The 144179-nt window shown below is 49.4% G+C and overlaps 2 protein-coding genes and 2 non-coding genes across 4 annotated transcripts in view; 3 read left to right on the top strand and 1 right to left on the bottom strand.

Annotated features, from left to right (window-relative positions):
- LOC133358568 (golgin subfamily A member 6-like protein 2) overlaps positions 1 to 20310 on the top strand; it is a 74408-nt gene extending 54098 nt beyond the window's left edge. The window contains exon 4 of the mRNA XM_061576938.1: positions 20242 to 20310. Coding sequence (XP_061432922.1) covers positions 20242 to 20310 — 69 coding nt within the window. The remainder of the gene's footprint in view (positions 1 to 20241) is intronic.
- A 29771-nt stretch (positions 20311 to 50081) lies between these two features.
- Positions 50082 to 50154, top strand: TRNAR-CCU (transfer RNA arginine (anticodon CCU)). The gene has a single exon. It is a non-coding gene; the product is annotated as a tRNA-Arg (tRNA).
- Positions 50155 to 50631: 477 nt separating this feature from the next.
- Positions 50632 to 50704, top strand: TRNAR-CCU (transfer RNA arginine (anticodon CCU)). The gene has a single exon. It is a non-coding gene; the product is annotated as a tRNA-Arg (tRNA).
- A 9771-nt stretch (positions 50705 to 60475) lies between these two features.
- COPA (COPI coat complex subunit alpha) lies at positions 60476 to 143732 on the bottom strand. Its single transcript, XM_061576978.1, has 34 exons — positions 143530 to 143732; positions 140053 to 140166; positions 136678 to 136751; positions 136090 to 136170; positions 135311 to 135387; positions 132646 to 132755; positions 131486 to 131598; positions 128790 to 128889; positions 127920 to 128055; positions 125168 to 125250; positions 124225 to 124375; positions 122625 to 122691; positions 112578 to 112653; positions 108092 to 108174; positions 107681 to 107820; positions 105937 to 106022; positions 105437 to 105575; positions 104461 to 104623; positions 103394 to 103540; positions 102224 to 102413; positions 101076 to 101171; positions 96494 to 96582; positions 95411 to 95534; positions 94318 to 94407; positions 93943 to 94052; positions 92643 to 92720; positions 91958 to 92026; positions 90277 to 90413; positions 89664 to 89850; positions 88578 to 88688; positions 72195 to 72356; positions 68392 to 68504; positions 64532 to 64613; positions 60476 to 61256 (listed from the first exon to the last, which is right to left on the bottom strand). The coding sequence occupies exons 1-34, from the start codon at positions 143567 to 143569 to the stop codon at positions 61197 to 61199; spliced, it is 3678 nt and encodes a 1225-aa protein (XP_061432962.1). The 5' UTR covers positions 143570 to 143732; the 3' UTR covers positions 60476 to 61196.
- Positions 143733 to 144179: the final 447 nt, after the last annotated feature.

The raw sequence follows: 144179 nt of genomic DNA, 5'->3' as shown, positions 1-144179 counted from the left end.
CCACATTCTGATGAGCCCCCCCCTCTCCTCCCCCTCAACTTGCCTTTTTAAGGGATTACATCTTGAATCATTGCCTCACTTGATGCAGCTAATCCGGCTGTGACGGTCCCACCTGATGACGGAGACTTGTGTTGCCTCCGAAACGTCGTGATTTTTTATTTTTATTTTATTTTTATTTTGATGTTTTACTTACGTGACTTAACCGAAAAAACCTAAGAATATGAATCTTTGCAGTCACGAAAGCTTCAAATCTAGAATTATGAGCAGAGGGTTTGTGACTAAAGCAGAGATATAGGTCTGTTTGGAATTCCCTACACCTCTGCTGCAGCAGACAGACAGATAATATAGCATCCGGGCATGACTGCCCTGGTCTGAAACTACATTTGGGCTCCCCAAGCCTCTTCTCAGCGTGGATGGCAAGGCGATGTTGAATAATTTTTGCCAGCACCTTTCCCGGCAAACTGAGGAGAGATATGCCCCTGTAGTTGCTACAAGCTGTGCTCCTGTAGTTGTTACAATATGTCACTGGTGCTTCCCCCTCTTTAAGAGGAGGGACCACCAGGGGATCCTTCCAATCCTGCGGAACCTGTACTGTGGTTCAGACAGGAGTGATGATGTCATGTAGGGCAGTCTATACACAGACGCTACCCTCCCTCAGCAATGTTTGAGGCACTGCATCCCAAGCATGGTTGTCCTCACTTTATCCCATGATGCCTGGGCTGAAGGAATTCCCGTCCCTAAGACCTAATACAAATGCTCTGCAAACTTGCAGACCAGTTCCTAGACATCAGAGATCGAATCACCATTCTTTTATTGAAGGATGGTGATAGGTCAGGTGCTGCAAGTAACTTTTTGGATGGAATTAAAGAGTGATTTGTGATTGCGGGCTATTGAGGCAGATTCCATACTCTGTATGTATGTATGTTAAACTTATGTTGCACCGTACATAGCCAACCGCCCACCACTCATCCTTGCAGTGTCGCACAGCTCTCTGTACCTCAGAGCGAAGGCTGCGGTAAGCCTCCTTATTTTCCAATGTTGGATGTTTTACACAACGGGCGTGGGCCTGTCGTTTTTTCTCAACAAGCTAGAATACTTCCTCCTTCATTCAGGGTCTCTGTGGAGGTCTGGACTGCATATCCAATGCAGCCATTGCAGCTGCATGAGCCACACTCCTGAACCTCACCCATCCCCCCTCAGCACCAGGAGTGGGGGCGATGCCAACCCCAGCTGCAAGTAATGTTGACATTCCTGCTTGAAACTTATCTTAGCTAGCTGAGACTAGGCTACTACCGGAGTGGTGGGTGTCCATGGCAGGCGCATTTCAGGTGTAATGCGAGCAAGGACAGGGTGGGCGCTGCCTCCGCACCACTCACACGGGCCGGAGTATAGGGGAGGCGGAGCCTGGTCGTCTGGGTGAGTGAGGGCGGAGTCAGGGTCATGTGAGAGGGAGGAGTCAGGGTCACGTGGGAGAGAGGTTATAGGAAGGAGCCCGGAAGAGATTACGGCAGTCGATGGGAGTGAAGAGGCGAGACCACGTTGGGTGGCCGCCGTGCCATCAGCCATGTGGCTGATAGGGCTGGCACACCGCCAGCTAGCGGTGTGCGGAGAGAGAGCGGAGTGTGCGGTGCACACAGGGCGTGCGAGGTTGCACGGGGCTAGCAGAGTGGCTAGCGGGACCGTGCGGGTTGCACGGGGCTAGCAGAGTGGCTAGCGGAGCGTGCGAGGTTGCATGGGGCTAGCGGAGGGCTTGCGGAGGGTGCGAGGTTGCACGGGGCTAGCGGAGGGCTAGCGGAGTGTGCGAGGTTGCACGGGGCTAGCGGAGGGCTAGCGGAGTGTGCGAGGTTGCACGGGGCTAGCAGAGTGGCTAGCGGAGCGTGCGAGATTGCACGGGGCTAGCGGAGGGCTAGCGGAGGGTGCGAGGTTGCACGGGGCTAGCGGAGGGCTAGCGGAGGGTGCGAGGTTGCACGGGGCTAGCGGGGGGCTAGCGGAGCGTGCGAGGTTGCACGGGGCTAGCAGAGTGGCTAGCGGAGCGTGCGAGGTTGCACGGGGCTAGCAGAGTGGCTAGCGGAGCATGCGAGGTTGCACGGGGCTAGCGGAGGGCTAGCGGAGCGTGCGAGGTTGCACGGGGCTAGCGGAGGGCTAGCGGAGCGTGCGAGGTTGCACGGGGCTAGCGGAGGGCTAGCGGAGGGTGCGAGGTTGCACGGAGCTAGCGGAGGGCTAGCGGAGGGTGCGAGGTTGCACGGGGCTAGCGGAGGGCTAGCGGAGCGTGCGAGGTTGCACGGGGCTAGCGGAGGGCTAGCGGAGCGTGCGAGGTTGCACGGGGCTAGCGGAGGGCTAGCGGAGCGTGCGAGGTTGCACGGGGCTAGCGGAGCGTGCGGAGTGCACGGGCAGCAGAGTGGCTGCAGAGTGCACGGGGCGCGAGGAGAGACGACGCTGGTCCGAGGAGGAGGCCAGCGGGGTGCGGGGGAGAAGAACATAAATAAAGGACAGACGGAGACCAACATCGCCTAAGAGTCTTTTATTACATTGGGGTCAGAAGTGGACTTTTTCAAGGCTAAAAAACATCGAGGAAGAGGGCCAAGAAATTGAAAAAGCGTAACCCACTTGTTATGTCTTCCGACGACGAAGAAACGGCCGCCGGCGCACGTCCTCCAGCGACCACGTGGCGGTCCAACTTGAATCGCTGTGGGCCGTTCTGCTGGATTTTGTCACCCTGGTGGTGCTGGCAACGAGGCCGGATTGGCCACGCGGCGGGCCTGAAAGCGGTGAGCCTTCGAGTGGGGCTGAGCCGTCCGCCATTGGGGCCTGGCCCACGCTTCCCGCCCTCTCCGACACGCGGCAGGACGCCGCCATCTTGGGTGTGGTCGGGGACGAACGGCGGGAAGCCGCCATCTTGTCGCCGCCACGGCGGGAAGCCGTCGCCATCTTCAACATCGCGGCGGAGAGGCGGCCGTGCGCTGCCATCTGGAGGCGCCGTGTGGTGTGCAGCCTGCTGCTGAGCTGCTGTTTTGCGGGGAGGAGCCGCAAGGAGAGGACGCCGACGCTGCTGCTGCTGGGGCAGGAGCAGTCCTGTCCTGGCTCGTGTGCAAGACACCGGAGCAGGCACGGGAGGACGCCGCGCTCACCGTCCGAGTTCTGCGAGGCGTCTCAAGTCACCACCCTGCCGTCCTCTGCTCGCTGCAGCCCCGGGCGAGTCGTTACGATATGTGTAGTGGTGATATGCGCTGGCAGTAGGGATCGTGTGGCAGCACGTGGTGATTGGCTGTGTGTCGGTGATGCGCGCTGACGGTGAGGGATCATAGGGCAGCGCGGGGTCATGGGTTATGTGGTGGTGATTGGCTGTGTGTTGGTGACGCGCGCTGACAGGGAGTGATCGTGTGGCAGCGCGAGGTGATTGGTTGTGTGGTGGTAACACGCGCTGGGAAAACGGATCGTATGGCAGCGCGTCGTGATTGGTCGACTAGGGTGGGTGCTCACATCGCGGTCCGCATAGGCTCCGTCTCCTCGGGAGCGGAGGGCTATATAAGGCGGTGCGCGCGGGCGCTCGAGGAGTTGGTGACCAGTGAAGACGGAAGACGGAGGAGGAAGAGGTAGGGCCCTGAGACCCCTAGTCCCGCTGTCCTTGTAAGGGCCGGGACCCTGTGTGGCTCAGAGGCGGGACCTTGGGACCCAGGGCCGGACGTCCATGTGAGGGCCGGGCCACGGGACCCAGTGGTCGTGACCCATACCCAAGCTGGGGTGGGTCTGTAGGTTCCCCTGGAAGCTACGGGGCTGGAGAGCCCGTGTGTGTGTAGCCGGGTGGAACGTGTAGCGTGAGCTGTAGTGTCCACACGTGTTATTGTGGCTAAGGAAGAGCTGTAGTGTCCACACGTGTTATTGTGGCTAAGGAAGAGCTGTAGTGTCCACACGTGTCATTGTGCCCAAGGAAAGAGTTAATAAAGTGTGCTACCCGTCAAGTGGTCTCCCGCCGTAATTTACAATACTACATATGCACCCGGCCTTAACACACACCTCACCCATCTAGCGTGTGCCGGGGGGGGGCGATTGTTGTCATGTCTCGAGCATGCGGAGCGTGGTTCGGGCTGTGTGGGTGTGTGTGTGTGTTGTGAATGGACGCGCTATCTGCTTGTTTGCTCGGTGTCAATTAGTGTGTGTGTTGCGGCATGGAGATGTTATCTTGATGGCGAAGTTAATTATTAATTCGGTTGCGTCGTGTTTTTTTTTTGCTGCATGGTACGACTGAGTTAATGGTGTGTCTGCCTGTAGCTCTGCTTGCTATTGTGCATAAATTTACGCCTGTGATCGCGATATGCTGACTGCATGTACTGTGTAATAAACCTTCTTGAGACGGCTTCCGGTATCAGTCCTTTTTATTTTCAACTTCCACAGTTACACTTTACACACACACTCTCCGTTGCTGGCAGACAGCGGAGAGAGGGCAGACTTCCCGCCAAGTCCCCACCGCGCACGTGGCACCCAGAGCCCCCGTACGCGCGTGACTCCCGCTCTTCTCGTTCCCAAGTCTGCTCACGACTGCTCTCTCTCTCTCTTAATCCCTTCGTCACGTGGTACCCCCCAGCCAATCCTCCATAGACAGCGTTGACCGTTCCCGATGGTTCCCTGTCAATCCCGGGACCACGCCTCTGATCCGGCTCCCCATTAGCTGAGGCCCCGATTGGCCAGGCCAATCACCCCTGCTAACATGCCGCGATCACGCCGAGGCCATGCTCCCTGGCTCATCCCTAATTGGCTACAAAGCAGGACTGGCAAGCCAATCCCCACGTGAACCCTCTATGGCTGTTATTACACCTGTATTAACTGTTTTCTGTACGGATACAGAGTGTGGTGCATTGGTTGACCATTGGGTTCGGGATTGTTATTAATTGTGCGTACCTGTTCGGAAATTGGTAAAAATTCGGGAGGGACCCAAAAATGTTGGTCGTATGGGTGTTCATGCACACGAGATTGCGTGTGTGTCAAAGCAAATTGCGAGTGTTGAGAGATGGGGCTGTAAATTGCATGCGGCCAGGGGTTGCATTGCGAGTTGGTGTGTGTGAGCAATGTCTTGGTCAACTATGGGTAAAAATTCCCCCGATACGACTGCTGTGCGCAGCGAGCTGCGGTTGTGCGTCCTGTTGTTGGGGGTTGTTAAAACGTCACGGGGGATGTGTATTGTGACCCCCAGCAAAGGGCAGCTGGGGTGCACGCACGGGGAAAACTGGCGACGTGGTCGCACGTTGGGCCGCCATTTTTTGCGCGCTCGGGAAATCGCGGGGATGCGCGTGGCGTATGGGGCCGCCATTTTGAGCGCGCGTGGGAAATCGCGGGAATGCGCGTGGCGCAAGGGGGCCGCCATTTTGAGCGCGCAGGAAAAACCTCGGTGGGGCGCTTCGCGCGGGCCGCCACCATTTGGAGTATACACGTCGAGCAGCGGTGATGTGGTTATGGATATCATCCCTCAACTCTCGTGTTGCGCTCTAACTTGTGTGCGTGCATTGCGTGTTGTGCGCAATGCTGGCGTGTTGGTGCCCATCGGGGTAACAGGAGCATAGTGGCACGTGGCTGACTAAAGAGGGGTGTGTCATTGCACCAGCATTTTTGGACAGAGATGCTGGCTGGGTTCTATTCTGGGGCAAATATTTCACCAGTATACGCCTGCCATTGTTGGGTGGGTGATGCTCGAGTTGTGGTCACACCGGCCTATGGCCGATAACTGACCTGACAGCCCGGAGGCGAGACACTCCGTGGTTTTTCTCAAACTAATGGGCCGTGTGCTCATATGGCTCGGAGAGTCGTGGTTCAGTTGTGCGGTGGCAGACTGAACCTGGTGTTCCGGGGGCTCACGGGATTCAGGAGTAGAGGTTCCGTTACGTGGCAGCGAACGGGGTGACTTGGCTAGCATGGGGCGGGGATTCCCCTTGCGGGTCCTCCAGCGGGAAGGGCCGCGGACTTGTTCCGCTCTGGGTTAGGGCGTTATTGAATGTATAAGGGAACATTGCCCCGTGGGGGGGGGTCGATAGGGTCTGGCCTTGCCAAGGGATGAACCCTTGTCTGTAAAGCGTCAGACTATAAGATACTGGGGTGTGTGTTGTATATGTTGGGTTAAGAAAATTTGTTATGTTGTATGCGTGCGTGGGTGAAATTATTATGTTGTACCTGTGTGTTATGAATATTCAGTGAAAATAATAATTATTAAATGAAATCTGGCCAAATGTGTAATTATCCGGAAATATGTTAATTTATGTAATTACGCACATTTTAATTATGCCAATTCGAGAGGTAATCGGATTAATTATGCGAGTGGGTGTAATTATGATAATACAAGTCGTTATGATAACCAGACCCCGCCTCGGTGACGAGGGTGGGTTATCGATCGGAAGAAGGCAATTAATCGTATGCAGTTATGCAGGTGTGGTGTAAGTATGCAAGATTAACTTAGATTAACTCGGCATCGTTGTCTAGGTTCGTCTCATTCTCGCTTTAACATTCCCAGAGTTTTATTCGTGGTTATATTTTTAGGTCCCCGGTTCACCCCGTTATCGCTTTAACATTTACTGAGTATGTATTAGTGTGTTTATTAAGGTCACCAAGTTCAAATCTCAACGCAGAAGCAGATCTTATGCATAGATTTCAGGAAAGAATCACACAACCACTTCTGTATTGATCAATTTATTACTAATTCAACCTTAACTATGATATAATATGCGAACTCTCAATCCCGGAACGTCAACACGGCATCAATACAGTATCATCAACGATTGTCTGATTTCACTTTGACAACTGCACATGGATCCCGCATAACGCGATGGTTGTTAGTGAGAGAGAGAGTCGTTAAAACACGCAAATACTATGCTAAGAAAACCTTAATGTTAATGAATGATTATACTCAATATTGTTCATAACGCGATGGTTGTTAGTGAGGGAGAGAGTCGTTGAAATATGCAAATACTATGCTAAGAAAACCTTAACGCTAATGAATGATTATACTCAATATTGTTCATGCAGTACCACACTCCTTATTGACCATACGCAACCCTTATCACGTTGTTAACACCTTGGGTCACGGGACAGTTGAATATTCTGTAGAGGATGCGAGTACGTGCGGCGATTATGACTGAAAGATACTTGAAAGATTATACGGCGATAAAAACACAATCAAAAACAGTTATTATTCTTAAAGGCACCAATCTCAACAGATACATCGGCAGGTTATCTGACAACAGAACGGCCCGGAGTAAGGGCCTGCGACGGTGCTCCTTTTCCGAAGCTCGTTATCTTATACCAAGTTTACTAATTGGGGACCAGATCACCTGATAAGGATCCGGTGGGCCACCACTCCCCACGTGAGCGTGGCTCGGCGGAAGGAGGTGCCAAGAATCAGTTCGTATTGATGGATCTGTTGGGAATTTATGCGATTAAGAGTACAGCCCACTAAATATTAAAGATAAAAATTAAGAATACTCTTATAAACGACGGAGGGCCATCACTCGGTCTCGTTGCGATGCTTTCCAGCCACGGATGGCTTATGGGTTCGAGTGTTTTTGAGTGGTAAGAGTTGTCTTGAATAGTCAGTGTTCGGAGTCGATTCTTTAGGTCAAACAGACGCCTGGTGGTCGTGTGGTGAGGGGGCGGTGCGCGTCATACGTATCAGTTGATCCCCTGTCACCGTGGCGAACTGGTTCGGATGCCCGTTGATACGCTGTCGCAGTTCGGAACCCGGTCGGTAGGTGGCGCCCACAACTCGCTCGTAGCGTGCAGCTCTGGGTTGTCGCCGATCCGCGATGCTCACCACTCCGGTGGCAGCAGAGACCCCCGATTCGGCAGAGGTTGACGAGCTGAAGATGAGTCGAGCCGACCCGCTGGTCGCAGCTCGCTCCTGAGTCGACCCTCCCGGTCGAGCTCGCTCCTGGGTCGACCCGCTGGTCGCCCTCGCTCCTGAGTCGACCCTCTGGTCGCACTCCTGAGTGGACCCGCTGGTCGCACTCCTGAGTGGACCCACTCTGGTCGCACTCGTTCCTGAGTCGACCCTCCCGTCGCACTGATTTCCAATGCTCAGGATCCTTTACTTTATGCCGAAAATTCCCCCTGGATCCCGCCCACAAGGCGGGACTTCTTTCGATTTTTGCTGTGTCAGGATCTGTCCGTAGGCAGGTGTGTCCACGTGTGTGTCCGTACGTCCGTATGTCCTTGTGTGCATCACTCACGGTATTCCGTTGTCCCACTCCCTCCATAAAACCCACGAGCAAACAATCAGATGTTACAAATTGCCTCGAGGTCGTCTCTCTGTCTGGGCGCAACATTATCTCCTGTCTGGCCTTCCCCATGAACCCAAAACACAGACGTCACAAATGTCTCATAGGCGTCTTTGTTCGCACCACCTGGAGGGAGGGGCAACGCTCTCTCCGACCCGGCGCACAAAGAAATGGCCAAAAGTTTTAAGTTAACATTTGTCCCTTACTATTTCACAGCCATGATTCCGCATGTAACCCAAGGTCTGTCGTTTCCCATCGTGGTGCCCGACCCAAGTGGAGGCGTCTCCCCGAGCGTACACACACTCCCATCCCGCGCTGCGGGGATACAAAGACGGCCGGGATCTCCCTTTCTCTCCGACCCTGGGTTTAACATCGTTTTTTATTATGTATTTATATTCGACCTGGTGGTGATTCATCCCGTTATCCTGGCTTTTCATAAGTTTTACTTTTGTCTTTTCATGCATATGCTTCGGGTCGAGTTGTATAGAAAGCATTAAAGTATGGAAATAACATTTCATATTGACTTAATGATGGTGATGGTTCAGTAGGCGTACTTGTGACCTGGTTTAATTGGAGTGGGTGTGAATATCAAACTTTAGCCTACCCTGTTGTTAAATTCCGACTTTAACGTTACTTTAATAGCAATACAGAATAATTGAGCTTTTTGTCTTAACTAGGCGAACGCGAACTTCTGGTGACCCCCGCACTGTCTCTGCCTCCCCCCCTGTGCACACAGCCTTGAGCTGACCCACTTAATTTAATTCTTGGCCTTCTTGGGTTTATCTATGTTTCCTCAGCTGCAGGAGAACAAGGCGTGCTTCTACCTCCCTTTCTGTGTGCACGTGTTCTAATTAGCTCGGAATCCCTAACACACAATCAGTGATGATTCCTGGCTTTCTGTGGTTATGACTTAGACAAAGGCGCCTCTGCTTCCTTTCACTGCCTTTGCCTTGAAGCAAGGTTGCAATTCTGTCATCCTAGCCCTCCTCTCGTTCATTACTTAACAACACCTGGTGTTTTGCAGTTTGGTGCGCTTTGGTGTGTTTCACTCATTAAAAAAAACAAGTAAAAAGATAATATATAAAAATCATCAAATATTATTAATCTCAATTATGGAAGAAGGGTTAGGATACAACATTCCGCCCTTTTAAAAATGACCAGTGGTCAAATGGCCACGGGTTATTTTTAAAAAAAATGTATACCCTTCTTCCATCATGAACCATCGATTGTCCTCAAGTTTTGCTGCTATTCCTTACAACGCGCGCGTACGTGTCACAACTTAACAGGTTATATGTGACAAGAGAGAGGAAAAAAAAAATTCTAAAGGAAGGTAAGACGATAAGGGAGGGAAAAATTATTCTATTGACTACGTGTTATAGGAGATATCGTTAAAAGATAGTTTCTACGGTTACTCTTGGGTGGCATCATCAGGCCTTGGCTCTATCCCTGTTCCTGGGCTCGAATGGTAGGTGGCTTGTGCCTGCGATTAGTCTTTTAAGTTCGGCATTCATTTTGGCCACACGGTATGTTAAGGTTAGAATAGCCAGGACTAGTATGATCATCCCTGTTGCCCCGGTGATTCCCATCCCCATCTGTTGATTTCGCTGATATCCAGCCTCTTCGGTCGCCCAAGTAAGATCTGTTATGTTAATCTCTGATTCGCTGAGGGATAATTTCACCATATGGAACTCTTTACTGTTCGACAAGTTGGACAGAGTGCTGCTTATCTCAAACTTGTGGCCTCGGAATGTGTCTACTATTTCTACCTCCGCTTGGTGTAGGCTTTTGTCTAGGTTATATAATACCTTGTCCCCTATGCGTACGAATGTTCCTCTTGGTATTGTGACCAGTGCGGCGTGGCTTGGAATCGGAACTTCCATGGTTATGGAGTGTTGATCGGTGGAAACAATTGCCGTGTCTAGAGGGGTGCTAATCAACCACTGGGCATTAGCTATCATGGCCACTGTTCCGGTTCTTTCTTTGGGTTTACTTAGCTTAAACTTGCAAGTTTCCTTGGAGCTTAGGTTTGACGGACCACACATTATTTCTGCTGGATCTTGGATATGATCGGCGAGTGTCTTTAGTGTTTCGTCCTCTTGTTGCATTCTGATCAGGTCTTCGGATGGCTGGGCACTGTTCAATTGGGCTCTGGTTCCAGCTTCTGCCGGGTTCTTCCCACTTCTTGTGACCAGTCTTATCACGGCGATGTCTTGGTTCGTCGACTCTTGTTGTCCGTCTCTGTCGGTTTGGTCTTCTAGCTTCCACGGGGTGCCTTCCAGGCTTCCCACTTTTGCTATGGCATCTGCTTGGTCGTTCCCAGTTTTCTCTTGACCAGGTATCTTGGAGTGCCCTTTGACTTTCTTCCAAAATCTCTTCATATCCTTGTTCTGAACCATCTTATCTATGGCCTCGAATAGTTCTCGATGGCGAATTGGTTTATTCCTATGGTTCTTCATCTCGTTTTTTTTCCATATGGGTAGGTGGTGCAGGAAGCTGTGCTGTACGTAGTTGGAATCAGTGCACACCACCATGGTCCGTATTTGGTTATCGGATGCCATCTGGACAGCGATGTGTACCCCGACCAACTCTGCATACTGGTTTGACTTTGGTCCCAGCTGAAATCCCTCTTGAATCCCTGTGAGTGGGCCAGTTTCCCAAATGACTCCTGACCCAGCGTGAAGCTTGTTCTCCTTCATCTTGGAGCATCCATCGATGTATACCACTGGTAGGTCGGCGCATGTCTCCTTCCTGAAGGGCAGGTACCTGTTGTCCTCCGGAGGTATCTTTTCGTCCTCTGCTTCTATGCTGTCAAAGGTACAATCATGTAAATCGGCAAGACCTTGGGCCATTGGACTTTTCTTGTTTTTTGCGTATTTCACTGTGATTGGTAGGCCTTGGAGTGTCAGTGCCCAGCTGGCTATTCGGCTGCTGGTTACGCGGCCCTCTCGAATCTTCTTACTGTTGAGGTATGCCAAGGATTCATGATTCGTTTCCAGGATGATCCTCTCTCCGTTCAACAAGTTCCGAAAATGTTGTATGGCCCAGATGTTTCCAAATATCGCCTTCTCACACTCGGAGAACTTCATCTCCACTCCCCGGAGGGCTTTGCTGGCATAGGCAATAACTCGTTTCTCTGCTTCCTGTCTCTGGTACAGTACCGAGCTGATACTATAATCTGAGTATGCGGTCTCCAGGTAGTATTCTTTCCCTTTCTCTAAGTATGCTAGGCAGGATGCCTCTGTGATCTGTCGTTTTAATTCTTTTTCTGCGGCTTCCTGTTCCTGTCCCCACTCCCATGGTTCGTCTTTTTGCAGTAGTTTAACTAAGGGTCGAACGATTCCTGCGTAGTCGTCCACGAACTGTCGAAGGTAGTTGCAAATCCCTAAGAAGCTCCGAAGGGTCGTGACTGTGGTGGGCGATTTGAGTGCGAGGAGGGCTTCAAGTCTTTTGGTTTGGGGTAACATTCCCTCAGTGCCGACCTGGAGCCCGAGGTAGTCCACCCTTTTGCGTGCCCACTGTCCTTTTTGTATTGAAATCTTTGCGCCTGCTTCCTTTAACTGCTCGAGGGTGTGCTGGAGGCTCTCGAGGTGTTCTTCCCATGAGGAGTCCTTGACTAGTATGTCGTCGACGTAGACGATGGTGCCTCGCTCTTTTGCGTCGCCCATCGCCTTGTGGAGGAATATGTTGAAGTCTGCAGGTGAGTTCGAGTATCCGAACGGGCAGCGATTCCAGGTATACTGTATTCCGTCGAAGGTGAAGGCCAACTTGTATTGATCGGTTTCTTTTACTGGCATGGTCCAGAAGCCATTTGCTAGGTCCATTGTGGTGAGTACCTTTGCGCCTTTTATTTGGTTGAGACCGTGGTCGATTTCTGCCATTGGCCATCGAGATAGGGGAACTGTTTTATTGAGTTGTCGGTAGTCGATCGTGAGTCTCCATTTTCCCGTGGGTTTTAGTACTGGCCAAATGGGTGAGTTGTAGGTCGAGTTGCATTCCCGGATTATGTTCTTTTTGAGTAGGTTCTCTAGGGTTTCTTGGATCGATTCATAGGCGGCCAGTGGAATCTTGTATTGCTTCACGTATACCGCTGGTGCTCCCTCCAGTGTGGGAATGGATACCACATGTAGGTCGGTTTTGCCACAATCATAGGAGTCTTTGGAGAACAGGGAGTTGTATTTTTGGAGCAGTTGTCGTAGCTCGTCTCGTTGAGTGTCGCTCTCTAGGGCGTCTGCTGCTTCAATTTGTTGTTCTATTTGTTCTTCTATTGTAAGGACTCTTTTCTCTTGGTTTGGATCTAGGGCCTTCGTGGTTTCGGGCGGCTCAATTGAAAGTTCCTTTTGCGTTACTATCGGTTGAGTTGCCTTGGCTTCATCCGAGGGTAATACGCTCTTGCCCTTGTGTTCTCCTTCATCAGTTTGCAGTTCGTCGGTTTGGCCTCCAGGGGGCAGTATATACTCCATGAGGGGACGGTCATTTGGTGATACTGACTCTAAGTCGGCTTCCTTTCGGTCTTCTCTCAGTCTGTTAGTCATTAGCTGAGTGATTCGAATTCCTGCGGGGAGCTCGTCTTCGTTCCTGATTGTCGTTGATAGGTCGTCGAGCTCCTGTGTTATCACTTGGATTCCCGTGGAGTCTCTCATAACGTCTTCATCTTCTGAGTCCCTTTGTTGCTCCGGCATTGACTGTGCCCAAATTTGTCGGGATTCAAGGTTCATAATGGGTTTCAGGCGATTCAGTAGTTCGATCCCAATAATCAGTTCTTTTCCTGGGTATTGTACGACATATAGGGGATGGTTCATGTTGATTTTGTTGAACGTCAACTTCGTCATAACTTTGCCCAATGGTCGCATGTGGGTCCCTTCACATCCTGAGTAGGTAAGTTTACTTGGCATCATTTGTAGTGTTTCATTCTTCCTCTGGAGGGCAGTCTGGAGTTCGTCAAATAATTTTCTGGATATCATGGATATTTCTGCTCCAGTATCACAAAGGCCCTGGCTGGTCAGGGTGTCTTGCAGTATTACTTCCACGTGGACTCGTCCGACTGGTCCTACGGGACTTCAATTCCCCCAGATGGTACCCTTTTCCCTCTGGTACCACTTCGGTGATTGCTTCGAGGCTTCTTGTCTTCTCTACGTTCACTTGGGCTACCTTTGCTCTGGGTGTGTCCTCCTCCTGTGTGGGTATAGTTGGTATTCTTCCCTTTGCTACTTGCATGGAAGTCTTCATACTCCCTAGGAGCTCTTTTTCCATCCTAATGTGGTGAGCATATCGATTCCTGTTAGCTAACGGTGGTCTATGCTCTATTGTTAGTGGAGGCGGCAGTGGGGGACGATATGGTAACTGGTTTGGTGGGCGTCGGCCTCCGCGGGGTAGGTATGGCCCGTCACTCGCTCTTCCTCCTCCATAATTCCAGCCTCCGCCCTCTTCTGCATTCCATGGTGGTGGCGGTTGTGGGTACCAGGTTCCTCTGGCCTCGTTCCTCCCCCCACGTGGAACGTTATTCAGCGTGTTGTGGACGGGTGTTGATTCTATTGGGTTAGGCGCCCTCTCCTGGGGGAATTCATGTCCACCCCGTGTGGCGCTAATATTATTCCTTGGAGATTCGCTTCCCTCCAGATCGAGGCATTCTTTATCTCTGGTGACGATGTGGGTTTTGGCTATGCCAGTGGTTTTCCGTCCGTTCACCCAGGCCGTGTGGGCCTTGCTTTCAATCTGGCGTAGGGAGGCAGTCTCGGGGTCCAACATCATTCCTACTATTCTCACTATTTCAGGTCTCAATGATTGGAAGAACATCACTTTTAAGACTGTCTTATCTCCCTGGGCATTGTCCACGTCCCCTGCGTAATATGCTTTCTTAAGGCGTAGGAGATAATCTCGTGGGTCTTCGTCTACACACTGGGTCATCACCTTTGCCGCGTTCAATCCTTCGGATAGTGTGGAGTATTCCCCAAATCTCTTAACTACTGCTCGGCTCAATTGTTTAAAGTCACTCTTCACCCTATTTGGCAGGGAGGCTACCCATGGTCTGGCGGGTTCCTGTAGGCTCCTTGATAATAAACATGCCTTTTCTGCTGATTTACCCAGACCCCGGATCTTAGCCTCCTGTTCCACTGTAGCTATGTGAGTGTGGATATCCCTGTTCTTGTTATGTGGATCGAAATAGGGAATTCTCACGAGTGCTTTGTCCATTAGTTTTAGTGTCTTACTGTTAAAAGTGTGTTGTTCGTCATCAGTGGTGTCGGTTCCTGAGGAGTGCTCCCTTGAGCTACCCTTGTCTCCACTATCACTGTTGTCATGTGTCCCGTGTCTGTGTCGTGATCTCCCTCTGTCCGAGGATTCGTATCTGTCCCGTTGCTTGTGTCTCTTGTTTTCCTTATGTGGGTCTTGTGATTCGTGCTTGTGGGTTGGTGTGCGTGATCTCCTTGAGCGGTGTCTATGTGGTGAGTGTCTTTGTCCTCGACCTTCATGCTGCCTACTACGTGAGTGGTGCCTGCTAGGTGAGGTGTTGAATTTATGTTTGTCTCGTGCTTCATGGTTATCGGGATTCCTGTCTCTGTGATTTTTGGTGCGGGTGGTTTTGCGTGGGTGATTTTTACATGTCATGCGTCCCTCTGGTGAGCTCTCTCTGGTACCCATGTCGTGTTGGTCATTGTCAGAGGAGTCAGTGTCAGATGAGCCGTCACCATCACGGTGGCTCTGCTTAACATAACTTTTGTAGTGCCTTTTGCACCTGTTACGTGGGTCAACTTGGCTCGGTGATTCCTGCTTATCCCATGGCTCATGCTTGTGTGATGTGCGTCTCTCTGGTGAGCTCCTGTTATCCGTGTCGGGTTGGTCATTGTCAGAGGAGTCAGTGTCAGATGAGCCGTCACCATCACGATGGCTCTGCTTAACATCACTTTTGTAGTGCCTTTTGCACCTGTTACGTGGGTCAATTTGGCTCGGTGATTTCTGCTTATCCCATGGCTCATGCTTGTGTGATGTGCGTCTCTCTGGTGAGCTCTTGTTACGTGTGTCGTGTTGGTCGTGTTTGTGCGAGGTGCGTTTCTCTGGTGAGCTGTCTCTGTCATCTGCATCATGTCGGTCATACTTGCGTAGCGTGCGTCTGCCTGGTGTTCTGTTTATGTCATGTTTCCCGTCTTGCACCAGCTCCGCCCTTTCCCGCTCTATCATTACAGTGTATCCTGATGACTTAGGGTTAATTATTTGTCTCTCTCTAACGTTGGGGTGGTCGGCCTCATGTTTCCCCGTTTGTATTATTATTTCCTCTTCTCTCTCCTCGATTTGCGAGGGTGTTACTTTATCAAAATTGCTTTGCATAGTAGCCATACTCATTGTGGGATCTGGCCCTGGGCTACGTCCCCGTGGCTCGGAGTGTGGTAAATTGTTACTCCCGTATGTGTTCTGTGTATCAACGTCTGGGTGTTTCACTGGTGCATTTAGTGCGGATTCTTTCTCTCTCACGAGGGCGTGCAGACGCTCTACCTGCACCATTAAGGACAGTTTCTCTTGTCTCTCCCTTTCAAATTTTTCCTCATTCCATAATCTTTCTCTGTCTGTCTGTGCGAGGAGATACGAGTCTACCCTCGCTATTTCTGCAATTTTTACGTCACGTTTGGCTTTGCCACATTTCATCACGTCCTTAAGTAGTTTCCTTCTATGGGCCTTAACATCTTCTGTATGGCTCCCCTCCCATATATCTCTCTGCTCCGTCTGCTGGCTAGCAGTCCGTCCAGTACGTTTTAACACAAATTCCCGATATTGTTTTTCCATAGATTCCATCTCCTCCTCAGAGGTCCACTCTGTATCAGTGTTATGCGTTGGCGTGTCAAACTCAGAATGTTGTGGATCCTGTGCCATCTCTATTATGTAGTGTGGTTAATAGACTTAAGAGTGTATCTTAATTCTAACATCTCATGTGCGTCGTGAGTTACTCTAGAATTCCCCTTCAGAGCACATATAAACAATTGTATCACAGGATGCGTCAGTTCAACTCGAGCAAATAATCTCAGCCCAGCTGTCTTTGTTATACTCTGCTACTCTGGTATTTCCCTTCAGAGCGCGTTTTGTTTGTATACCCCCGTTTACAATCACAAGGCAGCGTTAGTTCACAACACTTTGATTAACACATCAGTGATTCGTTCCTGAATTCATGCATAACTGTCTGCGAGAGATCCCGGAAGACGAGCCCCCATTATGTTGTATATGTTGGGTTAAGAAAATTTGTTATGTTGTATGCGTGCGTGGGTGAAATTATTATGTTGTACCTGTGTGTTATGAATATTCAGTGAAAATAATAATTATTAAATGAAATCTGGCCAAATGTGTAATTATCCGGAAATATGTTAATTTATGTAATTACGCACATTTTAATTATGCCAATTCGAGAGGTAATCGGATTAATTATGCGAGTGGGTGTAATTATGATAATACAAGTCGTTATGATAACCAGACCCCGCCTCGGTGACGAGGGTGGGTTATCGATCGGAAGAAGGCAATTAATCGTATGCAGTTATGCAGGTGTGGTGTAAGTATGCAAGATTAACTTAGATTAACTCGGCATCGTTGTCTAGGTTCGTCTCATTCTCGCTTTAACATTCCCAGAGTTTTATTCGTGGTTATATTTTTAGGTCCCCGGTTCACCCCGTTATCGCTTTAACATTTACTGAGTATGTATTAGTGTGTTTATTAAGGTCACCAAGTTCAAATCTCAACGCAGAAGCAGATCTTATGCATAGATTTCAGGAAAGAATCACACAACCACTTCTGTATTGATCAATGTATTACTAATTCAACCTTAACTATGATATAATATGCGAACTCTCAATCCCGGAACGTCAACACGGCATCAATACAGTATCATCAACGATTGTCTGATTTCACTTTGACAACTGCACATGGATCCCGCATAACGCGATGGTTGTTAGTGAGAGAGAGAGTCGTTAAAACACGCAAATACTATGCTAAGAAAACCTTAATGTTAATGAATGATTATACTCAATATTGTTCATAACGCGATGGTTGTTAGTGAGGGAGAGAGTCGTTGAAATATGCAAATACTATGCTAAGAAAACCTTAACGCTAATGAATGATTATACTCAATATTGTTCATGCAGTACCACACTCCTTATTGACCATACGCAACCCTTATCACGTTGTTAACACCTTGGGTCACGGGACAGTTGAATATTCTGTAGAGGATGCGAGTACGTGCGGCGATTATGACTGAAAGATACTTGAAAGATTATACGGCGATAAAAACACAATCAAAAACAGTTATTATTCTTAAAGGCACCAATCTCAACAGATACATCGGCAGGTTATCTGACAACAGAACGGCCCGGAGTAAGGGCCTGCGACGGTGCTCCTTTTCCGAAGCTCGTTATCTTATACCAAGTTTACTAATTGGGGACCAGATCACCTGATAAGGATCCGGTGGGCCACCACTCCCCACGTGAGCGTGGCTCGGCGGAAGGAGGTGCCAAGAATCAGTTCGTATTGATGGATCTGTTGGGAATTTATGCGATTAAGAGTACAGCCCACTAAATATTAAAGATAAAAATTAAGAATACTCTTATAAACGACGGAGGGCCATCACTCGGTCTCGTTGCGATGCTTTCCAGCCACGGATGGCTTATGGGTTCGAGTGTTTTTGAGTGGTAAGAGTTGTCTTGAATAGTCAGTGTTCGGAGTCGATTCTTTAGGTCAAACAGACGCCTGGTGGTCGTGTGGTGAGGGGGCGGTGCGCGTCATACGTATCAGTTGATCCCCTGTCACCGTGGCGAACTGGTTCGGATGCCCGTTGATACGCTGTCGCAGTTCGGAACCCGGTCGGTAGGTGGCGCCCACAACTCGCTCGTAGCGTGCAGCTCTGGGTTGTCGCCGATCCGCGATGCTCACCACTCCGGTGGCAGCAGAGACCCCCGATTCGGCAGAGGTTGACGAGCTGAAGATGAGTCGAGCCGACCCGCTGGTCGCAGCTCGCTCCTGAGTCGACCCTCCCGGTCGAGCTCGCTCCTGGGTCGACCCGCTGGTCGCCCTCGCTCCTGAGTCGACCCTCTGGTCGCACTCCTGAGTGGACCCGCTGGTCGCACTCCTGAGTGGACCCACTCTGGTCGCACTCGTTCCTGAGTCGACCCTCCCGTCGCACTGATTTCCAATGCTCAGGATCCTTTACTTTATGCCGAAAATTCCCCCTGGATCCCGCCCACAAGGCGGGACTTCTTTCGATTTTTGCTGTGTCAGGATCTGTCCGTAGGCAGGTGTGCCCACGTGTGTGTCCGTACGTCCGTATGTCCTTGTGTGCATCACTCACGGTATTCCGTTGTCCCACTCCCTCCATAAAACCCACGAGCAAACAATCAGATGTTACAAATTGCCTCGAGGTCGTCTCTCTGTCTGGGCGCAACATTATCTCCTGTCTGGCCTTCCCCATGAACCCAAAACACAGACGTCACAAATGTCTCATAGGCGTCTTTGTTCGCACCACCTGGAGGGAGGGGCAACGCTCTCTCCGACCCGGCGCACAAAGAAATGGCCAAAAGTTTTAAGTTAACATTTGTCCCTTACTATTTCACAGCCATGATTCCGCATGTAACCCAAGGTCTGTCGTTTCCCATCGTGGTGCCCGACCCAAGTGGAGGCGTCTCCCCGAGCGTACACACACTCCCATCCCGCGCTGCGGGGATACAAAGACGGCCGGGATCTCCCTTTCTCTCCGACCCTGGGTTTAACATCGTTTTTTATTATGTATTTATATTCGACCTGGTGGTGATTCATCCCGTTATCCTGGCTTTTCATAAGTTTTACTTTTGTCTTTTCATGCATATGCTTCGGGTCGAGTTGTATAGAAAGCATTAAAGTATGAAAATAACATTTCATATTGACTTAATGATGGTGATGGTTCAGTAGGCGTACTTGTGACCTGGTTTAATTGGAGTGGGTGTGAATATCAAACTTTAGCCTACCCTGTTGTTAAATTCCGACTTTAACGTTACTTTAATAGCAATACAGAATAATTGAGCTTTTTGTCTTAACTAGGCGAACGCGAACTTCTGGTGACCCCCGCACTGTCTCTGCCTCCCCCCCTGTGCACACAGCCTTGAGCTGACCCACTTAATTTAATTCTTGGCCTTCTTGGGTTTATCTATGTTTCCTCAGCTGCAGGAGAACAAGGCGTGCTTCTACCTCCCTTTCTGTGTGCACGTGTTCTAATTAGCTCGGAATCCCTAACACACAATCAGTGATGATTCCTGGCTTTCTGTGGTTATGACTTAGACAAAGGCGCCTCTGCTTCCTTTCACTGCCTTTGCCTTGAAGCAAGGTTGCAATTCTGTCATCCTAGCCCTCCTCTCGTTCATTACTTAACAACACCTGGTGTTTTGCAGTTTGGTGCGCTTTGGTGTGTTTCACTCATTAAAAAAAACAAGTAAAAAGATAATATATAAAAATCATCAAATATTATTAATCTCAATTATGGAAGAAGGGTTAGGATACAACATGTGTCCATTGGTGATGGGATAGTACGGGATGGAGCGTGGCTGAGTTGTTGCGATGTGCCATTGTCTCGTCCCCAAAATTGCACTGGCCGAGTGTATGGCCAGTGGACGTTGCTGTGGTTGGACGACCACGGTGAGGGCGAGTTAAATGTTACCGCTGGGGAGCGTGGCTCTCTCCACGCGAGGGTGTGCGGCTGGGGGCTTTGTTGAGAGTGACAGTGGGTACATGCTGTGTACGTAAGATGTCTGTGCTGGTCCTCAAGGGAGGACTGCTGGTGGGCAAGAGCAGGAAAAAAAAATTTGTTTGTTGTCACGTGTAAATAATATTGTTGTTAAAATGTAAATACTGGGGCATCCATCGCGTCTATTTTGGGTATTTATTGGGGTTTTCTTTACGCGGGCCGGATTTCGATCATCTCCACTACCCTGGGGCCGGGTGGCTGTCGTGTACGACACGCGGATGTGCGTTTTGTTGTGTTGTACCTCAGGGGGTTGGCTTCTCCTTCTCGTCACAGATCTTCAGCGCCTGCCACACTGGGTGTTGCCAGTTGTGCTAACCGAATGTGGACTTGAAGGGGGAGTGGAGCGTCTGTTCGTCACTCCTGCTCTACCAGTTGCTCTCTGAAGTTGGACTTGAGCCAGGCGGATGGACCAGCAACACGGACACGCTCTGAGACACCGCATTCCTGGTTTATGCGCGTCGGCCGTTCTGGCGTGTCGGTTGCCGTTGTTGTGCATTGTTCCATTCTTAATTCTTGTTGCTTGTTGCGCGGAGGATGGGTCGGTGTTCTGTACCGGATCGTCCCTTTGATGCGGTGAAGTTGTCCTGTCCCCTTAGCAGAAAAACACCCCCAAAGCATAATGTTTCCACCTCCATGTTTGACGGTGGGGATGGTGTTCTTGGGGTCATAGGCAGCATTCCTCCTCCTCCAAACACTGCGAGTTGAGTTGATGCCAAAGAGCTCCATTTTGGTCTCATCTGACCACAACACTTTCACCCAGTTGTCTTCTGAATCATTCAGATGTTCATTGGCAAACTTCAGACGGGCATGTATATGTGCTTTCTTGAGCAGGGGGACCTTGCGGGTGCTGCAGGATTTCAGTCCTTCACGGCGTAGTGTGTTACCAACTGTTTTCTTGGTGACCATGGTCCCAGCTGCCTTGAGATTATTGACAAGATCCTCCCGTGTAGTTCTGGGCTGATTTCTCACCGTTCGCATGATCATTGCAACTCCACAAGGTGAGATTTTGCATGGAGCCCCAGGCTGAGGGAGATTGACAGTTATTTTGTGTTTTTTCCATTTGTGAATAATCGCACCAACTGTTGTCACCTTCTCACCAAGCTGCTTGCCGATTGTCTTGTAGCCAATTCCAGCCTTGTGTAGGTCTACAATCTTGTCCCTGACATCCTTGGAGAGCTCTTTGGTCTTGGCCATAGTGGAGAGTTTGGATTCTGATTGATTGATTGATTGCTTCTGTGAACAGGTGTCTTTTATACAGGTAACAAGCTGAGATTATGAGCACTCCCTTTAAGAGTGTGCTCCTAATCTCAGCTCGTTACCTGTATAAAAGACACCTGGGAGCCATAAATCTTTCTGATTGAGAGGGGGTCAAATACTTATTTCTCTCATTAAAATGCAAATCAATTTATAAAATTTTTGACATGCGTTTTTCTGGATATTTTTGTTGTTATTCTGTCTCTCACTGTTCAAATAAACCTACCATTAAAATTATAGACTGATCATTTCTTTGTCAGTGGGCAAACGTACAAAATCAGCAGGGAATCAAATACGTTTTCCCCTCACTGTATCATGTGTGGATGTGCCAATGCTAGAAGAGTATGTTGGTAATTACAAGCTCATGGGCTTCATGCAAGTGTAGTGACATTTGACGTCACTACCGTGTCGGGTCAGTACACACATGACGTCACTGCTATGTTGGGGCAGTACACACACAACGTCACTGCTGTTGGGTCTCTCCACACATGACGTCACTGCTATGTTGGGTCTCTATGCGTGACGTCACTGCCTGTTCGGTATGGAGGCTGTTGACGAGTGCCACGGGGGTTGTGTCAGGCCGTGACCCCGGCGGGACACGTGATCGGATCCAGGTGGGGGTCAGGGGCCCTGGGGGGCCCTGGGGGACCCTGGGGGTCACGTCGTCGGGGAGTGGAGCCTTGTCGTGGGTTCGAGCAGGAGGGCGTGGCCAGTGTTGTATCAATAGGCCTTTTTCCAAAAAATAATATTAAGAATAATTCTGCTGATATTTTTTTCAATAATCAATCACGGGGTCGCTTGGAGCAACAGGGGGTGAGACACCCTCCCCCCCCCACGAGCAGCCACACTCGGGACCAGAGAGCCAGAGGTGAGCCCTAAAAACTAATTTAAAAAACCATGCGTCGACAATTTCCCGGGCAGCGAAAACCAAACAGGCATGTTTTTAGGTTATTATATTTAACGGAAAAGTCCAAAAACTTAGCGACAAGAATAAGTGACCATCATAGACCCAAACACTCACTCCGATTAAAGACCAGGCTACAACCTACATTAGTGGGGTATTATTTCTCATTTACTATTTGAATACTAATGTTATTCACCTTTTTCTTATTCTTCTGCCTACGTGACCTTTCCAAAAACCAAGGAATATGAATTCCTAAAATCACGAAAACTTAAGTCCAAACTTAGTTACATCTAACCTCAGGATATCAAAATATAACTCGAGTGAAACAGCGCAATCCCTGGATACAGACGGGGGAACGAAGGTTAATGAAACCCTATGAATATACGTGGTAATAACAATGCTAAATCACAAATCTTGAATAAACAAACCAAATAATAATTATGAAGTATTAGACCAAGGGTCATCCAGGAGGGATAAGGCGAAATAGGTCAACCACGCGCAACCAAGATAAAATGTATTCCATAGATAAATCCTCCCAGCCGCCTTTGTCTTCCAGCAGCATGTGGTAGCAATAACACCACAAAGGGAGAGACAATGTAACACCCCCTTTGTGAGAAGCAAAGAATGTAACACCCCCGCGAGGGAAGGGGGGGAAGCAGGTTAATTATTGCAGAGGGTGGGGGGGCTGAAAGGACGCACGTTGGGGCAATCTGGAGCAGCTCCTTCCTTTTGATGGTGGGATGGCTCAAGGAATGCGAAAGAAACCAGGCTCTGATGAAACGCATTACCTCAATAAAATCGGAACATATTCTTAGGTTTTTTTTCGGTAAAGTCACGTAGGTAAAAAGTTAAAATTAATAAAAGTAAAATAAAATAATAAAAAATCACGACGTTTCGGAGGCAACACAAGCTTCCGTCTTCAGGTGGGACCGTCAAAGCACGATAGCTGTATCAAGTGAAAGAAATTCCAAGAAACAGTATTTGTATATATATATTGGTTGAGGGTGGGAGGAGCCAAGGTAGGCCATGAATATTATTTTTGTGAGGTTCGGTGCGGCTGAAGCACGATGTTAGGAATGAGCCTTTGTTGTGTAAACTAGGAGCAGATGATGTAAAGGTGCGTGTGAAAGGGACTGAACCTTTTTGTTATGTAGAGATGATGCGGCTGAAATCGCTGCCAGGAAATTAGTCTTTGTTGTGTAGAATGGTTGACTGAGCCTTTTATTATGTAGAGGTGGTGCGGCTTAAATCGCTGCCAGGAAATTAGTCTTTGTTGTGTAGAATGGTTGACAGAGCCTATTGTTATGTAGAGGTGGTGCGGCTGAAATCGCTGCCAGGAATGCTCCAAATATGTGTAGTTAAATCTTTTTTGCATGGTTAATAACATCTTTCCAATGATTACTAAGTTTGTACCCATCATCACGGTTGAAATTATATCTGTGTTTGTATATTTGGATGGCCTCGTGTACAAACCTTTGATGGTAGCCAGGAGGCTTGCAGAGCACCTTAGTCTTGGAAAAGACAATTTCTTGAGAGCCCACAGCATTGTAGCAATGATCGGCAACGGCGGAAGAATCAGTTTTGCCGTGTTTCAGATCTGACTTGTGCTCGCGGACACGATCAGAGATATGACGTTTCGTTTCTCCAATGTAGCAATCACCACAACTGCAACTCAGTTTGTAGACTCCAGGGTATTGTAAGTCAGGAATGACATCTTTCACAGATGGAATTAGATCACGGATTTTATGTACTTTACTGAATCGGACTTGAATCTTATGTTTGTTTAGAATTTTGGAGATCTTTTTGGTCACGCCTGCTATGTATGGTAACGTGATAGTTTTGATCGGAGTTTCATGTGGCTGTTTCTGTATGGTGGGAGAAACAGCTTGGCGGATGGTGCGGTCAGAGTATCCGTTTATCCTGAGGGCCCGATGTACATGTCTTAATTCACTGGCCCGGTGGTGTTGGTCAGAAATGCCATGAGCTCTGTGGTATAGCGTTTTGATGAGAGAATTATCTTGAGATGGGTGGTGGTGGGAATCGGGTTTCAAGTAGGAATCTGTGTGGGTGGCTTTCCTGTAGACAGAATGTCCCAAGGATCCGTCAGGTTTCCTCTCAAACAGAATATCTAAGAATGGTAGTTTACCATCTTTCTCCACTTCCATGGTGAATCTGATGGATGGGTGTCTGGAATTGATGTGGTCCAAGAAGTGGTTCAATGCTGGGAGGCCATGTGGCCAAATGACGAAAGTGTCATCCACATACCTCTTCCACAGGGAAGGACGCAGGGTGGATGTCTGGATGGCGTCTGATTCAAACTTTTCCATGAACATGTTGGCTATCACTGGTGACAAGGGGGAGCCCATAGGGGTACCCTCATTCTGTTTGTAGAAGGTGCCATTCCAGGTAAAATAAGTGTTGGTGAGGCAATGCCTAACCAGCGCAGGTACATCCGAATTCAATCCATGTTGGACCAAGTCCTCAATTATTGTTAGGGTGTCGGAAAGACAGCGTCTGAATGAACACCACCAAGCAGACAGACCTGTTCTTCACCTGAAGACGGCTGTTTGCGTTGTGGCTGAAACGTCGTGAGAATTGTATTTTATTATGTTTTATTTATATTATTTTATTACTTCCCTTCTACGTGACTTTACCGAAAGAACCAAGAAGATATACAAATGTAATAAAGGACTCTGCAGGCGATGTAGGTCTCCGTTTGTCCTTTATTGGGTTTTTGTCTCGCACCCCGCGGCGTCCACTGTCGGACCCGCGCCTCTACTGCCGTGCACCCCGCGCACGCTCCGTGTGCTCCGCACACCCCGCAGCCACAACGCTGCTCCGTGTGCCCCCGCATACTCCGCAGCCACACCGCTGCTCCGTGTGCCCCGCACACCCCACTAACTCCTCACAGCCCGCTAGCTCCTCACACTCCACTAGCTCCTTACACTTCGCTAGCTACCCCACGTACACCGCTGGCCGACGGTGCCGTGGACCCCGACCACATGGCAAATGGCGCCACTCCTCCGCCACCGCCCAACGTGGCTTTCCCCTATTTCCACTCTCTTCCAACTCCTAAATCTCTTCCGGCTCTCTCCCTATCCTCCCTATCACGTGACCCTGACCCCTCCGTCCTGTACTGCCCTCGTCTCTGCCCCCGCTCACCCCGACTCCCATTGGAGCCCAGGTGAGCAGTGGCTCCTCCCGCACGCTCCGTCAACCAGGCTCCGCCCCCCAATACTCTGGCCCGCGTGAGTGGCGCGGAGGCCAGCACCCACCCTGTTTTTGCTCGCATTACACAAATACTGTGTTCTTGGAATTTCTCTCACTTGATACAGTTATCGTGCTGTGACAGTTCCACCTGAAGACGGAAGCTTGTGTTGCCTCCGAAACGTCGTGATTTTTATTTTTATTTTACTTTTATTAATTTTAAATTTTACCTACGTGAATTTACCGAAAAAACCTACGAATATGAATCCTTGCAGTCACGAAAGCTTCAAATCTAGAATAAATGATAAACATCTGCTCAAGCAGACACACTGTCGCACACCATTGGTCCAAGACGATTCGTTAATTACATAATCTTACCGATTAATTCATTGACGCATACCTTGCCTTCGGGATATGTTTCTTTATTGTCATTCGTATGAATATCGTTGTACGCATGTTTAAGGAAATTTTCCTATCGCCATATATGCTCGCGTTACTCCGAGGAATTAATCAATTGTTTTGATTACCCAGTTTGACAACGTAATCACAAGCATACGAGTTCGCATATTAGAGTGCATGTTTTTTTGTTTGTTAGAATTAAAGTTGCTTATCACAGAAGAGTAGTGGTGCCTCCCTGAGTTCATGCATAATAATCTTAATTATAAGAACTGTATCCTGTGGTGAGATTTGAATTTGGAGACCTGACATAAACACACTAAGACATAATCAGTAAATGTTAAAGCGAGAATAATTGTATTATCCCGATTGATAATACAACCCTGAACAACGAGGTAAGCATAATTATCATAACAGCACACATTAGCATAAGCACATACATATACAATACGATCACCTCCCTAATTAGCATAATTTACATAAATTAGCATAAATTCATGTGATTGTGTATTTTCCCACTCTTTATTAAAATTAAAAAAAAAAAAAAATTTCAAGACCCGACATATACAACACCAGGATGTGGCCGGCCACGCCAGGGGGGCTTATAAGCCGGCTCAGCACAGAGAGCTGGGCTGTTCGTGCCTGGGATGAAGTCGTCTCATGAATAAAATGAAGAAAGAAGCCTCCAGTCATCATGGCCAAGCAGAAGCCCCCCTGGCTTGGCCATGCCAAGTAGTACCTGAGTGTTAGCGAGAGTGTAGGGTGTCTTGCAGTTGTGTTAAATAAATAAGTGTTGCCTCCACACGAGTGTGTGCGTCTCTGTCGAGCCATTACATTTGGTGACAGAAGTGGCAAATTTTATCTAGAGCGAGGCAAGATACTCACACGTTGTAGATAACCTACCAGAAACTCCTTGGGTGACGAAGACGACGGAGACATCATCCTACCAACAGCCCGGGGGATGGCAAGCCCGGAGGGTTCTGCTGAGGCTTCACCGCCAGTGGAACAGCGCTGTGTGGTTCAGGCGGCAGACTCATCACCGTTGCTGGGCGCCACGGCCGAGTTGGCCGCCAAACTCAACACCGGAAAGCTGTCGACGGAGAAAATCGCCCCGGAGCCACATGGCGTCGACATCGTCACTGCCGCCGTCCGAGCACGCGACTTTCTCGCCACGCCGCCTGATCGAGCGGCAACCATTTTGGTGGGAGCACGCGGCAGAGAGGTCGCCATTTCCTCCCATCCGCCGGCTGCGCCGCAGGACGCCCCTGCGCTGCATCGCCGACCCCTATTTGTTCGTGAATTCACAGCAGCTGGCAGGGATTGGGAGGTGTTCAAACGCTGCTTCACCGGAAGCTGTATGTTGGCAGGGTGGACGGAGGAAGAAGCATTGAAAGCGCTCTCCACCTCTCTTGACGATGATGCCTTGGCGGCATTTTACGCCATCCTGCCGGCGCAGTGGTCCACGCTATCACAAACGTTCAAGGCAATGGCCGCAGTTTATGACCCGCCGTCCAGTGTATGCAACAGATTTTCTGAACAACGGCGAAGGGAAGCCGAGACGCCCCTCGCCTTCCGAAGCACTCTGCTGTCCCTGGCGCAGGCGGCATTTCCGAAGATGGAGGCGGCGGGCATTGACTCTTTAGTCTTATAAAGACTGTTGGGGCTGGCGAAGGAGTTGAACGTTGCCTTACCTGCCTTGGAGGATGATCCGTCATCCCTCGTGATCGCCCGTTGTATACAGACTCACCTGGGGTTGAAGAGACAAACGGGGCTGGTGGCATGCTACCTAACCTGCGGGCTTGCGCGAGGAGTCGGAAGAGGACGAGCATGCTCCAGTTTGTGCTGCTGTCGACGGCGGAGGTCGGAGACGCGATATGGAGTGGCAAGGATGACGTGACCGTCCTCAAGGAACCTTCCCTTAAATTTTGATTTAAAGCTTTCGTGACTGCAGGGATTCATCTTCTTGGTTCTTTCGGTAAAGTCACGTAAAAGGGAAGTAATAAAATAATAAAAATAAAACATAATAAAATTATTCTCACGACGTTTCGGCCACAACGCAAGCAGCCGTCCTCAGGTGAAAACCTGATCTGATCTAACCCAAAACCTGGTTTTCACCTGAGGACGGCTGCTTGCGTTGTGGCCGAAACGTCGTGAGAATAATTTTATTATGTTTTATTTTTATTATTTTCTTACTTCCCTTCTACGTGACTTTACCGAAAGAACCAAGAAGATGAACCTTCTCTTGTCCGGGCTCCAGCCACGCCGTCTGCTATAACTGCGGGCTGCTGGAACACATCGCCTCGGGGTGTCGCGCTGCACGTCGAGGAAGCTTCGGGTCGCCATCGTTGTCATCCCGGCCGCCATCGACTTTAAGGGGCCCCCAGGCGAGTTGCGGTGCACCTCACCCATCTCATGTTCGTCTAGTTTCATCAGGTGACAGCAAGATTTGTGGCTGTTGCCTGATGAAGCTAGTTGTAATTACTGGCGAAACGTAGTACTCAGATTGTGAATGTTGTGGCTTGGCTGTCCAACACACCAGTGTGCTGTATTAGTGACACATTGACATGTTCTGTTTACGTGACAACCCTTAATAGTTGGCTGTGTCGGGTGGTGGTGGTGGGTTTTAACGATACATTTATATTTACGCAATCTAACCCAAAAAATGCCCCCCTCTATTATTTATCATTTTTTATTTATTTTTATTTATTTCTTTCTTATATATAAAAGTCTCCGCGCGCTCGCGCTTGCGGGGGATTTGGCTCTCGGACGGTGGGCTTCACGTAGAATTTTTTTTGACAGGCAGCACGCCCTAAGCCCCGCGGTGGGAATAGGCTATTCCGTTTTCCCATCCGTAAACTTTAAAGTAGTTTAATTAACACATTTGTGCCGTTTCTATTATTCATTATTTACTTCTTGTGCGACATCGACCGTACCAACTCACGACAATTGCGTGGGGGGTCGGACCCTGCCAAGTCATGCGCGTTCGCTCCAGCCCACGGCAGACATTTTATTTTACGCGTTTAACATGGAATAAATATCCACATCACGCTGCCGATTTCTCTTCACAGTGTGATGTCGTCTTCCCCCCCCCCACCACAATGCGTACAGTTACTGCTATAAAGCCCTTACATATTAATTTAATATTATGACAACGCTTACATGGTATTATTCTGCCTCGGGCGGGGGGATGGTGGGGGGGGGGTAGCGGCCCAGCTCGCAGCCTGGCAACGTCTCACCTCCTCCGGCTTGCCAATCTAAGCGAGGCCGCAGGCTCTGCACGGGACGACGCGTCACCACGCCAATGTAAAGTACAATTTTCTTGCATCTTTCGCTAAGAACTGAGGTTTATTGTTTACTATTATTAAACAAATAAGTTTACAAATATTACAATGATAATGTTTGTGTGCATAAACTACATGTGTGTCCCTAAAGTCGATGTCTGTGTGTGTGAGTCTATATGTCTTTGTGTGCGTGTAAGTCGATGGGTTTCTATGTGTGTGGGTCCATGTCTGTTTGACTCCATGTGTGTGTCTTTTTCAAACGGACAACGCCCCATGTGTGTGTGTGTACGTACAAGTGTTTGTGTGTGTGTCAGTCCATTTGTGTGCGTATCAGTCGCTGTGTGTGTGTTAGTCCACATGTGTGTGTAAGTCCATACGTGTGTGTTTCACTCGATATGTGTGTGTCTAAGTGAATGCGTGTGTGTGTGAGTCGATGTGTGTGTATGGCTCCATCTGAGTGTGTAAGTCAATGAGCGTTTGTGTGTCTATGTGTGTCAGTCGATGTTTGTGTGTTAATCTACATGTGTGTATCTAAAGTAGATGTCTGTGTGTCACAGTACATATGTCTATGTGTGTGTAGGGCAAGGTGTGTGTCAGTCTATGTATGTGTGTGTAAGTCCATGTGTGTGTGTCTTAGTCGATATATGTGTGTGTAAGTACATGTGTGTTTACGTCAATGTGTGTGTGAGTCCACGTATGTCTGTGTGTGAGTCGATGTGTGTGTGTGTGTAAGTCGTTGTATGTGTGTCAGTCTATGTGAAGTATTTGAATTGACGGCAGGAACTTCTTGACGGGTAACACACTTTTATTAAATCTTGACGTGTCACAATACAACGGGTGGTCTCTATCCTTTGGACTATACACTCCACTTAACTCGTGTAGACTCTATGCTTCTGGCTACACACAATACACTTGACTCGTGTAGACTCTATGCCTCTGGCTACACACAACACACTTGACTCGTGTAGACCCTATGCCTCTGGCTACACACAACACACTTGACTCGTGTAGACCCTATGCCTCTGGCTACACACAATGCATTCGGCTCGTGTAGACTCTATGCCTATGGCTACACACAATACACTCGCCTCTGGGTTACACAGAGTCCCGGTCCCGTTAGGACAGCGGGACTAGGTACCGCAGGGCCCTATGTCTTCATCCCCGTCTTCATTCTTCGCTGGTTACATACTGCCCTTACGCCTGTGTGCATCCCCTTTTATAGCCCCTGCTCACGAGAGACGGAGCTGATGCGGACGTCGACGTGAGCATCGCTCCTTAGTGAACCAATCACGACGCACTCTCTCTACGATCCGTTTTCCCCAGCGCGTGTTAACACTACTCCACCAATCACACCGCGCTGCCACCCGGTCACTCCCTCTCAGCGCGTCACCGGCCCACAGCCAATCAGTACCCCGTAACCCACGACCCCGCGCTGACCCCTGATCCTCCACCGTCAGCGCGTGTCACCACATACACAGCCAATCATTACGCGCTGGCATACGATCCCTAATCCCAGCGCGTATCACCACTACATCACCCCCTCCCACATAGCTTGCAGCCCGCCCGGCTGTTAACCAACAACACAACCTAACGTCAACGCAGTAATAAAGAAACTCCACCCCCCAGTGTGCCCCGTAACGCAACAACAACAACACAACACAACACTTAAATAAGAAGCAATATACAGCCCGACGAACAACACAATAAAAGCGAACACCAGAAAACGAACGCGCCAAGTGTCTCTGTGACTAAACGCAGTGACGAGGCGCTCCGGCTGCCTCGACTCCTCACGTGGTAGGTCATAAAAAGTAGCGCGACCTAGCACGAGTCCGTCTGGCCGGTCCGTCGTATGGGACGGGACGCTGGCGACCGTCCGGTGGCTCCGGCAGCTCTAGACGGCGCGGATCGGGCCTGGAAGGACCGGCCCCGCCGCGAAGATCCGGCCGCCGGTGGTCGGCAGCTGTCAGTTCCGAGACACCTGGGAGCGGATCAGGCGGAGACATGTGAGGATCAGGCAAAGACATTTCCCCCTTAGGGTCGTCGGTCACGTCACATGCTCGGCCCTCACGACACAAGGGGAGGCCATATGGAGGCGAGAACGGTTTCAGTCGGGAGGGGTGGACGTACCAACGGCGTTTTCCCCATTTTATCTGAACGCACTGGGGGCGTGCAACCCGCACGACCTCCACGGGTCCCCGCCATGGCTTCAACAATTTAGGTGACGTAGCCAAAGGTGCCTGAGGGCAATGCAGCCAGGCCCTGTCACCTGGTTCCCAGTTGTGCACGGACACCTTCCGTGCACGCAACCGCTCGTTTGCAATTTGGCGAGCCCGCGAATTAAGCCGTGCGGCCTCCCTTGCCTCTGTCAGCTTATGAATATTAAATTTAATATGCTCTGCCAATTTCGAATTAGTTCGTGGTGCGGGCAGGCCCAGCTGCGTTTCCATGGGCGGGTCGGCTTCCCGACCGTACATCAGATAAAACGGGGAAAATCCCGTAGCTGCATGGGGGGCCATTCTATACGCGACGAGGACCCCAGGGACCTGCAGGTCCCAATCAACATGTGCCTCACACACCTGCTGGCACAGCATAGAAGTCAATGTCCTGTGGAGCCTCTCCACCATCCCGTCCGTCTGCGGGTGGTACGGGGAGGTACGCACCTTCTTAGTACCCAACAGGTCGCACACCTCTTGCAGTAATTTACTCGAAAAAATTTTCCCTTGGTCGGTCAGCAAGCATTCGGGAGTCCCCTTGTCCAGGACGTAGCCCTGGACAAAGGCGTCCGTCACAGCCGCCGCCGACTGGTTGGCGAGTGGCCACGCCATAGGCCACCGGGTAAAATATTCGACCCCCACCAACAGGTACTTATTACCCCTATGCGTGACTGGAAAAGGCCCCAGAATATCGAGTGCAACGAGCTCGTTAGTGCGCGAGACCTGAATAGATTGCAGCGGTGGATTAGCTGCCACGGGCGGTGGTTTCCGTCTGGCGCACTCAACACAACCCTTCAGAATATTCACCACGTCACTCCCCATTCCCGGCCAATAATAGTCACGCTGAAGCAGGGCAAGCGTTTTGTTAACTCCCAAATGCAAGAGGCGTTCGAGTGCGGCCAAGACAACCTTCCCCCTCACAGCAGAAGGCACCACAATCGCGTGCCGCCGGGACAAACTGTCCCATCTCATTAACAGGCCTTGCTTAAGCACGTAGGAGCCAGTTCGTTCATGGTCACCTTCGGAACCCCCCGTCCTGCGGCGCAATGCTAGCAGGGAGCTGTCCGCCATTTGGAGACGGCCCCACTCAATCAGCGACAGTGAGAGCAGCGAGTCCTGACCCCCTGGGGTAGCGGGAACATCCCCAATTGGTGTGCCCGCGGTCGCAACCAACGCCTCCATACCTTCCGTAACTGGCGGTTTACAGCGCGCCGATCCCGATAAGCACGCACATTTGTGACAAGGCAACAACCGCGACAGGGCATCGGCATTTGTGTGTCGCAACCCCTTACGGTATGTAGTCGTGAACTGATAGTCCTGGAGGACTTCCAACCACCGCGACAATTGGCCCGAGGGCTGGGCGACCCGCAATGAATACTGGAGCGCAGCGTGGTCCGTCCGGACCGTAAAGTGACGACCATAGAGATATGGTCTGAATTGTTGTACGAAAAAAACAATGGCAAGCAGCTCGCGACGGGTGACGCAGTAGCGCTGCTCTGCCGGCGACAACACCCTGCTACCATAGGCGACCACCCGTTCGACCCCTCCAACGACTTGGGACAGCACCCCCCCAATGCCCGTGTTGCTAGCATCCGTGTCTAGCAAGAAGGGACTCGCAAAGTCCGGATAGCGCAAGGGTGGGGCCCCTACCAAGGCGTCCCGGAGGGAGCAGAATGCAGCCTCCTCCTCCGGTCCCCATCGGAATTTCACTCCTTTCGCCGTTAGAGCGTGCAAGGGTTTTGCAATGGTGGCGAAGTGCTCAACGAATCGGCGATAATACGAAGCAAAACCGATGAAACTGCGCACGTCCGAAACTGACGTGGGCGTCGGCCACGAACTGACACAGTCCGTCTTCGCAGGATCGGTAGAAATCCCCGAAGAGTCGACAATGTGACCCAAGTATCTAACGGATTTACGAAAAAGGTGGCATTTGGCCGGTTTAAACTTTAATTTAGCCGATCGCATTCGCAAGAACACCCCTCTCAATCGCTGGAGGTGTTCTTCAAACGTTTTACTGAAAACAATGACATCGTCAAGGTAAATCAGGCACGTATCCCATTGCAAGCCCGACAAAACCAACTCCATAAGGCGCTGAAACGTCGCAGGAGAGGAGTGAAGTCCCATGGGTAACCGGTTAAACTGAAACAGGCCCCCTGGAGTCCGAAATGCAGTCTTAGGCTTAGACTCTTCGTCGAGTGGCAACTGCCAGAATCCGGATAATAAATCAAGAGTCGAAAAGTATCGCGCACCAGACAATGCGTCGAGGGACTCGTCCATCCTGGGGAGCGGATACGCGTCGGCCACAGAGATCTTATTCAGGCGACGGAAATCGACGCAAAATCGCAAGGACCCGTCCTGCTTTTTAACGAGCACAATAGGTGCTCCCCAAGGACTGGAAGAAGGCGAAATAATGTCGGCTTCTAGCATATCGTTAACGGCCGACTGAACATGTTCCTTCTCAGCAGGACTCAGTCGGAAGGGATTTAGCCTGACCGGTGCCGCATCGCCCGTTTCAATGTGGTGGCGTAGCAGGTCCGTGCACCCAATGTCATACTTATGTTTACTGAAGACATCCGAAAATTCAATCAGCAACCCGCGCAGCGCACCCAACTGTACCGCTGACAAATCGTCAGAGTCCGCGCACAGCGAATCGACCCATTCGAGGTCCTCCTTCGGTTTTACGTTTTGCGTGGGGCTCGGATCAGCCTGCGCAACCAGCCGCTCTTCCGCAGGGACCCACGCCGCGTGAGCTAGCACGGTGCCCTGCTGAATGACGGCCGGCCGCGACCCAGCGTTTAAAACCATCACAAACGGATCCCTGTCAGCCCCAACCAAAGTGTGAGCCACCGACAAATCGAGACCTCCAACAGCCCTATTAGAAGGACCCAAAAGCATGCCTTGTTCCGAGGCCTCCCTCACCCATGGTTTCCGCAACCGGAGGGGAATTAACATTTGTGAACCCGGGGGCACGTGCACGGTCTGTGTCGCTAACGCTTGTATCGTAGCGCACGCCATCCGAATTTCAGTAGGGCTCGTCAAAAATGAAATACGGCGACCCGATGGTAGTTCAATGCAACGCTGATCAATGAGAATTTTGATGGGCATTTTTGCCAAAAAATCAGTGCCCAATAGACAGGGAACCGCCAGGGAGGACGAAACGAAAACGGGTCCCGACAATTTGATATCTCCAATGCAAATGGACGCCCTAATCTGACCGATAATGCCCAACGATCCCCCGTTAGCGGCGTAAAATGGCACATCCACCGGAAGAAGCGGACGACATTGTACAGGGAGAATGTTATAAATGAGGTCCGATATAATAGTCGCCGATGCCCCCGTGTCCACTAACACCCTGACCTCGACCCCATCAATAGATCCCGTAACGACGGATGAACCCGCTGAGGCAGCCACTATTCTGTGCCCCAACTCCGACCATTTAATGTCTCCCCGGTCCCGGCCGAACCCCCCTCGCCGAACCGAATCCCCGAACCCTACTCGGCTCTCCTCCGCCGCAACGCGACGGCCCATGCGTGTCGAGTATGCGGGCCGAGCATGTGAGGTGCCGCGACTTGCCGGGGTTTGCAGGGATGACTTGGGGCCTTGTTCGTCGTCCAGCCGAGGTCCCATGGCGCGCTGACGTGGGGCGCGGCAACCGGAGGCCACGTGGCCCCGGAGGCCGCAGTTATAACACGTGATGACAGTCGTCGGAGATCTCGGTTGCTCCAGCTTGCGGGCCGATCGCAGAGGCGAACGACCCCCCGACCTCCAGTCCCCCGGTCGTCCCGCGATGAACGCCTCCTCTCGTGGGCTGACGACTTGGGGCACGGTGACTACCGGGCCCGGAGCTGAGGCCACGGCAGCGTTGCAGACGACCCCCTGTTTACGTTGAAGGACCTCGTGCGCTTGTATGCTCGTAGCGACCCGTAAGGAAGAAATATCGGTCTCGTCGGCCGTGTTGATGGGGACCCCCAGGTCCTGCGCCAACTTGAGCAGTTGCTCCAAAACCATCGCATCTTGGCCCTCCTCGTCCATACGAGGGAACGCGGTGTCGGCGAGAGCCAGCAACGCCGTGCGATAGGCGAGCACGGTCTCCGTGTCCGCCTTCCGTCTTGCATAAAAATGATGGCGACACGCCGAGGGAGGACCATAGACCTTGGCCATGAGAGCCAGCGCATCCTTGAGCGTGGAGCGGTCCGACCTGCGTGCGGACGTGAAGGCCGCGAGCGCGTTGTCGTCCAGCATGGCAGGCAGTGCCCGCAGTGCCGTAGCGTCGGACCAGGCAGACATCTCCTGATGCGCCAAAAACCTGCGCTGAAATTGGCCCCAGTCCCCGCCTTCCGCCTTGAAGGCTGACAACGTGGGAAGGCGCTGTTGAAAGATGAAGTCGTCCTCCTCGTGCTTCCTCTCCGCCGCCCCGTTGGTGTGTAAGATGGCGGCCCCAGTGGCGGGTGTTTGATGGCGGTCCGCAGCGCGCATTGGTGACGTAAGCGGGCGCGCTTGGAGAACCGCTGCCACGTGGTGATGGCCGTTCCCGCCAAAAGTCGGCGCAGATGAAATGGCGGGAATCGCCAAGTCATTTTGGCGGGAATCTGCGGGGCGACCCTGTAGAACGTCCGCCGCCGTCCCCGCTCCTCCCGACGAGCTGATCTCCGCCAGGATGGACGCGGCGGCGAGCAGCAGCTCCGCCAGACGGGAGTGCGCCTCGCGGAGCACGGCGTCGGTCCCCCGTCGCTCGTCTGGCGCCGTCGGCGGATCCTGCAGCGTGGGCAATTCCTCGTCCTCACCCCCCGATGCCAGCTGGGCCGAGTCGTCGAGGTTGTCCCCGCGGTCAATCCCGTGGGTCCGACGGGTCTTCCTTGTATCCATGCTTGGAAGACCGTTTCACTTCTGACGCCAGTTGAAGTATTTGAATTGACGGCAGGAACTTCTTGACGGGTAACACACTTTTATTAAATCTTGACGTGTCACAATACAACGGGTGGTCTCTATCCTTTGGACTATACACTCCACTTAACTCGTGTAGACTCTATGCTTCTGGCTACACACAATACACTTGACTCGTGTAGACTCTATGCCTCTGGCTACACACAACACACTTGACTCGTGTAGACCCTATGCCTCTGGCTACACACAACACACTTGACTCGTGTAGACCCTATGCCTCTGGCTACACACAATGCATTCGGCTCGTGTAGACTCTATGCCTATGGCTACACACAATACACTCGCCTCTGGGTTACACAGAGTCCCGGTCCCGTTAGGACAGCGGGACTAGGTACCGCAGGGCCCTATGTCTTCATCCCCGTCTTCATTCTTCGCTGGTTACATACTGCCCTTACGCCTGTGTGCATCCCCTTTTATAGCCCCTGCTCACGAGAGACGGAGCTGATGCGGACGTCGACGTGAGCATCGCTCCTTAGTGAACCAATCACGACGCACTCTCTCTACGATCCGTTTTCCCCAGCGCGTGTTAACACTACTCCACCAATCACACCGCGCTGCCACCCGGTCACTCCCTCTCAGCGCGTCACCGGCCCACAGCCAATCAGTACCCCGTAACCCACGACCCCGCGCTGACCCCTGATCCTCCACCGTCAGCGCGTGTCACCACATACACAGCCAATCATTACGCGCTGGCATACGATCCCTAATCCCAGCGCGTATCACCACTACATATGTATGTGTGTGTAACTCCATGTGTGTGTATCTAAAGTGCATGTCTATGCGTGTGTCAGTCCATATGCGTGTCTGTGTGTGTAAGTCCATGTGTTTGTGTGTGTCAGTCGATATGTCTGTGTGTGTCAGTCCATGGGCGTCTGTGTTAGTCGCTTTGTGTGCATGGCTCCATGTGAATCAGTGTAAGTCCATTTCTTTGCATGTCTGTAGGTCCATATGTGTGTGTGAGTGAATGTATGTGCTTTATTGACCTGCTCAAGGCCTATGATACCATCAGTAGGCCTGGCCTCTGGGTTGTTTTTCATGCTTTCGGAGTCCCTCAAACTTTGCTCACGATCCTTAAGGACCTTCATGATGGTGAGCGTCCCCGCGTCAAACTACGTGGCCGTCAGTCAGAGCCATTCCCTCTACAGTCTACACCTTGGAGTGTGACAGGGATGTCCTCTGGCTCCCACATTATTTAACATATCTTTTGACCACGTAGTTCGTGAAGCCTTCAATGGCTGTACCCGATGAATTACCATATGTGCAGATACAATGGGAGGCTGATCGATGCCCGGGTGCGGTCAACGGATGCCTCCCTATTGCTCAACCATGTTATGAATGCCGATGATCTGCTAATTGCTGCTCACTCGGAGGAGGAGTTTGAGGTGCTGCTGCTGAACCTGGAGCTTGCCACCAAGAGGTGGGGCCTTACCATCAGCCCCACCAAAACTAAGCAGCTGCCTGGGTATTTTCTACCATCGGACACTTCACCCCCACAACTCCCAATTGGTGATGGGGCAGTTGTGGAGACAGTGGAGAGTTTCCCATACATTGCCAGTGTGCTAATGACCGGCTCTGGTTTAACAGCAGAGGTCTCACTCCGAATCAGTCGAGCCACATTATCTTTTTATTGGCTGCGTAACGTTGTGTGGAAGCTACCTGGTCTATTACTCCGCACGAAGCTTCAGGTCTTCTCGGCCACGGTCATTCCCTCCTTTCTCTACGCTTGTGAAACGTGGACCCCCCTAATGAAACATCTTCGCCGGTTAGAAACATTTAGGATGGCCTGCCTACGATCCATCCTGGATTTAACCAGGCTGCATTGTGTGAGGAGCTCACAAATCCTTGAAAGATGTGGACAAAGTCCCATCGGTGACCTCCACCAGGCAAGGCTGCATTGCCTGAGTCATGTAGCCCACATGGCAGACACCGCATGCCTAGACATCTTTTGTTCGGCCGGATCCAGGGAGCTGGAGAAGAGATGCAATTATGTGGTACAGGTGGACTTGAAGCTGAGTCCACTTGCGGATGACTGCTACTAGCCGTGTCTAGATCGGCCTATGTGGAGGAGGCTCCTGAAGGATGCTACTGGGCAGTTGGAGGCAGTCACCCTCCAACAACAACGGAGGGCGGAGGAGCGAGGCTCGCAACAATGAGCGGAGCGCCGCGTGGCTAAAGCACAGAAAGTTTCCACAGTAGGGGCCACAGGTGGTGCTTCAGCCAGTCGTCTCAGTCAGTCGACCTGTAGCATCTGGGTTTGCCCCGTGACCTCCTGCCAGCGGGCGTTCGACACTTCACGTAGCCTCAAGGTGCACATAGCCTGGCACAAGCGTTGTCGTGACGTCACCGCCACTTAGTGGCGAATGGCGGTTGTTGTTGTTCAGTCTATGTATGTATGTGTGAGTCCATTTGTGCGTGTAACTCTATGTGTGTGTGTCAGTCGATTTGCGTGTGTAACTACATGTGTGTCTGCCTTTTTCGCCCGGGCAACGCCGGTACTAACCGCTAGTGGATACATAAATCTTGACATTTTCTGCATCAGTAGAGATGAAAATCAAACCGTCATTACACTGGCCTAACAAAAGGTCTACTGCAATGGTTTACAGGTAGGAACAACAGGTTCCACACTGCCAACCAGAGAGTATTTGTCTGTCGTGCATATAGGGAGGGGAGGGTGGGAGGGGTGGGGCTGTGTGGAGAGGGGAGGGTGGGGAGGGGCTTGGTGGGGAGGGAGGGGGCTGGGTGGGGAAGGTGGGGAGGGGCTGGTTGGGGAGGGTGGGGAGGGGCTGGGTGGGGAGGGTGGGGAGGGGAGGGTGGGGAGGGGCTGGGTGGGGAGGGGCTGGGTGGGGAGGAGCTGGGTGGGGAGGGTGGGGATGGGTGGGGGGTGGGGCTGGGTGGGGAGGGGCTGGTCGTGGTGCCCTTATAAAACTCAACGTTTAACCTACATACTACACTATACACGACACGAAACACTACACTTATACAGGTAGGAACAACAGGTTCCACACTGCCCACCAGGGATTATTTGTCTGTCGTGCACGAATGCGCTGTCCAACCAAGTTCCTACCTGCCCACTCTGAAGGAAAGTGTTATATTGGCACACGTGACCTGTGTCTCAATGGGACCATCACGATACGGGTTGTTTTCCCACCGACTGCCAAGCCAAGTCGAAACACGTTTCTTTCAGTGTTGTTTCCTCAAACGGACTTCCCTTCCCATTGTTTATTTTTTCCGAAGCTCCGATAATTGTCCCACTCATTAAAGTCGTGGGTGAATATGCCATGAGACAAGGGGATTCGAGTTAATGTGCTCCATTGTTTTTCGGGATTGAGATCAAATCCCCGAAGTTGTGGTAATATTGGCGATTGGAGCGGGATATGGACGTATTGGCGGTACACCAATGCACCATAACACATTGGGGTCCACATACAAGGCTATAAACTAAATTTAGATCAGCAAATTTGTTTATTGGTGTTTACTTGACCCTGTGGTCAAGTTTGGCAGATTTGAATGTTTATTCAGTCTACTGAGCCTTGCTAAAAAATGTTAATATTCCATTGGTACCTCATTTGCCAGTAAAAAATATTACAATTGGTTTTTAAATCCTTTATATTAAGTTCGCTTGCTTGCTTGCGTGCTTGCTTGCTTGCGTGCTTGCTTGCTTGCTTACGACCGTGCAAATCTTTCGGTCGTTTTTTAACCCACTTCCCGTGATCCAATCGAGCTGAAATTTTCCACACAGACTCGTTGTGACAGACAATTAATGTAAAAATTTTTCCCAAAATTTTACACTGTTTAGGGAAAACAAATTAAATATTTAATTACCAATTGCTTAATACTGGCAGACAATCATCTGACCCATGGATTGCAGCCATCTCAAGCCAGAGGACGAGAGGACTCTAGCCGCCACGCATATAAAAGATTTAGAGTGAAAAACTTTGTTTTTACGGGTTTACTTGTTTACCCTTTTATCTGGCAACAAAACTGACACCTTTTTTACGAGGAGTCATGTTTGCATAGACCACAATACCTGCAGTCATAATGCAAACAAAAAACATAACTCTGATAATGTATGCACTGTCCTTGAAGTTGATTGGTCCACACCCGAGACAGCTTTCCTTAGAGCCTAGTCTCACATGGGTTGGACCAGATGACGCCAAAAGGCGCACAACTCAAAGACAATGCACCATCAGAGTATGAGAGCTCGGGGTAAGCATTTACATCATTGGTACCTCATTTGCCAGTAAAAAATATGATAATTGTTTTTTTACCCTTTTATCTGGCAACAAAACTGACACCTATTTTACGAGGAGTCATGTTTGCAAAGACCACAATACCTGCAGTCATAATGCAAACAAAAAACATAACTCTGATAATGTATGCACTGTCCTTGAAGTTGATTGGTCCACACCCGATACAGCTTTCCTTAGAGCCTAGTCTCACATGGGTTGGACCAGATGACGCCAAAAGGGGCACAACTCAAAGACAATGCACCATCAGAGTATGAGAGCTCGGGGAAGCATTTACACCATTGGTATCTCATTTGCCAGTAAAAAATATGATAATTGGTTTTTTACCCTTTTATCTGGCAACAAAACTGACACCTTTTTTTACGAGGAGTCATGTTTGCATAGACCACAATACCTGCAGTTATAATGCAAACAAAAAACAACAGGACCCTGCGGGGTGGGCTAGTAGGAACGAATAACCAAAGAATATAAACATAATGTATTATTACACTTGTTAAGCCAGGAAAGCCCCACTGAGTCTGAAGGTTTTTGTAGGGTCCTGCCAAGTGTTTGCAGTAGGGGGCGATGTTGCTACACCGAATTGGACGATACGAAGGGAGAGTGTGAGGCCTAGTTCTAGGCTTTAGGCCTAGCTGTAGGCTTTAGGCTGCCGTGAGTAAATTTTTATGATTTTATTATATATGTAAAAGCTTTAAATTTAAATGTTTCTATTTAAAAGCATCAGGGAATGTAACATTGTTAAACATTAACTCCCTTGCACACACGCGGGGGTACGATACAAAGGGAGAGTTTGAGGCGTAGTTCGAGGCTTTAGGCCTAGCTGTAGGCTTTAGGGCGCTGTGAGTTAAATTTTAATTTAAAAGTTTTAATTAAAAGCTATCTCAGGGAATTATAAGGGAATGTTACACTTGTTTAGCCAGGAAAGCCTCATTAATTTAAATGTTTTAATTAAAAGCTATCTGAGGGAATTATAAGGGAATGTTACACTTGTTTAGCCAGGAAAGCGTCACTGAGTCTAAAGGTTTTTGTAGGGTCATGCCAAGTGTTTGCAGTAGGGGGCGATGTTGCTACACGGACGGACAGACGGACGGACAAATGGACGGACGATATAATCTGTTGTAGGCTGGTCCACTTCGTTCCTACCAGTATAACTCTGATAATGTATGCACTGTCCTTGAAGTTAATTGATCCACACCCGAGACAGCTTTCCTTAGAGCCTAGTCTCACATGGGTTGGACCAGATGACGCCAAAAGGCGCACAACTCAAAGACAATGCACCATCAGAGTAAAAAAACTATTATTATATTTTTTACTGGCAAATGAGGTACCAATGGTGTAAATGCTTACCCCGAGCTCTCATACTCTGATGGTGCATTGTCTTTGAGTTATCCCCGAATAGGATCTGCATGACTAGTTCCCCTATACATTCAATAACGTCATAACCCAGAGCGGAACAAGTCCGCGGCCTTTCCCACAGTAGGACCCGCAAGGGGAATCCCCGCCCCATGCTAGCCAGGTCTCCCCGTTCGCTGCCACGTAACGGAACCTCTACTCCTGAATTCCGTGAGCTCCCGGCCCACCAGGTTCACAGTCTGCCACCGCACGATGGAACCCCGACTCCCTGAGCCATATGAGCACACGGCCCATTAGTTTGAGACAAACCATGGAGTGTCTCGCCTCCGGGCTGTCAGGTCAACCATCGGCCATAGGCAGATGTGACGACAACTCGTGCATCACCCACTCAACAATGGCAGGCGTATACTGGTGAAATATTTTCCCCAGAATAGAACCTAGCCAGCATCTCTGTCCCAAAATGCTGGTGCAATGACACGCCCCCCGTTAGTCAGACACGGGCCACTATGCTCCTGTTACCCCGATGGCGCCACCACGCCATCGGGGCGCAACATGAGAGTCAAGGGATGATATCCATAACCGCATCCCCGTGGCTCGACGTGTATACGTAAAATGGCGGCGGCACGCGCGAAGCGCCCCACCGAGGTTTTTCCCCGTGCGCTCAAAATGGCGGCCCCCTGCGCCAAGCGCATCCCCGCGATTTCCCGCGCGCGCACAAAATGGCGGCCTCACGCGCCAAGCGCATCCCCTCGATTTCCCGCACTAGCCAAAATGGCGGCCCAACGTGCGACCACTTCGGCCGTTTTTCCCGTGCGTGCACCCCAGCTGCCCCTCGCTGGGAGTCACAGCACACATCCCCTGTCACGTTTTAACAACCCCCAACGATATGACGCAGAGCCGCAGCTCGCTGCGCACAGCAGTCGTATCGGGGAAATTTTTAACCCATAGTTGACCAAGACACATTGCTCATACACACCAACTCGCAATGCAACCCCTGGCCGCATGCAATCAACGGAAATAGCGACGCCACTTGGCGGCAATTCACGGCCCCATCCCTCAACACTCGCAATTTCCTATGAACACACATGCAATCTCGTGTGCACGAACACCCATACAACCAAATTTGAGGGTCCCTCACGAATTGACCAATTTCCGAACAGGTACGCACAACTAATAACAATCCTGAACCCAATGGTCAAAACAATGCACCGCACACCGTATCCATAAAAAAAGACGGTCTATGCAGTACGTACAGTCAACATATCGCAATTATAAGCAGCAAAGTTCCACACAGGTCGTACTTTATGCACAATCGCAAGCAGAGCTGCAGGCAGACAACACACCATTAACCCTGTCGCACCGTGCAGCAAAAAGAAATCAAAATAAACACGTTGCACACGGCAGCCCACGGGATGGTAACAGCGCGGGACACTCGACGCAACCTAATTAATAATTAACTTCGCCATCAAGATAACATCTCCATGCCGCAACGCATAAACACTATTTGACACCGAGCAAACAAGCAGATAGCGCGTCCATCCTCAACACACACACACACAGCCCGATCCGCGCTCCGCATGCTCGAGACATAACAAACAATCGCCCCCCGGCACACGCTAGATGGTTGAGGTGTGTGTTAGGGCCGGGTGCATATCATCACGACTCGCCCGGGGCTGCAGCGAGCAGAGGACGGCAGGGTGGTGACTTGAGATGCCTCGCAGAACTCGGACGGTGAGCGCGACGTCCTCCCACGACTGCTCCGGTGTCTCGCAGACGAGCCAGGATGGGGGTGCTCCCGCCCTGGCAGCAGCAGCGTCGGCGTCCTCTCCTTGCGGCTCCTTCCCGCAAAACAGCTGCTCAGCAGCAGGATGCGCACCACGCGGCGCGTCCGAGATGGCAGCGCACGGCCGCCTCTCCGCCGCGATGTTCAAGATGGCGTCTCCATGCGGCGGGGGCAAGATGGCGGCTTCCCGCGGTGGAGGCGACAAGATGGCTGCATCTTGCCGCGTGTCGGAGAGGGCGGGAAGCGTCGCACAGGCCCCAATGGCGGACGGCTCGGCCTCGCTCGAAGGCTCCCCGCTTGGGCGATCCGGCATCGTCGCTGGCGCCACCAGGGTGAGTAATTGCAGCAGAACGGCCCGCAGCGAATCAAGCTGGACTGCCACGCCTTCCATGGTCGGAACTGCTACCGCCGGAGGAAGATCCTCTTCGTCTTCTGAAGATGGTGCCGGTATATTTTTTTTCTTGAGATGTTTAGACATCACGTTCCACTTCTGACACCTCGCCCTGTCCGGTTATGGGGGCAATGTCGAACGAGGACAGCCAGGATGTGCCAGTGGATACTGATGATACCCTGCAGCTGCCGCACTCGGTTTGGCTACGCGAGCAGGAGGCCGATACCTCTCTGGCTCCACTGCGGAAATTGATCGGGAAACCAAGAGCTCATTTGGCGGGATGGAAGTGGCGGATGTTCCGGGGCCAGGCGGGACTATTGATGTGTACCGATGGATTGTCTGACCGACCATGCCTGGTCGTGCCTACATCCCTTTGCCATGACCTGCTTCGCGCTCTGCACACTGACAAATTAATGCACCTCGGCGTGCAGAAAACTTTGGCCGCAATGCAGAAAGATATATTTTGGCCCGGCATGACGGCAGACGTTACCGACTTTGTCCGATCATGCCATAATTGTGCGAAGAGGAAACCGCCTCGGAAACATTATGTGCCGCCATTACGTTCCATTGAGGTATCCCGTATAAACGAATTAGTTGCTCTGGACATCCTCGGCCCGTTCCCTCCATCGGCTAGGGGCAACAAATACCTTCTGGTCGGGGTAGAATATTTTTCTCGATGGCCTATGGCCTGGCCTCTGCCTGACCAAACGGCCGCGTCCATCACCGATGCTTCCTTGAATGGTTATGTCATGGATAAAGGAGCACCCGAGAGGCTGCTCACGGATCACGGACGTAACTTCTCCTCCAAATTGCTCAAGGATGTTTGCGATGCGCTGGGCACAAAGAAAATCCGCACTTCCCCTTACCATCCGCAAACGGATGGCATGGTGGAACGATTTAACCGCACCCTTTCGGCTATGCTTTGTCACACGGTGAGTGAAAAGCAGACCGATTGGGACTTGCACATACCGGGCGTCTTAGCGGCATACCGCATGGTTCCGCACGCGTCCACGGGATATTCGCCATTTTTAAATCCTTTATATTAAGTTCGCTTGCTTGCTTGCGTGCTTGCTTGCTTGCGTGCTTGCTTACGACCGTGCAAATCTTTCGTCGTTTTTTAACCCACTTCCCGTGATCCAATCGAGTTGACATTTTCCACACAGACTCGTTGTGCGAGACAATTAATGTTCGTGAAAAAAAAATTCAAAAATGTTACACTTTTTAGGCAAAAATTTTTATTTTACATTTATTCAAATAGAACTCATTCATGGCTTTGGCTGAACGTCACAGTGTAGGAGCCCAGAGCGTAACCCCTCCACAGGCCGTAGCGGAGTAGCGCAGTTGGTAGCGCCCTCGCTTCCCATGCCAAAGGTCGCGGGATCGATCCCCGCGTCCTTCACAGGCGAATATATTTTTAAATCCTTTATATTAAGTTCGCTTGCTTGCTTAGGACCGTGCAAATCTTTCGCTCGTTTTTTTAACCCACTTTCCGTGATCCAATCGAGCTGACATTTTCCACACAGACTCGTTGGGCGTGACAATTAATGTTCGTGAAATTCTTTTTTCCAAAATTTTACACTGTTTAGGGAAAACAAATTAAATATTTAATTACCAATTGCTTAATACTGGCAGACAATCATCTGACCCATAGGTGGCAGCCATCTCAAGCCAGAGGACGAGAAGACTCTAGCCGCCACGCATATAAAGGATTTATAGTGAAAAACTTTGTATTTACGGGTTTACTTGTTTATTCCTGATGTATGGTCGTGAGAACGTACCCCCCATTAATGTACAACTGGGTACGCCGAGGAAACAACCGTCCCTTTCCTTGCCTGATCACATATGGGACTCGCTTGAATGGGTTACAGAGGCGCGACGGCCTGTACGCAGGCAAGGAACGAGAGATGTGCGCGTCGGTCACGTACCCACATGCCCTGGTCGGTGGGCGATCTGGCATGGCTCCACTGCCCTCAGGTGCCGGTGGGCACATCCCCTAAATTGCACAGGCCTTGGCGGGGACCTGTGACATTGGTGGACATTCGGAACCCACAGAGTATTCGCGTCCAGTACGGAAAACGTCGGTGGTACGTCCATTCGTCGCGACTTAAACCCTACGTTGGTCCGTGTGCCGATCCCTCATCTCCACTTGTTGACCTGCCGGGGTCTGCTGTGCCGAATATGCCGCTTGCTTCACCCGTTGATCCCCAGCGGGGCTGTGTTGTGCCCCCTGCAGATGAACAGTTTTTGAGGGCTGATGAGACCCCCGCCGTCCCTCCTCCAACGGGAGCTACCCTGGACATGACCGAAACCGAACATTCTCCTTCTTCTTCTTCACACCAACCACCTCCTGCTGATCCGGCGGCAAGGCGACCGTGCGCAGGAAGCGTTGAGGGTCCCGCGTCGCGTATGCGGTCGAAATCTCTTCCGTTTCGATAGCATTTGATTGGCTTGCAGTCCCTTCCCTGTTGTTACCGCGCTGCAGGGGCGCCCTAATGTATGTCTGTTTTATTCATGGGTGATTTTTTTTTATTTTCGTTCGGCGCATAGACGCCCATTTCGCCCTTCATGGTTAATGCGTCTTTTGATGCCCTAATAAGCAACTTTATGGAATCGGCTTGCCACCCTTTTCCCAGCCGAGACGGCTGACTTTTTCACCAGGGGGGGGGGGGGGGGGTGATGTAATAAGAGCCTATGTCCGGCTCATGTGGTGATCGGCTCTGCCGGTCCTGCCAATGGGGGGAGAGCCTGGGAGCATGGCCCTGGTGTGATCGAGGGGTGCCAGCAAGGGTGATTGGTTCCGCTGGTCTTGGCCTCAGCCAATGGGAAGACAAATCAGGGGCGTGGTCCCGGGAGTTGATGGGGAAGAGAGAGAGGGGCCACGCACGAGCGGGGCTCCGGGTGCCACGTGGCGGTGCGTCTCTTGTGGGCTGTCTGCCCGCTTCCCGTTGCCTGCCAGCAACGGGGAGTGTTTGTGAACTGAAGAAGTGAAATAAAAGGACCGATTCCGCCAGCCATCTCTAAGAGGTTTATTACACTCGCATTACATTTTGATGCTAGCGTATGCCAAAAACGGATTCTTCAAATTAATCGAGGAACCGTCTGATCAAGTCTAGGGCATGAGTCAAAGCTGCGTATGGAACACATAGCAGCCAATCATCATCATGCTGGGTGCTGCTATACGGCAACAGACTGTGTGAAGCTTCGTGTTGTTGTATATGTCGGATTATGAAATTTTGCTAAAAATAATAAAAATTATAAAAAATTGAAAAATGCCTAAATCGCGGAAATTATGCTAATGTATGCATAAATTATGATACTCATGGAGATAGTCGTATTAATGTATGCGAATGCTTGCAATTATGTTAATGTGGGCAGTTATGATAATTAGGCTTAGCTTCGCTGCCCAGTGTCATATTTATCAATTGGGATAAAACGATTATCTTTGATTAAACATTTATTGATTATCTTAGTGTGTTTATGTTATGTTAGGTCTCCAAATTCATATCTCAACGCAGGATACAGTTCTTATTAATACGTTTTTTGCATGGACTTGGAAAGAAACACTTAACCACTCTTGTGTTAAGCAATTTTAATTCTAAATAAACACATGACACTCTAATATGATATTCATACGAAAGGCAATAAGCAAATATTATATCCCGAGGGCAAAAGTATACGTCAATAGATTCATCGGCAAGATTATGCAATTAACGAAAATGAACGACTAACACACTTCTAACAATCGTATTCATGTAACTCGACGTGCAGCAACTACTTTGCACGATCAGTTGATATTGAACGCACCGCCTTGAAATGGCAACCCTTTTCGAAACACCAAGATAACTTTTTGGAATAGTCTTATTCGATGTGCGTGTTGTGTGTGCGTTGTCCCCTTGGTAAAACATTTTTTTTTAGAGCCGGGAGTTGTGTCGTGAGCTTGCGGGGGGTGGGGAGGTGTATACAACCAGAGGCTTCACACCCTGCTCCCTCTCTCGGGCATGACAGCCGCGAGCCCGTAGCCGGCTTTCTCTCTCCGCAGCTAGATTGAGCGGCGTTGGCACGATGCGGTCCTTGAAGAGGCTCGGTCACTTGGCGCTTGATGGCGCCCGGGTGGTGCTGCTCGTGCACTCTCTCTCTCCACTGCTAGATGAGTGGCGTCGGCACGACGCTCGTCGTCGTGGTGCACGATGATTCCGTCGTCGGATAGCGCGCAGCTCCTCCACTGCTGGATGACGAGTCGGCACGACGCTCGCCGTCGTGGTGCGCGATGATTCCGTCATCGGATAGAGCGCAGCTCCTCCACTGCTGGATGACGAGTCGGTTCTCAGCGGGTGCTGGTCGATGTGTGTATATTAAACACACGGCGCATTCGATGGCGCTCTCCTCTTCCTCACGGGCGGCCGATCAGGCTCTTTCCACTGCTTCGTTCTCTCTGGCGATGCACGATGGCTCTCGTCGCTCATCCGCTGCTGCTGGTCCTCTGATGCTCGCTTGGTCGATGCTTGGCGATTTCTGCCCATTTCTCCAGGTTGATTGCTTGTTGTCGCTCGTCACTCTCTCTCTCATTTTCTCCGTGCTCTCTCCTTGATCGTGCAGCTGCCAGCTTCACACGGACACCCGCCGATACCTCTCCCTCCCTCACTTCAGGCTGCTCTGCTGAGGCTCTTTCACGAGAGTGATAGCTAGAATTTCGCAAGCTTCACTCGCACTTAACCACACCTCGCCACCTCGTTCCATCTCTCCTCGAGGCACGACCCATGGTTTGTGTTGGATGCCTCGGCAAGCCTCTGCCCCAACTCCCTTGCGAGCCTCCCTCGCAACGCTGCGTCGCAAGCCGAGTCACAAGACTGAGCACGACTCGAATCAGACTGAACTGCGTGATGTGCGTTTGTGCTTAAAACCCAAAAACGTGAACCCCTCCCTTCTCTGCGCATCTCTTGCGAGAGAAAAATAAACATAAAAATAAACAGAAAAAAACAGACACCCCAGGAATGCTAGGTCATAAACCCCTCCTCGCGACCGATCTAACCCCCCAAGTATTTATTGCTGGCATGTGTTTGTGCCGAACCGTTGGAAGACAAAGGTGGCCGGGGCTTGGTGCTGACGTTTGCAGTTTTTAATGGCATTCCACGTTTTTTTCAAATGCCTGGTGTGGCCTGTGAGGAGTAGCGGGTTGTTTTCATTATTTAATTAAACAAAAAAATATATATATTGGCCTAATTATTCTTAATATAAATTTTTGGAAAAAGGGTCATGAATACAAGTGTTCAGCTTCTCATAACATTCGTCTTCTGTTTCGACATCACGAAAACTGATATTGACGCATGCCACAAAATTTCCTAACCGGGGTTATAAATCGCAGGAAAAAAATTGCTAAAAATGTGTTTTTTTTCCCGCGCACCAATGTACCACCAATACGTTCAAATATTTAAAACCTTATTTATTCAAGAGATCATGGGACCTCATTTGCCAGTACCAAAATATTATAGCTTTTTCCCCTTTTTTCTGGCAACAAAATAGGTGTCAAGATGTTAAAACACCAAACTGAAACCTTTTACAAGGAATCATGTCTGAATTAAACACAATGCCTTTTGGCGTACTCTGGTCTAACACCATTTGAGATGAGGCTCAAAAGAAAGCTGTCGCTGGTGTGGGCCAATCAGTTTCAAGGACAATGCATATATTACACTGGTCAACAACAACAAAAATCTGGCCTGGACTTTTGCAGCCGTTTTAGGGTGCCAATTCCAAATCTTATCTCAGATTTGCTCTATCACATCTCATTTGTAAATCCTTTATATTAAGTTCGCTTGCTTGCTTGCGTGCTTGCTTGCTTGCGTGCTTGCTTGCTTGCTTACGACCGTGCAAATCTTTTGGTCGTTTTTTAACCCATTTCTCGTGATCCAAACGAGCTGACATTTTGCACACAGACTCGTTGTGCGTGACAATTAATTTTCGTGAAAACATTTTTCCAAAATTTTCCACTTTTTAGGAAAAAAACAATTATCAACATGAATAAAACAGAGGGGACCAAAGGGGAAAAACATATTTTTTTATTGTGAGTTTATTTAAGAAGTCTGTACATAAGCCAGGTTTTCATCATGCTACATGTAGCCCCAGTGGCCTAATGGATAAGGCACTGGCCTCCTAAGCCAGGGATTGTGGGTTCGCATCCCGCCTGGGGTTGCTGAGAAAAAGCTGTTCATTTTGTAAAATCAAAATGTCAAGTTAACGAATCTGATAATGAAAAGCCAAAATGGCGCTGTGCCTATTGAAGAGAGTTTTAAAACAGTGTTAAATTATACTCTTTGGTTCTTTCGGTAAAGTTACGTCGGTATAGTGTCCATCATCAGATGATGATGATGCATGCTTGTGTTGATGATAGACGCTTGTGTTGATGATAGACGCTTGTGTTGAGCCCGAAACGTCGTGATTTATTTCATTTTATACCTACGTGAATTTACCGAAAGAACCAAAGAGTATGGATTCCTGAAGTCACGAAAGCTTCAAATCAAGAGAGTTTTAAACAGTGTACTTTGGTGACAATTATCAACATTGATAAAGCAGAGAATAAAAGGGGAAAATACATATTCATTTCTATTATTATTGCGAGTTTATTAAAGAAGTCTGTATATAAGCCAGGTTTTCATCATGCTATATGTAGTCCCAGTGGCCTAATGGATAAGGCACTGGCCTCCTAAGCCAGGGATTGTGTGTTCGAGTCCCACCTGGGGTAGCTGAGAAAAAGTTGAGCATTTTGTAGACGTCAAGTTTATGAATCTGACGATGCGAAGCGAAGGTGGTACTGTGCCGATCGAAGAGAGTTTGAAATCAGTGTACTTTGGTGACAGGAATCAACATTGATAAAGCAGAGGGGACGAAAGGGGGAAATACATATCCATTTTTTAATCCTTTATATTAAGGTCACTTGCTTGTTTACGACCGTGCAAATCTTTCGGTCGTTTTTAAATCCTTTAAATTAAGTTCACTTGCTTGCGCGCTTACGACCGTGCAAATTTTTCGGTCGTTTTTTAACCCACTTCCCGTGATCCAATCGAGCTGACATTTTGCACACAGACTCGTTGTGCGTGACAATGTTACACTTTTTAGGAAAAAAATAATTATATTTAATTACCAATTGCTTAATGGTGGCAGGCAATCATCTGACCCATAGGTGGCAGCCATCTCAAGCCAGAGGACGAGAAGACTCTAGCCGCCACGCATATAAAGGATTTATAGTGAAAAACTTTGTTTTTACGGGTTAATTTTTTTATGCTATCGGCATACCCCATTTTCATTGATTTTACCCGAAATTAACTCTGTCACTTATGATTGCAAGTTGTTGCGAGTCAGTGACTGCTTTAGTGTTAAAATATGGTGCTGTATTTTTAGGATAGTGTGTTTATAATATAATTTTATGTAGATATGCACATTTATTTAATATTTTTCTTCTGCAGGGCGTGATCTAACAATGGCTACAACATCCGAAAGAACGAAATGCAGTAATGACCCAGATATCTTCTGCTACATCTGTGGCAGCTTCACTTTGCAGGATCAAAGGCGCAACATCAATACCTTTGTCAAGAAGGTTTATCTTGCCTACTTTAAAGTACGACTTGGAGACCAAGACAAAAATTGGGCTCCTCACAAAGTGTTTAAAACATGTGTTGAAACTTTGCGATCATGGTCTAAAGGAAAGAATGCTAAGCTGAAGTTTGGTGTTCCAATGATTTGGAGAGAACCTACAACCCATTTGGATAACTGCAACTTCTGCCTTGTCAATGTAAAAGGTTTCAATAAGAAAAACAAAACACTTACAATACCCAGATATCCCATCTGCCAGACGACCAGTTGAACACTGTGAGGAAATACATGTGCCTGTATTTACTGAGCTACCAGAGATTGATGTTGAATCCCTCAGTTTACCTGCTTCTACAGATGATGATGATGCTCAGATCGAATATACGCCATCTGATGCAGATTGTGATAACATTTCTCTGTTTAGTCAGCCTGAATTGAATATCTTGTTAGAGATTTGTATTTGCCAAAGCAGTCTGCTGAATTGTTGGCTTCCAGGCTGCAAAAGAAGGACTACTCAGACCGGGTACTAGTGTCTCCTTTTATCGTAACAGAAAAGCAGCACTGCGAAAGTACTTTCATTCAGATGGTCAACTTGTTTATTGTAATGATGTTGAAGGGCTTCTTCTCAATATGGGACTGCCCACATATGATTCAAGTGAATGGAGCCTTTTTATTGACAGTAGTAAAAGAAGTTTGAAATGTGTTACTTCACAACAGAAATATATATGGTTCAATCCCAATAAAAATGAATGAAGAGTATGCCAACATCAAGATTGTTCTGGATAGATTGGAATACCATGTTCATGGATGGCTAATTTGTGTTGATTTTAAAATGGTTAATTTTCTGCTAGGTCAGCAAGGAGGTCACACCAAATACCCTTGTTTCCTGTGCTACTTGGACAGTAGGGCTACATTAGAACACTGGGTTAAAAAGAACTGGCCACCAAGAATCAGTTTGACGCCTAGTGACAAGAACATCAAGAAGGAGCCTCTGGTTGATAGGAATAAAATTGTATTTCCCCCACTGCACATAAAACTTGGGTTAATGAAGCAATTCGTCAAAGTTCTTGATCACACTGGAGACTGCTTCAGCTATATATGTTCAACCTTTTCAAGTCTCAGTGCCGAGAAGAAAAAGGCAGGAATATTTGATGGCCCTCAAATAAGAACACTCATCAGGGATCCACACTTTGTTACAACAATGACTGCGGCAGAGGCTATAGCTTGGAATGCATTCTCTGATGTGGTGCGGAATTTCCTTGGGAACAGGAAAGTGGACAACTATCGAGAGATTCATCTTCTTGGTTCTTTCGGTAAAGTCACGTAGAAGGGAAGTAACAAAATAATAAAAATAAAACATAATCAAATCATTCTCACGACGTTTCGGCCACAACACAAGCAGCCGTCCTCAGGTGAAGACCAGGTCTGTCGAGGCGACAGCATCTAGAAGAAAACACCACCACGCTTGGAGCGTCTATTTAAGCTGGTTTGGAAGGGGGGGGGGGGATGCGCATTGACAAAATAATCTGCATATCAAGAGGAATGTAGCATATTTATGGGAAATGCAGGAATGCGATTAGTGCTATTTGTGAAATGCTAATCCTGCATAATTCCCATGCTTAACCAATACATACTTCACCTGGAATGGAACTTTCTACAAGCAAACTGAGGGCACCCCAATGGGCTCCCCCCTATCTCCGGTTGGAGCCAACGTCTTCATGGAGAAATTTGAGACTGACGCCATCCAGACTGCCACTCTACGCCCGACCTTATGGAAGGGGTACGTAGATGACACTTTTGTCATCTGGCCACATGGCCGGCCTGCTCTAGACCAATTTCTCGACCACATCAATTCCATACACCCAGCCATCAGATTCACCATGGAAGTCGAACAAGTAAACCCGTAAAAACAAAGTTTTTCACTCTAAATCCTTTATATGCGTGGCGGCTAGAGTCCTCTCGTCCTCTGGCTTAAGATGGCTGCAATCTATGGGTCAGATGATTGTCTGCCAGTATTAAGCAATTGGTAATTAAATATTTAATTTGTTTTCCCTAAACAGTGTAAAATTTTGGAAAAAAATTTTCACGAAAATTAATTGTCACACAACGAGTCTGTGTGGAAAATGTCAGCTCGATTGGATCACGGGAAGTGGGTTAAAAACGAGCGAAAGATTTGCACGGTCCTAAGCAAGCAAGCGAACTTAATATAAAGGATTTAAAATATATTCGCCTGTGGAGGACGCAGGGATCGATCCCGCGACCTTTGGCATGGGAAGCGAGGGCGCTACCAACTGCGCTACTCCGCCACGGCCTGTGGAGGGGTTACGCTCTGGGCTCCTATACTGTGACGTTCAGCCAAAGCCATGAATGAGTTCTATTTTAATAAATGTAAAATTATTTTTTTTTGCTTAAAAAGTGTAAAATTTTTGAATTTTTTTTTTTCACGATCATTAATTGTTTGTCACAACGAGTCTGTGTGGAAAATTTCAGCTCGATTGGATCACGGGAAGTGGGTTAAAAAACGACCGAAAGATTTGCACGGTCGTAAGCAAGCAAGCAAGCACGCAAGCAAGCACGCAAGCAAGCAAGCGAACTTAATATAAAGGATTTAAAAAGATGGCAAGCTACCCTTTTTGGATGTCCTAATTAAAAGAAGACCTGATGGTTCAATGAGCCACTCTGTCTACAGGAAAGCCACCCATACAGATGCTTACCTAAAACCGGATTCCCACCACCATCCATCCCAGAAGAATTCCCTCATCAAGACTCTATACCATAGAGCCCAATGCATTTCCGACCAGGAACACATTGCCAGTGAACTCAAACACATACGCCAAGCTCTTAAGGCTAATGGTTACTCCGACTACACAATCCGTAAAGCCATCACTCCAACCATCAAGAATGATCCTGTTGAGGAGCCTCTCAAGACCATCACCTTACCCTACATTGCTGGAGTCACAAAAAAGATCTCCAAAATCCTGATTAAACACAAGATCCAGGTCCGATTCAACACAGTACATAAAATCCGTGATCTGGTCCCGTCTGTAAAAGATGTGGTTCCAGACATACAGTACCCTGGCGTCTACAAACTAAGTTGCCTCTGTGGTAGCAGTTACATTGGAGAAACCAAACGACATGTCTCGGACCGCATCCGTGAACATAAAGCAGACTTGAAACACGGTAGGACTAACACCTCAGCCGTGGCAGATCACTATTACAATTCAGTGGGCTCACATGATATTGACTTCTCCAAGACAGAGGTTCTCTGCAAGCCATCTGGCTACCATGAGAGATTCGTTCATGAGGCGATCCACATATACAAACACAGAGACAATTTCAACCGAGAAGATGGATTCCGGCTTAGCAATCATTGGAAGGACGTAATTAACCATTTCGGATCTTAACTGATTGTGTCCACGTTTACGATGACTTTCAGACCGCATTCCACTCACTGACATTGACTATATATCTTGTATTCTCCGCAGGGAATGGATTCTTTGCTCCGTTCACGCGACGGTCAATGGTATAGTGTATAGCATATTGTATAATAATAAATAGTATTAAAGTGTAATGTTTAATACAATGTATAAGGTAATATATAGTATCGAAATTGTTTAGTGAATATACAGCAGTGTGGTATACAGTTGGGTGGGTAGAATAATACATAGTGTAATATTACACTATGTACTATTCTAAGACATAGGGTAGAAATTGTTTAGTGATTATACAGCAGTGTGGTATACAGTTGGGTGGGTAGAATAATACATAGTGTAATATTACACTAAGACATAGAGTAGTGTATAGTAATACAGTATACAATTTAATACTATGTAGTTTATACTTTAGCGTTTTACGTTGTTGTTTAGTTACTGCAGCTACATACTATTAACATTCCTTCCCTTTATTAATGCTACCCCTATCCCGCTCCCTTTGATGCTGCTAATCCTGCATAATGCATGGGCATTATGCAGGATTAGCATTTCACAAATAGCATCAATCGCATTCCTGCATTTCCCATAAATATGCTAAATTCCTCTTGATATGCAGACTTATTTTGTCAATGCGCATTTCCCCCCCCCCCCCTTCCAAACCAGCTTAAATAGACGCTCCAAGCGTGGTGGTGTTTTCTTTTAGATGCTGTCGCCTCGACAGACCTGGTCTTCACCTGAGGACGGCTGCTTGTGTTGTGGCCGAAACGTCGTGAGAATTATTTGATTATGTTTTATTTTTATTATTTTGTTACTTCCCTTCTACGTGACTTTACCGAAAGAACCAAAATGAATCCCTGCAGTCACGAAAGCTTTAAATCGATATCGAGAGATTGTGGAGGAGCTGCTCTTGAGTTTCCAAGCACTTGGATGTAGAATGAGCACCAAGGTTCACTAGTTACATAGTCACTTGGCCCAGTTTCCAGAGAACATGGGTCACGTGAGCGAAGAGCAAGGTGAACGCTTTCATCAATACATTAAAGTTATGGAAGAACGTTACCAAGGCCGATAGGACTCAAACATGATGGCATATTACTGCTGGTCCTTGATGAGAGACATTCCACAAGTTGTACATCGGAGATCGTCAAAGAAGAGGTCGTTTATGCAGATGTAACATCACTATTGTGAATTACCTTTTTGCACATATTTTTCTTATCTTCACAATTCAATTATTACATAGTAATATGCATTCACTCAACATTGATATGCAGTCACTCTCACAACTTTGTGCTACGGCTCATTAAATGTTTGTTTCATTATTGTATATTTTATCTTATCTTATTCTTGTATGGATGTCTGTTTAGCTATTCGTATAGGAGCATAAATTTGCTGTTTTTATTGAAAATGCAATATTTGATATCTCAAAAACCTGATGTGATAGACAAAAACTGATGCCAGATTTGGAATCAGCACCCCAAAATTACATTACAACCGTTGGAATACCTTATGCCAGAAAAAGTGTGTTGACCAGTGTTATCAGAGTATGTTTTGTTTGCATTCTGACCACAAGCATTATGGTTAATGCAGACATGATTTCTTGAAAAAGGTTTCAGTTTGGTGTTTAAACATCTTAACACCTGTTTTGTTGCCAGAAAAAGGGGAAAACCCTATTCAAGACAACTTCAGTGAGTACGTGGGCTGAGGTCCACTCACATAATATATAACATTGGCAAACATGTATTTATTTTTCTCGCATATCTGTGGCTGTAACTGTATGGTTGTCATATGTGTAGTAAGTTCGAGGAGACGAGGTCGGAGTTGAGGCACACTCTGTTTATTAACTCAGTGACAGGCACAATAGTTGAAGGGGTAACGGCCCCTTCACCCGTACTATGGGAAACCCACCCTAGTACTATGCCCTCTGTCCTGTTCCCCAGTCCTCCTCTACTGGGCTACGGGAGGCTGACTGATCTGGCCCTGGCAAGCACAGATCTCGGCACCAGCTAAGCCGGCCTTGCCCTGACAAGGGCAGAGGTCCGGGAGCTCTTGGGCCGCGCCGCTGGCTTACCCAGCTCGGCCCTGACAAGGGCAGCGAGACAGGGGAGTCCCAGGGCCTAATCTCCGAGTCTTCGATCTTCACTGGTCAGCTTCGTGTCGTACTGCCTCGAGCTCTCTGGCTCCCCGCCTTTTATAGGGATCCCCTCAGAGGGCTTGGGGGCGTGGGGGATCACGGATGCAGACGTCGGTGCGACCACCCGTGTGTGTGAGTGCACACACCTCTGTGTTTCTCGTCCGCCGTTTCTCCCGTAATAACCCCTACATATGTAAAAGCATTCGCTAAATTAAAACATCTCCTGGCCGCCTTGAAGACCATCAGGTTTGTCAATATAAAAAAATCCCTCATGCGCTTCAATCAACCCTGACATCTACAGTGCTGAATGAGCCAATGAGGCAAGTAACGCATTTCCTGATTACAGCCTAAAGCTTGAAAAGGATGCCACGGGTCGGAGGACGTAGGCGCGCTTTTGTGCAGCCGCTTTCACCACGGCATCACCGTTTTAAATCCTTTATTAAATCCTTTATATTAAGTTCGCTTGCTTGCTTGCGTGCTTGCTTGCTTGCGTGCTTGCTTGCTTACGACCGTGCAAATCTTTCGGTCGTTTTTTAACCCCCTTCCCGTGATCCAATCGAGCTGACATTTTCCACACAGACTCGTTGTGCGAGACAATTAATGTTCGTGAAAAAAATTCCCAAAATTTTACACTTTTTAGGTAAAAAAAAATATTTTACATATTCAAATAGAACTCATTCATGGCTTTGGCTGAACGTCACAGTGTAAGAGCCCAGAGCGTAAACCCTCCACAGGCTGTGGCGGAGTAGCGCAGTTGATAGCGCCCTCGCTTCCCATGCCGAAGGTCGCAGGATCGATCCCCGCGTCCTCCACAGGCGAATATATTTTTAAATCCTTTATATTAAGTTCGCTTGCTTGCTTAGGACCGTGCAAATCTTTCGCTCGTTTTTTAACCCACTTCCCGTGATCCAATCGAGCTGACATTTTCCACACAGACTCGTTGTGTGTGACAATTAAGTTCGTGAAAAAAATTCCAAAATTTTACACTGTTTAGGGAAAAAAATTAAATATTTAATTACCAATTGCTTAATGGTGGCAGACAATCATCTGACCCATAGGTGGCAGCCATCTCAAGCCAGAGGACGAGAGGACTCTAGCCGCCACGCATATAAAGGATTTATAGTGAAAAACTTTGTTTTTACGGGTTTACTTGTATTAAGTTCGCTTGCTTGCTTGCGTGCTTGCTTGCTTGCGTGCTTGCTTGCTTACGACCGTGCAAATATTTCGGTCGTTTTTTAACCCACTTCCCGTGATCCAATCGAGCTGACATTTTGCACACAGACTCGTTGTGCGTGACAATGTTACACTTTTTAGGAAAAAAATAATTATATTTAATTACCAATTGCTTAATGGTGGCAGGCAATCATCTGACCCATAGGTGGCAGCCATCTCGAGCCAGAGGACGAGAAGACTCTCGCCGCCACGCATATAAAGGATTTATAGTGAAAAACTTTGTTTTTACGGGTTAATTTTTTTTACATTTTGTTATTTGTAAATTCCATTTACTTTTCTTAGTTCAGTTAATTATCTTGTATGTGTAGGTTTTTTATTTATTGAAATTTACCTCCAGCCTCCCTCCTGTATATTTGGTTGCCATCTGTGTCTTAGGTTGAGTTCGCATTAGTGTTAGAGGTTAGGTTAGTGGTCACAACAGTTAGGGCTAGGTTAGGGTTGGACTAAAGGTCAGGGTTAGGATTGGGGATTAGGTTATGGGGTAGGGTTACATTATTGGCTAGAATTAGGGTAGTGGTTAGGTATTGCTTAAAACTACCAAGTCGGGTGCATGCACACGCCTTTCAGTCAATCCACTGCTGGAAGAAGGCTTCCCCATATATGTGCAGGTTGTGGTTTTACCATACTTCCCGACGCTGGTAAGCGTGGGTTGAGTAAAGAAAAAGGAGAGCATGGACGTGGGTGGAATCATAATATGGTATGACAAAAGGATGTTTCTATGCTGCCTTCAGCAGCCTATAGCACCTGTTTAATTCACGGTTTGTTTCCCATACAACTCATCCAAGAGCCACGGACCCAGGCTCCAGCCTGATGAGCTTCAGAGAAAGAAATGTAATTAAATAATAATAGAATACGATGTTTCAATTGCAAGACAAGCAACCATCACCAAGCACAAATGAATGAGAAAACAAACATAGTAACCTTGGAATATAATGTAATACAACACAGAGAGTCGGCCAACACAACAGTCAACACCCCACCTGGTTGATTACGTTCCTCCAAAGATTACTAAATTTGAGAGACAAAACATAGACACGGAGACACACAGACACACAAGCAGAGAGACTCACACAAACACAGAGACACACACAGGCGCACAGAAACACGTCTCTGTGTCGAGGCCTTAAATAGAGAGAGGGGGGTGGGGGGCAGAGGGGGAGTTGTGTAGAATTCCTGCCCATAGGGGGATGGACGAGCTGGACACTGGACTTCTAAACAAACAAGCAACGAGCGTTGTGTGGAATTACTGACCATAGCGGCCAGAGGAGAGAATGGACTTTGAAACAAGCACGGTAGAATGTTTTGTCTCGCTCTCAAATTTTGCAATCTTTGGAAGAACGTAATCAATCAGGTGGGGTGTTGACTGTTTTGTTGGCCGACTCTGCGTTGTATTGCATAATATTTACAAGAGTACCAAAGTGTATTTACTATGTTTTTCTCATTCATTTGTACTTGATGGTTGCTTGTGTTGCAATCGAAACGTCGTATTCTATTATTTAATTTCTTTCTACGTGACTTTACCAAAAGAACCAAAGAGTAATTCCTGCAGTCACGAAGCTTCGAATCTAGTTTGAGCTTCAGAGACCTGACTAGGTTGATCGGGCACAATTGGCCTGCGATCCAGCGCTGTGAAAGCAGCCGAGGGTTGGTCGAACACGCACATTGTAAAACCCCCTTCCCAATCGGCAAGTGTCGGGGGAGGAGCCCGTACCCTGGATCCCAAGAAGGTGGCACAACAAAGTGTGGCTTAATCTCCATCTGTCCCAACTCCCATTCCAATGAGTGTCGATGAGCCGTCTTAGCATGTCGAAAGGCAGCAAAAGTAAGTGTGGGGACTCTACCACCTGTTCCCTATGTATGGGACAACGTTTTGCCACCTCACACACGAGTCATTTTTCTTTGGATACTCCGGTTTCCTCCCACAAGCAGAGATTGGGGTGGGGGGGTAGCAATTGTTGGTAGCACCGGATAATCACCGCGTGGCTGCTACTGCCTTGCCACTCATCTGTGGTTCCTCTCCTCCTGGTGCATCTCAATGAACACTGGGGTGGTGATGCAGCGTTATAAGCTGACATCATTATTTCCAAACACGACATGCACGGCGTGCTAAGAAGGACACTGCACATACTATAGCTAGACTCCAGGTATATACGTTTTATTAGTTGTGCCAAGGACTATAACAAATCACAGAGGTAAAGATGCTGATACAGTCTCCCCACCCCCTAAGAGGAAGAGAGAGAAAGCTTTAACACAAACAGCACTCGAGAGTAATTACCACGGGTTAGAAGATCCCTAATCCTACACTAATGAAAAGCCACCACCACCATCATGAGCATCACCGTCATCATTATTATCAGTTATTCATGGCATTCACAAGGTGAATTATATAATGGTGTGCATTATCGGTCTCGTTTGTATTGTTCTGCGTAAACTCATGTGCATGTGTGCCTGTGTGTATTTGTGGAGAGCGGTGGCATCGTGGTTAGAGCACTGTACTATAAACCCGACGACCCGAGTTCGATTCCCGTTCATGGCCAACACCAATGATAATTATCTTAACTGGTCCTGGGCCTCCCCTAGGTCGACTCAGCCTCAAATAAGTATCTGGTGGTACAGGGTGTAAATATTGTCACTGGGAGACAAAGGCGGCCAGTGTGGTGCTGGGCACCCACCCCCTCATGTGCTATGCAGTGCCAGTCTTCATCGGTCCTCACGAACAGCACTTGCCTCAACAGTTTGTTCAGGATATACGGGGATCTATTGTGTGTGTGCCTGTGTGTGTGTGTGCCTGTGTGTGTGTGCGCCTGTGTGGTGCATGCTTGGATGCATGCATGTGAACCAATGTGCCCGATGTGTTAGCGGAACTGCAGGGGGCTGATCCTCAGCCCAATCACGTCCTTCCCAATCTCTGTCACCTATAAAACACACACACACACAATGATCCCCAATGCAGTCTTTCACAGACTGTTGGAGGCAAGTGCTGTTATGAGCAAGCACCTATGAAGGCCAGCATAGCACGCCAATGAGGGGGGTGGGTGGCCAGCACTGCGCTTGGCCACCTTTGCTCAAATGGAAAGTGACCCAAAGAAAACAAGAGGGACCACAATGCAGTTTTCCAAGAACTGCATAATGCACATGCTTCTTGTCATGTGTCTGTCATGTGAATCTGTGCTTACGCCAATGGCTATTCCATCTGTGATGGTTCCACCTGAAGATGGAAGCTTGTGTTGCCTCCGAAACGTCGTGATTTTTATTTTATTTTACTTTTATTAACTTAATGTTTTACCTACGTGACTTTACCGAAAAAACCTAAGAATATGAATTCTTGCAGTCACGAAAGCTTCAAATCTAGGATAAAGTGGCTCATTCTAGATTTGAAGTTTTCGTGACTGCAAGGATCCATACTCTTCGGTTCTTTCAGTAAAGTCACGTAGGTGAAAAAATAAAATAAAAATAAATCAGGACGTATCGATTGCAACACAAGCAATCATCATCAGGTGTGACAACCACAGCAATACTTTTTTTGGGGCGAGATGCCGGAGTTAAGGGGGTTTATATAAGTCAGAGAGGGTGGTGGGGGGGGGGGGGGAAATGAGGAGAGGGGGAGCGTTAGACAAGATTCTCTTACAATCACACTTAACATTGGGACCGGGTAGATAACATGACCGTCTTCTCTGCTAATTCAATATCAACCAAATGCAAAGCCATCTTGATTGCTAAATTCAACCTCTTTTCAAAAAAGACTCCAGACCCACAGTTGGAAAAGTTAGATGTTAATAAGACTGTCATCAATCAGAGTAGCATCCCAATTTTTGACAACCTAAAATCGGTACTAGCCAAAGGGTTGAATTTTGCTGTCACCCCCAAACATATCCCAGTGGATGATATAATTTCCCAGGTGGATGTAGCCCTAAAAGGCTTGGGACACATCCCTACAGATGTTGCTAGAGCTGAAATTGCTATCATCCTTAAAAATGCTAAGAAACCCGTTAGTAACATCAGCAAAGACGAGCGCTTGGAACTCGCAAAATTGAAAAAGAGGGATGACATAGTCATCCTCTCAGCCAACAAGAGCAATGCCACTGTCATCATGGATAAAGCCACATACAACAACAAAATCCAGGACCTTATTGATGGTAGCTACTCCAAAATCAACGATCCTACTAACAGCCTGACTACAAAAATCAACAATATCATTACTAGTTCGACCTCTCTAATCAAACCAGCTAAACGGCTCTCCCTAGACCACCCCGATTCTATGGTCGTCCTAAGATCCATAAAGAAGGCAGACCACTTTGGACCATTGTTTCCACTATCAACTCACCTACCTACAAGCTGGCCCGTTTTCTGTCTGATACCTTGCTTCCATTCACTGGCAAGACTACCTCAGCAGTACTTAATTCAGCTCACCTCGTCTCTCTAATCAAGGGCATTTCATTGTCCCCAGATGATCTTCTCGTCAGCTTTGATGTGGTTTCTTTGTTCATCAAGGTTCCAGTGCCTGACACCTGAGCAATAATTGAAGATTAAGTCCAACATGGACTGAACCCTGATGTTCCTACTCTGGTTAGGCACTGCCTTACCAACACTTACTTTACCTGGAATGATACTTTCTACAAACACAATGAAGGTACACCCATGGGTTCCCCCTTATCTCAGTGATAGCGAATATTTTCATGGAGAAATTTGAAACAGATGCCATCCAGACATCCACCCTACGTCCTTCCTTGTGGAAGAGATATGTGGATGATACTTTCGTCATTTGGCCACATGGCCTACCAGCATTGAACCAATTCCTCAGCCACATCAATTCCATACACCCATCCATCAAATTCACCATGGAAGTGGAGAATGATGATAAGCTACCATTCCTGGATGGTTTGTTTGAGAAGAGGCCTGATGGCTCTTTGGGACATTCTGTCTACAGGAAAGCCACCCACACAGATTCCTATCTGAAATCTGAATCCCACCACCATCCGGCACAGAAGAATTCCCTCATTAAAAACCCTGCACAATAGGGCACACTGCATTTCTGACCAACAACACCTAACCAGTGAACTGGAACACGTACACCGGGCCCTCAAGATGAATGAATACTCAGACCGTATTATCCGCAAAGCTGTCTCTCCAACCATGGAGAAACAACCCCCTGAGATGCCGATCAAAACCATCACGTTACCATGCATAGCAGGCGTTACCAAAAAGATTGCCAAAATCTTAAACACAAGATCCAGGTCCGATTCAGTACAGTACACAAACTCCGTGATCTAATCCCATCTGTGAAGGATGTCATTCCTGACTTGCAATACCCTGGAGTCTACAAAACTAAGTTGCATCTGTAGTGATTGTTACATTGGGGAAACGAAACGTCATGTCTCTGACCGGATCCGCGAGCACAAGTAAGATCTGAAACACGGCAGAACTAATTCCTCCGCCGTTGCTGATCATTGCTATAACGCTGTGGGCTCTCATGATATTGTTTTCTCCGAGACCAAGGTGCTCTGCAAGCCGTCTGGCTACCATCAGAGATTTGTTCATGAAGCCATCCAGATATATAAACAGACATAACTTCAACCGAGAGGACGGATACAAATTGAGCAATCATTGGAAATATGTTATTAACAAAGTAAAATGTAACGGTTCATAGTTGTTCTATCTTATTTACCGGGTACTAGTCTATTTTACCGAGTTAATTACATCCTCAGCGTTCAACAGTGCGGCTATTTTGTTTTGAGCGTGAGCATCTGTCTTGACGGCAATCATGTAGCTTATTTGCTCTCCTTCTCCCCACTCGCGCACCTGGCATCGCGGCAGGTTACTTACAGCCCCACCCACTTCCCCCCCCCCTGCCCAGTCTCACGTCCCAGTCCCTAGCACACACGCAACGCTCCCCCTCTCATTTCCCCCCCCACCGCCCTCTCTGACTTATATAAACCCCCTTAACTCCGGCATCTCGCCCCAAAAAAATTCTTGCTGTGGTTGTCACACCTGATGATGATGATTGCTTGTGTTGCAATCGAAACGTCGTGATTTATTTCTATTTTTTTTTCACCTACGTGACTTTACCGAAAGAACCAAAGAGTAAGGATAAGTGGATTTGAGGAACCAATGTTCACGCCAATGCCCATTTGTCAGTCGGGCAACGGATAGGAGGACCCTGTGTATTCCTGTGAATAGGAATGGTGCTCACCTTGGTTATGCGGCAGGTTTCACCCTTGAACTCCGGGCTGTAGCAGGCGCCACTCAGGGGACACTTCTCCACTGGCTTCCCTCTGTGGGGGAGGGGGGGTATAGGGAATGAGATGGATGCAAGAAAAGAGACATGGGGGGCAATGAGAGGAGACATGGGAGACACGGGGGGGGGGGGGGTAATTATAAACATTGGGAGTTGCAGAGACGCAGAGATAGGGAGATACATGGGACACAGGGAAGAGGGGGTGAGGAGAAGTCCACAGGGGTCATGGAGGGGGTGGGAGGCACAGGCAGCGGTGGGCACAGGAGACATGTCACACGGTGGCAATCGGCAGTAGGAGAGAATCAAAGACAAAGGTGTAGCCTTTAACAGGCTGTCGGGACAAGTGCTGTTCATGAGTGGCACCTATAAAGCCACACGACGACATGGGTGTGGCCAGCACCACGCCTCGCCACCTTGTCTCTCCATTATCGATGTTTTAAACACACAAACTAAATGCCCAGGCACCAATCTAGATTTGAAGTTCTTGCTGTGGTTTTCCCACCTGATGATGATTGCTTGTGTTGCAATCGAAACGTCGTGATTTAATTTATTTTATTTTATACCTACATGACCTTAACCGAAAGAACCAAAGAGTATGCCCAGGCACCAGTTCAGATATTTACTGACAGTGCTATCGGTCGGGAGCGGGAATCCAACTCGGGTGGTAGCCCATTTCGTAGTGCAGAGGCAGTTCACTATGCTAACCTCTCCTCCACAGGAGAGAGCACACACACCTACAAAGACAAAGATTCCCTGTACAGTCTTAACAGACTGTTGGGGCAAGTGCTGTTGGCAAGCACCTATGAAGGCCGGCATGGTACATAAGGGGGTGGGTGGCCAGCGCCATGCCCAACCACCTTTGTCTCACCAGTGGCGATGATTTACTACACACTGCACTAGGTACTCATTAGAGGCTGAGTCCACCTAGGGGAGGCCCAGGACCGGTTCAGATAATTAATGGTCGCCGGTGTTGGCGATGAGCGGGAATCGAACTCGGGTCGCTGGATTCGGAGCGCAGAGCATTAACCGCTACACTACCGCTCCCCACATCCGCACATACATGCCTACACCCACACAAAAACCTGCACATATGGCAAGTAACATCGAACACTGCCAGCTCATTGACTCAACCTCCTTGCTTCCCTGCGCCCCCGCACCCACTGTCAAAAGCCCCCCCCTCTCCAGCCCTGGCTAACCCTCTCCATTCCAATCGAGCCATCGCTCTCTGCACAGATCAGAGCGGACGTGGAGAGCACATCCCTCCCCCTCTTCCCTCTCCAATAACCTCTCCCTACTTCGGCCATTCCTATCTTCGCTGGAAGTAGCCAAACAGAATTACTTCCACACTCGAATTTCCTCCCTTTCCACTCATCCCCGCCTCCTCTTCTCAACCCTTAATAACCATCTCCACCAACCACCCCAACTATTCCCCACCATTTCCAATGGCCTCTCTAATGACTTTGTCCACTTTTTCACTTACAAAACGAATGCCATTCGCTCCTCTTTCTAAGCTTCCCCGTACCCCACCCTGCCCCTTCCATCTTCAGCCCATCACCAACTTCCTACGCCGCCTGCCCTCACTGACTTCCCCCTGTGACTCTGGAGGAACTCTCCTTTACCATCTCCAAAGTCCATCTCACCACCTCACCCCTTGACCCTATCCTTGCTTTCCTTCTTCCCTCCGTCCTTCCCTCTATCCTTCCCTACTTACTCTCCCTTTTTAATTCTTCTCTATCCTCCAGTGCTTTTTGTGAGAATTACAAATCGGCCATCATCACCCCAACTCATTCAGAAACCCTCCCTTGATGCCAACTGCATCTCCAACTACCGTCCCATTTCCCTGCTTCCCTTCCTCTCCAAAGTTCTGGAGCGTCTAGTCCTCTCCCGCCTCAAAAACTTCACCTGCACCCACTCCACCAGTCTGGTGGCGTGGGTTTTCGCCCGCTCAACTCCACAGAAACTGCCCTCATTACCATTCAGAACCACTTGACCAACTCGGCTTACGCATGTCTCTCCTCAGTCCTCAATCTCTTCGACCTCTCCTCGGCATTTGACAATGTCCATCATCCCACTCTTCTCTGTACTCTCTGTAATATGGGCATTTCCGGCACTGCTTTATCCTAGCTCCAATCATAAATCTCTCTTCACGCTCATCCTCAGTCTCCTTCAATCACTTATGCACCCCTCTTTCACCCGTTACAGCAAGTGTTCCCCTCAAGGCTCTGTCCTGGGACTCCTTCTCTTCTCTCTCCACATCTCCCCTCTCAAAACACTTATCTCCTCCTTTAACTTCTCCCACCACTTCTTCGCCGACGACATCCAAGTATTCTTCTCTTTCTCCACTTTCACTCCGGACCTCCCTTTTCACAATTCAGGCTGCCTAACTGCCTTTCAGTCTTGGATGTCGCTTCACTTCCTTGCCATCAACTCCTCTAAAACCCAGGTTCTTTTTCCCTGCTGCTCTTTCCCCTCCACCCACCCCCACCATCACCTTCCCATCCTTCTCACTCACCCTGTCCCCTCCCCCGCAACCTTGGTGTCCTCTTTGACTCCTTTCTTTTCGTCGCCTCTCACATCTCTGCCATCACCTGCAGCTGTCGTTTCCACTTTGTAAGCATTCGCAAAATACGCCCTCTCATCACCCAGTCGGCCGCCAAACTACTAATACTCTCACTCATCTTCCCTCGATTAGACTACTATAATTCTCTCTGACTCGGTCTCCCAGCCTATGCATTCATTCCACTACAACAGATGCAAAATAAGTCTGCACGTTTCATTTACAACCTACCACACTGCTCCCACACCTCCACCCTTCTTATAGAAATGCACTGGCTCCCCATTTACTACCAGTGTCTGATCAAGCTCCTTACGCTAGCATATAAATCTCGTCATGGCCTTGGCCTACCTACGTCGCTTGTCTCGTTTTATGTCCTCTCCCACCCTCTCCGCTCTCAATCGCTCCTCCTCCTAACTGTCCCCCCCACTCCTAGTGCGCAATCCCATTTCCGCAACTTTTCCCTATTTGCCTCCTTGCACTGAAACAAACTTCCCCTCCACATTAAGCAAGCACCCTCCCCCTGTCTCGTTTCCGCTCCTTCCTCAAGATCCACCTCTTCTCCTTGGCCCATCCTTCCCTACATCCATAAGTTCCCCCATAATTCCCGTACCTACTAACCTCCCTCCCCACACCCCATCCCTATACCTACTATAATCACCCAGGAATGTCTGTTCTTAACGCTCGTGACATCACTCCACATCGACCAGCGACCCTCATTCATATTCATGAGCCGTTGACAGCCTCCAAATGGACACCACCCCTCCTCATTAATAATCATGAGCGGGTGACGTCACTCAATATGGAGTACTCCCCCCCCCTCACTAACAATCATGCGCAAGTGACGTCAGTCCACATCGAACAGCCCCCCTCATTAATAATCTCCTCCCCCCACCTCGGCGTCAACTTACAACCCCCATTACAAAGACAGAACCCTCACGTCACGCGATCTCCGTAACGCGATTGAGACATCAAAGTAAAAAGGACGTCATGATGAACAGGGAATTATAACCTTAAAATGAAGTAAGTCTGTGTCACCACGCCCTTACAAATTCCACACGCATTAATGCAATGAATATCACGTCGCGGTCTGATTTTCGCTTGCAAGTTTAAGATTTACTACAATACACCCGTCCTTGGACGAGCAAAAGGCTAGTTCACTACATCACTTTAAGCATCCCTCATTGTACCGCTCATAACCCTTGTAAAGCACCTTGGATAAAGACTCTATATAAATATAAGATAAGAAGGGGGGGGGTACCTGTAGATGGGCTTGTAGGTGGCAGCGCAGATATCAAAGGGATTGTGCATGTCATAGTTGAGCTGGTGGGAGTCTGTGGGCGTCTTCTCACATGCAGAGAGGATCTTGCGTGTCTGGATGGGGGCAGGATCGATATTCGTCGCCATCGTCATGACCATCATCACTGTCATCGCCATCATCATCATTGTTGCAATGGTCATCACTCCTATTGGTCATCAACACCATCACCACCATGATCATCACCACCGTGACCATCATCATTATAAATATCATTATAATTATCATCAATATCATCATCATCAACGCCGCCAAAACAACAATATAATCATCAATACCATTGTAATAAAAGACTCGGACGCTTCTCTCTGTCCTGTGTCCTTTATTTGGGTTCGATCTCTTTTCCCTCACGGCACTCCCCCTTACTCTTCGCTCTGCAGCCCCAGGCTGCTATCGCTCACGTAGCCCACTTCACAGCACTCCCCTATATACTCTTCGCTCTGCAGCCCCAGGCTGCTGTCGCTCACGTAGCCCACTTCCCTCCTTGCAGACCCACTGCTGTCTCGTCGTGCAGACCCCCGCTGCCCAACTCCACCCTTGCAGACCCGCTGCTCTCTCTGCAGTCTCCTTGCTGCTCCTCCAGCCCCGGGGTCGGTCACCGACGGTGCCGATCCTCGGGGTCTGTGTGTGTGGCGATCTCGCCACTCTCTCTCTTCCCCACTCCGCCCTGCGTGGCCTCACACTTTCCCAGTCTCCGATCACTCCCTACCGCTTCCGGTTTCCCCCCTTATAGACCTGAACCCTCTCCCCCACGTGACATAACTCCTCCCCCCATGACGTCACCTCCGGAAGGTCGTCCACGCCCGCATTACACCACCCTCCCCCGTAGAGAAAATCCAGCCGACCTCGGCTGAACACAACTCCAACAACAATGCGAGCGAACACGACCGAATACGAAAAAGGACACAGAACACACAATATCATATCGAAGAACAAGAACACAACACAATAATTAACGAAATGTGAGGGATTTTGAGCGGGTGCGGGTCGCCGGACCGTCCCGGACGGTCGGCGGCCCTCCCGCCGAACGAGAACGTGGCAGGGTTTTAAGAGCGACAGGTTGAAGTTCGTCTGTCGCTATTGGAAGCCTGGCAACGTCCCGGTCCCCCAATCTTGCCGGCGCAGCATCAGGGGCGTCCCGCAATCGCGTCCGCGGCGGGGTTGGAAGGGCTGCGGGTCTCAAAGGTTCCGCAGCCGTGTTAGGCGCACCCCGAGCTGAGTCGTCTTTCCCCTGCCACGTTACGGCCGGCTCGTCTGTGCTGGCGAATCCTTTCTTGGAGCGGCCGCAGTCGAGGCCTCCTGCTGGGGCGGACCCGGAACGCGGGCCCAGCAGTCCCGAGCGTAATGGCCCTTACGCCTGCAGCGGAAACAGTCGATGTCGTTACGGCGCGCTGCGGACGCCCCGTCCCGACGCGGCCATATCGGCGGCGCAGCCCGTGGCCCCGGCCCCCCTCGGCCCGTCCACGGAGCCGCGGCAGCCGACAGCTCCTGCGGGCCCCTGTCGTCTGGCACATAAACTGCCTTTTTGGGGTCCCAACCCAAGGCTCCCCCTTCGACGATAGGCCCCCCCGTCCACGCCGTAACCTGCTTCCACCGGCGCAGGTTGAACTGGGCATCAAGACATTTGGCCGCAGCCCGGGAGGTGAGCTTCTCATGACCACACACCGGCATAGGAATGCCGAGATCCCGGGACAGCTCCAGCATTTTCCCCAGGATGAGAGGTTCCAGCAGGTCAGACTCCGTCTCCGGGTATGCAGCCATAGCCAGTTCCAGCACCGCGCCCCTATACGCCACCGGAGACTCCTCGGGTGCGCGCTGTCGTTGCACAAACCGGCGATGAGCATCGTCCGGTGGCTCTTAAGCGTCAGCCATTTCGTCGAATACACCTTGCAACGTTTTCTTCTTCGCGGCTTTTATCGAGCGAAAGAATCTAACAGACTCGTCATCGAGAAGAGTCGGAAGAACTTCTAATGCCTCGGCGTCAGTCCACCTCGCCGTGCGTACCGCTGCTAAAAATCTGCAGGCGAACGCACTCCAATCGCCCCCGATGGAGAATTATTTTACAGTCGTTAAGTGACGACTGCGACCTCTTGGCGCGCTCCCTCCAGCCGCTGACTCATCGGGTGGCAGATTCAACATGGCGTCGCAACGTGGTGTCGACAAGATGGCGGCCTTACACCGCGAAGGGGCCAAAATGGCGGCTTCCCGCCTTTCCTCGTGCGCCACGCCCAAGATGGCGTCCTCACGCCGCGTGGCTGATGGCGTCGACAGCGAAGACAACCCGGGCTCCTGCGGACCACCAACATCTCCTCCAGACGCCGTTCTCGGCGTGACGAGCTCACACAACTGTGCAAGTACGTTCTTGAGAGTTTCAAGTTGCTCCGCCATCTGACTCCATCTTAAATCCACGTCCTTTGGTGCAGACGGGTCCGCCGACGCGACGACCTCTTGGACCCCCGGACCAGCACTCGTCCCAGCACGGATCTCCTCCTCTGCCGGAGTCAGGTCCACCGTAGGAGGAAGGTCTTCGTCGTCGGAAGAAGAAGCCGATGCCGGAGACGGAATATTCTTTTTTCTCAGTTGTTTTGCCATGCCGTTACACTTCCAACACCAGTGTAATAAAAGACTCGGACGCTTCTCTCTGTCCTGTGTCCTTTATTTGGGTTCGATCTCTTTTCTCTCACGGCACTCCCCCTTACTCTTCGCTCTGCAGCCCCAGGCTGCTATCGCTCACGTAGCCCACTTCACAGCACTCCCCTATATACTCTTCGCTCTGCAGCCCCAGGCTGCTGTCGCTCACGTAGCCCACTTCCCTCCTTGCAGACCCGCTGCTGTCTCGTCGTGCAGACCCCCGCTGCCCAACTCCACCCTTGCAGACCCGCTGCTCTCTCTGCAGTCTCCTTGCTGCTCCTCCAGCCCCGGGGTCGGTCACCGTTGGCCGACGGTGCCGATCCTCGGGGTCTGTGTGTGTGGCGATCTCGCCACTCTCTCTCTTCCCCACTCCGCCCTGCGTGGCCTCACACTTTCCCAGTCTCCGATCACTCCCTACCGCTTCCGGTTTCCCCCCTTATAGACCTGAACCCTCTCCCCCACGTGACGTAACTCCTCCCCCCATGACGTCACCTCCGGAAGGTCGTCCACGCCCGCATTACACCATCACTCCCACACCCATCGTCATTATAAACATCACCAACGCTCCTCCCATCACCATCAATATCATCAATATCACCATTATCACCATGATCATTACCAACACAAACATCAAAGACCCATTATTATAAACATCACCAACATCACCAACACTCCCATGACCATCAATATCATCAATATCACCAATATCACCATAATCATTACCAATACCACCAACAAAGGCAACCATATAGCCTTAATAGACTGTTGGGGCAAATGCTGTTAGCGGGTACCTATGAAGGCCGTCACGGCACAAGGGGGAGTTGGGTGGCCAGCACCATGCCCAGCCGCCTTTGTCTCTCAAGTGGGAATGTTTACACACCATACCAGGTACTTATTTCAGGCTGAGTCGATGTAGGAGAGGCCCAGGACCGGTTCAGATAACAGTCACTGGTGTTGGCCCTGAGCGGGAATTTAACTCGGGTCGCCGGGTTCGTAAGCAGCGTGCTGACCACTCCACACAAAATAGACTCACACATACACACACACACGAATGCACTTGCGCGTACTCTCTATCAAACGTGCGTACACATTCGCCACACTCCTGGCGCCCGCACCTGCTGGCCCACGTCAGGTTTCGGTCCAAGCTCTATGAGGCGGCGGGCGAAGGTGGCGGCCGTCTTGAAGTTCTTAAGCTTGAAGAAGAGGTTGAGTGCCGTGCGCAGCACCAGCATCATATGCACAGGCTGCAGGCTGCAGTGCGTGAAGTAGGCAGCCATCTGCACACACACACACAGAATGTGTATACACGCTTACATATACATGCATACGTGTACACAACAACAACATCAACACAAGCGCCATTCGCCACTAAGTGTCGGTGACGTCACCACGACACTTGTGCCAGGCTATGTGCACGTTGATGCCACGTGAAGTGTCGAACGCCCGCTGGAAGGTCACGGGGCAGACTCAGGTGCCACGGGTCAACTGACTGAGATGACTGGCTGATGCACCACCTCTGCCCCCTATTGTGCCAACTGGCTGTGCTTTAGCCACCCGGCGCTCCGCTCTTTGTTGTGAGTGTCGCTCCTCCCCCCTCCGTTGTTGTTGGAAGGCGACTGCCTCCAACTGTCCAGTAGCGTCCTTCACGAGCCTCCTCCACAGAGGCCGATCTTGACACCGCTGGTACCAGTAATTGGCAAGTCTACTCCGCTCCACATCCTTCTGTACCATCACTCCATCTCTTCTCTAGCCCGTTTAGCCCCTCGATCCGGCCAAACAAAAGCTGTTTAGGCATGCGGTGGCTGGGCATGCGGGCTACATGACCCAGCCAATGCAGCCTTGCCTGCCGGAGGAGCTCACCGATGGGACTTTGTCCAGATCTTTCAAGGATTTGTGAGCTCCTCACACAATCCAGCCTGGTTAGACCCAGGATGGATCGTAGGCAGGCCAGCCTAAATGTTTCTAACCAGTGAAGATGTTCCATTAGGGGGATCTACGTTTCGCAAGCATAGAGAAGGGAGGGAATGACGGTGGCCGTGTTGTATCTATGCCCTGTTTTCCGTTATTAATATTAAGAATAATTAAGAAAAAAAAAAATTTGTTTTTATTATATCTATATATATATATTTTTTTTATAATGAGGACGGCTCACTTCTCCTCACGGGCACACCGGGAGTCCATGAGACATGGAGGGCGGTTGAAATGATAGGAATTCGGTCACGAAGAGGTCATAGACATCCAGACGGACAAAAAGATGTATGGACTAAACCTCCCAAGACATCTGGAGATGTACAGATAAGGTGCAGAGTAAATAACGGTTGAAACTTCGCGTTTTCTTAACGTTTTCCTCACCAAAAAGTAGAAACTTAACATAGATAATTAACCAACAAACAATAACATTATTATTAGTAATTCCCTTATATTCACCGCATACATATTATTTAGAAGTATATGTTTCCTATCTACACGACCTTCCGAAAAACTAAAGAGTACGAATTCCAGAAAGCTTAAGTGCATGTGCACTTAACCTCAGGACATAAAAAATTAACTCAGAATATAACACCAATCTCTGGAGAACTAAACTTGGCGAAGCCCAAAATAATAATGTGACGAGGAGCATTACGAATATTCATTAAACATAGACGAATGATAACCACGATACTAAGACCGAAGGAACTCATAAAATATAATTCAAGAATAAATGTAACACACAGGACCACATAAATGTATTGCAAACATCTCCTCAGCCACCTTTGTCTTCCAGCGGGGTCTGACAAGCAAGGAGGGAGCAAAAAGGTCACAAAGGGGGGGGGTTTGTGCTGACATTGGTTGTTTTCTCTCGCAAGAGACGCGGAGAGAGGAGTGGGTGCTCGCGTGTTTGAGTTAAGCACGGCCGCCTTTGTCTTCCCGCAGCACAAACAGATGGCTCATGAATACTTGGAGGGTTAGGAAGGTCGCGAGGAGGGGACGCGGTGATGTCTGCTTATTCTCGCTCTGTTTTAGTTTGTTTTTCTCTCGCAAAAGAGAGAGGAGGGTGATCACGTTTTGAGCACAAACAGCAAGATTTGCACACGCAAGCAAATAATATTCCACACCCCTCCTCCCAGAAGGGTTACACAGCTGTGTCTTCACTAATAAACACACGAAACACACGGACGCAGATGTGTTCAACCCACAGAAAGATATATGACAGCCTTCAAACAACTCGGGAAGATTGAGTGGATTTTCTGAATATAAGCCGGGGAAAAATCCATTCAACTCAGATCGCCAGGGGCTCTGAGCCCCACATCGTCCAGGCCACGGGCCCCACCAGAAATCGTCAAGAAGTTTTCGTCATCCAGAATGACGAGGTTTGCAGAGGAAGCTGGCCGCTACAAGCCGAGGTCTGCACCACCTGAGAAGAATCGCTACCCTGAGTCACCGAGTTGCGAGTGAAGCCAACAAAGACGCCAACGTCCACCCTGCCACGAACGAAGCATCGCTACTCGTCAGAGTGACGACCAGCGAACAACCCGCAGTAAAGGTGGAGATCGCCAAGCGTGCGCCACCGTGCGCCACCGTGCGCCACCGTGCGCCACCGGGCGCCACCGGGCGCCACCGGGCGCCACCGTGCGCCACCGTGCGCCACCGTGCGCCACCGGGCGCCACCGTGCGCCACCGAGCGACACCGAGCGACACCGAGCGACCGAGCATCTTCAAGGACAGCATCGTGCCAACTCGTCATCGAGCAGTGGAGAGAGAGAGAGAGAGCAAAAGCCGAGCGACACGCCGAGCGAGGGAGCAGCACGACTAGATGCGGCCACGCCCCACCCAGAGGAAGCTGGCCGCTGTTCGTATCCTCCCACACCACACAAGCTAACGACACAACTCCCGACTCTAAGAATTAATTAATATTACAAGGGGACAACGCACACACAGCACGCACACGAATAAGACTTTAAAAGAAAAACTGTCTTTGCGTTTCAAAAAGGGTTGCCATTTCGAGGTGGTGTGTTCAATATCAACTGATCGTGCAAAGCAGTTGCTGCCGTCGAGTTACATGAATAAGAAATGTTTTAGTCATTCATTTTCGTTAACTGCATAATTTCGCCAATGAAGAAGTATTTTTAGTCATTCAATTTCGTTAATTGCATAAGATTGCCCATGAATTTATTGACGTATACTCGCTTTCGCATACTAGAGTGTCATGTGCTTGTTTAGAATTAAAATTGCTTAACACCAACTGTTCGAGTGCTTCTTTCCAAGTCCATGCAAAACTATCTTATTCTTGATAAATGTATCCTGTGATGAGATCTGAAACTGGTGACCTGAAATATCATAACACACACTAAGATAATCGGTAAACGTTTAATCGATGATAATCGTGTTATCCTGATTGATATAACTCTGGATAAACGAAGCTGAGCCTAATTATCACAACTGCTCACATTAACATAATCGCAAGCATCCGCATAAATTACTACGATTATCTCCGTGATTATCATAATTTATGCATATTAATACACACACTATCATAATTAATGCGATTTGCGCATTTTTCGGAAAATTATTAATTTTTATTATTTTTATCAAAATTTCATAACCCAACACATACAACATAATGGGTGGCTCGTCCGGGATCTCTCACAGACAGTGTTTTGCATGGATGATGGAATGAGTCACTACGTGTTAAACAGAATATCGTGATCAAACATTGCATGGTGATTGTAAACGAGCGTAAAACAAAAAAAAACGCCCTCTAAGGTTAAAATCCAGAATAGCAGGTTGAAAAAAAAAGACAGTGGAATAAAGATAATACCGTATCAAACCGATTGCATCCTGTGATAAATGGTGTTAGAGGTACGCACTCTGAATCGGAAAAGTACAGAATAGCTCGATTCAAACTGACTACCCTCTGTGAGATAATTGTTTTATATGCACTCTAAAAAGGAAATGTCAAAGTAACTCTTGCCATACTTAAGATGCTAGGATTAAGAATAATATTTGAATGGGTTACGGGATACTGGGAACTCGTATTGAAACATACCGACCGATCTGTTACAAAGCAGTACAGTCAGAGAGACATATGGGAAGGGAGCTGTATCGATAACACGAACACACCTCGGGGGAAACTAATTGACTGGATAAAATGTAACGAAGGCGAACACGATGCAAAAACTGCAGAGAAGGCAGGACAGGACTCATACCTTCTCACACAGGCATACAGACAGGGATTGTGGAATGAGGAAAAATTCGGAAAGGAAACAGGAGAGAAATCGTCTCTAATAAACGAGGAGAAATGTCCTCACACCCTCGAGAGGGATGAGAAATCAGTGCTCGCGACACCAGCGAAACTCACAGATGTTGATCCACAGAATAAATATGGAAGTAACATTAAATCACACTCTTGGGTACGTGGACAGAGTCCAGGGACTAATCGCACAAAAATTATGGATATCGAACAAAAAATCCTTGACAAAGGGAAACCCTCACAATTCGAGAGAAGGGATGGAGAGATACATATGCAAACAAAAACATGTGAGACTGACAACTTCACAGATAGAGGGAGGAAAAATGTTAAAGTAAAGTCGACAGGACATGCTCCATTAAGGGCAGAGGCAAAAACTGAAGGGAAATGGCAACACGAGCGACACGGCACTGGGCGCGCACACAGAAAATGCACACCGCTTAATCACGCCCGACACAGTACAGATCAAAGTGACAGATTGCCTGATGATAACTTGTTTGATGATGACGCTGTCGGAAATCAACTTTCGGAATACTTATTCAACAGTAAAACCCTTAAATTGATGGACAAGGCTCTAGTCAGAATTCCCGATTTTGACCCACACAATCAGACTATGGATATCCACACACATATCGCAACAGTAGAAGAGGAGGCAATGATTAGAGGGCTGAGGAGACGGGATGAAAAAGCGAGTTTGTTGAAACGGAGCTTACATAAAGAATCTATCCCATGGGTAAAGTCACTGCCACACAAGGTTAGAAATGATTTTAAACAACTGAGCCTGACAGTGATTCGGAAGTTTGGAGAATATTCGACACTCACTGAGGGGCTTTATGCTGTAAAATCGATGACCCAGGGCATGGACCAAGATCCACGTGACTACCTCGTACAATTTAAAAGAGCGTATTACGCAGGCGATGTGAATCAATACCACGAAGGAGATAAAATGTTCAAAATTATGTTTTTTTAATCCTTGAGCCCAGAGATTACAGAAAGGGTGAGAATGGGTTTGAATCCAGAAACCGCATCCTTACGCCGCATAGAGAGCAAGGCGTACATGGCATGGTTATACAGAGCTAAGAATCATAATTCGGATCCAGAACACAGGGAGAGGGATAAGGAACCCAGCCTCTCAGAGAGAAATAAAAATCACCGAGCAGTCCCACGATGCAGGGAGGAGCAAAAACGCACGCACACATGGCAAAATAAACCAGAGAGAGGTTGGCACGAGAATGAGAGCGGCACAAAGCCGAACATTCAGGAGAATCACAGAATGTGGAGGCCAAGGGCAGAACCATATCAACACCCCATGCCCCGACACACGCAAGGTCAAAATTACCCACAGGGATGGCGAAGTAACGATCCAAAAAAAATTTTGCACCCAAATGGGAGAAACACTGGGCCAAAAATGTACGAGAATCGCAGGAGGGAGAGGTTCAGAGCAGAACCATATCAACACCCCATGCCCCGACATGCGCAAGGTCAAGATTACCCACAGGGATGGCGAAGTAACAATCCAGGAAAAATTTGGCACCCAAATGGGAAAAACACTGGGCCAAGGGTGTACGAGAATCGTAGGAGGGAGAGGTTCAGAACAGAACCATATCAACACCCCATGCCACGACACACGCAAGGTCAAAATTACCCACAAAAATGGCGAAGTAACAATCCAGGAAAAATTTGGCACCCAAATGGGAGTAACACTGGGCCAAAAATGTACGAGAATCGCAGGATGGGAGGTCAAAAACAATCAGTCCAATTACGACCAATTCCTCCACCGGCTATACCAGGAGGGAATAGAGGAATAACACAGAATGCGGTCCAAATACATGATAAACAACCCACAGTGAGCGCGAGCGAGCGGCCAACACGCGCCCCACCCGCCGAGGTGTTAAACCCGGAGCTCAATGGGAAATACAGGCAGGCTGCAAGTGACAGGGTGGGCAAAAACGTGGACAGTGCTCCCGTAAATGACGCGCGGATCGAATACAAGGACAGGGTTGCATTGAAGCGTGATCGGACAGTACAAAAACAGACAGCAGGGACACGCCCTGAGGAGCGCAGGCATGAGCCTTTGAATGGAAAATACCCAAGGGAAACCAAAATTTATGTGGATCGGAGTGCTAAAATGGAGACGAATGTCCATGACGTATCGGGAATGGTGTTGAAATCCAACACACTCGTAAAAACAAAGAGGGCAACATTACGAGGGACAGAATTAAATCGACACACTGACTCGGCAAATGTGCATGTAATCGCAGAGAGAGCGAATGCCTCGAACCAAGTGTCAAAGTGGGTCGTGTGCGCGAATTCTGGTTATGTGCAGCACAATTTTTCACCACACACTCCCACGACGCGAGAGAGTGAGAGAGGAAACTACAAAAACGAACCCGAAAACCGTGATCGAATTATCAAAGTGATAAGTGGTAAACGAGGCAACATGAGGAAGGTAACGCATAAATGCGTTCGAAACCGCTACCTAGCGTTTCCCAGGATTTAACAAAAACAAAAATGAATATTCGTCGGAGTTATGATGTATGAGAACCGATGTAACGCAATATCGATGTTTAACGTTTGTTTAATTTTCTTTGCTCAATTCAAATGTAACCATGTTAAGCAAAAACAAAAATGAATATTCGTCGGAGTTATGATGTATGAGAACCGATGTAACGCAATATCGATGTTTAACGTGTTGTTTATTTTCTTTGCTTATTTCAGATGTAACCAGGTTAAGATTGTAATACGTACGCGCGCGTTGTAAGAATAACTGCGGAGAGTGAGGGCGGCTGATGGATTCATAACAAAAAAAAACAGGGCATTTACTTTGTTTAAAAATTCACCAGTGGCCGAATCAACCACTGATAATTTTTAAAAGGGCGGATTGTTGTATCTATGCCCTGTTTTCCGTTATTAATATTAAGAATAATTAAGAAAAAAAAAATTAGTTTTTATTATATCTATATATATATATTTTTTTTATAATGAGGACGGCTCACTTCTCCTCACGGGCACACCGGGAGTCCATGAGACATGGAGGGCGGTTGAAATGATAGGAATTCGGTCACGAAGAGGTCATAGACATCCAGACGGACAAAAAGATGTATGGACTAAACCTCCCAAGACATCTGGAGATGTACAGATAAGGTGCAGAGTAAATAACGGTTGAAACTTCGCGTTTTCTTAACGTTTTCCTCACCGAAAAGTAGAAACTTAACATAGATAATTAACCAACAAACAATAACATTATTATTAGTAATTCCCTTATATTCACCGCATACATATTATTTAGAAGTATATGTTTCCTATCTACACGACCTTCCGAAAAACTAAAGAGTACGAATTCCAGAAAGCTTAAGTGCATGTGCACTTAACCTCAGGACATAAAAAATTAACTCAGAATATAACACCAATCTCTGGAGAACTAAACTTGGCGAAGCCCAAAATAATAATGTGACGAGGAGCATTACGAATATTCATTAAACATAGACGAATGATAACCACGATACTAAGACCGAAGGAACTCATAAAATATAATTCAAGAATAAATGTAACACACAGGACCACATAAATGTATTGCAAACATCTCCTCAGCCACCTTTGTCTTCCAGCGGGGTCTGACAAGCAAGGAGGGAGCAAAAAGGTCACAAAGGGGGGGGTTTGTGCTGACATTGGTTGTTTTCTCTCGCAAGAGACGCGGAGAGAGGAGTGGGAGCTCGCGTGTTTGAGTTAAGCACGGCCGCCTTTGTCTTCCCGCAGCACAAACAGATGGCTCATGAATACTTGGAGGGTTAGGAAGGTCGCGAGGAGGGGACGCGGTGATGTCTGCTTATTCTCGCTCTGTTTTAGTTTGTTTTTCTCTCGCAAAAGAGAGAGGAGGGTGATCACGTTTTGAGCACAAACAGCAAGATTTGCACACGCAAGCAAATAATATTCCACACCCCTCCTCCCAGAAGGGTTACACAGCTGTGTCTTCACTAATAAACACACGAAACACACGGACGCAGATGTGTTCAACCCACAGAAAGATATATGACAGCCTTCAAACAACTCGGGAAGATTGAGTGGATTTTCTGAATATAAGCCGGGGAAAAATCCATTCAACTCAGATCGCCAGGGGCTCTGAGCCCCACATCGTCCGGGCCACGGGCCCCACCAGAAATCGTCAAGAAGTTTTCGTCATCCAGAATGACGAGGTTTGCAGAGGAAGCTGGCCGCTACAAGCCGAGGTCTGCACCACCTGAGAAGAATCGCTACCCTGAGTCGCCGAGTTGCGAGTGAAGCCAACAAAGACGCCAACGTCCACCCTGCCACGAACGAAGCATCGCTACTCGTCAGAGTGACGACCAGCGAACAACCCGCAGGAAAGGTGGAGATCGCCAAGCGTGCGCCACCGTGCGCCACCGGGCGCCACCGTGCGCCACCGTGCGCCACCGTGCGCCACCGAGCGACACCGTGCGCCACCGGGCGCCACCGGGCGCCACCGTGCGCCACCGTGCGCCACCGGGCGCCACCGTGCGCCACCGAGCGACACCGAGCGACACCGAGCGACACGAGCGACCGAGCATCTTCAAGGACAGCATCGTGCCAACTCGTCATCGACCAGTGGAGAGAGAGAGAGAGAGAGCAAAAGCCGAGCGACACGCCGAGCGAGGGAGCAGCACGACTCGATGCGGCCACGCCCCACCCAGAGGAAGCTGGCCGCTGTTCGTATCTTCCCACACCACACAAGCTAACGACACAACTCCCGACTCTAAGAATTAATTAATATTACAAGGGGACAACGCACACACAGCACGCACACGAATAAGACTTTAAAAGAAAAACTGTCTTTGCGTTTCAAAAAGGGTTGCCATTTCGAGGTGGTGTGTTCAATATCAACTGATCGTGCAAAGCAGTTGCTGCTGTCGAGTTACATGAATAAGAAATGTTTTAGTCATTCATTTTCGTTAACTGCATAATTTCGCCAATGAAGAAGTATTTTTAGTCATTCAATTTCGTTAATTGCATAAGATTGCCCATTAATTTATTGACGTATACTCGCTTTCGCATACTAGAGTGTCATGTGCTTGTTTAGAATTAAAATTGCTTAACACCAACTGTTCGAGTGCTTCTTTCCAAGTCCATGCAAAACTATCTTATTCTTGATAACTGTATCCTGTGATGAGATCTGAAACTGGTGACCTGAAATATCATAACACACACTAAGATAATCGGTAAACGTTTAATCGATGATAATCGTGTTATCCTGATTGATATAACTCTGGATAAACGAAGCTGAGCCTAATTATCACAACTGCTCACATTAACATAATCGCAAGCATCCGCATAAATTACTACGATTATCTCCGTGATTATCATAATTTATGCATATTAATACACACACTATCATAATTAATGCGATTTGCGCATTTTTCGGAAAATTATTAATTTTTATTATTTTTATCAAAATTTCATAACCCAACACATACAACAGCCGAGAAGACCTGAAGCTTCGTGCGGAGCGACAGACCAGGTAGCTTCCACACAGCGTGACGCAACCAATGAAAAGATAACACTGCTCGACTGATTCGGAATGAGACCTCTGCTGTCAAACCGGAGCTGGTCATGAGCACACTGCCCAGGTATGGGAAACTCTCCACTCTCTCCACAACTGCCCTTTCACCAATTGAGAGTTGTGGGGGTGGAGTGTCCGATGGTTCAAAATATCCATGCAGGTGCTTAGTTTTTGTGGGGCTGATGGTAAGGCCCCACTTCTTACTGGCAAGCTCCAGGTTCAGCAGACGATGAGAGTGGGCCTGTCGCTTTTTCTCAGCCAGCCTGAACACCTCCTGTCAGCCAGGGTCTCTAAGGAGGTCTTGACCATGTACCCAAAGCAGCCATTGCAGCTGCATGAGCCACAGTCCTAAACCTCGCCCATTTCCCCTCAATATCAGGAGGAGTGGGGGACGATGCCAACCCCAGCCGCAAGCGATGATGAAATTCTCGCTTGCAACTTTCATCAGCTAGCTGAGACCATTCCAATATGGGTTTAATGGGGTCCTGAGTGTACATCTACCACCGGAGTGGAAGAATGGCAGGAGCATTTTACAGAAGACAAGTCGATGATCATTGGGCAAATCAGCTCCACGGTAGGTCCTGGTGTCAAGGACATGGGCCCGCATCCGCTGTTCCGTCACTATATAGTCCAGCAGATGTTCTTGTTTGGACCCGGCATGTATCCATGATGTTGTATGGATGCGCCGATGCCGGAACAGCGTTTTGGTAATTACAAGCCCATGGGCTGCACAAAAATCTAGCAGCCTCCTACTGTTGTTATTGAGCTGATCTGGCCCATGACTTCCAATCACTCCAGAGCAGGTGCCAGCATCATGACCAACTCGGACATCGAAGTCACCCAACAAGATGACTATCTAGATTGGAAGCTTTCGTGACTGCAGGAATTATTCTTTGGTTCTTTCGGTAAAGTCACGTAGAAAAAAAATTAATTAAATATTGAATAGACGTTTCGATTGTAACACAAGCAACCATCATCAGCTCCCCCTCTGCCCCAACCCCCCACCCCCCCTCTATTTAAGGCCACGACACAGAGACGTTGTCTTTCTGTGTGCCTATGTGTGAGTCTCTCTCTGCTTGTGTGTCTGTCTATGTGTCTATGTTTTGTCTCTCTCTCAAATTTAGTTCTACCTGATGACGGTTGCTTGTGTTCCAATCAAAATGTCGTATTCTATTATTTAACTTAATTTCTTTCTACGTGACTTTACGGAAAGAACCAAAGAATAAGATGACTATCCCAAGGGGCCACTTAAGCTAGCACCTGTGCCAGGAGGTCACAGAAGGCATCGGATTCATTGGCCTTGCCTGCATCCCTCCACAGATGTTCGTCTCCGGTGAGGACATTAGTAACCACAACCACCACTCCTCGCCTCTGGTTGATGGGAAGGCGAGCACAAAGTAGCCTGGGGCTTACAGCTTCAAACACCTCACCATCACGCTCCCTTAATTTTTTGTTCAGTATAAGAGCTGTTGTTTGGCAGTCTTCTGCCCCGAGTAGAGGACTGTCCACCCCTCATGGTGGCAGGAGCTAGAGCCGGTCCACCGGACCTCCTGTATACCACAGAGATCCAGGCGGTACCGGTCCAGCTCCCGACAGAGGAGTGGCAGCCTCTCCTTCGCAGTGAACGTTCGAACATTCCACGTGGCAACCAGTCGTGTTTTTGTTGTTTCTGGAGAAGCCCCGAGGGTAAGGGTTCAATCTCCTGGCTCCGCCAAATGGGGTTGGGCCAGGAGACGTCATAGATGCCCGTCCCCCCGGGGCCTCCGGCAGAAGCTTAATTAAAGTTTTAAATCGTGGTTTAGTGGTAATTAATTGGAGGGGTTACCAGCCCCTCGCACCCATCAAGAGCCCCCATATGGCTGCTGTGGTGGTTACAAACGCCATGAGGGGAAGTGGCCAATCTAAATTGGCACTCCCCCCAGGGCACTGCACACCACAGCGTTGCCGTCCGGCACAAACGAGGTAGGGAGTTGTTTTTGTATACATAGCACATATATACATGCATACGTGTCGTCAGCTGGTTCTTCGCTGGCGAAGATCAGGGAGGAATAGGAGCTCCATGTAGTTGGCAGGCGTGATGGTGGCTGTACATGCCAATCCTTGACTTTCAGATTTTGTGTATAGCAGGTGGTCCATTTTAACTCCTGACCAGTCAGGGCCAGAGTGGGGAACGTGTCCGTGGTGGTAGTCTTTCTGTGCCTCCGTTTTTCTGTTGAAGCTTTGTGCCTTGTTCAGTCTGCCATTTTAGCTGCTTCCTTGGCTTTCGAACACCAGCGGTCTTTGTCCACAGCTCTGAGCTCCCAGGTTCAGATGTTGATACCCGCAGCAGTCAGTTGCTGTTTGAGCTGGTCCTTGAAGCGTCTTCGAGGTCCACTCCTGTCTAGCTTCCCATGACACAGCTCGCTGTAGATGACTCTTTTGGGCATCCTATTGTCCTCCATGCGCGAGACGTGGCCGCCAGCCCAGCGTAGCTGACGAAGCAGCAGGATGGATTCAATGCTGGGTGTCTGAGCTCTCTCCAGGACTATGTTGTTTGTGACCAAGTCCTGCCATCTGATGTTCATGATAGAACGCAGGCAGAGCTGGTGGAAACGCTCCAGCAGTCTAAGCTGTTTCCTGTACAGGACCCAGGATTCTGAGCTGTATAGAAGGGTGGTTACTACAACTGCCTGTATACCTGTATTTTTGTGGTGAGAAGTGAGTGGCTCTGCCAGATGTGCTTGTGGAGCCTGCCAAAGGAGCAGTTTGCCTTGGCAAGTCTGTCAATGTCCTTGGTGATGGATTAGTTGTTGGATATTATGCTGCTCAGGTAATGTGAACTGTTCCACTGTGTTGAGATGGGTGTTATCGATGGTGATTTATGGTGCGGTGTACACTCCACGAGGTGGGGGCTGGTATAACACCCTCTGTTTTCTTGAAGCTGATGGTCAGGCCAAAAGCATTATCCTCCTCAGTGAAAGTTCACAACGAGCTTTAGGGCCTTTTCCGTGTGTGCAAGAAGTGCGCAGTCATCTGCAAAGAGCAGTTCCAGAACATGTTGCTCCGTGGTCTTGGTCTTGGCAAAGGGATACAGAAGATTGAAAAGACTGCCATTGGTCCGGAATCGGATGTAGAGGCCTTCTGCCAGCTCTTCCTTTGCCTCCTGGAACATCAGGCTGAAGAATATGGAAAAAAAGTGTAGGTGCCAGCACGCAACCTGTCCGAGAGGCTTCCATTATGTTTTACCCAGCCTTTCTGTCCGACGCGTAGTTGCTGCACGATGCTTACGGAACTTGGGGGGTGGGGGGGGCAGCCCAGTTTGGACAGTATTCTCCAGAGACCATCACGACTGACTGTGTCAAAAGCCTTATTCAGGCAATGAATGCAGCATAGAGGCCCATGTTCTGTTCCCTGCACTTTTCTTGTAACTGCCTCAGGAGAAAAAACATGTCTACTGTTCCCCTCCCTGACCTGAAGCCACACTGGCTTTCAGGGAGGACTTCTTCAGTAATGGTGGGCACTAATCTGTCTAGTAGGACCCTGGCCAGAATTTTGCCTGCGATAGAGATAAGCAGTCAGATTTCACCCCATTGTTCTTGTATAGGGAGACGATAACTATATCCCGGAGATCTTGGGGTAATGCTCCCTTCTCCCAGCAAGATGAAAAAAGGTCTGTGAGGCTGTCCAGAAGTGCATCTCCTCCCTCCGTGTACATTTAGGCTGGGATCCCATCGATACCAGGCGCCTTGTGCGATTTAAGTTTATTGATGACAGATGCAATCTCTGACCGTGTTGGTGGTGTGTCCAGTTCAGTCCTCACTTCACGCTGTTGGATCTTGGCTTTGGATGCTTCTTGGACTGTCCGCTTATCTGCGAAGAGACTGCTAAAGTGTTGTGCCATCTGATGATCTTCAAGGGGCCTGTGTCTGGTGCAAGGGTCCATACACTGAACGTAGGGCTTCATAGAATGATTGTGTCCCCCATGTCTGCATACAGCTATGTCCTTTCTGCAAGGTCTGTCCACCAGTTGTTTTTGAGGACTCTCAGATTTGTTTGCAAGGTTTTGCACGCAGCGGTGTTATGCAGCTTTTGTGACTTGGTCATTGGGACAGGCAAGAAGTCTGGAATGACACGGCGGTATAGTCTGGAGGAGTGATTCGATTTCCGGATCGTTCTCATCGAACAAATCTTTGTTTCCCTGTTGAGAAGCCAACCACCTCTGCAGCTGTGTCCTGAAGAGCCGTTTATAGACATTTACACTGCTCGTCAGGGTCTGCATCCATGCCTGAGTCTTGATGTTCACGGAGCCTGGTCTTGAGCTTCTTCTGGAATTCCTCCCTTAACAGGGGGAGCTTCTCTACTTGGAACTTTTGGGGTGAAGACCTTTCTTGGGTGGTGGTTTGATCCTGAGGGTGATCAATCTGTGGTCTGTATAGCAGTCAGCGCTGGGCATGACTATGGTATGTAGGATGTCCCTTGCGTCCTGTTCGCGTGCAGGGATGTAATCCAGTAGTTGCCAATGCTTTGAGCGCGGATGTCTCCATGTGGTCTTATATCTAGATTTTTGTTTGAACAATGTGTATGTTATGCAAAGATTGTGTTCTGTGCATAGCTCTAGTAGCATACGATCATTGTCGTTGCAGTTTACAATTCCATGCTTTCCAAGGGCCCCCCTCCAGAGGTCATGGTTCTGACCGACTCTTGCGTTGAAGTCTCCCATCACAAGAAGCTTATCTTTGCTGTCAACCCCCCCAAAGAAGAGTTCCGAGGACATGATAAAATTATTCCTTGCGTCTTGATCAGCCTGTAAGGTTGGTGAATATACACTGATTATGTTGGCAAATTGGTTACCCTGGATGGGCAGTCGTAGAGACATCAGGCGGTCTCTGAATGGCCAATTGGAAGGCTCAGGGGATTGCCAGCGATGATGTTCTTCATGAGGCCAATGCCTGATAGGCATCTCTCCTCTCTGGCTTTCCCTGAACAGAAACGGTTGTAGCCCTGTGTTCAGTAAGGGATCCCTGCTCTGGAAAGTGAACTTCGCTGAGTGCTGCGATGTCAATGTCAAGTTTGGCAAGCTCCCTTGCCACGAGAGCCGAGTATCTTTGTGGTCGGTTCTTTTTATCCGAGTCCATCATTGTGTAATAAAGGACTCGACCACTGTGTCTGTCTTCGTTGTCCTTTATTCGGGTTCTTTACACTTGTACCACACGGCTCTCTCTCAGAGACTCCCCGCTTGGCAGCTCGATGCTGCCGTCGCTCCCGTAGCCTCTCACTCCACTCCGATGCAGCTCCGCTGCTGATCTCCTCGTGCAGGCCTCCGGCTGCCCTCACTGCAGCCTCACCCGGCTCCCCGTTCCTCCGTGCTCGGTCACCGCTGGCCGACGGTGCCGAGTCTTATCCTGTGTGTGTGGCGATCTCGCCACCCTCCAACCTCCGCCCTGCGTGGCCTCACTCTATCTCTGTCTCCAACTCTCCCCCTTCTCTTCCGGTTTCTCCCCCTTAAGACTTGATCCCTCTCTCCCACGTGACCTAACTCCTCCCCCCGTGACGTCATATCCGCGAGGCCGTTTACGCCCGCATTACAATTGTGCAAATGTTCCAGCATGCAAATTGAGAAGTTTTATTTTTCTTTCTTTCTGACCATGTAAAGAGATGCCCGTTGGCCGCGGTAAGCCAACCGGGTGAGTTGAGGCAAGCTTTGTTTAGGCCACTTTTCTAGGCCTCTCTCCACCAGCAGCAAGCAGTGCTGTCCCTAGAAAAGGATGTATGATGTTGTTGCCTCCAGTCAACAGTTAAATGACCAAAACGGCCGAGCCGCCTACATACAGGTTTAAAGCTGCGGCTGCCAGTGTCATCTTGAACCTACCGTTTTTGCCTCTCCCATCGCTGTAGAACTTTACTTGTCCTCCCGCCTTAGCTAGAGTTTGTTTCAAGTGCAGATCAGCTCGCGCACACCAATTCCAATCTATGGCTCGTGATTACTCCACAGTGGCTCAGCGAGCTAAGATGACTATGGGAACCACACAACTGTAGGTTTTAATTTGGAGTGGCCTTCTCCTAGGTGAGTTGCCGCATCAAGCTATAAAGGCCCCACTTGACCAGGGGGGGTGGTACTGGGAATTATTCGATTGTACTTTGTCTGGGACCTCCCCCTCAACCTTACCACCATAGGTTTACCCAGCCAGGAGTATAACTCCAGACGGCTTCACTCTCAGAATCATTGGAACACACATGCCTTTCCACCACATCAAGGTGACAATCCTTGGAAACGCATGTGTGTACACACAGCATGTGTATACAGAATTAGAATCATGTGCAGAGGTTGTGTTGTGTGAAGTGTGCAGCTACATGAATACAAAAACAAAGATGCCCCGTGAAGTCGTTAACAGACTGTTGGGGCAAGTAATGTTCACGAGCACCTGTGAAGGCCGGCACGGCACACGAGGGTGGTGGTGGGCAGCACCACATCCGAACACCTTTGTCTACCTTGTAGCAACGTTTACACATCTCACTAGGTACTCATTTGAGGCTGATTCGACCTAGGGGAGGCCCATGACCGGTTAAAATATTCGCCACTTACTGTATGTGCCCAGATGTGTTTGCGTGTGTCTGTGTACCAAGGTGTATGCAGGTGTGTGCATGTTTAGGTGTTTACATGCGTATAGGTGTATGCCCAGGTTTGTGTATGCGTGTCTATCTGTAACTAGGTGCGTATCTCTGTTTTGTGTGCGTCACCTCGCAGGTGCGTTTCTGCTGCTCGAGGGTGTCCTTGGGTAGCCGCTTGCGTTCCACCTCCATGGAGAGCCCTACCATGTACTCACGGCAGATTCCCACCAGCTGCTGGGCCTGAGCAGCACAACAGTGACACACACAAACGTGAATTTACATACACAAGCAACTCACACAGAGACAAATATCCCTCATGTAGCCTTTAACAGGGTGTTGGGGCAAGTGTTGTAAACTAAAAACAATATTTTAATTTACCAGGTAAGACCCACTGAGCTATGTAGCTTTTTTTCAGAAGTGACCTGGCAACACATTATAGCTCAACGACGTGGCTTTTCAAGTGGACACTTATAGCAGCCAAAAAATCGAAACGTATGTTTCTTAATGTGGAGGGAAAAACCAAAAGACCCAGAGAAATTCAACATTAGGATCTGGTTCGATCCGACAACCTCCTGCATACCAGGTGAAGTAGTTAACATCTCGCCACCGTGGTGAGATGTTAACTAGGTGCTACTATAAGAGAGTAGCACCTATGAAGGCCATTACGGTACACCTATGAGGGGGTGATGTGGGCAGTACTGCCACATAATGATGCTTTTACACGGTGCAAAAGGTACCCAATTAAGGCTGAATCGACCTCAGGGAGGACCAGGACCAGATCAGATATTCACCACCGATGTTGTCAGTGAGCAGGAATCGAACTCAGGTTGCCAGATTCGAAAAGACAAAGATCCCCCATGTATCCTCAACAGACTGTTAGGACAAGTGCTGTTAGCGAGCACCTACAGAGGGAGTGGGTGGCCAGCACCATGCCCGGCATCCATTGTCTTCCCAGTGGTGATGTTTACACACTGCACCAGTTACTCATTTGAGGCTGAGTCGACTGAGGGGAGGCCCAGGACCGATTCAAATAATCATCACTGGTGTTGGCCGTGAGCGGAAATTGGACTCGGGTCACCGGGTCCATAGCGCAGCGCGCTAACCGTTAACCTCGCACACTCAGTCACACACACTCTCATGCAAAAGTCTCACAAACACTCACAGCCTTCCCCCCACCCGCATGGCCTCTCCATCTCTCCGCACGCGCAAACGCACCTCGGCGATCTCCTGCTTATTGTCCACCACGAGGAGTGGCACGGACAGCAGCACGGAGCGGAATCGCTCCAGCGCTTCCTCAAACTTGCCGGCCGTGGTGAGCTGGTAGCAGGCCTGCAGGCGTGCAATCAGCTCTGCCAGGCGTACCCCCACCGCGGGCAGGCCCCCACGCGCACCCGCGTCCTTCCTGCAGCAGTGGCGGTAGTGGCATCATCATCATCATCATCACCACCGCCACCACTGTGATCAGTGGTTGAGGCAGCAGCATTATCACCATCGCCATTGCGATCAGTGGCAGCAGCAGCATTAGCAACGGCATAGTCGTCATAAATATCAGTAGCAGCATCATCACCACCAGTGCGATCAAAAGCAGCAGCACCAGTTGCAGCAGCGGCATCATTATCAGTACAAATGGCAGCAGCATCAATGTCATCAGCAGCATCATCAATACTAATAGCATCGTCAGCACTAACAGCAGCATAAACATCAATACTAGTAGCAATAACATCGTCATCATCATCGCGAACAGCAGCAGCAAAAGCAGGAGCAGTCTCTGCATTGCTTTAGCGTCGCGTTCCCACCGTGTTGGCAGCTCCCCCCTCGCCCGCCATACCAGTTGCGGTGCGGGTGGCCCTGCAGGGGCGGCAGCGAGGGCAAGCCCTGGTGCGCAGTGCGCCCACGCGACAAAGTCTGCATGAACAGAGGCTTGTACGGCCCGAAAGCCACCACCCCGACCTGGTCGTGCAATAGCTGCAGCACGCGAGAGAGCACAAACAGAGAGGCAGACAAGAATCCTTCATATAGCCTCAACAGACTGTTGGGGGCAAGTGCGGTTAGCAAGCAGTCCCTATGAACGAGGGGGTGGATTGCCAGCACCATGCCCGGCCGCCTTCGTCTCCCCAGTGACAATGTATCAACACAAAAAAACAAACGTACTCATTTAAGGCTGAATCGACCTAGGGGAGGCCCAGGATCAGTTCAGATAATTGTTGTCACCGGTGTTGGCCGTGAGCGGGAATCTAACTCGGGTCCACCAGGTCCGTAGTGCAGCACGCTAACTGCTACGCCACCGCTCCCCACGTGTGGTCACAAACGCGGCACACACAGTCCATGCCGCCTGCACTTGGTTTTACGTGCCATCAAGAAGGGCTATTGCCTGAAAATTCACCTATTTTGAATTTATACTAGCAGGAAGTACCCGGCTTTGCCCGGGGGAAAAATATATTTGAAAACATATACATACACAAATACTAAGGTATTATGAAAGCCCGGCGTTCCATTTGTCTGTCAACAAAATTATGAGCCTTTCAGAAGTCCTGAATTAAAAAAAAGTTCTAGAAAATGGGGGTAAAAAACTGATTTAAAAGGTTCCAAATGTTTTCGACCCCCCCCCCACCCAATTTTTATTTTATTTAATAGGCATATACAGTATACCTACACAGCCTACATACAATAGAATAAGTTGTATCTAGTGACTCTACAGTAGTATCTACTGACTCTACAGTAGTAACGACTGGCTCTAAAATAGTGTCTACTGACTCTATAGTAGTAACTGCACACATTGGGGTGGGGGGGGGGGAAGAGGACATCACGCTGTTCAGGATTTTCCTCAGCCTGTGCTTCTGCTGCAGTAACTGTGCAGTCTCTGGCTTGTTTTGTTTGATGCACGCTGCTCTGTAGTCCTCAGCCTGGGCTGCTGCGGTGCCTTCGTTGTTTGTTTGCTGTTGAGACAGCTGCTGCACCTCCACTGTTTGTTTTGCGCGCCACAGTGCCACCATTCTCTTTGGTTTGTTTTGGAGAGGCATTTTATCTTGTTAACAAAATAACCAACAAGTCTGCCAAAGAACCTCCCTCCCGTCCCTGCTCAGCAATCTTTTTTGTGTTGCTAGGGGCAACCGCGAGTCACATTCCGCGCATGTGCAGATGCACGCTTTGGCGTGCCCTCACAGGTATCATTAGGATCAGAGTACATTGTTACAAAGTGTGATTTTCTTCGTTTAGATTGGACCAAGGGCAAAAACAAATAGCAAGTGTTCGTTTGGGGGCTTAGTTTGTTGTATCTGTGTACTTGAAACATAAACAAAATAGTCTGTCAATTAAAAGCTTTACAAGGCACATACAGAGAGAGAGACAGACAAAAAATGACTTTTAAAAGGTAAGATATTCCTTCTAAGGCCACACTCCCGTGATCACACACGGTGTTGTTGTAGTTTGTTGTTACCGATGCGGAAGGTGTTGGGGTTCGTTTTGTTGTTGATGATTGTGAGGGGTGAGTGGAGGGGGGCTGTACTCACCCGCATGGCCGTCTCGAAGGAACCGGCGAGGATGTGGTCCACGGGCAGCTGTGAGTTTGTGCACCAGACCTGGAAGGCAACACAAGATACACACAAACATACACAGAACAGAGACACACAGATAGACGCAGATACACACCACAGATACACATACACGCACACAGACGCATGCACACACAAGACAAAGACACAACAGGGAGAGGGTCAGTGTACATGACCCCACAAAGATCCCCCATGTAGCCTTTAAACAGACTGTCGAGGCAAATGTATGTAAATCTGAACTTCTTTTACACGGTACGCAGCAATTGTGCTAATCAAAAGTGCTGTTAGCGAGAAGCACCTATAGAGGCCAGCACAGCACATGTGAGGGTGGGTGGCCAGTACCACACCCAGCTGCCTGGTGCCCGTGGACCACACCTGGTGCTCAGTTGAGGAAGCCCAGGAAGGTTCAGAAATTCGTCACCGATGTTGGCTGCGAGCGGGAATCGAACTCAGGTTGCCAGGTTCAGAGTGCAGTGCAGGGCTAACCACTGCGCCACCGCTTCCCCACACAGGCACATACACGTTGCCTGTATAGCCACATATACTGCTGGAACCAGCGATGTCAGGCTGTGCATGTAGCATTGTGTTGGATTGCGCTGCTTGGATCTGTATTTAGTTATTTGTGTGTGTGTGTGGGACACACCTGGCTCTGGTTGGTTCCTTTAGTCGGAGGAACGAAGAATCCCTCTTCTCCGCCGGTGAGAGGTCCAGACGGCACATCCTATACACAACATCGAAGGGTTATCTAAACTATAACTATATAACTCTTTTTTCAGAAGCCATTTGTGGCCAGGTCGGTTTTTCAGAAGCGTCATGGCCACGAATGGAATTCCAACGAGCGGCTGATCATATGAAAATGAAAAGTAGCCAAATGCTCTAAACGCATGTTGATTCTAAACGTGGAGGGAAAATCCGGAGGACCCAGATAAAAATCCACGCGACCATGGGGAGAACATGCAAACTCCAAATATAGACACGTCAGGGTCAGGTTCGAACACACCTCCTGCATACCAGGCCAGATAGTTAACATCTCTCCACCGCGGCACCCGATAATCTCCCTATCACTTCCTTCTGGCAAACCCTGGCAGCTGTTCCACATTTGACACCACCTAACCCCCAAGGTCTGCTTTCACAGTCCCATCAATGCTAACCGTCTGGCTTTAGGTCTTCCCCTTGTTACACAGGTGACACGTCCTTTCAAGGACATCTCGGAGTCTCATCATGAACATCACCACCAATCTGGCTTTAAGTTCTTTCCCTCCTTCAAGGACCAGTTTCAGAGCCGTATTCTTAAGTCATGGCTCAGCTCTGGCTTGGCTTCCAATTCTCAGGACTCCGCTCAGGCTTGGGCCACCACCGCTCTTCAGCTGATTCCAAAGACGTGCGAGTGAGCGTCTCAGGCTCAACCGTGGCTCGGGGCTCAGGCTCAGCCTCATGGAAATCCTGAGCATGGCTGGGACCCACCACGGCTCAGAGCTGGCTCGGAAAGTTAAGCATGCGATAGTTTTGCGATAGTTTTGAGCTAACAGCTCAGTTGAGACAGCCGAGCTGTGATGAAAAATGTGGGCCTAAAGAGTCTCAAAATCATCAACACCACCATTACCACCGTGTGGCTTTAGGGCTTCTTTTTCCATTGGGCACCAACCTCTGGGGTGGCACTTCAATGCCAGTCTCCGTGACCTGCGCTTATCCTCCACCTTCCACGCTGTGTCCCACCCATCTCAACCTCCTTTTCCACCCGACATACCTTGTCCCACTCATCACTACCTCCTCCTCCTGTTCCCAACCTCAAAGTTGCCTACCCCATCCTCCTCCACTCCTACCCACCGTGTCCCACCCATCACTACCTCCTCCTCCTCCTGTTCCCAACCTCCAAGTTGCTTACCCCATCCACGGATATTACATCAATCTGATCTCTGCCTCTCTGATCCTGCATCACCCACCAGGTCGGGGGGCAGCTCCAGGTCCTCATCCACGTCCCAGCCGCCGCCCTCCTCAGCCGCCTTTACTGCCGCGTCATCTCCGGTGCCCTCCACTGCGTCCGCAAAGCCCTCTGCGGGAAAAAGAGTTGCCCGCTTGCTCTCTCACTCGCTCGGCGGTGGTGGTGGCTGTGATTGTGGTGGCAGGTGATGATTGGTGGTAGTCGTGGTGATGATGTTGGCAGGGGTGGTAGCGAGTGACGATGATGGCGATACTCTTGGTGGTGGCGGTAGAAGTGGTGGTGGTGGCGGTAGTAGTGGTTGGGCAGATGCGCTAAGTAATTGGCAAGTATCCTATGAGCCACGGGGGTTGCACCGTGGGAAGTGTCCATCCCGTACCTTCGTCCAGCACCAGCTCCGCGTCATCACCCCAGCCTTCGCCACCGCCCACCTCCATGTCCAGGTCAGCAGCCATCTGTCCTGCCTTGCCTACTCACAAAGATTCCCCGAAAGCAAGTGCTGTTAGCGAGCACTATGCAGACCGGCACGGCACATGAAGGTGTTGGTTTACCAGCACCATGCCCGGCAGCCTTTGTCTCGACAGTGCTGATTGTTTTATACACACTGCACTGGGTATTATTTAAGGTGAAGACGACCTAGGGGAGACTCCAAAATTGGTTCAAATATTCGCTGCCATGGATGTTGGCCGTGAGCGGGAATCGAGTTCACCGCACAGCGCAACACAAACCACTGCACAACCACTCCCTACAGGTACATGCATTTAAAAGACAAAAATCTCCCGTATAGCTTTAACAGACTGTTGGGGCAAGTGTTATTAGCGAGCACCTAAGGAACATGCAAAGACAAAGATTCCCCGTATATAGCCTTAACCGACTGTTAGGGCAAGTGCTGTTAGCGAGCACCTATTAAGGCCGGAACTGTACACGAGGGGGTGGGTGGCTAGCACCACGCCCAACTGCCTTTGTCTCCCTAGTGACGATTTTTACACACCACACCAGGTACTCATTTGAGGCTGAGTCGACCTAGGGGAGGCCCATAAACGGTTCAAACAATCGCCACTGGTGTTGGCCATCAGTGGGAATCGAACTCGAGTCACCAGGTTCAGTTAAGCACCTAACGCGCATATACACACACACACTGGTGTTAATTTACACCCGTGTACATTCACACATGTATCTCCGTATCCTATGTATCATTGTATCTCAGTGTCTGCCTCAGCGTGTCAGAATCCTGTGTCCCCTTTCTGTCTTTGTGTCTCAGTGTCCTGTATTCCAGTGCCCCTGTTGCAGTGTCTGGTATCTCAGCGTCCCCTTGTCTCAGTATCTTGCATTTAAGTGTCACATCGTGTCCCGGTGTCCTGCATGTCGGTGTCTCCATCATGTCTCGGTGTTCCTGTACATATAGGTGTCTCATCGTGTCTCTGTGTCATCTCCGTGCATCTCTGCATCGCGTGTCCCACGTATGCCCACACCCTTGGCAGCCATGGCGCCCTCGAAGAATCCCTTGGAAACGGTGAGGAGCGGCCAGTTCGTGTCCAGTGGCATCACGGGGGGCGGCGGCTGCAGCAGCACGGCATCTGCATTCACCTCCGGCAGCTGCACGCGACGCAGGCCGCGTCATTACACACGGCGTCACACATATCAAATAAAGATCTCCCGTGTAGCTTTAACACTGTTGGGGCAAGTGCTGTTAGCGAGCACCTATGAAGGCCAGCACAGCACACGAGGGGGTGGGTGGCCAACACCACGCCCAACAACCTTTGTCTCCCCAGTGGTGCTGTTTTTACACACCGCACCAGGTACTCATTTGAGGCTGAGTCGACCAAAGGGAGGCCCAGGACCGGTACAGAAAATCGTCACTGGTATTGGCCGTGAGCGGGAATCAAACTTGGGCCGCCAGGTTAGTCGCACAGCGTGCTAACCGCTACACTACCGCTCCTCATGCGTCACACACATCACACACGGCGTCACACACATTACATACGGTGTGAGGCTTTCCTGGGTAAACGAGTGGAATAATAATAAGAATTTTAATGCATTTTATTATATTCCTGGTAATGATGGTAATATGTTCAGAAGCTAAATGCCAATATTGAGCTCTGCTGCTAGCCACGAGAGCGTTTCAGAGGAGAAAGTTCATGTAGTTTTGTTGTTACTCCTCCATTACAGAAGTGCAGACAACAGTAGTTTACTACGTGGTCCACAGTTTGGGACTTTGTGATGCAAGGCCACAGCCGCACCACTGTGGCTCCGATGATGCAATCGATGGTTACGCCATCAGTGTCTTCTTGGAGGTGAAATGCCAAAGGCAGGAGGGTGTACGATTATGTTTGGGTGTCTGATGATGTGTTTTTATTTTGGGATGTCCACATTGTGTTAAGCTGTTTTCAGAGCAACAGCATTCTTCCGGATACGGGTGGTGTGATTCTCAGATGGTGACAGCGTGAATCACACAAGTGGGCGGCAGAGGGGAGGGAATTGGGACTGGAGTCTGTAGTGAGGCACACTCAATGGACACTCTCGCTCTCAAGAGGGCTCTCCTGATAAATCCTCACCGTCTCCTTCTCCAGGTCGAACTGGGCCTTCAGGCCGTCCGCCTCCTCGTCCAGGCCATGCGTGGCGGCCGTCAGGTACGCCAGGGACTCTGCGTGTGGCACACACAAACAGCAGAGCAAGATCCCCCACATAAACTTCGACAGACTGTTGAAGCAAGTTCTGTTTGGCCAGGTGGCGGTGACTACGCATGCCCTGTATTCCAGCGCTGAGGTGGTTCGCCACAATGATGCTGTGAAACTCCCTTCCCATCAGGGTCAAGGAGGAGCCGGACATTGGCCTGCCAGAATGAGGCAGTACAGCAATCATGCGGACTCCACCTGTGCCGTCTGTACGGGTACGCGGATTTCCTCCCACGTGTCAAACACTTATTAAGTGGCCGATAACACATTAATAAAAGGTCTCCATGAAGTCCCTATCTATTTTTCTGAAATCAAAGCAATTTAGGATAAATTTTGCAAGAATAATAACACTGGTCAACACACTTTTTCTGGCATAAGGTATTCCAACGGTTTGAAGGTAATTTTGGGGTGACGATTCCAAATCTGGCATCAGTGTTTGTCTATCACATCAGGTTTTTGAGATATCAAATATTGCATTTTCAATAAAAACAGCAAATTTATGCTCATATACGAATAGCTAAACAGACATCCATACAAGAATAAGATAAGATACAATATACAATAATGAAACAAACATTTAATGAGCCGTAGCACAGTTGTGAGAGTGACTGCATATCAATGTGAGTGAATGCATATTACCATGTAAGAATTGAATTGTGAAGATAAGAAAAATATGTACAAAAAGGTCATTCACAATAGTGATGTTACATCTGCATAAACGACCTCTTCTTTGACGATCTCCGATGTACAGCTTGTGGAATGTCTCTCATCAAGGACCAGCAGTAATCTGCCACCATGTTTGAGTCCCATCGGCCTTGGTAACGTTCTTCCATAACTTTAATGTCTTGATGAAAGCGTTCACCTTGCTCTTCGCTCACGTGACCCATGTTCTCTGGAAACTGGGCCAAGTGACTATGTAAGTAGTGAACCTTGATGCTCATTCTACATCCAAGTGCTTGGAAACTCAAGAGCAGCTCCTCCACAATCTCTCGATAGTTGTCCGCTTTCCTGTTCCCAAGGAAATTCCGCACCACATCAGAGAATGCATTCCAAGCTCTCGCCTCTGCCGCAGTCATTGTTGTAACAAAGTGTGGATCCCTGATGAGTGTTCTTATTTGAGGGCCATCAAATATTCCTGCCTTTTACTTCTCGGCACTGAGACTTGAAAAGGTTGAACATATATAGCTGAAGCAGTCTCCAGTGTGATCAAGAGCTTTGACGAATTGCTTCATTAACCCAAGTTTTATGTGCAGTGGGGGAAATACAATTTTATTCCTATCAACCAGAGGCTCATTCTTGATGTTCTTGTCACCAGGCGTCAAACTGATTCTTGGTGGCCAGTTCTTTTTAACCCAGTGTTCTAATGACCCAGCAGAAAATTAACCATTTTCAAATCAACACAAATTAGCCATCCATGAACATGGTATTCCAATTGATCCAGAACAATCTTGATGTTGGCATACTCTTCATTCATTTTAACAGTGTCCTATTGGGATTTAACCATATATATTTCTGTTGTGAAGTAACACACATTTCAAACTCCTTTAACTACTGTCAATAAAAAGTCTCCATTCACTTGAATCATATGCGGGCAGTCCCATATTGAGAAGAAGCCCTTCAACATCATTACAATAAACAAGTTGACCATCTGAATGGAAGTACTTTCGCAGTGCTGCTTCTCTGTTACGATAAAAGGAGACACTAGTGCCAGGTCTGAGTAGTCCTTTCTCTTGCAGCCTGGAAGCCAACAATTCAGCAGACTGCTTTGGCAAATAGAAATCTCTTACAAGATCATTCAATTCAGGCTGACTAAACAGATACATTTTATCACAATCTGCATCAGATGGCATATATTCGATCTGAGCATCATCATCATTATCTGTAGAAGCAGGTAAACTGAGGGATTCAACATCAATCTCTGGTAGCTCAGTAAATACAGGCACAGGTATTTCCTCACAGTGCTCAACTGGTCGTCTGGCATTAGGGATATCTGGGTATTGTAAGTGTTGTTTGTTTTTCTCATTGAAACCTTTTACATTTACAAGGCAGAAGTAGCAGTTATCCAAATGGTTGTAGGTTCTCTCCAAACCATTGGCACACCAAACTTCAGCTTAGCATTCTTTCCTTTAGACCATGATCACCAAGTTTCAACACAGGTTTTACACACTTTGTGAGAAGCCCAATTTTTGTCTTGGTCTCCAAGTCATACTTTAAAGTAGGCAAGATAAACCTTCTTGACAAAGGTATTGATGTTGCGCCTTTGATCCTGCAAAGTGAAGCTGCCACAGATGTAGCAGAATATATCTGGGTCATTACTGCATTTCCTTCTTTTGGATGTTGTAGCCATTATTAGACCACGCCCTGCAGGAGAAAAATATTAAATAAATGTGGGTATCTACATAAAATGATATTATAAACACACTATCCTAAAAATACAGCACAATATTTTAACACTAAAGCAGTCACTGATTCGCAACAACTTGCAATCATAAGTGACAGAGTTAATTTCGGGTAATATCAATTAAAATGGGGTATGCCGATAGCATAAAAATGAGATGTGATAGAGCAAATCTGAGATCAGATTTGGAATCAGCAGCCTGAAATTAGTCTAAAACAGCTGCAAAAGTCCAGGCCATAAAAACTATTTTTTTTTGTTGACCAGTGTAATTAATCAGAGGTATATGTATTAATTACAATTAAGCATTGGATTCTGCATGAGCACCATAAATATCTTTGCACAGCTCAAATCTATCAGCTGCACTGCGAAACAGTTTTTGCAACATCTATGGTGTTATTTTTTGTAACTGCCACTCCTATCCATGATCTCGTAAACCTTGCAGATCTGTAACTCTTGCTCGATACACCTCTAACTTGATAAAGCCCCATGCAAAGACATCTGGAAGGTGTTCAATACAGAGATGGGGCCGTCCAGGGCCTCTTGCCACTGTGTCACATCCAGCGATTTGGAAAACATTTGTAAAGGTTGTCCCGACACGATATTTGCGAAATGACAAGAGACCCGATCTTATTTAAACTTTTACTACCATCGCACGTTCTTGTACCATTCATATTCATAAGGTCCTGCAAATAAAAAAAATACCATTAGTTCAATAAAATAGATAGGGGCTTTATGGACACCCTGTATATGAACGTATTGGCGGTACAACGGTGGTGCACGTTATATATATATATTTATAAAAAATTAAAAGAATGATTTATTTTCTGAGGATTCGCAACCCCGGTAAAAAAATATTGCGGGGTGTACGTCAAAATCAGTTCTCATGATGTGGAAGCGGTCGGAAGATGAATGTTAAAAGCGGCTTAACACAAAGCTTCAGTATGTTGCCGTAAATAGCGGCACCCAGCCTTATGACGATTGGCTGCTCCATGTTCAAAAGGAAGATTTGACTCGTGCCCTAGACTTGGTCAGACAGTTCCTCAATTCAACGGACCCAAATCAACGTTCAATATTGATCTTTTTTAGTAAGTCTCAGTAGATTGAATAAACCCTCGAATCGTGTTAAACTTGGTGACAGGGCAAATTAAAGGCTGATAAACAGATTAAAGATTGTAGATTAATTTATGAGGACCGGTTTCTTATGCTGCACCAATGTACCGCCAATACGTCCATATATAGAACCAGAGCTTGGGCAATATGTTGGTAGCGCCGGTTCTTCGCCGCCTGACTGCTGCTGCTCATCTGTGGTTCCTCGTCACACCTTCGATAGTGAAGTTAATACTGTGCGGCAGTGGCGCCACGTTACAAGTTGATATTATCATCACGTTAGCCAGCATCTATGAAGGCTGGTATGGCACACGAGGGGGTTGTGTGGCCAGCACCATGCCACTGTTGATGTTTAATACATGCTGCATCAGGTACTCATTTGATGCTAAGTCGACTTGGGGGTGTCCCTGAACCGGTTCAGATATTCGTCAGCGACGGCGAGCAGAAAATCGTACTCGGGTCGTCGGGTTCGTAGAGTGGTGCCGCTAACCACTGCACCACTGCTCCGCGTGTTACGACAGCCGCCATTTGCCACTAAGTAGCGGCAACGTCAGCACGGTGCTTGGCGCTGGGCTAGGTGCACTTTGAGGCCACGTTAAACTGTTGAAAGACTCGCTGCTGGCAGGAGTTCACGGAGACAGATGCAGGTGACATGGGTGGCACTGACTGATATGACTGACATCTGCACCCCCTGTGCCAACTTGCTGCGTTTTAACCGCACCGTCACCTCCGCTCGTTATGATGTGGAGTGGATGTGCCAGAGATCGGTTACCAGGAGGTGTCAAGAACGGCCTCTATGGAGGAGGCTCATTAAGGATGCTACTGGGCAGTTGGGGAGGCAGTTGCTCTTCAACAATAGTAGAGGACCGAGATGCTCACAATGACAAAAGCGCATAGACACATCCGCACGCACCATTCACTCTGGCCCAGTTTGATTGTGGGTGTAAGGACACTCACTCTGGCCGCAGTTCTTGAGGACCCGCACTCGCTCCGCCACGTCTCCCAAGTAGAGCGCGTTCTGGTAGTGGCCGCTCACGTCCTTGCGGATCTCGGCTGGGAAAGACACAAAGACAAAGATCCCGCCCCCCGTATAGCCTTTAACAGACTGGTGAGGCAAAAGATGTTATAGCGAGTAGCACCTATGGAAGCTGGCAAGGCACGAGGGGATGGTGTGGCCAACACCATACCCCGGGCTGCCTTTGTCTCCCCGGTGCTGATGTTGAATATGCACTGCGCCAGTTGCTCATTTAAAATGGAGTTGCGCTAGAGGAAGTCCAAGACCGGTTCGATAATGGTCACGATGTTTCCGGTTATGAGCAGGAATTGAACAATGGTCACCGTTGCACTAACGCTTAGCATGCTAACTGCTGCACTACCATTCCCTGCACAGATACACAAGACAAATATCCCTGTTATACCCTTAACAGACTGTTGGGGCTAGTGCTGTTAGTGAGCACCTTTGAAGGCTGGAACGGCATATGAGTGGGTGGGTGGCCAGCACTACACCCGACCGCCTTTGTCTCCCCAGGAGCGATGTTTTTATACTCCACACCAGGTACTCATTTGATGCTGAATCGACCTAGGGGAGGCCCAGGACCTGATCAGATAACCATCAATGGTGTTCGCTGTAAGCGGGAATCTAACTCGGGTCGCCGGGTTTGTAGTAGAACACGCTAACCCCTACACTACCGCTCCCCAAATACACACATGCTGACAGAGAGATGCACGTACACCCATGTACGTTGACACACACGAAGAAACATACAGACACAAAACAAAGAAAAAGATCTCCCTTTATAGAGTGTGACAGATTTTTGGGGCTAGTGCAGTTAGCGAGCACCTATGAAGGCCATCACAGCACATGATGGGGTGGGTGGCCAACACCACTCCCGGCCGCCTTTGTCTCACTAGTGGTGATGTTTGCAAAGTGCACTAGGTAGTAATTTGAGGCCGAGTCGACCTAGGAGAGGCGCAGGACCGGTTCATGTAATCGTCACTGGTGTTGGCCATGAGCGGGAATCGAACTCAGGTCGCCGAGTTTGTAGTGAAGCACGATAACCGCTACACAGACACACACAGGCGTAGATACACGCACAAGGCCGTACCGATCTTCATCATCTTGCGCAGCTTGTCAAGGTTGCCGGTGATGAGGTAGAGGAAGGAGAGGCGGTCGAAGTTCTTGGTGCGCTGGTAGCACATCTCCACCATCTGGTGGTTGCCCTGCAGCAGCGCCACCTCGCCCAGCTTCTCCCAGCATCCCTTGTCGTCCAACGCTTTGGCGGCCTCCAGCGCAATCTGATGAGGGGCGCGGTAACGCAGATGAAGGGAAACGGCAGAGGTGCATTGTAAACGATTGGGATACGAGTGCATGACGCAGACGCACTCATGATATAGATGCAGGCCACACAATGCAGCCGTACGTTCCATGCAGATGCACGATGCATGATGCAGACGCATGCACAACGCTGACGCACGATGCAGGCGTGCGATGCGTGGCCCAGAGGTAGCGTGTTCGTCACTTGTTGCAGTGGTTAGCAGCGTATGCGTAAGATCCCCGCGACGTTATTCATTGCGTGCCTCCGTCACGAACCCAAATTTTAAAATATATTCCTCAAATTACTCAATTGGATATTAAATGCATAGCAACTAATCATCGCCCCCCGTGAAGTGAAACTACTGAAGATTGATCATTATTAATAATGACGTTAACTTGTAACACGGTGCCACATACAGGATTTGCTCGCACTTGTAAAAAGAGAGAATTATTAGGAAAAATGAGGAGCCACAACTGTCACAAGCTCTGCTAGTCCTATATATATATTAAGGTGTTATTGGTCAAATAACGAATGTTTACATGTGGGAGGAAACCTGAACACCCAGAAAAAACACCATTCGTGCGAGGGGGAAACACTTTATCCCCGACACAATCCGGAAAAGATGCGAGTCCACATTTAAGCTGCACTGCCTTCTCCTGGCTCTTCCTCGTTGCCCAACCATTGGGAGGGAGTTTCGCAACACCTGTGTGTTATCCACCAACCCCCACTGCTGCCTCCAGTCCATCCTACCAGGTAAGGCCCACTGAGCTGTGTAGCTCTTGTCAGAAGCGACCTGGCCACAAATGAAAGCTCAAAAAAGCGGCTTGTCACGTGGACATTTACAGCAGTAGCCAAATACTCTAAAAGCACGTTTCTAAATAGGAAATGACAGCGCAAAAAAATGCATCCAATCATGATGAAGACAACGACGACGACGATTACTCGCGTTATTCTGCGCACCTCGATGTTTCCGCACTCGAGCGCGAGGGCAAAGCGCGTCTTCTCGTCCTTAACGAAATGCAGCGCCACCTCGGGGTAGCCCTTCTTCTGCAGGTACGCGATGATCGACTGCCCCACCAGCTTTGCGTTGCGTACCATGTGCAGCACCTGCAGCAGTGGCCAACAAAAGCGAAAGGAAATGGAGTGACGTGTGCAGCGCACACCCTTGGCGCACCTGTGCAGTGCATGCGTACACACACAGCACACATCACGTAGCACACAAACACATGCAGCACACACCCACTGTACCACCGACTTCCCCCCACACTCTCTACTCTGTTTTCCCTTCATCTCTCTCTGCTCCTCCCCTTTTCGATCTCTCCGCTCTCTCTCTACCTCCCTGCTCCCCTGTTCTGGGGCGCCAAGGTGACGAGATATTAACTACCTCACTTAGTATAAAGGAGGTCGTGGGTTAAATCCCGACTCTGACGCCGTATTTGGAGTTTGCATGTTCTCCCGTGGTCGCATGAATTTTTCTCTGGGTCCTCCGGTTTTTACGTCCACATTTAGAAATATGCGTTTAAGAGTGTTTGGCTGCTATCAATTTCCACGTGATAAGCCACTTAATTGGGCTATCAATTGCAATAGCCAAGTCGCTTCTCAAAAAGAGCTAGGAATGCTCAGTGGGCCTTATCTGGTAAAAATAAAAATCTATTATAGTTTAAAGTTTCTCTCCCCCGTTTCTCCTTCTTCTGGTCCCTCCCACCTCGCTCTGCTCTCTCCTCCACACTCCTCTACACCGGATTCTGGCTCGGCCTCGGCCTCCAATTCTCGGGACTCGGCTTAAGCTTGGGCCACCAATGCTCAACTGTTTCCGCAGACGCTCGAGTAAGCGGCGAAGGCTCAGTTTTAGCTCGTGGCTCGAGCTCAGGCTTGTGGAAATCCTGAGTGTAGGCGGGACCACGGCTCAGAGTTGGCTCAGAGCTGGCTCAGCAAGTAAAGCGTGCGGTGGCTTTGAGCTCATGGGCTCGCTTGAGACGAAGCCTAATCCCGAGCCTCTCCACCCCTCCTGAGTGCCCCCCCCGCACCTCGTCGTATTTGCGATTGACAAGGGCGAGTTTGAAGCGGAACTCGGTGGGGTCGATGGTCAGCACGCGGGGGCGGCTGTCGCGGTCGAGGCAGTAGACGCTCGTCCCGCGCACGCGCGTCACGTAGATCGGCAGATCCAGCGTGCGGATGATTCCGTGATCCCTGCGGAGACATAGACACGTGGGAGACACGGAGACACGCAGTGTAGTGTACTGGCCAGTGCAGGGTTATTGAGGGACTGTGTGTTGTCTTGGTGTGGTCTGGGACTTGTTTTCCTGTCGTTTTACTGCTTTTCTGAAGCTTGGGAATTGATAATGCAATTATAACTTACTTTAATTTATGTATTCAAGGGGCACCAAGGTGGTGAGATGTTATTTTCCTCGCCTGGTATGCAGGTCAGGGGTTTGATCCTGACCGTGACTCCTGCATGTTTAGAGTGTGCATGTTCTTCCTGTGGTCATGTGGATTTTTTCACCAGGTCCTGTTTTTTCCCTCCACATGTAGAAACACGCATTGAGATTATTTCTCCTGCTGTATCTGTTCCACCTGATGACGGTCACTTGTGTTGCGATCGAAACGTCGTGATCTATTTTTTTTCTACCTACATGACTTTACCGAAAGAACCAAAGAGTATTATTTTGATTATTTTGGTGCTATAAATGACCAAATGATGGGTCACTTTGTTGAGCTATCGTTTGTGGCCAGGTTGCTTCTGAAAAATAAGTGAAAACCTCAGTGGGCTTTGCCTGGCAGGATGGGGATGGTTGTTTTATTTGTATGTGTTTGGGTGACGTTTACCTTTCTTGTACTTTGCACGACTATCATGGTTTTGTATTGATGTTGTAACGTTCTTACCAGCCCCTACTGGACATTTGTGAAAAAGAGCTTTATAGCTCATCGGATTCCTCCAGGTTAAATATTCTGATTCTGATAGTAGAGTGGGCAGCATAGTGAGCAGTATAGTGGGCAACGTACCCGTTGGTGAGCGTGTATTTGATGTGGTTGGATGTGGTGTAGATGAAGACTCCGCTCTCGTCCCAGGCTCCGCTCTTCACGCGGATGTTCTCGTGGACACTGCACAGCGACTCCAGCTTACGGTTGCAGATCATGATCACTGCACCATGGGGGGCACATGCGACGTCACACGGAGTCAAGCGATATAACCATGCACCCCCCCCCTCCCCCTCTGCACGCCTTACTTTTCTCCCCACTCAACCCCTGCGCCTTCTGTTGCCTCCCTTATCTCTACCCCCCGCGTGCCACCCAGAGTGTCTTTCCCCATATCTCTCCTCCATGTCCCATCAGCATGTTTCCCCCCCACCACCATGTCTCCCCCCACCCCCCCCCGCGTGTCTCTCTCCAAGCATCTCCCCCACGTCTTTCTTCATGTATCAACGCACCCCACCATGTCTCCTTCCCCATCTACGTGTCTCTCCATGCGTCTCCACCCACCCCCACCCCCCCGCGCGTCTCACTGTGCTTGGCGAGCAGGGCCACGTGGGACATGTCGGCGCTCCACACCACGTACTTCACCTTGGAGATCTTTACCGAAGCTAGAGACCTGAGGGAGAAGCCACAGACAAATCACCACCCCCACCCCACGCGGGCATTAACAAGACTGTCAGGGTCAAGTGTTACGAGTGAGCGACACCTATGGAGGCGCACGGAGGAGGGTGGCCAACACCGCCACGCCGACGTGTACACATTGCACCGGGTACTCATTTCAGGCCAAGTTGACGTAGGTGAAGTTGCAGAACCGATGTTGGCTGTCGTGAGCAGGAATCAAACTCGAATCAAACTCGGCTTGCCGGGTTCGTAGCATAGTGCAGTGCTAGCCCAACGCGCCACCGCACCCACGTGTGGCTCATTGGCACATGCGGAGGGTGGGTGCACTCTACAACACAGATGGCAGTCGCACAGCGTCTACACGATTATAACACTACTAATAATAATCCAGTGTATGTGGTTGTGGTGCTGTTTTTCTCATGGCGCAGCATGATCATTGCTGAAAGAAGGCACCGCCATTTCACATGGTCTGTGGCAGTTTCACAGTAGGGGGCGACATTACTGCTGCTGTGTGATACCAAATAAGTAATTGGCCGGTAAATTTCTAACTTGGCAAATTTGTATTTGCGACGCCGACCGCACCCAATGCCCCCCCCCCCCCCCCCCGCTCATTTCGAAATGGCTCCCACGGGATCTTCAAGAGGCGAACTGGGTGTGGTTGGGTTTGTACAGCAAGTACGCACCGCCGCAGTAATGACCAAGGCAGCCAGCCGGATTAGAACTACAACGAGTGGAAAAACGAACTCCCGCTGGGCTGCATCTCAGCGTCTACACGTATTATGTTACATGTGTTGAGCTTCTTTTGTGCCGTACGTAGCCAACTGTGCTAATCGGAAGTGCAGAGGACAACAAACTAAACACAACAACAAGCAGTTGACCGCATCTTGCACATCTCGGTCTCACGGTGTCTACAATAGAGGGGTTCTTTTTGGGTTAGACCGTGTCAATATAAACGTGTCGTAAGAACCCACCACCACCCGACACAGCCAATTGGTAAGATTTACCACATAAACAAAACATGCCAATTGGTTTCTAGTTCAGCACTATCCAGTGTATTGGGAGAGTAAACCCACAACATTGACAATTCGAGTACGATGTTTCGCCGGTGATTACAACAAGCCTCATCAGGCGACAGCCAGAATTGTCTACACACAACACACAAACTGGGGGTGTCTACAAACGACACACAAAATGTGGTTGTCTACACACGACACACAAACTGGGTGTGTCTACACACAACACCACACAAACTGGGGTGTCTAACACAACACAAACCGGGGTGTCTACACACAACACCACACAAACTGGGGTGTCTACACCTGGTGCAATGTGTGGATTGTGAAAAGAGGTTAATCGTATTGATTCCCGCTCAGTCGATCCGGCACCCAGCTCAAATTTGATCGGGCAGCATATTGAAAACGTCGATTCATTGCGATTCATTCGCGGCCATTCCTTGGCAATCGATTCCCTGGCAAACGATTAATTGGCAAGAAACACTACAATCGAGTAGTCATACGACACCCCCCCCCCACCCCCTTTATTTGATTGGCTAATATCAGCAAACATCGGTGATTCCGTCGTAGTTCCGCTTTTATTGTTACCACAGCGCCCCACCGCTCCCCCCCACCACCGTGAGCGTCGGAGTCATCGTACCTCTTCTGCTGCACATCGTATAGAGTGACCGAGTCGGCGTCGCGCAGCAGCAGGTTCCCCGTGCCTGCGTAGAAGACGTCCTCACAGCTGGGTACCTGCACCTTCTTAGTGATCTCGTTCTTGAGGTTCTTAATGAGGATCTGCGACATGCGCGCAGGCAGACGGTGGGGGTAACAAAGAGGGTGGTAGGGTATAGGTAGGCTATTATTCGTGGCCAGGTTGCTTCTGAAAAAGTGCTATATAGCTCAGGGGGTCTTACCTGGTAAAATAAAAAATAGTTTAGTTTTTAGTCTAATACTGCAGGTATAATAACTCGGCTACGTGAGAAACTGGTTGTGTTACTGGTTGCAGAGATGTCCACGTGTAAAGAGATTCAGCTTGCGTACAACTGAGGCGGCGCTGTTCTCTCACCGAGTGCATGCGGTCCAGCACCGCGAAGCGGTTGCGGGCGACCCACACGGCGGTGAGTCCCGACGACCGCTTCCCTTCCGGAGCTACGACGACAGCAGCAGCAGCAGCATATACAACACAATCAGTTACACAAAGAGATACAAAGATCCCCATATATAGCATTAACAGACTCTTGGGTCAAGTGCTGTTAGCGAGTAGCACCTATGAAGACCGGGAACAACACACTAGGGGATGGGGTGACCAGCACCACGCCCACTCGCATTTGTCTCCCCAGAGATGATGTTTACACAACGCAACCAGGTACTCATTTGAGACCGAGTCAACCTAGGAGAGGCCCAGGATCGGTTCCAGATCATCGTCACTGGTATTGGTCGTGAGCGGGAATCGAACTCGGGATCGTCGGGTTCGAAGCACCGTGCGCTAACTGTTGTGCCACCGCACCCCACACCCACCAATAAGTGTGCCACCACGAAGGCCCCCCAACTTGCCACCGACACTTCACCCACGCACCTACCAGAACCACACGCTCACGTAGCACAGCACAGCTGGTAAACGACTGTAGGCAGTGGTGCGCACCCTGCCGCCACGGGCACATTCGATTGATCGGTCTCCACTCGTTACGCCAACATTTTCCTCGTTTTACAAACAGATTGGGCGAAATTTTATTGTTCGTCATGGCGAATCCACGCAAAAAAGAACACTCGTTAAGCGAGACATGCCTGTACACAGTTACAGGGATACACACATACAGATACAGTTACACAGAGATACACACACATATACAGAGATATACACGGTTACACAGATAGTCTTCCTCACAGACACAGATCGAGGTTTACCTCGAAGTACATTAATTCGATTCATGACGATTAATTATTACGTTCATTATTAATTATCACTTTTTTTCGGTTTACAACTCGTTTGTTTCATTAAGGGTTCTTAAAATGCTAAATTATATATTTTTGGTTGAAAAAAATATATATGACAGTCTGTTTATATAACGCGGTAGTTACGTTTCCGAAGAACACTGCATTATGGAAAAATCGTGTTTTAATAAATAATATAGGGTAAAGCATAGTCTGCGATAACGTGCTTCCAGAGACACCGTCTTGTTCAGTTATATGTATATTTATTGTGAATGAAGTCCACCAAATCACTGATAACTTAACAAGTAACCGCGAGTGACTATATACACTTGGTAACTTATGTGACTCTACGCGACGCTCCCCATGTAGCTGGCTGGCTACACTGGAGTGGACGCGTAGTAGTCACGGGGGACAATATAACTCTAGCCTTCCAAGACTACAAGGTGCCCGATCCCAGATGATGAAGATGACCCGCTCCAAGATGACGACAGCGACGGCAGTTCCTTGGTTCCCCCACACCAGCAGCCCAGAGCCCTGTTCCACGCCGGCTTTTATCCCCCTCACGACCAGGCCACGCCCGAACACTCTCTCACCGCACCTGGCCCTGTCTGTCTCCTCCCAATTACTATTTACGACCCTTTTAGGCCGCCGTCAGTGCCCGTCGCATCAATCATTATTAACGACTACTTAGGTCCCATATCACCCTTACGTGACCCTGTCTGTTCCCCGCACGTTAATTAGTAACCACGGCCACGTGCTGTCCTTACATCACCCTGTACTGTCCTTACACATGTAAGATGCGTACACAGACTGAACAAAGAGTGAGGTGCGTGGGTGACATCTGTAAGCATCCAGCAGCATCCCGCCGTGTGCGATGCTATGCCGAGGCAGTCGTACAACTGCTTATTCCTACTCGCGTGACGTAGTTCCATTCACTCGATGGTTTTAGATCCAACTAGCGGGAAGTACCCGGCATTGCCTGGGCGAAAAAAACAGACACACAACGACTTTCACACACTTACAGACATTGACCCACACACTCAAACACATAGACATCGACTTTAGTTACACAGACATGGAGTTACACACACACATCAACTCACACAACAACAACTGCCATTCGAAACTAAGTGGCGGTGACGTCACCACAACACTTGTCCCAGGCTATGTGCACCTTGAGGCCACGTGAAGTGTCGAACGCCCGCTCGCAGGAGGTCACGGGGCCCCCTACTGTATCAACTCGCTGTGCTTTAGCCACCCGGCACTCTGCTCGTTGTTGTGAGCGTCGCTCCTCCGCCCTCCGTTGTTGTTGGAGGACGACTGCCTCCAACTGCCCAGTAGCATCCTTCACGAGCCTCCTCCACAGAGGTCGATCTTGATACCCCTGGTACCAGTCATTGGCAAGTCCACTCAGCTCCACATCCTCCTGTACCACATCACTCAATCTCTTCTCTAGCCCGTGCCGCGTCCGTTTAGCCCCCTCAATCTGGCCGAACACCAAGCTGTTTGGGCATACGGTGATTGGGCATGCGGGCTACATGGCCCAGCCAACGCAGTCTTGCCTGCCGGAGGAGCTCACCCATGGGACTTTGTCCAGATCTTTCGAGGATTTGTGAGCTCCTCACACAATCCAGCCTGGTTAAACCCAGGCCTGATCGTAGGCAGGCCAGCCTAAATGTTTCTAACCGGCGGAGATGTTCCATTAGGGGAGTCCACGTTTCGCAAGCATAGAGAATGGAGGGAATGACTGTGGCCGGGAAGACCCGAAGCTTCGTGCGGAGCGACAGACCAAGTAGCTTCCACACAGCGTTACGCAACCGATGAAAAGATAATGCCGCTCGACTGATTCGGAGTGAGACCTCTGCTGTTAAACTGGAGCCGGTCATGAGCACACTGCCCAGGTATGAAAAACTCTCCACTCTCTCCACAACTGCCCCATCACCGATTGGGAGTTGTGGGGGTGGAGTGTCCTATGGTACAAAATACCCAGGCAGGTGCTTAGTTTTGATGGGGCTGATGGTAAGGCCCCAACTCTTAGTGGCACGCTCCAGTTTCAGCAGCAGTGTCTCCAACTCCTCCTCTGAATGAGCAGCAATTGCCAAATCATCGGCATACATAACGTGGTTGACCAATAAGGAGCCATCCCTTGACCGCACCCGGGCATCGATCAGCCTCCCATTATATCTGTACCAAACGGAAATTCCCCCGGTACAGCTATTGAAGGCTTCACGAACTACGTGGTCAAAATAGATGTTAAATAATGTGGGAGCCAGAGGACATCCCTGTCGCACCCCAAGGTGTACAGGGAATGGCTCTGACTCCCGGCCACGTAGTTTTACCCGGGCCCGCTCACCATCATGAAAGTCCTTAATGATCGTGAGCAGAAGGCAGGGACTCCAAAAGCACGAAGAACAATATTCTTAGGTTTTTTCGGTAAAGTCACGTAGGTAAAAAATTTAAATTATTAAAAGTAAAATAAAATAAAAATCACGACGTTTCGAAGGCAACACAAGTTTCCGTCTTCAGGTGGAACCGTCAAAGCACGATTGCTGTATCAAGTAAGAGAAATTCCAAGAAAACCGTCCTTGTACATATACTGGTTGAGGGTGGGAGGAGCCAAGGCAGGCCCCTGGATATTATTATTATTTTGAAGTTGGTGCGGCTAAAGCCGCTGCTAGGAATGAGCCTTTGTTGTATAGACTGGTTGAACTGGGAGATTCCAAGAGTTGTTAAGGTGCGGCTGATGTAAAGGTGTGGCTGCTGTAAATGGGACTGAGCCTTTGTTATGTAGAGGTGGTGCAGCTGAAACCGCTGCTAGGAATGAGCCTTTGTTGTGTAGACTGGTTGAACTGGGAGGTTTCAAGAGTTGTTAAGGTGAGGCTGCTGTAAAGAACAGCACGAAGAACAATCCAGAGCCCAGGCCTACTGATGGTATCATAGGCCTTGACCAGGTCAATAAAGCAGAGATGCAGGTCTTGTTGGAATTCCCTACACCTCTGCTGTAGCAGACGGACAGAAAATATGTTATTCAAATGTGAATTTTAATAACAGTTATTTCGGTTTACAGGTTTCGTTGAGCGAATTAACTTTAACCAAGGGACTACTGTACTGTAATATATTTTTGGTATCCTTTTGTTATTTCTTTGGTAGTTAATGTTTTATTTCTTTCTGCAAATCTTTACCCAAAAATTGCCCCCCTAGGAACGTATCCGAAATTTATATAGTTAATTCAATGGTAAAAAAAACTTTCGATTTACAGATCGCTAAACGTTGCCTTTTTCCAGGGACGCATGGGACCTTTAGGAGAAATGTTTCGCTAGATTATTTTTTACATTGTGTTCAGGTTTTCAAGAAAGCAACCTAAATGCATACTGTGGTATGCCCGTACATGTGTGTGAGCCGTGTCTGCGTGTCTGTATGTGTCCACATGTGCACGCCATGTCTGTACATGTCTAAACGTGAGTAGTGTGCCGTATCTGGGTGTCTATACGTGTGTGTCACTTGCCGTGTCTGTGTGTCTATACGTTTATGTTGCGTGCTGTGTCGTGTGCTGTGTCTGCGTGTCTGTACGTGTCCACATGTGCTTGCCATGTCTGTATGTGTGTCCGAGCCATGCTCACCGTCGGGGTTCTGGGAATCGCTGTCCTTAGGGATGCTGTATAGGTCGTACGTGCTGTTCTCCAGGTTAGACGCGCGCTGTTGAAAAAACAATAACAAAGATTCCCCGTTGCAGCCTTTAACATTGTTGCGGCAAGCGCTGTTAGCGAACAGCACCTATGAAGGCCGGCACAGCACACAAAGGGGTGGCATGGCCAGTACCATGGCCAGCCCCCTTTGTCTCCCCTGTGCTGATGTTTACATGCCACACCATGTCCACCGTGTAACAAGGGGTGAGTATTCTCATTATATTTCTGCTTGTTTTATCCAGGAAAGCCTCACTGATTCTCAAGACCTTTTCAGGAGAATCCTGCCTCCTTTTTGCAGAAGGAGGGAGATGTTGTTGCCGTCTGTTATCTCAATTGAGTCATTCGCAGGTGAAGTTCTTTCAGCCTTTGAGATGTTTTGGCCAATAGATTGTCAGTGTTTTTTTTCTTAACTATGGGAGGCAGCTAGAGAATCCAGAAGAAACCAAATGCAGAACAGGAAAACCTACAGACTCAACGCAGAAATAGACTCAATACAGAAACAGGAATCTTATCCAGGCCCCTTCTTGCTGCAAGACACGAGCGTTAGTACCACAGCGTTAGTACCACTGCAGCGCAAAACCTTGCCGCCCAAGTGGTAACGAGACTGGGACAGCGGTCATGGTAAGAATGCTGCGCCAACTGGTGCAACAATCGGGAAGTCCATTGACCCCAAAACGGAGGTGATGGTGGCGAGGCGGATGGCAAAAACGAAAGGGAACGGTAGTGTAGTAGGTTCAAGGAGGCTTGGACGACGTAGTTGGAGGCACAATTCTTTATTGAACTTCAGTTGTATATACAGGCCGAATTATACAACACTCGAAGGGGTATCGGCCCCTTCACCCGCCTAACAGGGAGATCCCACAATCTCTATCCCGGCTAGCCTACTCCCAGGTCCTCCACTACAAGGCTAGGGGAGGCTAGCTGACCCAGCTCTGGTCAAGCTGGGATTACGGCACCCTGAGTCCCCAGACCGGCTCTTATAAGAACATCGGCTCTGGGCTCTCGGGGCCACGCCACTGGCTTGCCCTGGTCAGTCCTGAGAAGGACGGCGATCCAGGGGAGTCCCAGGACCTATCTAGCTGGTCTTCTTTCTTCGCTGGTTTAAGCTAAACACTGAACCCCGAGCCCACCGGCTCACCGCCTTATATAGCAACTCCCCCACCGAGGGGTGGGGCCGTGGGGGATCCCAGCGCCGTTTTAGCCCCTCAGGCTAAACGGTGCGGACGTGGATGTAAGCATCCTTCCGCGTGCGGGCATAACCACCCCCGGTGTGTTTGTTCGCCCTCCCGTAACACCTCTACATCACCCCCCCCTGTACAGCCCGCAGCCGTCCCGGCTGAAACAAAATTCACAATAAAGATGCATCCCCCCCAAACCCGTGTGTGCCTCGCGTAACTAGCAACAACAACAACAATGACAACAACAACAGTAACAACTACCGAGAGAGAGAAAAATAACCCAACGCACCCCCCCGAATACATACCCCATCCCATAAAAAAATAACATATATACAATTTCAAGGACCCCCCCCCACCCCGCGACCCCAGCAAGGGCTGCACGAGCGGCCAATCTCACAAGAGTCTGCGCGTTTTGGCGCGCGTTCTTGCAGCGGGACCGTCACAAGGGGCAGTCCCGGCTGGCCCAGCGGTGGGTGTCAATAGTTCGGGTACGAGAGTGTCTGGCTTTGCCAACGAGCGACCCCCGACCCCCCCAGGAGGGGTTGGCGGTCGCGAGCATGTCAATCCTGGTGCACCTGGAGGCGGAACAGTCGGTGGCAAGTCAGGCGAATGCAGCGAAGTCGGACTCCGGGAGTCGGTGGACCCCTCACATGTTAGGCCATGTGTGTGTGTGGTAGGAACATGGGGCGCAACGAACGGTTTCAACCGCGAGGGGTGCACAAACCACCGACGCTTCCCCCATCGGATACGTACACAATGTGGCCGCAAGACCTGCACCACTTCCACGGGCCACTGCCACGGCCGCAACAGCTTGGACGAGGTCGCCAGCGGAACTTGGGGACAGTGCAACCAAGCCTTGTCACCCGGTTTCCACTGGGGCACATGTACCCGACCCAGCTTGAGCCTTTCATTCGCCCTCTGGCGGAGGTCTGAATTTTGGATGGCCGCCTCCCGCGCCTCTGTCAATTTAGCAATGTTGAATTTGACATGGTCGGTCAATTTGGATTTAGCATGCGGCGCGGAGATCTGCAGCTGAGTCGCGACAGGCGGGTTAGCCTCGCGACCGTACATTAGGAAGAAGGGCGAAAATCCGGTCGCCGCATGAGGAGCCATTCTGTAGGCCGCCAAAACCCCCGGAATATGAAGGTCCCAGTCGGTCTGGGATTCAGACACCTGTTGGGACAGCATGGACGTGATAGTCCGATGCAGACGCTCCACCATCCCGTCAGTCTGCGGATGATATGGGGAGGTACGAATTTTTTTCGTACCCAGGAGCTCGCACACTTCGTGGAGAAGTTTACCCGAGAAATGTTTTCCCTGGTCGGTCAGCAGCCGCTCCGGAGCACCCTTGTCGAGGACATAGCCCTGGACAAAGACCTCCGCAATGGCTGCTGCCGACTGGTTGGCGAGAGGCCAGGCCATAGGCCATCGCGTAAAATATTCCACCCCGCTCAATAGGTATTTATTTCCCCTAGGTGTAGCGGGGAATGGGCCCAGAATATCAAGCGCGACAAGTTCGTTAACCCGGGAAACCTTGATAGACTGCAATGGTGGGTTGGACCCCCTTGCTGGTGGCTTCCGTTGCGCGCACTGAGTACAAGACCCTACAAGATCATCCACGTCCCTTGCCATGCCCGGCCAAGAAAAATCCAGCTGGAGCATGGCAAGGGTTTTGTGAGTCCCCAGGTGCAGGAGTCGCTCGTGAGCAGCCCACACCACTCTACCCCTCAATGTGGAAGGCACCACCAGCTGGTGGCGGCGGGATCTCCCGTCCCAATGCATCAAAAGACCCTAGAATAACCCCCACGAGTCGACATTTTCCACCCCCCGACCAGCTCCCCCGATGCGACGGCGCAACGCGAGGAGGGAAGTGTCCTCCATTTGGAGGTGCCCCCACTCTGCAACAAACAATCCCAGCAAAGAATCCCTCCCTTCTTGCTCAATAGGACCCGCAATTGAAGGCGCATCAGCGGCGGCCGCAAGGACCGAATCAGAGATCACATTCGGAGGTCTGCAACGCCCCGAACCCAGGAGGCAAGCGCACTCGGAGGTGGGTGGCAAACGCGACAGAGCGTCTACGTTCGTGTGGCGAATGCCCTTACGATATGTAGTCTCAAAATCAAAATCTTGTAGAATCTCCAACCATCGGGACAATTGTCCCGATGGCTGTTGAACCCGCAAGGCGTACTGCAGCGCCGCATGATCTGTGCGGACGGTGAAATGGCGACCGTACAGATATGGGCGATATTGCTGAATGAAGTAAACGATTGCCAATAGTTCCCGACGGGTAACACAGTACCTCTGTTCCGCCGGAGACAAAATACGACTGCCGTATGCTACCACATGCTCTACGCCCCCAACAACCTGGGAAAGTACGCCCCCAATGCCCGTGTTGCTTGCGTCTGTATCGAGCAAGAAGAGTTTCGAGAAGTCGGGATAACTTAATGGTGGAGCCCCCACTAGGGCGTCCCGGAGGGAGCGAAAAGCAGCCTTCTCCTCCTGTCCCCAGTGAAACTTGATCCCCTTTGATGTCAAGGCATGTAAGGGTTTAGCAATCGTCGCGAAATCGGCGACAAACCGTCGGTAATACGACGCGAATCCAATGAAACTCCTGACCTCCCCCACCGAGGTGGGAGTCGGCCAGGAGCTGAATCGCGGAGCAAATGACATATCTGGGGCGTGAATTTCAAATTAGCAGCCCGCATTTTGAGGAAAACAGCCCGCAACCTCTGGAGGTGTTCGTCAAATGTTTTACTAAAGACGATGATATCGTCTAAGTAAATCAAACAAGAATCCCATTGCAACCCAGCCAGGACCAATTCCATTAATCGCTGGAAAGTCGCCGGCGCTGAGTGGAGCCCCATCGGCAAGCGGTTAACTTGGAATAGGCCGTGCGGCGTACGGAAAGCTGTTTTAGGTTTAGATTCATCATCCAGAGGGAGCTGCCAGAACCCTGACAGTAAATCCAGTGTGGAGAAGAACCGCGCCCCCGCCAGGGCATCAAGCGATTCATCCATCCGAGGGAGCGGATATGCGTCGGCTACGGAAATCTTGTTCAGCCGACGAAAATCAACACAAAACCGCAATGAGCCGTCGTGTTTTTAAATCCTTTATATTAAGTTCACTTGCTTGCTTGCGCACTTACGACCGTGCAAATCTTTCGGTTGTTTTTTAACCCACTTCCCGTGATCCAATTGAGCTGACATTTTGCACACAGACTCGTTGTGCGTGCCAATTTATTTTCGTGAAAAAATTTTTCCAAAATTTTCCACTTTTTAGGAAAAAAAAATTTTCATATTTAATTTAAAATACCAATGTGATAAAAATGAAACTCTTACTCAAGAAAAACTGAAATGAATAATAAAATAAAACCGATGCCACGCATATAAAGGATTTACAGTGAAAAACTTTGTTTTTACAGGTAAATTTTTTTAACTAACACGATGGGTGCACCCCAAGGGCTGGTAGAAGGGGATATAATATCCGCAGCTAGCATGTCGTCTACGGCCGATTTGACATGATCCTTTTCGGCGGGACACAACCGAAAACGATTTTGGCGGATTGGCGCGCTGTCACCCGTGTCAATATGGTGTCGCAGCAGTTTAGTACAGCCAATATCATATTTGTGTCGACTAAAAACGTCAGAAAACTCGCGCAGAAGGGTTCGTAGCTTCTCACGCTGTGAGTCGGACAGGTCCGATGATCCCGCGCAAAGCGCATCCAGCCACCCCTCATCACGGTCCGAATGCGGTTGTGACGGAGGAGCGGTGCTCACCTGTCCAATGACTGGTTCCTCACAGGGTACCGGCGTTGCGTGCGCAAGCACGGTCCCTTGAGGAACCACAGCCGTTCGCAACCCAACATTGAGGACCGCGATGAAGGGGTCCCCGTCCCCTTTCACAATGGTCTGGGCCGCTATTAAATCAGGTCGGTTGACCCCGGCCCTAGACGGTCCCAACAGAACACCCCGATCCCCAATCCCCTTAGCGAATGGTCGACGCAGCCTAAGAGGCACGGGCATCTGAGCTCCCGGCGGTATGCGTACCGTCCTCGCAACAAGCGCTTGTACCGTCGCAAATGCCGTACGGACAGTAGCGGGGGAGGGCAAGAACATCATACGGCGGCCCGACGGGAGTTCGATGCAACCTTGGTCGATCAAGATTCGAATTGGCATTTTGGCCAAGAAATCTGTCCCCAACAGGCACGGAACTGCCAGCGAGGAGGAGACCAATACCGGCCCGGATAATTTGATGTCCCCAATACAAATTTGCGCGCGGATCTGTCCGATAATGCCCGGCGAGCCCCCGTTGGCAGCATAGCACGGAACATCAAAGGGGAGCAAGGGACGGCTTTGAACGGGAAGAATGTTATAATTTAAATCGGACACAATGGTCGCCGATGCCCCCGTATCAACTAAGACCCGCACCTCAACCCCATCAATATGCCCCACAACGACCGACGACCCCGCCGACGCGGCAACAACGCGATGGGCCAACTCAGACCACTGGCCCAGTTGGAACGCCCTCTCCATCGTGGCACCTTTCGACGCAACGACAGGCGATTTCCGACCCCCGTTCGTTGCAGTGTGTGAGTGTGTCACAAGTGTGTGTGTAAGCCAAACATGTGGGGTGCCACAACTTGCCAGAGTTTGTTGGTGAGCTTTGGGTAGAGGCGCGTCGTCTGGCCGAGGCGTCGCACCCCGCTGTCGAGGAGCCCGGCATCCCGAAGCCACATTGCCCCGGAGGCCACATTTGTAGCACCGCGTGAGCGCCCCAGACGGCTTGGGTTGATCCTGCTGACTCGGCCCATCCCGAGCTGGCCGGCCCCCGGATCTCCATTCTGTCGGGTGACCCACAGCGCAGACCTCTTCCGATGGGAGGGTGGCTGCAGCCACGGTATGCCTGGCCGCCGCCTTGCTGACCTTGCGACGTTGGGACAGCAAATTTGCGTGGATGTGCCGTGCGGCCCGCAGGGAACACATCTCCTCGTCGTCTTGCGCCAAGACGACGATGTCCAAATCGTCCGCCAACAGCAATGTCTTCTCAGCCACCATAGCGTCCACCCCTTCCTCGTCCATCTGCGGGAAAGCCGTCTTTGCCAGGACCGGGAGAGCTGTGCGGTATGCCAGGGGCGATTCCTTGGCGCCCCGCTGACGATCATAAAACAGCTGTCTGCAGTCAGAAGGTGGTCCGTAGACTGCAAACAGGAGTCGAAGCGCCATCTGCAGCGTGGCGCGCGCCGATCTTGGCGCCGAGGTGAGGGTAGCGAGGGCGTCACTGTCAAGCATCGCCGATAGCGCGCGTAGTGCTTCGTCGTCCGTCCATCGCGACATTTCTTGGTGAGCTGATTGGCGTTCGCCGTCACCGGCCGCTGTTGATGACGTGGCGGCTTCTGGTTGGCGACGGTCGGTCACCTGATGTAGCCCGGCCCCGCCCTCAGCACCCACTGTACTGATGGCGGCAAATCCAACTTCCAGCCCCGTTGAAATGGCGGGAACTGGCGTTGCGTGTCGTCCGACGTCGCCCCGTGCTGCTCCTCCAACCCCCAGGCGAGTGATTTCCTCCAACGTGGCGGCTGCCGCGTAGAGTAGCTCCGCCAGGCGGGAGTGAGCCAGCCGCAGTCCGTCAGCCGACGGTCCCCACACGTCCGGCCGCTGCGGTGTGGGTGGACTCGGCCCCGGTTGCTCGGATTCGCCTTCGGCGATCTCGGGCTCTGAGTCCGCCGAGGTGTCCTCCTCCCCCGGTTCCTTGGTATGAGCCGTCCGTCTTGTATCCATCCTTAGAAGACCACTTCTGACTCCAGTTGTAGTAGGTTCAAGGAGGCTTGGACAACGTAGTCGGAGGCACAATTCTTTATTAAACTTCAGTTGTATATACAGGCCGAGATATAACACTCGAAGGGGTATCGGCCCCTTCACCCGCCTAACAGGGAGATCCCACAATCTCTATCCCGGCTAGCCTACTCCCAGGTCCTTCACTACAGGGCTAGGGGAGGCTAGCTGACCCAGCTCTGGTCAAGCTCGGATTACGGCACCGAGTCCCCAGACCAGCTCTTATAAGAACATCGGCTCTGGGCTCTCGGGGCCACGCCACTGGCTTGCCCTGGTCGGTCCTGAGAAGGACGGCGATCCAGGGGAGTCCCAGGGCCTATCTAGCTGGTCTTCTTTCTTCGCTGGTTTAAGCTAAACACTGAACCCCGAGCCCACCGGCTCACCGCCTTATATAGCAACTCCCCCACCGAGGGGTGGGGCCGTGGGGGATCCCAGCGCCATTTTAGCCCCCCAGGCTAAACGGTGCGGACGTGGATGTAAACATCCTTCCGCGTGCGTGCATAACCACCCCCAGTGTGTTTGTTCGCCCTCCCGTAACACCTCTACAGTAGTATAGCGGTCGTGTAGCAGTTAACGTGCTGCGCTACGAACCCGACGAGGCGAGTTCAATTCTCACTCACGGCCAACACCAGTGACGATTACCTGAACCGGTCCTTGGCCTCCAGGTCGACTCGGTCTCAAATGAGTACCTGGTACGACAGGCGATTTCCGACCCCCGTTCGTTGCAGTGTGTGAGTGTGTCACAAGTGTGTGTGTAAGCCAAACATGTGGGGTGCCACAACTTGCCAGAGTTTGTTGGTGAGCTTTGGGTAGAGGCGCGTCGTCTGGCCGAGGCGTCGCACCCCGCTGTCGAGGAGCCCGGCATCCCGAAGCCACATTGCCCCGGAGGCCACATTTGTAGCACCGCGTGAGCGCCCCAGACGGCTTGGGTTGATCCTGCTGACTCGGCCCATCCCGAGCTGGCCGGCCCCCGGATCTCCATTCTGTCGGGTGACCCACAGCGCAGACCTCTTCCGATGGGAGGGTGGCTGCAGCCACGGTATGCCTGGCCGCCGCCTTGCTGACCTTGCGACGTTGGGACAGCAAATTTGCGTGGATGTGCCGTGCGGCCCGCAGGGAACACATCTCCTCGTCGTCTTGCGCCAAGACGACGATGTCCAAATCGTCCGCCAACAGCAATGTCTTCTCAGCCACCATAGCGTCCACCCCTTCCTCGTCCATCTGCGGGAAAGCCGTCTTTGCCAGGACCGGGAGAGCTGTGCGGTATGCCAGGGGCGATTCCTTGGCGCCCCGCTGACGATCATAAAACAGCTGTCTGCAGTCAGAAGGTGGTCCGTAGACTGCAAACAGGAGTCGAAGCGCCATCTGCAGCGTGGCGCGCGCCGATCTTGGCGCCGAGGTGAGGGTAGCGAGGGCGTCACTGTCAAGCATCGCCGATAGCGCGCGTAGTGCTTCGTCGTCCGTCCATCGCGACATTTCTTGGTGAGCTGATTGGCGTTCGCCGTCACCGGCCGCTGTTGATGACGTGGCGGCTTCTGGTTGGCGACGGTCGGTCACCTGATGTAGCCCGGCCCCGCCCTCAGCACCCACTGTACTGATGGCGGCAAATCCAACTTCCAGCCCCGTTGAAATGGCGGGAACTGGCGTTGCGTGTCGTCCGACGTCGCCCCGTGCTGCTCCTCCAACCCCCAGGCGAGTGATTTCCTCCAACGTGGCGGCTGCCGCGTAGAGTAGCTCCGCCAGGCGGGAGTGAGCCAGCCGCAGTCCGTCAGCCGACGGTCCCCACACGTCCGGCCGCTGCGGTGTGGGTGGACTCGGCCCCGGTTGCTCGGATTCGCCTTCGGCGATCTCGGGCTCTGAGTCCGCCGAGGTGTCCTCCTCCCCCGGTTCCTTGGTATGAGCCGTCCGTCTTGTATCCATCCTTAGAAGACCACTTCTGACTCCAGTTGTAGTAGGTTCAAGGAGGCTTGGACAACGTAGTCGGAGGCACAATTCTTTATTAAACTTCAGTTGTATATACAGGCCGAGATATAACACTCGAAGGGGTATCGGCCCCTTCACCCGCCTAACAGGGAGATCCCACAATCTCTATCCCGGCTAGCCTACTCCCAGGTCCTTCACTACAGGGCTAGGGGAGGCTAGCTGACCCAGCTCTGGTCAAGCTCGGATTACGGCACCGAGTCCCCAGACCAGCTCTTATAAGAACATCGGCTCTGGGCTCTCGGGGCCACGCCACTGGCTTGCCCTGGTCGGTCCTGAGAAGGACGGCGATCCAGGGGAGTCCCAGGGCCTATCTAGCTGGTCTTCTTTCTTCGCTGGTTTAAGCTAAACACTGAACCCCGAGCCCACCGGCTCACCGCCTTATATAGCAACTCCCCCACCGAGGGGTGGGGCCGTGGGGGATCCCAGCGCCATTTTAGCCCCCCAGGCTAAACGGTGCGGACGTGGATGTAAACATCCTTCCGCGTGCGTGCATAACCACCCCCAGTGTGTTTGTTCGCCCTCCCGTAACACCTCTACAGTAGTATAGCGGTCGTGTAGCAGTTAACGTGCTGCGCTACGAACCCGACGAGGCGAGTTCAATTCTCACTCACGGCCAACACCAGTGACGATTACCTGAACCGGTCCTTGGCCTCCAGGTCGACTCGGTCTCAAATGAGTACCTGGTACGGTGTGTAATATCATCGCCACTGATTCAGGCAAAGGTGACTGAGCGTGGTGCTGGGAACCCACCCCCTTTTGAATGCTGTGCGGGCCTTCATAGGTGCTACTCGCTAATAGGCTATATGGGGGATCTCTTTCTTTAGGGGGCAGATGGCACTGCGAAAGCAGAGGAGTTTGGATGGCGGGATAACCCACTGTCAGATCCGGCAGAAAGAAAAAAGCGATGGCGAGGTGGGGGCATCCATTACCCATCCGCGGGATCGAGCTAATGGTGATGTGCCCGTCACGTGCGGCTGCAAGGGGACTCACGGTGCACAGGAGCACGGCGTTCTCTGCTGGGTTGTACGACATGCTGAACACCGGGTTCTTGGAGCCACTGTGGGAATGGGAGAAGGGAGGAACACAGAACCACACCACGGCCGTCACTACAGCAGCTGTGCCATGTGGTTTAATGTCATGCGGTTCGAGTTGTCTGTTGTTCTTCTTGGTTCTTTCGGTAAAGTCACGTATAAGGGAAATAATAAAATGATAAAAATAAAACATAATAAAATAATTCTCACGACGTTTCGGTCACAATGCAAGCAGCCGTCCTCAGGTGAAGAACAGGTCTGTCGGGAAGACAGCGTCTGAATGGGACGCTGTCTTCCCAACAGACCTGTTCTTCACCTGAGGACGGCTGCTTGCGTTGTGACCGAAACGTCGTGAGAATTATTTTATTATGTTATATTTTTATTATTTTATTATCTCCCTTCTACGTGACTTTACCGAAAGAACCAAGAAGATGAATCCCTGCAGTCACCAATAGAGCGAGACCAGCTGCGCTTGGCCCGCGACTGGAAAATGCTAGCTGACATTGGCCGGCAACTTGTGTTTCCTCCGGAGATCGCAACCACCACCCTAAGACCTGACATGGTGCTCTGGTCCCGTTCGCTCAAGAAGGTCTTCATCATTGAGCTCACAGTACCCTGGGAGGACTCAGTAGATGAGGCTTATGAGCGAAAACATCTGCGCTATGCCGATCTAGCTGCCGAAGCACGGCATCATGGCTGGAACACAGAAGTCCGACCAGTGGAGGTGGGCTGCAGAGGTTTTGTGGCAACATCTACAACCAGACTGCTTAGAGACCTGGGAATTAAGGGCCAGAGCCAGCGTTCGGCAATCAGAGCTGTATCGGAGGTGGCAGAAGGCAGCAGTCAGTGGCTCTGGATGAAGAGGAAAGACTCCAGCTGGGCCCCAAAGTGAAAGGGCCAGGAGGTATGCAGTCAACAATGCTTGACTCAGGGAGGGATGTTGGCTATCAACAACAAGGCAACTCCTATGACTAATTGGGAATGGGACACAAGCGTAGGATTGATCACCCTGTCGCTGGCCGCCTTTGGGGAGGGTGTATAGTATGAAAGGCCGAAACACCCTAGGACCCAAAGGTTCACTACTGACGATGCGCTCCCCAAATTTCACCAGGCTCACTGTTCATGAACTCTTGGAAGTGCTTGCACAAAGGATAGTAACATCTCATCCTGTGTTCTTTGGAACCTTCTACGTGACTTTACCGAAAGAACCAAGAAGATGAATCCCTGCAGTCACGAAAGCTTTAAATCAAAAAAATTGTCTGTTGTTGTTTGTGCTGGCATGTCTGCATTGTGTGGTTTGCGTCATTATGTATTGCAGTGTGTATTGTGTACATATTGTGCAGTTGCCGTGTCTACTGACGGCACAACCACGCAAGCTGTATAACGGCAACGTTCTGAGAGATGTATATACCGTGCAGTTCGAGTTGTATGCTTCGTGTTGTCTCTGTTGTGTGTATTATGTTGTCTGTATCGTGTTCTCTGTATCATGTTATCTGTATCATGTTGTATCTATCGTGTGTAGCGTGTGGTTCACGCTGTGTCGTGTGCACCTTGCATACCCGCGCAGCTGCATGACAGCGACGTCCTTGGAGGAGCTGAAGTCGAGCTGGCGCAGGAAGCGCTCCTTGACATAGTAGAGCAGCCCCCCGTGCACCGCGTAAGCAGGCCGCTCGCGCTCCAACTTGAACACGATCATGCCGCTGTCGTGGCCTGCAACAAGCCAGACGTAATTATACACACAACAACCGCCATTAACCACTAAGTGGAGGTGATATCACTACAGCGCTTGTGCCAGGCCAGATGCACTTTAAGGTCACGTGAAGTGTTTAACGCCTGCCGACAAGAGGTCAAGGTACAGACCCAGGTGCAATGGGTTGACTCACTGAAATGACTAGCAGACGCACGACTTCTGCCCCCTACTGTGCCAACTTACTGTATTTTAGCTACCCGGCGCTCCGCTCATTGTTGTGTCAATCCTCTGTCCTCCGTTCATGTTGAAGGGTGACTGACTCTAAATGCCCAATGGCGTCCTTTATGAGCTTCGATAACAGAGGCCGATCTTGACACCGCTGGTACCAGTTATCAACAAATCCACTAAGCTAACCATTCTCCCTCTACCAGATCAGGCAACCTCTTCTCTATCCTGTGCCACCCACACACTCACCAAACTGCATCCACACTCTTATTTACAAGACAATAGATCCCCGCATATCCTTAAGATACTTTTGGGGTAAGTGCTGCTCACGAGCACCTATAAAGGCTGGCACGGCACACCAAGGCGTGGGTGGCGAGCACCATGCCCGACTGCCTTTGTTTCCCCAAAGGTGATGTTTACACACAGCACTAGGTACTCATTTGAGGCCGAGTCGACTTAGGGAAGGCCTAGGTGCGGTTCAGATAATTGTTACTGGTGTTAGCCTTGAGCGGGAATCGAACTCAGGTCACCAGATTTGTAGTCCAATGCGCGAACCGCAACACTACTGCTCCCCACAAGACACACACCTGCAGCGAAGAGGTTGAGGGAGGGATGGGCAGCAAGGACCCAGAAGCGGTCGTGGTCTCTGCGGAACGTCTGCACTCCCGTGCTGCAAGGGGAGAATCAGAGCAGAGGGGATATGAACAGACAACCACAGCCAATAAAAAACACATAATTCCCTTGTTATTCATGAGGGATACGTTCCGGAGATGCTCGATGAGAGCAAATTTCGCAGATAATGATATTGGCCTACGAAAACCCATCTTTTTAATGAATTACCTTAAAATAAATAGGTAAATAAGCTACTAAATACGTGAAAATTATCTCATCACTTTTTCGCATCACTTTCTCTCATTACATTCTCTTTCATCATTTACTCTCATTACATTCTCTCTCATCACTTTCTCTCATCACTTTCTATCTCTCTCTCTCTCTCTCGATGCAGTCATTTGGCTATCTGCGAATCGCATCTGGAACTCTAAAGTCATGGATAGCAAGTTCGTGAATATAACAAGGAATACCGTAGAGACAAATTACACATGAATGCAAAATACCAATGCTACTAATATAATATATACCACAAACGAGAGGACATGAACATGACCCGTGCGTTGTTCATCTGTCCAGGTGGGGGTGTGTGTGTACTTGCACACCCACTCAGTAGTGGGTCAATGGCGGTGCAGTGGTTCGGACACTGCGCTACGAACCCAGCAACCAATTCAATTCCCACTCATAACCGATAACAATGGGAGCGTACTTAAATAAGTACCTTGAGAGGTGTATACAAGTGTAATGACAGGGTGACACCTGCCGGCCTGTAAGGGTCATTACGGTTATAGCTGCATTACATAAAGCATATCTGGGGTAAAGGTTAAGGGCGGTGTCAGTCGAGAAGCTCCGGGAACCATCCAGAAGGGTCTAGTAGGTTCTAGAAAGGGGACGTGACCAGAGTAGGAGCTTGGCCACGCCAGGCGAATATAAGGAGCACCGAACCAGAGCTTTGGGGCTGGTTGCGTTGCTGATCGCCGTCATCTTCGTCTTAACCACGTGGCTGTTCTTCTGCAAGACCTGCTCCGTTTTCGCCGCTACGCTCATCAACCAGCCAGCGTAGCGCAGGACGGAGAGGGGCTACGTGTTTAGAGCAGCCTGGGTGTAGCCGCGTTACCAAGTGTATCGGCCTATGTGCTCTTAATAAACAAGAAGCCTTCTACTAGACGTGTGTCGGGAGTCGTTCACGACACACAAGCATTGGCATTGGGGAAACAAAGGCGGCCGGGCATGGTGGTGGCCACCTACCCCCATGCTGGCCTTCATAAGTACTGTTCGCTTACAGCATTTACCCCAACAGACTGTTAAAGGCAAGACGGGGAAACTAAGTTTGAAGGTGTATATGTGTGCGCATCGGCCAGTTGATGTTCTGTTGTGATTGATTTTGAAGCAGATGTGAGTGTGCTGTGAGCTCTAGATGGGGCGAGTGGGGACACAGGGATTCTTATGTGTGGGGATTTAACAATGTTTTATATGTATTTATTTAGCCTGTAGAGCCACACTGAGTCGTCAGACTTTTTCAAGATGGTGCTGCATTGAGGTAATATTTCAAGATGTTTTCAGCCAACTGATGAGTGTTTATACATGTGAGTGGAAACCAGGAGCACCTAGAGAGAACCCATGCATGCGAGGAAGCAACACTCTTACCGTACCGATGGAAACGAGATAGCAAATAGTCCACTTGGTGTACCACCCTTCACCCTTCTCCTGGCGAGCCAGAACATGGCACCTTGATGCCCATGGGGAATCTCACTACTTTTGTGCATGATCCGCCAATCCTCGCTGCTTCCAGAGCACTGTTGGATTACAGGCCACACGCAGTGGTGGCTACCACTGCCTTGGAACATCGATGACGATGGTCACGATGATGATAATGGTGATGATGCTTATTTACTAAGTGCACTGTGTTTGAGAAACATCACAGCTTTGTCAAGGCCACTCACTTGCTCTGACCGTCACACCACCAGCGGTTAGCGTTGCACTGTGCTACGAAATCGGCAACCCGAGTTCGATTCCTACTCACGGCCAACATCCGTGGCAGTGAATATCAGAATCGGAGCTAGGGCTCCCCTAGTTAGACTAAGCCTTAAATGAGTCCCTGGTGCGGTGTGTGTAAAACATCAGCAGCAATGGGGAGACAAAGGATTGCTGGGTAGGTTAGGCAATGCTGGCCACACCACACCCCTCATAGGTGTGAGCTGAATTTCGATTTAAAGCTTTTGTGACTGCAGGGATTCATCTTCTTGGTTCTTTCAGTAAAGTCACGTAGAAGGGAGATAATAAAATAATAAAAATAAAACATAATAAAATAATACAATTCTCATGACGTTTCGGCCACAACGCAAGCATATCTGCATTTTCCATAAATATGCTAAATTCCTCTGTTGATATGCAAATTCCTTGGTCAAGGCGCTCTTCCTCCCCTAACCCAGCTTAAATATACGCTGCCAAGCTTGGTGGTGTTCATTCAGACGCTGTCTTTCCGACAGACCTGTTCTTCACCTGAGGACGGCTGCTTGCGTTGTGTCCGAAACGTCGTGAGAATTATTTTATTATGTTTTATTTTTATTATTTTATTATCTCCCTTCTACGTGACTTTACCGAAAGAACCAAGAAGAGGTGTGAGCTGTGTCAGCCTTCTTGGGTTTTGCTCGCTAAAAGCACTTGGCTCAAACGCCCTGTTGAGAGGCTTCCACAGGGTGATATTTGTCTGTGTGTGCATGTCCTCACCGCTTGGACATGTCCCACACGCGGATACTCTTGTCCTCGGAGTTGCTGAGGATGAGTTCGTGACGCGGGTGGAAGAGGCAGCAGGAAACATTATTGTAGTGTCCACGGCAAGTGTCTACTTCCCATGCCTTTGAGTCTGTACACGCGCAAGAATACGTGCCGCCCAAGCACATACAGACAAATACATAAATACGCATACACACAACGGCATATACACGCACATGCACACAAACGTACAATACACACCAAGACATATTTATGCACACACACACTAAGTGGCGGTGATGTCATCACGGTGCTTGTGCCGGGCTAGGTGCACCTTTTGGCTATCATGTGAAGTGTTGAAGGCAAACTTCCGGCAGGTCATGGAACAGATCCAGGTGCAATGGGTTGATTGACTGAAGTGACTAACGGATTCACCACTTGTGCTCCCCACTATGCCAACTCGCTGCCTTTAAGCTGCCCGGAACTCCGCTCTTTGTTGTGAGCATCGTTCCTCTGCTCCTACGCTATTGCTGGAGGACGACTGCCTTCAACTGCCCAGTAGCGTCCTTCACGAGCCTAATCCACATAGGCCGATCTTGATACCGCTGGTACTGGCCATTGGCAGGTCCATTCAACCCCAAATCCCCCCGTAACGGCATCAGCCCATCTCTTCTCCAGCCCCAAATAATGAATGACCAACGAATGAACTAATTAATGAATGAGAGAATGAATGAGCAAATTGATGAATGAATTATAAAATGAGCGAGCGAATTAATTAACTCAATGACCAAATAAATGAATGACTAAATTAATAAACAAGAGATAATTAACGAGTGAATGAATGATGTGTGAATGAATGAGTGAACCGCCGAGCTCTCCACACACCGTTCATCCTCCACAGCTTGACTTGGCGATCGTCAGCCCCGGACACGATGAGGGGCATAGTGGGGTGGAACGCCGCCCAGTTCACTCCGCGGTCGTGGCCCTGCCGACGAACACGCAAAATACACGCGACGAGCGCACCAAAAACTTAACATCCAACAACACACACAACATGCAAATTAGGGTGGCCAATGCCACTCGACACGTGCCCCTCATCTAAGACCCCCACGCAGAAGATCCCCTGGGCTTCAACCGTCCCCCCCCGAAGCTCACGGGACCCTGACCCATGAACCGCATTGGCATAAAGCGTGGCTTGTGGCAGTGGCAGCAGACACTCGACGACGAAGCAGAAATGGGAGCTTAAAAAACTCGGTGGGGCAGTGTGCGGAGGACTGTGGTCACCAAAGGAGAAAATAATGAGACGAAAACTTAAGACTCAATTTACCCGATTCAAAAATATGAAGGAGGCGTCAACACAACGGTGATCACCAACTCCGCTACTCCTGATGCAGTTATTTGGCTCATCAACCACTTCAATGTAAAATTATAGCCGTTGCTCTACATCAAAGGAAACTATCTAACTATTTTGCTATTTTACCAGGTAAGGCCCACTGAGCTATATAGTTCATTTTCAGAGGCGACATGGCCACAAATCATCACTCAACCAAGTGACTTACAGGGAGGGAAAAAAGTATTTGATCCCCTGCTGATTTTGTACGTTTGCCCACTGACAAAGAAATGTTCAGTCTATAATTTTAATGGTAGGTTTATTTGAACAGTGAGAGACAGAATAACAACAAAAATCCAGAAAAACGCATGTCAAAAATGTTATAAATTGATTTGCATTTTAATGAGGGAAATAAGTATTTGACCCCTCTGCAAAACATGACTTAGTACTTGGTGGCAAAACCCTTGTTGGCAATCACAGAGGTCAGACATTTATTGTAGTTGGCCACCAGGTTTGCACACATCTCAGGAGGGATTTTGTCCCACTCCTCTTTGCAGATCTTCTCCAAGTCATTAAGGTTTCGAGGCTGACGTTTGGCAACTCGAACCTTCAGCTCCCTCCACAGATTTTCTATGGGATTAAGGTCTGGAGACTGGCTAGGCCACTCCAGGACCTTAATGTGCTTCTTCTTGAGCCACTCCTTTGTTGCCTTGGCCGCGTGTTTTGGGTCATTGTCATGCTGGAATACCCATCCACGACCCATTTTCAATGCCCTGGCTGAGGGAAGGAGGTTCTCACCCAAGATTTGACGGTACATGGCCCCGTCCATCGTCCCTTTGATGCGGTGAAGTTGTTCCTTCTCCTTAGCAGAAAAACACCCCCAAAGCATAATGTTTCCACCTCCATGTTTGATGGTGGTGATGGTGTTCTTGGGGTCATAGGCAGCATTCCTCCTCCTCCAAACAAGGCGAGTTGAGTTGATGCCAAAGAGCTCCATTTTGGTCTCATCTGACCACAACACTTTCACCCAGTTGTCCTCTGAATCATTCAGATGTTCATTGGCAAACTTCAGACAGGCATGTATATGTGCTTTCTTGAGCAGGGGTACCTTGCGGGCGCTGCAGTATTTCAGTCCTTCACGGCGTAGTGTGTTACTAACTGTTTTCTTGGTGACTATGGTCCCAGCTGCCTTGAGATCATTGACAAGATCCTCCCGTGTAGTTCTGGGCTGATTCCTCACCGTTCTCATGATCATTGCAACTCCACGAGGTGAGATCTTGCATGGAGCCCCAGGCCGAGGGAGATTGACAGTTCTTTTGTGTTTCTTACATTTGCGAATAATCGCACCAACTGTTGTCACCTTCTCACCAAGCTGCTTGGCGATGGTCTTGTAGTCCATTCCAGCCTTGTGTAGATCTACAATCTTGTCCCTGACATCCTTGGAGAGCTCTTTGGTCTTGGCCATGGTGGAGAGTTTGGAATCTGATTGATTGATTGCTTCTGTGAACAGATGTCTTTTATACAGGTAACAAGCTGAGGTTAGGAGCACTCCCTTTAAGAGTGTGCTCCTAATCTCAGCTCGTTACCTGTATAAAAGACACCTGGGAGCCAAAAATCTTTCTGATTGAGAGGGGGTCAAATACTTATTTCCCTCATTAAAATGCCAATCAATTTATAACATTTTTGACATGCGTTTTTCTGGATTTTGTTGTTATTCTGTCTCTCACTGTTCAAATAAACCTATCAGTAAAATTATAGACTGAACATTTCTTTTTCTTAGGTTTTTTCGGTAAAGTGACGTAGGTAAAAAATAAAAATTAATAAAAGTAAAATAAAAATAAAAATCACGACGTTTCGGAGGCAACACAAGCTTCCGTCTTCAGGTGGAACAGTCACAGCACGATAGCCGTATCAAGTGATACCTACGTGACTTTACCGAAAAAACCTAAGAATATGAATCCTTGCAGTCACGAAAGCTTCAAATCTAGAATGAACATTTCTTTGTCAGTGGGCAAACGTACAAAATAAGCAAGGGATCAAATACTTTTTTCCCTCACTGTATCACGTGGAAATTTAGAGCAGCCAAATACTCTAAAAGTATGTTTCTAAACGTGGAGAGAAAAACCAGAGGACCTGGAGAAAAATCCACACGACCACGGGGAGAAAACGCAAACTCAAAATATACAGGCGTCAAGGTTGGAATCAAACCCACGACCTCCTGTATACTAGGTGAGGGGAAGGGGAGCGGTACCTCCAGGACGTGTTTCACCACGGCATCAGCGGCGCCGAAGAGGTCAACCCCGGAGATGGAGCGGAGCTCCGCGTCGCCCGACGATCCGGGATTCAGGTTCTTCTTGCGGAGGCCTGGGCCAGCCCCAGGGGAGAGAGCAGCAGAGCAGCGGCATATGAGCTGATGCACACGCGGGTTCACATGGGTGCACACGGGTATGTACAAACGCGGGTTCACATGGGTACGTACAAAGATGGGTTCACATGCGTACGTACAAAGATGGGTTCACATGCATACATACAAACACGGGTTCACAAGGGGACAAACACGGGTTCACACGGGTATACACAAACATGGGTTCACACGGGTAAAAACAAACACCGGGTCACACGGATATTTACAGACATGGGTTCAGACGGGTACACACGGTACATACTAGCACACGGGAATATATACGTGTAATAAAGCTGTTTGAGACGACTTCTGGAATCCGTCTTTTATTCACTTTAGGTTACAGTTACTTCACGCTGCTGATAGGCAACGTGAAGGGAACAGATAGACCGAGAGAGACGCACTGCCATGTGGAAACTCGGAGCCCCGCTCCCGCGTGGCCCCTTCCTCCGTTCGTTCCCGTTCTGACCACGTGTCGTTCCTCTCTACCCCTATTTAATACCCGGGTCACGTGGTACGCTTCCGCCAATCCTCGTTAGCCTGCATCGAATCTTCAAGGCTCCCTCGTCAGCTCCCGGGACCACGCCCCTGACTCATCTCCCCATTGGCTGAGGCCAAAGCCAGCAGAACCAATCTCCATAGCTGTCACCCTTCCATCACCATGCCCAACCACCTTTGTCTCCCCAGCGGCAATGTTTAACTACACACTGCACCAGGTACTCATTTGAGGCCGTGTCGACCTAGGGGAGACCCAGGACCGATTCAGATAATAGTCACTGGTGTTGGTCATGAGTGGGAATCGAACTCGGGCCGCCAGGTATGTAGCGCAGCGTGCTAACCGCTCCACTACCGCTCTCCACACACACATAGGTACACAGACACAAGCATCACATGGGTACATACAAACATATATGGTGAGATGGAGTAGCGAGAAGGTGAGGTGTTCATTTGGTGAGGTTGTGAGAAGATGTGGTGCTGGTGAGGAGGAGGTGGTGAGTGAGACGTTGCACCGGAAATGTCCCAGACGCGTACGGTCTGATCCAGGCTCGCTGACACCACCAGGTCCTCCGTGGGGTGGAACTGGGCGCACATCACGTAGTGGTTGTGCCCCGTCAGCACGCTGCACCACACACGTACACACACACAGATATACATATGTATACAACACACAGCACAATTAGCCAAAACATACACACACATATAGCCAACAAACAGCATTCTGAATCCCACACACACAATATGTACAACACACACAAGATGTAGTGGATGTGTCCCGTCATTACACTGCAACACAAAGACACAGAACCTCCATGTAGCCTTTAACGGACTGTTGGGTCAAGTGCTGATAGGATAAGGATACGTGTTAGTGTAGTGGTTTGATGGAAAAGCGCACCTTGTCTGGAGGCAACACGTTTATGGAAATAACCTAAGGCAGGGGTGAGTCCCGGCTAACTATATCTACACCTTTTGTCGGAAACTATGATCTTCTCATATTCTTGGTTCTTTCGGTAAAGTCACATAGAAGGGAAACAATACATATTGTTTCATATTTTTCTTATTTTATTGTTTCCCTTCTACGTGACTTTACCGAAAGAACCAAGAATATGAATCCCTGCAGTCACGAAAGCTTTAAATCAAAATTTACGATCTTCTCCTCGAGCCCCGAGTCCCGCACCCCGGCTCCCAGCTCACTCCCGCTCGTTCCGCCACCAACAACCCCGAACCCCTTCCGGCCCCCGCCCTCAACCCCTTCCGGCATGGCCCCGCTCCCCCCTTCACCGCGCCCCAGCACCCGAACGCGAGAAGGGGCTCCCACACATACAGTACCCCCCTTACCTGGTACTGCTTCCCTATAGCGATATCTCATATGACGCTACATTAATATCAGTGATAGGGTTAGGATCAGTGTTACGATTAGTGATTGGGGTAGGATAGGTGATAGGGTAGGATAAGTGTTAGGATCAGTGTTTGTGTAAGGACGCACGTATGTAGAACTTCTTTCACACCGTACATAGCCAACCATTCATAATCAACGATTTTTGGGTTTAGATCGCGTTTATTTATAAATGTGTCGTAACCCTCCACCACCCGACACGGCCAATCAGTAAAAAATGTGTCACGTTGACAAAGACAAATAGTTCACTGCTTTAGCCCACCGGTGTGTTGAAGCAACAACATTCACAATTTGAGTACGACGTTTCGCTGGTAATTACAACCAGCATCATCGGGCAATTCGCCAGAATGGTGAGGCTCTCCTGTGTCTCCCGTTCTTATATAGAGCAGCAGCAGGGTGACGTCATCATTAACTCATTAACTCATCAGGTGCAAAGATTCAAGGGGGGAGTGATTGTAATTATATACTAGATTAGTAATCAGGCTATTGTTACGATGCGAGTTGTAGATTAGTAATCATTTGGAATGTGTTTTATTGTGATTATGCCACATTAGTAATCTGTTAGTGGTTGTTTCCCTTATAAGTAATTGTAATGTATCTTATTTAATAATACGCTTCCAGGCCGCACTAAGCCTGTAGCTGTCTGAGCGATTAAAGTTATTTCTGTTTCTCTCAATTTCAATCGATTCTCTAATTAGTCTTTGCCAGTAGAGAATCGATTGAAATTGAGAGAAACAGAAATAACTTTAATCGCTCAGACAGCTACAGGCTTAGTGCGGCCTGGAAGCGTATTATTAAATAAGATACATTACAATTACTTATAAGGGAAACAACCACTAACAGATTACTAATGTAGCATAATCACAATAAAACACATTCCAAATGATTACTAATCTACAACTCGCATCGTAACAATAGCCTGATTACTAATCTAGTATATAATTACAATCACTCCCCCCTTGAATCTTTGCACCTGATGAGTTAATGAGTTAATGATGACGTCATCCTGCTGCTGCTCTATATAAGAACGGGAGACACAGGAGAGCCTCACCATTCTGGCGAATTGCCCGATGATGCTGGTTGTAATTACCAGCGAAACGTCGTACTCAAATTGTGAATGTTGTTGCTTCAACACACCGGTGGGCTAAAGCAGTGAACTATTTGTCTTTGTCAACGTGACACATTTTTTACTGATTGGCCGTGTCGGGTGGTGGAGGGTTACGACACATTTATAAATAAACGCGATCTAAACCCAAAAATCGTTGATTATGAATAACATTGGTCGCGAAAGCCTACGTGTTAAATAGCCAACCATGCTAATCGGAGGTGATAGTGGTAGGATCAGCGTTAGGATGAGTGAAAGGGTTAAGATTAAGAGTAGGTTTAGGTCTTAAAGCTTTCATGACTGCAGGAATTCATATTCTTTGGGTCTTTCGGCAAAGTCACGTGGATAGGTTCAAAGAAATAACAAAAAAATAACAAAAAAACTACGACGTTTCGATCACAACACAAGCGATCGTCATCGGGAACTTTCCCCCTCTTTTTATCCTCCAGATGACGATCGCCTGTGTTGTGATCGAAACGTCGTAGTTTTTTGTTCTTTTTTTGTTATTTTCTTTGAACTTATCTACGTGACTTTACCAAAAAACCCAAAGAATATAATAGTAGGTTTAGGATCAATGTTAGGATTAGCTATAGGGATAAGATTAGTGATAGTATGAGTATTGGGGTTCGTGTAAGGGTGTTAGAGGAGTTAGCACATCACGGGCAGCAGCACCCACCACACACAGGTGCGGCTCTGCCAGTTCCAGATGCGGATCGTCTGGTCGTCCGAGCAGCTGATGATCCACGGGTACTCCTGCTCACACACAAACACGCCAGGACAGCTCAACGTGGTGTGTGACAAAGACAACAATTTGCCGATAACCATTAAAACAGACTTTATTTTGCCAAATGTTGTTTGCGAGTAGCACCTATGAAGGCCGTCATGGCGCACTTATTAGAGGGTGTGGTGTGGCCAAATCGATGCCCAGCCACATTTGTCTCCCCAGCACTGATGTTGTTCGCCCACTGCACCCAATATGCCGAGTTAGCCTCAGAGGGACCCAGGACAGGTTCAGATATTTGGCACTAATTGGCCGTGAGTCGGAATCAGAAATTAGATTGCTGGGTTTGTAGTCGGCTTACCACTACACAATCACACCCCATACAATACATACACACACAGACAAAGATCCCCCGTATAGCCTTGACAGACTGTTGGGGCAAGTGCTGTTAGCGAGCACCTATGAAGGCCAGCACGGCATACGAGGGGGTGGGTGGCCAAAACCATGCCCGGCCACCTTTGTCTCCCTAGTGGCGATGTTTACACATCACATTAGGTACTCATTTGAGGCTGAGTCGACCTAGGGGAGGCCCAGGACCGGTTCAAATAATCGCTATCACTGGTGTTGGCCAAGACCGGGTATCGAACTCGGGTTGCCGGGTTCGTAACCCAGCGTGCTAACCGCTACGCCACCGCCCTCCGATATAATACACGCACACCCACAGACACACTTACATGGTGGAAGAACGTAGTTCGAATGTAGTCTAGGTGACCGAGAAGGGTGAAGAGGCAGCGACGCAGCTTGTAGTTCCACACCTGGTGAAAGACACACACCACCATAGCCGTGACAGGTTATCCATCGGAACACACACACTACCCTGCACACAGCAAACACACATGACATGCCACTCGCGCGTGATATCCCATCACTCTGTCGTCTCCTTTCCCAAAGACGTTGGCAACCATTGCCTTTCTTCCATTTAGCTCCATCCATAATATTACTCAAGAACCTGTTGGTCTACATGCACTCTTAGTCTAGGTGTAATTTTTATGTACGTACATTGTTAATCTACATGCAGTGTTAATTCTACGGGCAATGTAAGTCGATGTGTAATGTTATTCTATTGGCGATCATAGTCTGAGCAATGTTATTCTATGGTCGACCTTAGTCTGTGCAATGTTCGTCTATGGGCAATGTAAGTCTATGTATAATGTTATTCGATGGGCGATCTTAGTCTATGAGCAATGTAAATCTATGGGAAATATAAGTCTATGGGCATGAAGCCCCGCTCGCAAAGCCACGCATGTGACCCCGCTGGGCACCTTGATCTTGTAGTCGTCTCCTCCTGACACGAACAGTGGCTGCTGTTTGTGGAAGTCCACACCCCGAACAGGACCTGCTCACACCAAAAGTATAGCCTTGAACAGACTGTTGAGCCAAGTGCTGTGAGCGAGTAGCACCTATGAAGGTCAGCATAGCACATGAAGGGGGGTGGGTGGCCAGCCAATACAAAGATCCCCCGTATAGCATTTGCAGACTGTTGGGCCAAGTGGTGTTAGCGAGCACCTATGAAGGCCGGCTTGGCACACGAAGGGGGTGGGTTGCCAGCACCAAAGATCCCCCATATCGCCTTAACAGACTGTAGGGGCAAGTGCTGTTAGCGAGCACCTATGAAGGCCGGAACGGTACACGAGGGAGTGGGTACCCAGCACCACGCCTTTGTCTCCCCAGTGGCGATGTTTACACAGCGCACGAGGTACTAATTTAGAGTCGACCTAGAGGAGGCCCAGGACCGGTTCAGATAACCGTCACTGGTGCTGGCCGTGAGCGGAAATCGAACCCGGGTCGCCAGGTTCATAGCGCAGCGCGCTAACCGCTACACTACCGCTCCCCCCAGCACCACACCCCCCAACACACACGCACACACACATAGAGCCATGAGACAATGCATACATACAACACACAGGAATTAGACGCATACAAACACACACCCATACACCACACACACATAACCAATACCTGCCATTTGCCACTAAGCGACTGTGACGTCACAACGCCACCTTTACCAAGCCAGGTGCACTTTGAGGCCATGTGAAGTGTCGAAGGCTCGCTGCCATGAGGTCTCGGGACAGACCTAAGTGCCATAGGTTGGCTGACTGAGATGACCGGTAGATGCACCATCTGTACCGCCCACTGTGCCAACTTGCTGCATTTTAGTCACCCAGTGCTCCTCTCGTTGTTGTGTCGCTCACCTGCCCTCCTTTGTTGCTGGAGGGTGACTGCCTCCAACTGCCCAGCAGCGTCCTTCATGAGCCTCCTCCATAGAGGCTGACCTTGACACCACTGGTACCAGTCGTCGACAAGTCCACTGAGCTCCATAATCCTCCCGTACCACATCAGTCCGCCTCTTCTCCAGCCCACGTCGCACCCGTTTAGCCCCCTCTATGTGGCCAAACAGAAGTTGCTTGGCCATGCGGTGGCTGGGCATGCGGTCTACATGACCCAGCCAATGCAGCCTTGCATGCCGGAGGAGCTCACTGATGGGAATGTGTCCAGATCTTTCAAGGATTTGTGAGCTTCTCACACAACCCAGGATGGATCATAGGCATGCCAGTTGAATGTTTCTAACCGGCGCAGATGTTCCATTAGAGGGGTCCATGCTTCACAAGAATAGAGAGGGGAGGGCATGCCTGTGGCCGAGAAAACCCGAAACTTAATGCGGAGCGACAAACCAGGTAGCATCCAGACAGCATTGCGCAGCCGATTAAAAGATAATGCCGCCTGACTGATTCGGAGTGAGACCTCTGCTGTCAAATCGGAGCTGGTCATAAACACACTGACTAGGTATGGGAAACTCTCCACAACTGCTCCATCACCAATGGGAAGCTGAGGGGATGGAGTGTTTGGTGGCACAAAATACCCAGGCAGGTGCTTAGTTTTTTTGGGGCTGACGGCAAGACCCCACCTCTTAGTGGCACATTCCAGATTCAGCAGCAACATCTACAAATCCTCCTCTGAGTCAGCAGCAATCACCAGATCATTCGCATACAAATAGGCAGTCATCCCTCGACCGCACCTGGGCATCGGATTAGCCTTCCGTTGTATCTGTACCAGATGGAAATCACTCTCATACAGCCATGGACAGTTTATCAAACTACGTGGTCAAAGATGATGTTAAATAATGTGGGAGCCAGAGGACATGCATGTTGCACCCAAAAGTGAACAGGGAATGGCTCCGACTCATGTTGACGTAGGTTAACCCGGGCCTGCCCACCATCATGAAGTCCCTTAATGATTGTGAGCAGAGTTAGGCACTCCGAAAGCACGAAGAACTGCTCACAGCCATGGCATGTTGATGGTATCACAGGCCTTGACCAGGTCAATAAAGCAGAGATGTAGGTCTTGTTGGAATTCCCTACACCTCTGTTGTAGCAGACGGAAAGAGAATATGGCATCCATGCAGGACCGCCCTTGTCTGAAACCACATTGGGGCTCTGCAAGCCTCTCCTCGGCGTGCCTGCAAGGCGATATTGAATAATCCTTGCCAGGACCGGTCCCGGGACACTGAGAAGAGAAATGCCCCTATAGTTGTTACCACCAGGGCATCCTTCCAATCCTGCGGAACCCGTCCTGTGGTCCAGACAGTTGTGATGTCATGTAGGGCAGTCTGCAAACAGATGCCACCCTCCCTCAGCATTTCGAATGGGAGATCGTCTCTACCCGGCACTTTTCCTGGTCTCAGACTTCAGATCGCCCCTCACACTTGCTTCACAGATGGCACTTCAGCCAACCATTCAAGGGGTGGCTACTTATAGGGTCGTCCCACCTTGCCCGATTATGTTGTCTGGGCTGAGGGAATTCCCCTCCAAGACCTCACAAAAATGCCTGCAAACCTGCAGACCTGTTCCTGGGGGTCAGAGATCAGATTACCACTCTTTCCCTTCAGGATGGTAATAGGTGAGGCGCTGCAAGTAATTTTTTTGATGGAATTAAATATTAATTTGTGATTGCGGGCTACGGAGGCGGAATCCATGTCCTAAGCAACCCGCTCCCACCACTCATCCTTGCAGCGCCGCATGCACACATACACAGGGGAATGAGACACACAAATCTACATATGCAAACACAGGCACAACAACAACAGCGGCCATCAATCACTAAGTAGCGGTGACATCACCAGGCTAGGTGCTAGGTGCACTCTCAGGCAATGTGAAGTGTCAAAGGATCGCTGACATGTTACGGAACAGACGCTGGTGCCATGAGTCAACACATACACAAACCGCCTGTCTTCTCAGTGGTGATGTTTTTACACACCTCACAAGATACTCATTTTAGGTTGAGTCGACCTAGGGGAGGTCCAGGAACGGCTCAAATAATGGTCACTGGTGTTGACAGTGAGCGGAAATTGAACGAGTCGCTGGGTTTGTAGGTTAATGCGCTAACCGCTACGCCACTGCTCCCCACTCATACAAAACATACATATGCACACCACATACAATACACAAATGGGAATGATACACACATACAACACACACACATAGGAATGAGGTATACATACATAAAAACATACAAACATACAACACAAGAGGGAACGGGACACACACACCACGGACAGAACACGTGCACCACACATCCCACATGCATTACGCATGTTGTCACAAGCACACGCGCGCGCTCGGTTGGAGTGCGCAGCGTACCATCGTGCTCGTCGTACTTGTCGATGAGCGTGCACATGCGGTAGTCCCACAGCTGGATGACGCCACTGTGCAAGCTCGCCAGCACCCAGGGCCGCTTCGAGTGGAAGCAAAGCCCTGCACAAAAAGGAAAAAAGAGACCCCACCGTGACCTTTAATGGACTGTTGGGGCAAGTGCCGTGAGGACCCATGAAGGCCGGCATAGCATACTAGTTCAGACATTTCCCACCACTGAGAGTGATTGCGAGCGGGAACTTCACTCGGGTTGCAAGGTTCTTAGCGTTGTGTGGCATTAACCACTTCATCAACCGCTCGCCCACAATAAAACACACACAACAGCCTGACATCACCGCCACTAAGCGGCGGTGATGTCAGCACAGCGCTTGCGCCTTGCTAGGTGCACTCGAGGCGACGTGAAGTTGTCAAAGGCTCGCCAATAGGTCACGGAACAGACCCAAGCACCATGGGTTAACGGAGATGACTGGCACATACATACGTATACAGTACTGTCCCGTATTTTCCCGCATATAAGACGCGGGGTATACCACTTTTTACAAACAAAACAAGACCCTGCGGGGTATATGGAGGTGCTGGCTATCCCAAAAATATTTTACACATGTGACATGTCATAACTCGTTTAATTTTTTCATGGTAGGACTATCCACTATGCAACACTTAGCTTTGACTAAAACACTGCTGAATAAACGACTCACACTAATATTGCAAGTTATCACATTTGAGATTATTCGAATTGTTTGTACAATAAAACGACTGTTTGAAGTGGGCGCACTTTATTTACCGTAATACTTTCAGTGGCTGTAGGGGGGTGCGAAAGTTTGAGCTGCGTCTATGGATTGCACAATGGGAAGGGCCTTAACAAGCGTCTACCAAACGCGGAATCATAATTGCCGAGTCCCTTAGGCCGCTGCTATTGGCTAAGCCCTATACAGTCGCGACCATGAACTTTGTTTCAAACTTCCAATGGCTTTGTTGCCAGGAGGCAATGGCGTTACCGTAGTGCCGCTATTGTCTGTGCAGTGAGCAATCTACCAGTGCTAAAACTATACAGGGGTAACTACCGGTGTAGTAGCTGTAATGAGTTCTAGATTTGAAGCTTTCGTGACTGCAAGGATTCATATTCTCAGGTTTTTTTCTGTAAAGTCACGTAGGTAAAACATAAAAATTTATAAAAGTAAAATAAAATAAAAATCACGACGTTTCGGAGGCAAGCTGTAATGAGGTCGAATGATGGTAAGCCTAACTTACTTATCTACCAGTTATGTGTTACTTATTTATTGGATATTTACTTTTGTTACTTATTTACTGTTTTAAGTTCACTCGTTTCTGGTTAGTTTGTTTTCTTTGTGCACGTTATGATATTAATGTTAACAATTGATAGTGGAATGTATTGCAAATGTAAACTTTGTATTAATGATGGAATTAGGCTGCGGTAATGACGTTAAGGATATGAATGCATGCAAGGTATATGGAGGTGCGGGCTATCTGAAATTTGTTTTACACAAAACGCTATTTTTACGGGGTATATGCATCTGCGGGTTATATGCATATGCGGGCTATATGCGGGCTATATGCGGGGAAAATACGGTATTCACGTACCACGTCCTTAGGATACTGCCACCGAGACCCTCACCCATGACTTCATGACATCCTGACCCAACCTTCACCAATCTTCCTCACAGCCTGCCCCCCAAATCCCCGATCACCAAACTCCAGACGATCCAAAACGCTGCCGCCAATGCCAGACTCTCATCGGCACCCGTAAGCAAAACAACCCCAGCCAAATACGCCAATCCCTCCACCAGCTCCCAATCCAGTCCTGGATCAACTACATAATTCACACTCAGTCTTCAAAATCTATACATGGACTTGCTTCTGCCTACCTCTTGTCTCAAATATCCTGCCTCTCCCCTTTCATCTCACTCTGTATGTATGTGTTGAACTTATTTTGCACCATACACAGCCAACCGTGCTAATGTGCTCCCCTCCACACACTTTCCTCTTTCCTCTCTTTCTCATCTTACTCTACTCATCTCCACACACTATCTCTCCTTAAAAATAAGTTCAGTTCACCAGCATCGCTTCAAACAAGCATGACAGCTGATGAGACACTGAAGGTCTAAACAGGTGCAGTGTTTTCGTTTTGTCTCAACAAATGCTGCTGAAATTATGTAATTCCAGAACGAAGGCCTTGCAGGTTGTCTGATAAATGCTTTGAGTAGACGGATCGTCAGTGGCCTTTGGGTGGCAGGACAGCGTCATGGCGAGAAGAGGGAGGAGATGGCATGGAAGTCGAGAATACAGTAACGACAGCCAAACAGGAAGGGATCGACAGTCGCCATTCACCACCAAGGTGGAGGTGACGTCAGCCACAGCCACTGTGCCAGGCTAGGTGCACGTTGAGGCCATCAAAAGTCATGTGGAAAGCTCTCGCTGCTGGCAACAGGTCACGGTGGTGTTGAGATGTTAACTCCATCGCCTGGTATGCAGGAGACCATGAGTTTGATCCCAACCTGACGTCTGTATATTTATAATTTGCGTGTCTCTCTTCCCTACGATTTTCCCCTCCACATTTACAAACGTGCGTTTAGAGTATCTGGCTGCTATAAATTTTCACATGATAAGCCACGTCGTTGAGCTATTATTTGCGGCCAGGTCCCTTCTGAAGAAGAGCTCAGTGGGCCTTACATGATAAAATAAAGAGTTTCAAAGAGCGTATATAGATCCAGATTGTCGAGATTGGCAGACCGCCCGTGCTCCCAACTGTGTGAAGGGAAACACGCCCGAGACTCCGTCTCACCGCAGGAGGTAGGGGTGACGAAATGAGCTCATGGCTTAGCGGCCTTCATCCAGCAGTGGATGACCAACTGGTATGCAGGAGATCGTGGATTCGATTCCGACCCTGACGCCTGCTGTATATTTGTAGTCGCTTAAAGATTTTTTTCCGGGTCCTCCGGGTTTTCCCTCCACATTTAGAATGAACATCACGCGTTTAGAGCTATTTGGCGGCTATACACTTCCACGTGAAAAGGCACTTCGTTGGGCTATCATTTGTGTCCAGGTCGCTTTTGAAAAATAGCTATATCGATCGCTCAGTTGGCCTTAGCTGGTAAAATAAAAATATACAGTTTCGTGATTTTGTTTCGACTGATGATGCTGATATTGGGTTTGAACTTATACGAGGCGGGCAGAGTTCAGCACTACCGAGCTAGTTGGTGGAAATTCCGCGTTCCCATGTCGGGCGCTACGTGGCAGGCAGCAGCAGCAGCATAGACCAGTGTGCAACACGATCCATTTGCTGTACTATACTTCTACGTTCACCACCTTCACCAACTTGCGCTGACCAGCCCCGCCCCTCCCCCAAGACTACTCAAACGTACTGGCGCTCGTCCGGAAAAGAGGTCTGCGACGAACACATGTCCACATTCGCATGACAGGCCCCCGAATGTCCGCGGCACTCACCCTTGACGCGGGCGGACTTGGTCTCGAACTTGGTCAGCATTGTCTCGCGGGCGTCTCCCTGTCTCCCCTCCGTGTCTCCTCTCCGCGTCTCCCTGTGTCTCTCCGTGTCTCCTCTCCGGTGTCTCCCTGCGTCTCACCGTGTCTCCTCTCCGTGTCTCCCTGCGTCTCACCGTGTCTCCTCTCCGTGTCTCCCTGCGTCTCACCGTGTCTCCTCTCCGTGTCTCCCTGCGTCTCACCGGCGTCTCTCTCTCAACATGGACGGAGGAACCACGTCGACTGTCCTACCACCAAAAGGAATCGATTCACCACCGTGGAATCGATTCACCACCGTGGAATCGCCTTATCCGATCCTCGCGCGGCGGTCGGTGAATTGTGTTTGCGGACACCTAAACAAATGCCCACGTTGAACATTACGGTGGAAATTACGGTTTTCAAATACGTTTTTATTTTGTCAGAAGTAACAATAAGCGATGAAAGCAATGCAGATAGTGTTACGTTTTAATCGATTACTTTAATTTTAAGAATGCCATTAATCGATTCGGGTGGCACGTCACCGAAGCTCAACGTGTACCCACAAGGCACCGCGCGAGCCGGGGCCAGAAGCCACGCCCCCAGGGCACGTGACTGCGAATAAGGCAAATGCAAAGTTG

The sequence above is a fragment of the Lethenteron reissneri genome, chromosome 62 (genome assembly GCF_015708825.2).
Source record: "Lethenteron reissneri isolate LAM-NWPU_2019-01 chromosome 62, ASM1570882v1, whole genome shotgun sequence".
NCBI classification, from domain to species: Eukaryota; Metazoa; Chordata; class Hyperoartia; order Petromyzontiformes; family Petromyzontidae; genus Lethenteron; species Lethenteron reissneri.
This window is presented reverse-complemented; position numbering and strand designations above follow the sequence as displayed.

Excerpts from the sequence above, each read along its gene's own strand:
- COPA (XM_061576978.1), bottom strand. The coding sequence starts at position 143,569 with ATGCTGACCAAGTTCGAGACCAAGTCCGCCCGCGTCAAGG. Across the intron at positions 128,890-131,485 it reads TGGTGAAACACGTCCTGGAG|GGCCACGACCGCGGAGTGAA; the intron begins GTACCGCTCCCC and ends GTTCGTCGGCAG. Across the intron at positions 94,408-95,410 it reads GGGCGCCATGGCTGCCAAGG|GCAAGGCAGGACAGATGGCT; the intron begins GTGTGGGCATAC and ends CTTTGTGAGTAG.